Consider the following 144,179-nt stretch of genomic DNA (forward strand, 5'->3'; position numbering starts at 1 on the left):
GCTCATAGACCTCACACTGGAAGTTTTTATGCTTATTTGCACCATTCGATTTACAGTAACTTCTAGAAAATGACAAGATGTTATGATAATGACAAGAGATCAACAGTTTTGATTTATTACCTGTCACATGTCTTATACGATACAGTGGAATTTCTTTTCTTTCCCAGTAATGTTCATCCATTATACAGTGCCCCTGTAGCACAGAGTTAAGGGCCTTCCTCAAGGGCCCAAGAGTGACAGTTTGACCATTGTGGGGCTTGAACCAACGACCTTCTGATCAGTTACCCAGAGCCTATATATATTACTATTATAATTATTGATGCTTAAATACTATTAATGCTACAGAGCAAAAAAAAAAAAACGAACACAGCAATTATATGAGGAAACGTAAATCTTTGTCGAACTTATTAACTGGTGGCTCTTAGATCCTAATGGGACTCTAAAGGAGTGCTTCAATATTAAAGGAAGGCAGTAGATAAAAGCACAATAGACAGTGCTTGAATTATTAATATGTGGTGTGTTACAGGCACCTAATTAGAGTGATAAGGATTTTGTCTTTCCCCTATCACAATACACTTAAACTGTTCCAGTTTTTGGAGACACAATTTGAGTTGAGGTGTTTATTTTATGAATGCATTAAAGGGCAAAAAGAGATTTTGTTTCCAAAGCTAATGCCAAAAAAAAAACCCCAAAAAAACATTTTTGTTGGAAAAGCTTTTGATAAACCTGTCCCAGTGTACCCAATGCTCCTGATACCTAAAAAAATAAAAATAAATAAAAATAATAATATAAATATATATATAGTGTGTGTGGATGTATGTATAATTAACAACACAAACGTTTTCAATATTCAGGAACTTTTGGAAAACCTTAAATATATTTCTGATTTCTTTGAATTTGTTATGTGCCTTCAGGATGGTGTGAAAAAACAAACAACAAAAAAACTCCTTTAAGCAGAAGAACTGTAGGCTGAAATAACCTGGAGTCACTAGTCAGGTATGTGATGACAGGAAGTTTACAGTAAGTCAAAAAAGCAGTGAAACACTGTGATGAGCAGGAAAGCATCTCAGAAGGATCCTACAAAACATCAAACATTGAGGTGGATGATAACATGGGCACAGACTTAATGGAGCTGGTGCTTTTGTTGCCGATCCTCCTCAAGTTTGAACAATTTGTGCATGCTGACATGCTTTTCTGTTCATCACAGTTGTAAAGAGTGATTATTTGAGTTACTATGAGTTATTTGAGTTACCAGTTTCTGTAAATTTGAGCTTTCTTATCACACAAGTCTTTTGTCAGATTTTTTTTTACACAGATTTATGTAGAATAGGGATGGTACGATTTGGTGCATCGGCATCAAAGTTCCCCATGTTTTGCATTCATTTAAAAAAAGTCACGATATATCACGAAGTCACGAGATATCGTTTTTCATATATTTGCATCAGTACAAACCAATTTATTTCTATAAAATAAATTAGTTATATACTAATCTTCTAATATAATTATTAGTAGATGCTCTATTCTTTTATTATTTAGAAAGTGACCAATCGTTTTCTCCAATGTTTTATATGTAGACTGTTTTCTCCTCGCAAAACAGCTTCTCAAGCATCACGTACAGTATCACAACAGTACGGAGACCGAGGCATGTCCTAGGAGTAATAGAATGTAGATTAACATGGCAAAGGTAGAGCAGCATCTTCCTGGAGAAGGAACAGGTAAAGATTCTGGTTTTATTTCATTTTTTTTAAACTACAAAGCCATGTTTATGAAAGGGCCATGTGTTAGAAGTCAGAAGGTATTTAAGTAAGCTTATGGTTTGCTGTCTGTCTGAACAAAAGAGATGAAAATGAATCTGTACCATATTGAATCGCATCGCAATTAAATGTAATGAAAGTGAAATCGGATCACACTGCATCGTAATGGCTAAATTGTATGGCATTGGGTTGGTAGCTACTTAATATGTATCTTTAATGTATCGTATTGTTGGCTATGCTCCGAGATGCGAATCGTATTGGCCTCAGTTATAGAGATGCACATCCGTAATATGGAGACTGTTCCTACGCTTTACCAGTCGATCTGGTACCACCATTATCATAATCATTGTCACATACTGTAAATCACATCTGACCTGCATCTGCATGATTTCATGCATCAAACTGCTGCCAAATGATTGGCTGATAAGCAGTGTTGGGCAATAACGCGTTACTAGTAACTCGTTACTGTAACGCATTACTTTTTAAATAAATTAACTCTGTTACAGTTACCGTATGGTGCGTTGTCTGTTAGTTTTTTAAATGAATGAATTTCGGCTGAAGTGTAGCCTACAGTCTGACCTGTTTACAGCAGTGACGCATTGTAGGATTAGTGGATGAACCACTGTAAACACGAAGAAGACGCACTGTGGGCGTGTCTCCATTTATTCAGGTCTGTGCGGCAGTAATGGCGAGTCGAGGCGAGAGCAAGACGAGTTTCTCAAAGTGGAAATATGCTCATTATTTCACTTTAGTTGAGCATAAAGACAAAAACGTTTTATTCAAATGTAAGCTGTGTCTTTCTGGTTCGAAGGTCGTATCTACTACGATGAACAGCAACTCCAATCTGTTGAAGCTCCTCCAGGAACTCCATGCTAGAAGCTAGAAGCTAGAAGCTAGAAGCTAATCCGGTGTTCTGTTCTACATTGTTGATAGTTTTCATACTTCAGCTGTGAAAGGAACACAACAGCTTTTATGATGCAGAAGCCACTTTAGTTTTTGATTGTGAATATATTATTCAGCTTGTTTTGTTATTTATTTCAGAAATCCTTGTGATATATTCAGTTTGTGCTGGTCTGACTTAAATAAAATAGTGTTTAAAAATTACTTTGTGTTTAAGTCAGTTTTGTGTTTGTAGAGATCATAACGCATAAAAGGGCATTAATAGGAACATTAAAAAAGGTTCTTTAAAAAAAGTAATTAAAGAGTTACTTTTTGAATGAAGTAACGAGTAACTGTAACTGGTTACTATTTCTTAGTAACCAGCACAACACTGCTGATAAGATTGCATGAATATGCAGGTATTACTAATAAATGGGATTTTAAGTGTAAATGCAGCGTATATACACACATAAGACACAAGACACTGCTCGACTACCATTGAACACATTACCAGGTCTACACCTCGAAGTACTAAACAGAGTGCTGAAGCAGCGGTACCCCCAGCAAAAAAAAAAAAAAAGAATAAGAAACAAAAAACATCAAGGGTGTGTGCATGGTGTTTGATGTGCCCCTTTTTCGTTGACTCTTCAGAGTGTTCTGTGGGCATTCGCTCTATTGACAGAACAAAGGAAAGAACATGACAAGTCTCTGCGGTTCTTAATCTGCATGTGCTGCGATGTGCAGTTCTGCTCTTACTTCTTCGTCAGAAAGTCTGTTCCAGACTCTTCTTCACAGCCAAGCCGTGGTGCTGATGGCCTTTCAGAATGTCTTAGGTTACTTCCCTGAGCTTGCATGGCAGATGAAGCACAGTTTCTGTGGTTATGTTAAAAGCCAGATGAGATCATTTATCTCCAGGGGCCTGCAAACTCCGCAGTGTAGTATTTTATAGTGGTTGTGCTCAGATGCGCTTGCCTACAGCATTAATATCATATGCGCCCGGGATTTGACAGCTTTACGGTAAGAGTCAGGTGGTCTGTAATAATCTTTGCATAAAAGATGGCTCCCTCAAGTCCGTTTAACGGCCGTTGTCCATGGTTGAAGTGGCGGTCACGTTTTGGCGGCACGAGCAGAAAGGTCAAAGATCGGTCGCGTATCTCGTGAGTATTGTGCGGCTCAAGCTGCGAGGAGTAAATGAAACGAGGTCAATCTCTCTGCTCTGTGACTGTTAAATCTGCAACCACCGAGCTGTAGAGCTGTCGCGTGTTAATTAGCAAAGCGAGATGAATATCTATAAATCGAATTATAATTCCATCGCACAATTAGAACACGAACTTATATCGATCGCAATTCATAAGCAATATTCATAAGCTGTGCATGATCTCTTGACGTCCTGGTTTTATAACTGCACTTTTTGACTATGTGTAAGAAAAGTTATTTATAATTGCGCTCAAGTCCCTTCTGAGCCTGGTTTCTCTCCTTACTCTTTACTTATATAGTCTCAGGGATTAGTTTCTTGCCATTGTTGCCTCCAGCTCTCTCATTACGGGTAAATGTATAAATTAAAAATTTATATACGGTATTTTTATATTTCTGTGCAGCTGCTTTGTGCTTTACACTGTTAAAAGCGCTGTTCAGAAAGAACTGCATTGGAATTAAATTCTTTGATTTAGGATTTAATTTATGTAATAAAATACGATCTAATAATAATATACATTTTTAGTATTATTAGATCGTATTTTATTACATAAATCAAATCCTAAATTAAAAAAATGTAGGATTTGATTTATGTAATAAAATACGATCTAATAATACTAATAATACTAATTAATATTATTAATTTATTAATCATTATTATTATTAATATTATTATTATTATTATATTAATAAATGAAGTTTTGCAAGCTCTAATACACCATATATGGCATTATCTGAACAAATAAGGCAAAGAGCCACAGAATAAAACATGGCTCTGTGGGATGAGAAGAAACGAAAGTGCATCTCGTGTGGTAAATGAATGATTTAACATTCCAGCGCATGCATTTCTGCTTTTTGACAAGAAACAGGGCCATGAGAAAGGCACAGAGGTCTAAGTTGAAAAAAACAGGGCTTTTTGAACATTTCTCCCTCAGCCCCAGGAAAAGTCCTGCAGAGAAGCCGAAATGCACTTCTCGTGGCAGCTGTGACCCACTTAATGCGTTCATCCAGCGAACAACATCAGGAGTAAGCAAAACAGAAGCAGCTGTAAAAGTATTCCCATGGGAAGCTCAGGCGTGGATCACATAAGCCGCGAGCCGCTTCTAATAACTCTTTTACTTCCGTTTGCAGCAATCGCACAGCTGACAGGGGGCTTCCAGAAATATGCAAAGATGTCAGATGTGCGTGATGGCGAAGCAGGCGACTCTTTAAGGGACCATGCGTTTAATTTCCGCAGACAATTAATCGATCCATGGTTTGCTTCGACATCAGATGTAAAGGAGGGTAAAGGGGCTTTTCACTTGCCAAATGTACATTACAGCACATTGAAATTCTTTCTTTGCATATCCCAGTGATTTTAGGAACCTGGAGTCAGCTATGATACAGAACAGAGGGTTAAGGGCCTTGCTTAAGGGCCCAAGAGTGGCAGCTTGGCGATACTGTAGCTTGAACTGCCAACCTGCCACTCACTATCCCAGAACATTAACCACTGAGCTACTGTCTTCAAAAAAAATCAGAGAATTTTCACCCACACTATTTCTAACCACTAATTATCTCACTGCATTCATTTCTTTCATCCCAAAAGAAGAATGGCATTTGGGTGTATATGCAACTTTAAAATTCTGAAACTGCAATTGCCTGTCACTTCATCGTCTCCCTTATGTAACTTAACAGATTGCCTGTCTGGGTTAGACTGTCACAAAACGTATGGTTGAATATTCACCAACGACTATCGTCCACTGAAACAAACAGGAACTCAGCTAAAACTGTGGATGTGATGAATTCCTGGCTGGTTTGAAAGATAGCTCAAAATGTAAACACTGAAATGTAACGCCGGCGATTTAAATGAAATAAACGAATTGTCAGAATCTTCCTGTTGATGTTAATGATGGAGTCTTGTGAAGATTAGGTCAAGACTGCATTAATATACTTTATACCACAGCCCTGAATCATAGTTCCCGAATCAGATTTGTCAGAGGGTGTTTATCTGAATTGATTTTATATAATAAGAGCTTGACTGGAGTCCCCGTATTCATTAAAGTATTTATAGTAATCTGGTATCGCTATAGCAACAGCTAATTCATTGGGAGTTTTTTGGTGACGTTATAAACAAAACGTGTGTTGCTGTTAAACAGTTACTGATTTAAACTCTATCAAAATCACTGACTTAAGTTTTAATATATTTTTGTCCATAAATTTGTATTAAATTATTTCCAATAGTTTACTCTCTTCATTTCTTAGAGTCTCTCTTGAGTGTAAGTTTTGCTGAGAGTTTCTATCCAATCAGATTTTAGCAATTACCTCACATGTTGCCAAAAGGCCAGCAGAAGTGAAAAGTGTGGGCTCTCGGTAGATTCAAATACATGTAGCTTGAAGCTGTTGCTTTACACAATCAGATTGCAACTTGCTGACTCCAAGGCCTTCTAGAAGGTGTCATCAGCATTTTCATGTCTTTTGACTGGATGTTTATTGAATGCACTAGGCAGACTCGCAAGCAGTATCTGCTGTAAACTTCACAAGCTCAAATATATTCATGTAGATTTAATAGCTGTTTTTTCACTTCACAATGGCCGACAGAGGAGAAGAAATAGATTTGGTTGCAGATACACTTAGAAGGGGATTTACAAGACGGGTTTTTCAAGAAAAGCTGGACATTTTGAGGAAAGGTCGGGCAAAACAGTTCAAAGTGTGGTTAAACATGAACCATTTATACTTTCATGTTTTCTTTCCAGTAGAATTTGCTCTAGTAGAATATGTTCTTTAAAAGTGTAAGTTTGTCCCTGATGAGCGAGCCGGTGGCGACTGTTGCAAGGAAAAACTCCCCGAGATGGCATAAGGCATAAACCTTGAGAGGAACCAGACTCAAGAGGAAACCCATCCTCATCTGGGTTGCACCGAATGTCCATTTATTACAGATATACAATGTTGCGGGGTGCAGTGATGATGATCAGAAGCGAACTGTAGTCCTGAGTTAATGTAGCAGACTGTTGACATTAACTACAGTCCAAATCCATCCTCAAAGCTCCTGTTCTTCTCCGGAATTTCATGGAACCACCCAAGGTGTTGATGGGAAACCGTCCCCAGCTGCACAGAGTGGCCTCCAAACGAAGAGAACACCATCCAGAGGCAGGCCTGGACAAAGTGGGAAGAAATAGCTATAGATGATGTATGCGAGTGGTGCAGCTGTGGCTGCAGTGAAAGGAGATTTCTTCAACACTGTTCATAGGGTTTCTTGCTTTAGTAATGCATTTTATTCCTGTAGATGGTTTCTACAGCTGTGGTGTCATAATGAGGGTATTAAGAGGTGGACTGATTCAGGTAGAACACCACTGAAGTCCTAGGTGTCGAATGCATGGCCATTGCCTATAATCTGCTGTCTATATAATAAAGTATATATAAAGTTTTCTGTGATGAAAATGATGTACCATTTTTTGGAAGGATTCTCCAGTGTCAAGATTTCCAATACTGCAAAGCGTCACAGTAATATGTCAAGCTGCCTGAGAGAAAAAAAATCCCTGGAGAGAGAAAATGTGTGTACAAAAATGTAAATAAATTGCTAAATAGCATAGCATACATTTCACAATGTTAAATACACACTATAAGATTCTTTATTTGTCACAAAACATAGTTATATACAGACCACAATTTGCTGGGAAATGTAAACCTGATTATCTGCTCAAAAAATTGTGCTTAAGATAAAAGGGACTATAAATATACATAAGAGAAAATATGAGAAAATACATAGAAAAAAATGTGAGAAAATGTATTAGATAATGATGAAGTGGTAGTTAAAATGCTGCCGTATATGATTAATATACTTTTGTTCTTACTCTTCTGGGAAGGTTTTTCGGTTTTTGGAGCTTGGCTATGGATATGTGTTACTTTAGCCACAATTCAGGAACTGTTGAGTTCAGATTCATCCAAATGGTGTTCACTGTGGTGGTGGTCAGGGTTTTGTGCAGGACACATGAAATTCTTTCATAACAATCTTGGTAAACCAGGGATTTATAATCTCGTATTGTGCACATAGGCATTGTTATGCGGGAACATGTTTCACCTTCTTAGTTCAAGTAAAGGGAAACTGGAATGATACAGTATACAAAGATATATAATACAACTGTGTGCTTCATATTTGGTATTAATAGTTTGAGGGGAAAGTGATCATCTGGTTTCCACATAAAAATAATAGTGTTATTCAGTAATTTATTAATACAATAAAATAGTCCTGGCATATTGCAGCGGTATAAGAAGAATCAAACTCTTTATGGCAGGTATGCGTATGGATATGTGAGGTTACAGTCACTCGCTTCAGCACCTAGCTGATTATTTTCCTCATAACTCCAGGTTATATCTCTTACTTATTTAAACATATTTAGAGCACATTACAAAGAATGAAATAATAGCTTTGGATGGTCGGCCACGTAATCGGAATGCTAATGCATTCCCCAAGTTCACCGAGCTAAATGCTCACAGCTGCGCCTAAGTTGCCTTGACAACACCTGTGACTGAGATCTTAAGGAGATTTTACACTGATGTGTCCATGCTGTTTCTTTTGCATGCGTTATTAGGGGCCTGCTCCGAACGCGTATCCAGATTACGTATCATGATCCACGGCAGTTTGTGCCATGGATCGCCCCATTCCCGCGTTCTGCCTTCGCATTGCGTCTTGCGATGGCAAACCAGTGACACGCACCGGGCTGTACATGACAAAGTCATGGTTAATGCAGGTCATGCAGGCTAGGCTTTCTCCTTGATGAGATGGAGGGAAGTGTGTAATGCGTGCTGGCTCTGGCACCGTTGGAATGCAAATTTTGGTTAGCATCAGCAGATATTCATTGCCTCTAATAGATTAGGACCACTTGTATGTAAGAACAAAGAAAGACCAACGACATATTTCGCAAGTTTTCTTCAGTGATACCAGTTCGAATTTGTATTCTAGACTCTTCCTTCCTGATGCTACAGAAGGATAAGGCTACACATTGAAACGGACAACGCAAGTATTAAAATTTCAAACAGTGTTTTGTAGAGTAATTAGAGACATTAAAGTATTGGATTGCATCATTAATCCAAAGCACTTCATGTGGTGCAAAATCAAATGTATATTTCTTCAGAAAAAAATAAAGACCATGTGCACAGTGGGAAGAAAGGGAGAGAAACAGATGTTACCAATGTTAATAGGAACATTTTCCACCAGGGAATGTTTTCTCTATACAAAATATAGTAGCAACGAGTAGCAAAGTAGACGAAGACAAACATCTATTACTGGCCAGATCACACCAGGATAACTGGCTCGCTTATAAATATTCTCTGGAAGTCTCTTTAAGAGGGTGGTAGCTCAGTGATTAAGGTGTTGGATTCTTGCTTGGCAGACAAGTTCAAATCAAAGCACAACTAAGTTGCCAGTGCTGGGCGCTTGGGCAAGGCTTTTAACTTCAACCGCTTGGTTATAAGTCGATCTGAAAAAGGGTGTCCAAATGACATAAATGTAAATGATTAGCCATGATTAGCATACTGCATCTATTACAATAGCATGACTTCATAGTAGAAGAGTCCAGGTGCTGAATTGGCCTGCCTGCAGTCTAGATCTTTCATCATTTGAAATCATTTGGCACATCATCAAGTGAAAAATATAACAAAGGACACCCAGAACTGCTGAGCAGCTAAAATCCTGTATCAGACACATATGGGACACCATTCCTTTCCCAAATGGTCTCCTCAGTTCACAGATGTATTTTGTACTTCTCTATAGAAAATACAAAGTAGAAAAGTAGGAACCAGGAGTGAGATTTGAACCTGTGACCTTCTGATCCACAGTCTAAAGCCTCAACCAATGAGCTACAACCTCACCACATGGCTAGTCTCTATTTTTTGTAGGAGGGTGGTATCTCAGAAGTTACGGTATTGCTAAGTATCTTAGCAATACAGTAGCTACAGTATCTAAGGGCCCTTAAGCAAGGCCCTTAACCCTCAACTGCTTGGTTGTAATCCAACTGCCATGAAGTTAGATCATTTGACTAGCATTGTCTACACTCAATATGTGCAATTACGCAATAAACACTAGCCTTATACTTAATGTCATGTGGAATTTAATCACACTTTATATAAAAATGCTCATTTTGTAGTGATCACATTTACACCCTGAAAAGGTACTCACTGATCTCAGATCATCTAAAATGGATTTATAAAACGCAATCCTTTTTTGCCATTTACAGCACGATCAAAAGCAACAAAAGCTGAGAGATTTTCAGCATGTCTCTCAACCTTTCCTTTTTTTCATTTCTTTTTTATCAGCTCTCAAACACAGCACTTGGCAGCAGCACTGCTTTTAAACACATCGTCCCCTCGTGTATACGCATGTGTGTGGGGTCTCTGTAAAGAAAGTGCTGGGTCAAGAATTCTGAATATATCTCATATGCTGGAAGGAATAAAGGTACAATGCTTTGAAGCCAACACACAGGTCTGCAGTGCTGCCTGCAAGGACAAATACACCATATGGAAGCAGTTGTAAAGTATTGTGGAAATCCAGACGTATTAATATAAAAATAAACTCCCGGGGAGCCTGATCGAGTACATACCAGCTAATCATTTACATTTATGGCATTTGGGAGACTCCCTTATCCAAAGCAACTTATAATTTGCTCATATTTTAATACAAAATTAGCAATTAAGGGTCTCGCTCAAGAGTCAAGAAATGGCAGCATTGAGATTTCAACCTCACAACCTTCTGCGCAAAAGCCCAACACCGTAGCCATGTAATATAATATATTGTGTAAACCGAAATTTTCAGTATATTATGTCTTGTATTTATTGTGTAATTCCACATATTAATTGCAATACATTGCTATATTGTGTAATTGCATTTGAGAGTAGTACACTGCTGGTGTTTATTGTGCGTTACCATTTAATGCGTCTAGTACGGCTAGTGTTTGTCGTGTAACTTCGCACAATGTGTAAAATTGTGTAACGCAACATTTTGAGAGTTATACACAGCTAGCGTTTATTGTTCGACTTCGCATTTTTAGATGAGTATGGCTAGTGATTATTTTGTAACTCCACATATTGTGTGTGGTATGGTTAATGATTATTGTGTACACCGCTCGTATTTTTGTGTAGCATATGGAGTGTGATATAGCAAATTATTGATTTCGTAACATAATGATTGTGGTGTGGGTAATGATTATTGCGTAACTCCACATTTTAAGTACTTATTGTATGACTTCATATATTGGGTGTTGTATGGATAGTGATTATTGTGTAACTTCAAATTTTAAGTATTTTTGTGTAATTCTACATACTGAGTGTGAAATATCTAATGATTTTTATTGTAGCTTTACATTGTGAGTATTCAGGATATAAATTTGGACTGTAGTTAATGGCAACAGTGTACTACACTGACACAGGACTACAGTTTGCATCTGATCACCATCACCTCAACCTTGTTTATTTGTAATAAATGGACATTCGGTGCAACCCAGATGAGGATGGGTTCTCTTGAGTCTGGTTCCTCTCAAGGTTTCTTCATCATGCCATCTCAGGGAGTTTTTCCTTGCCAAAGTCGCCACCGGCTCACTCATCAGGGACAAACTTACACTTATAGGGAACATCTTAGTAATTCATCACCACATTATCTGTGTAAAGCTGATTCGAGATAATGTTCATTGTTCAAAGCGCTATACAAAAATGTAATGAATGCAATCCCACATATTGGTTAATGTACACTGCTAGTTTACCTTGTATAAGTGCACCTTTTCAGTGCAGTACACAACTCGTTTTTATTGTGTATCTCCAATTAATGAGTGTAGTATAGCTAGTATTAATTGCGTAATTGAACATAATGAGTGTAAGAACAAGCCAGTTTAAACTGGATTACCAGGGCATCTCTTTCCCCACACGAGAATAACTTGTAACTGAAGACTAAAATGATAATAAAGTGGTACGACACTGCTGGCGGATAATGCAGTCACTGTTACTTACTGTACGGCCGAGTTAATCAATAAACCCACAATCAGCTCCTTAACTCTGTAATTACGCCAGATACAATGCTAACTGCTAATGGAATTCATATTCTGGATTAAACGGAAGGAGCAAAGTCATTACTGGCCTGATTAGATGGTGAGGATTAACGTCGCCGATGTGGCCACACACTTCTAACAGTTCTGTAGACTGCAGTGCGTTGTTCTCGCCGAGACGGTCGCTATATGTCGTTCGGCGTTCTCCGTAATCAGGTAAGCACACATGCTGTGACCCAGGGAAATAAAAGAGCTGACACAAAATGAGTATTTCTTGATGCCTCTAAACAATGTGGAGACGGAGACGTGCGAAAGAATTACTCTCCTGGTGTTACCTGGTTTATATGGCCAGTAGTGCAATCATCTAAAATTTAAATTAGGCCTAAAAAGGGTATTCGTGGGACTTTAAAATAGCAGTATAACCGTATCAAGGCTCACACTGTAGGTAGTTTTCTCCAGAATACTGCAGGCTTTAATCTTCCTCTGGACACCGCCTCTTGTTCTACAGAGTGAGGCAGAACTCTTGACTTGCTTTAAGGACACTGCAAAACCGCACCCCTCCCTCTTTTTTCTCTCTCGAAAGCACAGCCACATCGAATACAAAAACGGGTCTCCTCGCGGCGTGGCGGTCCCCTGGTGCACAGAAACCAAACGAGAAAACACGGCTTCCTGCGAGTGGCTGAACTTTTCATCAAATCCATGCACTTTGTATAATCCGCTGGCGTAACCGGCCTGGACAGGAGTATGCGTTTTTCCTCTGAGCCCAATATGTCGTGTTTTTTTTTTTTTTTTTTGTAAGGAAAACTTCACTATTTCAAATTTTCCTTACTGTTAGTATGGATGGCATAAAAAAAAAAATGGTAGCTTAGCAACTGCTCCCATGCTTTATAATCAGAGGGTTGTGTAGGATGTTGATTCAGAGATGCTCGAAGCCTACATATGAAAACATTTCCAATTATTTACTCTTTTTTCATTATATAAGAGCACCTGATTGGATTTTTTTTGTTGCTTTTTTCATGCATATACTTATACTCTTGAACCCTTCACATCAGCTACTGTGTTGCTTCCTGCTGGAAGAAAACTCAGTCGAGCATTAAAGCGCCTGTGTTAGATATTACTATTAAACTGTAACATAGCCGAGCCGTGTTTCGGTTATAGCTCGGACAATCTACAGAAGTGTTTTGTATAGCAGCAACACTTTTCATAACGCGCTCTGGGGAGGTGAAAAACAAAAACGTTATCGTGATGTACCTTTTAGGGAACAGACTCTTATTACCGGCATGGTTCCCTCAAGGGTACTGTTAATGTCCAAAATCATTTCATTTACACGATTGTATAGATTATAAATGTACTTTCGAAAGGGGGACTTGTATGCTGACTTGCATCGGTCGATGTCCTGAGCAAAAAGAAAAGAATTTTATAAATGGAAAAGATTCAAAGAATTCAGAGAATTTGTTTGTTACAAACAATGAGAATATTGTCATAGAAATACGAGAATAAAATCTCAAACGCCAGTGTTTCTTTAATTCTTTAATTTCTTTAATCATCATCCTCATATCAAGACTTTCTCCTTTTCGAATAGCATGCAGATGTAACCATCGATATCCCTGGAGTTGACCAACTGGTCTCCAGACTGCACAAGAGGCAGTTTCCTCAATGTCTCTCAGATTTTTTTTTCTTGTGAATAAATTAGGTTCCGAAAGAACCGCTGAAGTGTCCGCTTACTAAATATACCTCGTGCTGATGTGCCAAAAGACAACTAATTTGCTTATTGCTGAATCCTAAACCTATAGGATTTAACCAAATCCTCCACATCCAATTTATGCAAAACAGTAAAATGTTCCTTGCAATTTTGTAATTTTTCCTTAAAATATTGCCACATTAATTTTTTATTGCTACAATGTTATTTCGAAAATATTTAGACTTTATTCTCAAAATAATTAGACTATTCTCGTAATTTCGACTATATTTTCAAACTATTTTGACTTTATTCTAATAATTTCGACTTTATTCTCAAAATATTTAGAATTTATTTTCGTAATTTTGACTTTTATTCTCAAAATATTTTGACTTTATTCTCAAAATATTTCGACTTTTGTTCTCAAAATATTTTGACTTTATTCTCGTAATTTCGACTTTATTCTCGTAATTTCGACTTTATTCTCAAAATATTTCAACTTTATTCTCAAAATATTTTGACTTTGTTTTTATACTACTGCGAATTTATTCTCGTAAATTTGACGTTTCTATATTTTTCTCAATATTTTACCACTTCAATCATGTATTGCTACGACGTTATTCCTAAAAATATTTATTTTCTTAATTTCTTAAAATTTTTTGACTTTTTTCTTGTCATTTTAACTTTATTCTCAAAATAGTGCGAATTTATTTTCAAAATGTTGACTTGATTCTCAAACTGCTGCTGGTTAAGGTGCTTGGTTACTGATCAGATGGTCGTAGGTTCAAGCCCTGGTATCTCCTAACTACCCCTCTTGGGTCCTTGGGCAAGCTCTGTGCTCCAGGGGGCGCCGTATCAGGCCGACCCTGCGCCCGACCCCCAGTCACGTAGCAAGCTGGGATATGCGAAGAAAGAATTTCACTGTGCTGTAATGTATACGTGACAAATAAAGACCATTCTTCTTCCATTTTATGCAAAACAGCTAAAAGTTTTATATTTGTATTGTAAAAGTATTGCTACGACTTTATTTTCGTAATCTTAGGTGTCTTTTTTTTTTTTTTTTGCAAGCCACTAAAAATGCTGTCGTTATACACAGAATACAACTTGCAGTGAAATGTAAAGCTGATTGGCTGCTCAAGAAATTGTGCATTAGATGAAATGAATCAATTAAAAAAATAAGAGATAATATGAGAAAAGAAGAAAAAAGCATTAGATAATGATAAAAGCAGGAATTCAAAACAGTGCAGATATGTTTAGAGATGCAAAAAGGGAAAGACAAATTGTATGTAATGGAATGACCAGTAAAAACCAGTATGAATGTAAGGTGATGTGTGCAAAAGGACTTTCTATGAAGCAAGACGTTAGCATCAGCCACTGCCAGCAAGGAGATCTCTCATGTTGAGGTACAGTAGGTCTTCCCCTTTTAATTAATTTCTACTTTTCACAACATCTGGGCCTGGATCTCTCTCTGTAGGCTAATGCAGCAGCACGCCTCATCATCTCTCAAGATTGAAGGTAGCATTTAAACAATAAAAACGCGTGCTTTATGGTTTATGGTGTGTGCGTTATGTGTGTTTGTGAGAACCAGCTGTAGCCAATGGAGCTTCTGCGTATAGTATGATTATACGTGAGGCTCCGAGAGGGAACTGCAGATGGAGCAGGCACGGCTGGAGCTTCACGAGCGCACGATTTCAAACCCGAGACGTCCTGTCAGCCGAAGCCTCTTCCATCGGCGCGATGAGAGTGACTGCTTCTGACAGCCGAGCATCTCGACCTGCCAAACGTCTTCGGGCATGGAAAATCGATGAAATGGGTGGAGAATGAAAGAGAAGAAACAAAGAGGAGATAGGGAGGGGGAAAAAAGAAGGAATTAAAAGAGAGGAGGATAGAAAAGCACAAGTGAGAATGATGGAGCAAGGGATGAAAAGAAAGGACTGAGAAATGAGATGAGGGACTGGAGGAGATAAGAAACAGTGGCATGAGAGATTTGGAAATGGTGAGGAGAGAGAGAAATGAAGAGGAGAGAGGGATGAAAGAGAGAGATTGGAAAAGATGACAGACAGGGAATGATAAAAAAAAGCAAGAAAGGGTAAGAGAGATAGGGAAATATGGTATAAATGTGAGATGGAAGGATAAGTGAAAAGAAGGGATTAAAGCCAGGCAGAGAGAAAGGAAAAGAAAGGATGATGAGAATGAGGGACAGGAATAGAGTATGTGAAAGATGAGAAAGAGATAGAGGAATGAGAGATGGAATGAGTCAGTGAGGGAAAGGGGGACAGGGAGAGAGTGAAAGAAGGATAATTGACATGCAGTAAGATAAGTAAGAAAGGTTGGGTAGAGAGGGAAAATAAAAATGAAAGAGAGAGAGAGAGAGAGAGAGAGAGAGAGAGAGAGAGAGAGATGGAAAAGATGACAAGGAGACTAAAATGAGTGATGGAAGGATAAGTAAAAAAGATGGGATGAGAGGTGGACATAGAAGGAGGACAAGACAGAAAGATGAGAACGAGGGACAGAAAAAGAGCGTGTGAAAGATGAGAAAGAGGGAATAAGAGATTAAATGAGAAAGAGAGGGGGTAGGGAAAGATTAAAAGGAGACAAGAATGAGTGATGGAAAGATAAGTGAAAAGAATGGATGAGTGAGAGCCAGACAGAAAGGGGAAGACAGAAAGATAAGAAAGAGAGACTGAGGGAAAGAGAGATGAAATGATAGCGGGAAAGAGAAAGAGAGGGATAGGAGAGATATGGGGAGATAAAAGGATACGAAAACGAGTGATGGAAGGATAAGTAAAAAGGAGGGAATAAATGAGAGATGAGAATAGGGGCAGGAAAAGAGCGTGTGAAAGATGAGAGAGAGAGAGATGAGGACGGAAAGATGGAATGAGAGGGCGAGATAAAGAGAGACAATAATGAGAGATGAAAGGATGGGTGAAAAGAGGGGATAAGTGAGAGCGAAGGAAAAGACAGAAAGATGAGAACGAGGGACGGGAAAAGAACGTGTGAAAGATGAGAGAGAGAGAGAGATAGGGAATGAGAGATGGAATGAGTGAGAGAAAGATAGAAAGGCAGAAGGGGGGCGGGGGGAGGGGGGCGTTGAGTAAGTGAGTGAGGAGGAAAAAAAAAAAAACCACTGCGTTTGAGTAAACAGTGGATGAACTCGTGCCATTCCGTGTCCGTGAACGGTTTTTTTTTTTCGACGCGCGAGAAGAAGACTGTGAGCGGTGCGTGACGGGGCTCGCGCGCGCGGAGACTGACACGTTGGCGCGAGAGCGGCGGCGGGCGACGGCGCTCGGTGCCGTGACGTCAGCAGCGCTCTTAATGATGCAAGGCAGGAGGGCGCGAGGCTGCTGAGACCCCCGCTCACTCAGCGCTCCTCCGCCAGCAGCCGCGCAGCCCAGCGACCACCGCACCGCGCAGGTAAGACCCTGTTTATACCCCTATGCTTTAATATATATATATTATATATTAAATAACAAAACACGGGCTGCGTGCCAAACCGCCTCTTTCTGCACTGCATATGTATTTAAAGGACGCGATCACAAATGGACCAAGTAATGAACACTCGATTACAATTTGGAACGCAGCCAGTGTCCTATAGATCTCTCGATCGCTTCCCAAACCCCCTTTTACGCGTGTGCGCTCTAGAACGCTCTCTACCACCAATGAATACCAAATCACAAAGTGATCACACGTGGAAAAGTGCTTTTTTAATCGTAATGAATAGTACAATGCGTTCAAATCCGAGCCGTGGCCACGGTGCGCCTTTGGCACGGAGGAGGAGTGCGCGCAGCAAATGCGCGTCAAAGCACTCCGTCAGAAGGTACATCTCCTGCTCGCATGATCAACATGTCAATGCGTTTTTTTTCTGCTTTCACTGACGCTCCAGTAACGGTTCGAGTGCGTGTGTGTGTGTGTGTGTGTGTGTGTGTGCTTGTTGCCAGAGCAAGATGACAAGCAGGAGGTAAAAGTTTGCCGGCTCAGAGCGCGCGCTCGTGGAGACGCCGGGACGAGCGATGTGGGTTCATCTCGGAGCCTGGCGCGTCTCTACGGTGTCCATCAAGAAGCACGCGATTCGAGTTACACCGATGGCGGCATGCATGTAGACTGCAATGTCCTTACAAGACTCTTAGGAGAGATGCAGGGAATCTGGAGCTTTGGGACCGTGTAGGACACGAATAGTCGGTGAAGAAAGGTGAAATCAACCAACAATTATAAAAAAAATAAAAAAGGATGGGCCATCCTGCTCCTTGGGCCATCCTGCTCCTTCTGATTTATCTGGACGGGTTGAGTGTGCTGTGCACGTCGACGGCAAAGCGCACGAAAGTGGCACCGCGGCGCACCGCCAAGCCCAAGGAGCTGAACGGCACCGCACCCGCGCCCGCACCCGCGCCCGTTCCCGTTCCCGTTTCCGCGGCGGGACAGAGCCACGACACGTGCCTGGGCTACTACGACGTGAGCGGCCAGTTCGACCGCGAGTTCGAGTGCAACAACACGGACCACCGCTACTGCTGTGGCTCCTGCTACCTGCGCTTCTGCTGCCAGTTCCGCGGGAACCGGCTGGAGCAGCGCACCTGCAAGAACTACAACAAGCCCGACTGGGTGAAAACCGCGGCGCCGTCGCCCGCGCCGACCAGCGAGCCCTACGACCCGAGCGCCGACCAGACCAACACGGCGGTGTACATCACGTGCGGCGTCATCACGTTCGTCATCGCGCTCGGCGTCTCGGCGAAGGTCGCCTACGACAAGGCCACGAGGCCGCCTCAGGAAATGAACATACACAGGTGAGGACTGTGGACACACACACACACACACACACACACACACACCGTTAAACACCTCACCAAATCTACTGTATACAGAAGTGCGCGTAAAAACCCAAATAAACCTGCACCATTCAGTGCAACACTATTTCATAGAGAATTTGCATTGCATAGAATATTTGCATGAATTTAAATATTTGCATTTCTTATTATATGAATATAAAAACCTATTTATGGATATCATTACTTCTTATTTTATTGGCCGATCAAAGCGTTCACCAATAAAGTAACATGCCCAGCTTGAAATGAGAACAAATGGCTTAGGATTTATGATCCTACAGTATATTTGGTTTATTGGAATATTATAATGGATCAAATTGACTAGAAATTTTCACTCTCAGTGTGGGATTCGACAGAGAAATGAGTTATTTGCATAAATGAATTCAATCCCTACATACAAGCAAAATAAAAAACATACTTTCTTATATTTCAGACCCACTTAAATAGCGTAAAAAATATAAACAAATGGCACATACCTATGAAAAGAGCACTGTGAAACTTCAATTTATCAGAAAATCAGAACATTTCTAAGGCCCTCGTCGTTTTTCTATGGAACGACAAATGATGTGTAGGGAGGTCTTAAAAAAAACAGTGAATACTGTAGGTTTTTTCGACTATACAGTTTTTTATCATCTCTAAGCACCAAAAGCTTCTGGCTTCAGAGATAGGAGGTTTCGGACTAAATCGTAACCGTGGTCTTCCTCTTCTGTCGATGTGCTTCTTCCTCACATCACTGCCTGCATGCAATATTAGATGTGGTATGAGCCGGTCGTGACCAGATTCCCAAGCAGAGCACGATATTCTGCGTTATGATGCTTGGTGGTCATCAGTTCTAGTCAAACGCCTTATGGATACGGTCAAGAGAGAGAGAGAGAGGCTTTACAGCTCATTAACTATACTTCAATTCGACTTTCCATTTGAAGTGTTCAATAAAAGCTGATTTTTACAATGGCATGCCCCTGACCGAGTATATCATAAAGCCTCGCAATTCATTTACGAAGGAGAACATGATCTCAGATCGGATTATTCTTCACTGGATAATAGACTATTTCGCTATTTCATAATATGCAAATGAAAACGGGAAAAAAAGGCTGATTAGGTGGTATTCTCCCCCCCAATCATATCTTCCAACTATCATAAACCTATTGCTGTGTGACACAGCGGCAGGATTAGAGGCATGACGGTGCACTAATGATGAAAATGTGTCCATCAGTGAACTCAATAAATCCAGTGTGACAGATAAACGGTGGTGTCACATATATTATTGAATATTTCTCACCTTTTTTTTTTCCTGCTCAGAATCAAGCAAGGTTTAAAGATCCACAATAGATGGTCTCTGATTCCTGTAAACATACATCTTATTGAAAGGAACGCACTTTATATTGCGCCATATTGCATTGCAGCCCATGGTGACGTCTGCGCTTTAAGTGATCGCACTTAGATGGAAAAAAAAATAGGCAAAATCAATGCAAATTTATTTTGAAGGTAAGCTGGTAATAGAGGTGAAGGAGGTTCTAATAGTTGTGGTGTACAGAATCCTTTTCGTGCAAATATTCGAATCGGAGCCAACAAACAAACACGGGCGAATATGAGTGTAATTGGAAAGTGCGGTGTTGACATTTCCATTATGCTAATGGAGCGAAGTGGAGCAAATGGCATACAAAGAGATTGGGTTTGTCTGTGTTTCTAATAAACATCAATAATCTTGAATTATTCCAAGTATGCAACCTATACATGTATGCTACAATGTTTAAATCGATTACATTTATAGAGCCTGATCAGTTTGCTTAAATCCAGGTGCGGTGTACTCGCATAACGGATTGTTGCACTGTGTGAAACCGCACAAGCGGAGGAATCGTAAGTCATTTGTGTTTACAATTTGTCTGTATAATCGTTTTTTTTTTTACAGAGCCCTAGCAGATATTTTGAGGCAGCAAGGACCCATTCCCATCTCCCAGTATGACTGTGAAAACTTTGCGGCAATGAACAGCTCATCCAAAGACGACACTCCGCAGCGGACAGGCTCCAAAAACCACTACACTCCTGTTCACACGTCCAAATCCAATCACGGTAAGATTCCGGACACCACTCATGTTTGTTTCAGGCTTTTCGAATGAACTGGGAAAGTAGTCACGTGAAGCAACGTTCTTGCATGATGTCAGTGTGATAGTACGAGTGCGAAACGTATTTAAAAAGCCGAGCGAACATAGAAAGCAGCGTTGTATTTATTTAAATTGAAGCTCAGTCTAGGTTTTTGCCTGCATCAGTCACAGTGTTAGACTGCTGTGTTAAGCATATCGCCGGAGTTTCACTGTTGTCGAGGTGCCAGACGGGTGTCAGTGGATAATTCGGCAGAACAGTCGAAAACAAGCTAACGTGCTTTCGCGTACGCACTTACGCAGATTCATCTGGCACGTTAACCCCCTCATTCATCGGCTGATTTTCCCAAGCCAAACTCAGGCACATGCAATTTCGAGCAAATCATTTTGGGACGGATTCAAACTGCATGCCGTCATCAGTTCAACACCATTTGCTTCATATAATGGCAATCATTTTGTCAGTTCAGCTATCAATGCTGATCAATGCTGGCATGAGCATTTTACATTTACCAATTGATGTGTCTTCTGCATGGTATTTAATAGATAATGTAATCCATGGTTTGCATATTTAGTCACTGAGGACTGAAGTCTTAGGTGGAGACTATGCAATCCCACATTACACCATCCCACACTAGGAACGAAGCTCGGTTCCGCCTGTTTTCCGAGCTCCAGTCAGTGGTGCGAATGACTGACTTCTCGTTGTGTGTTATGCTGATCTTGGTTGTCCCTGCTGACCTTGTATTGTCATCATGGCACCGAAGGTCAGCTAGGAGAGTGCCTGCACTTGAGACTCTGTCCGACAGTAGATTTACTGAAAGGCTCCGGGGAAATGTGAGTCCATACACATATATATATATATATATATATATGCCCTGGCAGAGGGAGGAATAAACGACAATGCAATCTCATCCCTCCGAAATTTAAAGAATGAATCTTTTCTATACACGCATTATTTGCATTTTTGCACTACTTTCCGATGCCCTTCATATTCTTGCAGACTTGAAACCGACCGAAAGTTTGTCCTTGCTACAGGGTTAATTAGATTGATTAATTGACATCAAATTAATAAAGGAAACAAATGAATTGACAAAGCAGAACGCTGCTTTAAAATATCCTCTTTAAACGATCGCCAAAGATTGATTGTATTGCCGTAGGTCAGTATGTCAGTGACGGTCTCTCCTATGCTAAAAAACACGCGTGAACATTACTACTCAAACAGTGATTTTAATTCATTCAACAAGAGGCTCGCCCACTAGGCACTTTTATAATGATATGCGTTTTCCTCCTCTCGCTTTTTCTTTTTTCTTTTTTAACATCACAGCCTGTTCTCCGGCAATTAAAACGAAAATCGCGCAGGCCGCAATCTCTTTTCTCTGTTTTTCTCTCGATTTTCTCTGGAGGCTCTGAAAAACTCTCGCACACATCCAGAAATGAGGACATTAACACCTGCCGTAGCGGACCCCCGCTTCAGGACATACCTCAGGCAATGTGTTGCATCAAACGCACACACTTGCACTGACAGTACCTTGAAGGTGTTGCCATTTCAAAGTTCCTGTGACATTACTGAAGGCTGAACTTGATTTTTCACAATCCCCTACAGAGATTAATAGAACAGCCAGAGCGTCGCATAGTGCCGCTTTCTAACGAACGCTTCACTGGATCACTCACTTGCTCCCGTCAGCTGCTTGTGGTGATGCTCTAAAGGCCTAGTGTCTGCTCGATACGATGGCTTTGTTCAGTTTCAACCACCCTGTCACACATTTAATTATTTTATACATATGATGTGTCAAAGCTCGGCTGGACCAGCACAAGGCAGTTTGTTCTTGCTGGGGTTTTTTTTTTCTTTTTCTTTGTCCAATTGTTACTGCGGATCATAATGTTTTTTAAAAGCTGGAAAAGTGAAGCTTCCGAAAACAATCTATGACAAGACCAGTCCGCTTTATATTCCACCTTGCTCCATTTCACACGTCCTTTCTAGCCCTGAGCGGTGCTAATAATATCATTTTTATCATTCTTTATCATTCCAGACCATGGAATCAATAATTGTCTAATATCACTGATGTGTCCTCAATCCCATGATGCAATTGAATACTTGATTCAAGAATACTTCCCATTCTTCTTTTGCCACACACCAATTAATCGGCATCGGATTATAAATCCGATGGGTTTATGCTCCCAAATGACATCTGAGGTTATAATCAGAATATCAACATACAGTAGTTTTGTACTACTTTGTAATGTCAGGGAAGAGATGCCACTTCAGGATGCCTGCATGATTCTGATAGCTAAGGTGACACCATGTCTGAATTATGGCCAGTTATAACTCAGAGTGCCAAGGGAATTTTGCATGGCATTCAGCTTCTGTTTAAATGGAAGCTGACTAATTTAAAAGTGCATACGCTCCTTGTAGGTTCTCACTGTCGACTCCCTTATTTCAGGTGGCCACTATTCAAAGGAGAGTGGCCGCGGCGGAGGACACGACCTTCACAACTTCATCTCGTCCGGCTTCGTGACCCTGGGGAGAGGCCATGCCAAAGGTAACGCTATGCTTCTTGTTTAAAAAAACGAAGCAATCTCCAGCCATATCGGACTCACTGTAATATTTTATAAAAAAAATATTCGGGGTATTTATTTTTAATGCTTTGCAGAGTGTAATATACTCAGGTTCATTACCAGCACAGGGCTATTAGTGAGATAAAGCCCAGCTCTTATAATCAGTACTACTGAGTGATGCCTGCAGATCAAGTGCTTGTTCCTTTACACTATGCAAATGTTTGACAAACACTTAACTCGCTTTTCTTTTTCTTTTTTTTTTTTTTAAACCAACAAATGATTTACATAATCGTAATGTTAGAAAGCAGGTAAGATCACACAGTTTATTATATAATTCCAAATCTAACATTTTTCACCCCAGTGAACAATTATAGATAGATAGATAGATAGATAGATAGATAGATAGATAGATAGATAGATAGATAGACAGACAGACAGACAGACAGACAGACAGACAGACAGACAGACAGAGACACATATTTTTCTTTCTTGTTTTTCTCGTGGTCATGACTTAATTTTCTATTGATCTCGACATAACAAGTTGTTTTCTCGTGATCACTACATAACTTTCTCACCATAACAAAACTTGTTTTCTTATCATGACTTCCCAAATCTGGAATTTGTAACCCGTGATCAATTATTGATACAGAAGTTCTAAGAGGGCATGCATAGCAATATATTTTGCTTTCTTGCCTTCTTGTAATCACGACCTCATTTTCTCGTGATCTCGGCATAGCAAAAGTTGTTTTCTCGCGATCTCGAAATAACGAGATATTTTCTCATTATCATGACTTTCCAACTCTGACATTTTTACCCCCAGTGATCAATTATAGATAGATACAGAAGTCCCAAGGGGCCATGCACAGGACATTATTTTCTCACCATAACAAAAGTTGTTTTCTCGCGATTTCGACCTAGCAAAAGTAGTTTTCTTGTTATCATGACTTAATTTTCAGAATAACAAACATTGTTTCTTCATGATCAGTACTTCGGATTAAGATTCGACACGTTCTAGAGGCAGCATCATCGCAGCATTACGGATGATCGCATTCTCTGTTGCTGTACGATCAAGATTTCAGGCACCAGCTCCATGATTTCCATTTTCCCGAAATACAATTACGTCATGAGAATAAGAATTTTAACAGTGCGATCACGAGAAAACTAAACCGTAATAACGAGAAAACAACTGTTGTTATTCCCATGATATACTGTACACCAGAAACATTCACAAGGCGCGAGATTTGCTCGCGATACTATCATGGCGTGAGAAAACGTGTTTTGATTTTGAGATCACGAGAAAACTGATACATAACAAGTCACGATAACGAGAAAACAACTGCCGGGATCTTGAAAACAATAAAGCCGTGATATAACAGAAAAACAACTTTTGTTAAGGCGAGACAATTACGTCGCGATCACGGAAAAAACGACTCGTTACGCTGCGTTCGCGAGAAAACAAAAAAAGAACAAAAGTTATAATGCATTAACTCTTAGGGCTTCCAGAAATAGAGGCTAGAATGTAATATTCATGATTTCCTATGACTGTTATATAGACAATAAAGCAATGAACCATACCTCCTGATGTAAATCTTTCTCATTTACAGAACACATATATGGAAATATTGTGTGCAGCACGATAACAGCGGTCTAATGTTTCCATCGAACACTGAATAATTGGCAAACAGAACACGTCTCTAAGCAAAAACCTACAGCACGCCATGAATAAAACCCTATAACTGAATTGCACCCAAGGAGAAAACACGTCACTGGTTGAATATTTGTTGCAGGAGAGAAGGATTCGCTTTCAGGCTTCACCAGCTGGTACTTCCAGCCGCCATAAAGCATTACGGGGCGAGAGCTGGGGCTTCTCTGAGTAGTGTCCATTGCCTACATAAATCAAGAGCTCCCCTAGAAATAAAGCATCATAGATCATGCATCCATGTGAGCCGGAGGAGAAAGGAAAGGCGTGAGCTGCATCCCAGCCAGCCTCCATTAGGTACCATTTATCTGCCTGCATTTATTTATTTATTTTGTTTGTATGCGACTACAAAGCAATGAGCTGAAATCCATTTCTTTTTTGTTTTGCCGTGACTCATTCGCCCCACCACTCTACCCGGGTGGTTTGTTTTTGCTTTCCGTATATTTAAGTGCCCCCTTTTTTTTTAGTTCTTTCTTTTTCGCCAAGGCCTATTCACCCGTGCGCCACCACGACAGAAGTGCTAGTTATTTTTAGATACGCTTGACGAAGTAGCGCAGGTATTGGTGTGTTTCCAGACTACGTTTTTTTTAAGACACGGCCACAATCAACGCTCTCCTATGAACGTAGTGCTACTGGCTGTGCAGCTTTCAAAATCTATTTTTTTTCCGGCTACTCCATTGTGAAATGTTCCTTTCTGGCCCATCCTATAAAGGTCAGCTTTGACTCGATGCATAATGCAAAATCGTTTCGACGGAGCCGAAATCCTTGAACATCAGACCGAGCGTTCTTTTTTTTCCTCCCTCTGTAATACTTGCTTTTAGACCGTCGGACGTCACAGAGAGGTAACGACTAGCTACGAAAGCTTGGCTTTTAGTGTTGTTCTCAACGAAAGTGGACCTATGGTGCAATGGTATCCACCATATTAAATAGTTTTCCTTCTTGGCATCCTCTTCATTCGCTGTCTCTTCCTTTAATGGACTTCAGACAGCATCTTGTCATCCTGCCCCCAGGCTGCTTGCTATTTCCATTCTTTAAGTGGAAACCAGTCGAGATCCTAGCAAACTTAACTATCGATTACAGACGCTATTTTTACGGCATTACACATTGAAAATCCTTCTGATGCAAGAATCAAGGGAAACGGGCAACCCCGAGACATTTCTATTTATCTTATCTTCACTCAAGCAAGTAAATTAAAACTTGTAGCATGTGCACAAGGGAGATTTTTGAGGGGAAGCTTAATATTAAATAATTTCCACTTCGTTTTTTTGCCTAATTATACCCAGAGAGTCGTTTGTAGCTCAAAGGAAAAATGCTAGGAATGTCAGAACAAGGGCGATATGAGCTTCATGTTCTCTACATGCTTCGCATGTGGACGCTCACAGAGCACAGCGCACCTCAAAGAACTTGACTCGTCCTTCCTTTTTGACCTGTAGCGTGGTGCTCTTTCTTTTTCCGCTCGTTCAAATGCTTTTCATCTCAAAGGGTTCTTATCTCCGGGGTTGAAACGTTCTGCTAGGAGTCTTCAAACCAGAAACCAGATCAACAATGCGTTCTCCGTAGAATTTCCTTTTCGCGCCACCCTGTTCGATTTTAGCCGCGAACGCGGTACGGCGCTAATTATTATTCATTAAACCAGCACGTACAAACTGCAATGCTCATAAATCTTAGATTCAGACGTTGCTGTTCAGACGTACTTTTCCGATGCGTCATTCATGGGCAGGAGGGGGGAAAAAAAGCCGCGATTGGTTTGTCAGACTCTGACCTTTGCTTGTGCTTCGTGAATATAGAATAGCTCCCTGAAGAAAGCTGCTCATTCTTTTCAAGATACTCTTATCAACATTCAGTCTCACTTTCAATAGACTCGCACCCTCATCCGTCAGCGCACGCAATCGGGCACTGCCATCAGCCCAGGCGGCGAGGGCGAGGGAACAAGACTGCGGCAGCACGTTCTTATGGGATCTCCTTTGTCTTGCGCTGGCCCGAAGAAGCGGTCCAGGGGACGCTCGGCCCGGTGAATCACTCACCATTCAGAACAGAATTCCCCGAAGCTGTGCACACACTGGTAGAATTTAATGAGGATCAGCCATCTGTTCAGGATGCTTTTAGAAGAAACTTGCTCCAGCGCCTCCTCTTATTGCTTTCGCCGAAAGTAGCGAAGCGCCACATTTCAGCCATCCATAACTGTCCACATGCATCCTCCATCTCTGGCGCGTTTCTCCATTCCTCCACAGTTTCGAGAAAACACCATCTTCTATAAGAGCCGATCGGGTAATGAAAAGGAACCAGAGCTGACTCAGATGAAGTGGGTTGGATGAGATGATTTGAGAATTGAGAAGTGCTGATTGAAAGTTTTAGAGCGTTGCTCTTTACAATCGACATCATTTCTGGAAACAAAGTAACACCGTAACCAAAGGTTTGAAGAAAGCATGCAGATTTGCTTACACATCAAATATACATGACTCGGTGACTTCATCAGTGAATCATTTGTAATAGATAGGATGTATGAATTGACTTATCGGAACAGTGAAACCGTATAGGGACATCGAGCAGCTGCTGTAGAAAACGCTTGGGTTTTAGGACAGTAAAGAAGTGCAGTAAATGTGATTCACGTAGCTTTTTTTACATATTTGTACTTTACTGAAGCATTTCTATTTGCCGAGACTTAAACTTCATTTCACTACATTTCAAAGTCAAATATCTTCCTTTTTACTCAACTACATTTCGAGAATCAGTTCCTTTTCATTTATAAGCGGATTAAAACTGAACTTGTCAAACACGCAGCAATCCACCAATCAGGGTAAAGCGCTTTGTTTTGATGAGCTCAGCATGAACATACAGTTCAGCGTTCAACAGCAAGCAGAACATTTTGAGAGTAAGAAATGCTGGAAGAAACTAGGGCCCCAACTAACGATTATTTTGCTATTCGATTAATCGGACGATTAATCTTTCCGTTTTAATCGATTAATCATGTTTATTAATTTTTTTTATGTTTTGCTGATTATTACTATATCAAACCCTAATTCAGAGTATTTATGTGTGTATTTAAGAAATGCAAAGGCCATAGTGAGTTTAACTATCTTTCATTTAGACATTTTAAAGCTTATAGTTGCTGCTTGTTACGAAGTGCATAGGAGATTTCTCCTTTAAATGAATTCCCTCATGCTAGGTTGTTCCTTTCTGTTAAAAATCAAATAAAAAGTAATTGCGCATAAAAGGTGAAGCAATAATTTTTTTAAATCAACATTTGTGTTGTTTTTTGCAGATGACAAGTTGACAACTATGCTTAAATAATCAATACATAACACATTGCTTTGCCAATTTTTGTTTGAAAAATAATTTTTTTCAGTTGTGAAGCATCTAGAATACATAATTCATTAAATGTTATATAATAATTCAATGATACATGCGTAAATTAAATATAATGAACAAACAATTACACGATAGCACTTTATTAAACTCTAGCATTTTCACATGATGAGGATTATATGGTTTTTGCTCACGTGCTGATGTTTCGCCTTGACACCAGTGTGTTTTCTTTACACGTGCTTGTGCATTATTGTGGTACTTCCATACCACACAAGCTCCGCTTTGCATAACTTGCGAGTTCTTTGTTGCGTTAAATATAAACTGCTCCCGTGCCTAGGATGACTTGTGACGCACACTTTTTCCTGCTGCCGGTTGAGCTGTACTCTCCGCCTTTTACGCAATTACGCTAACCCGTAACTTGGGCAGCCCAACTAATCGATGATAAATGATTTATTTTAATAATGATTATTAAAAAAATGTTTTCGATTTAACGAAACTCCTGACTCTAACTTTCCACAACACCTGTGGCCTTTTTTTTGGGCTCATTTAATAGATATCAATCAGTGTTTGACTTATTAATATCATTTTATTAATAGATCAGTGTGCTGAAAGCAACGTTAGAGTCTTTTCACAGAAACTGAGTGGATTAAGCGAAGAGTCTTGTGACAGAAACTATAATAAGAACATAATAGCCGTAATAAATCAAAGTATGTTGGATACTTAAGTACATTTGAATGAAATACTTTTGTACTTTTACTCAAGTGAAAGTTTAAAGGGACATTTTTACACTTACTGGAGTAATATTTGTACATTATCTACATAATCATGGACAATATTTGACGACATGCGTCGTCTTAAAGAACATGAGCGATAAGGACACTCATCATAAGAGATCTTTAATAAATGTAAGGGATTTATTTATGATCCCAAAGCCATTACTGCATCCTGCATTGTTCCTAATGGAGGCCAGAAAGCGGGTTGAGGCATAATTGGAGTTTATTTTACGGAAATACGTGCCGTTATTCAATTTCCCCGCCATAATGGTGCATGACATATTGGCATATATTGGAGGGATCTGTTACCATTCAATAAGCCTATTTTTATTCAAGAAGGGTAGATGAGTGGATTACCTGTCCGCACTTGAAAACAGATGACTGTTTGCAATTGGCCAGGATGTTGGTGTGTTCGAGTGGATTTCATCATTTGCTCTTGAAGTGAAGTGTGCACAGATGATTTACGAACGGTGGCTTTTTTTTGCGTCGTACGTCGTTGGATTTTGTGGAACTGTGAGTGGGTGTATCTTCATCTCTCTCACACATATATGTATATATATTACTCCTGAAAGATAAAGTGTGTGTGTGTGTGTGTGTGGCTTGGTTTGGCGATGAGATTGGAGCTGGTGATTTTCTTCAGTGGGCAGGTGACTTGGCTGGTGCTGTCAGAATCCTTACCAGAAAATTCATTATGCTGACAGCAAACAGGAAATGCGTCCCGCTGTGCCCATAAACAGCAAAGTCTCTAAATGTCAGCTCAGTCGTCCTCTGGCTCCTCTGGTCCAGCTGTCTCACTCAATACCCCCTGTGTGCTGAGAGGCCTGTCTCCAAAGCTTGGAGGGAAATGATAGTGAAGTCACTTTCGATATCTCCATAACGTCGCCTCACCACTCTTGTTTCCAGCTCGTACAGGGCGCAGCCTCTATAGAAGCTATAATCTACGATAAAGGGAAATGCATATAGTTGCTTGGAAAGAGATTTTATAGTCTGCTTTATATTATAAATATGCACATCAGTTCTAGACAGTTACAGATCAATGAAAAAAAGGTTCTTCCCAGCTACATTTCTCTGTATTGTGACTTGAACTAGATCAATTCTTGGATGTTTTTTTCCCTGCTGTCCCCTGAGTGTGACCATAAGACCACTTTAGAGGTGGCATTTCACTGAAGTACTTGCTGAGCCTTGAAATCCACAAAAGCTAGTGGTAATGTATTATAGAACGTGTGTGGGGAGGGGAAAAAATGCCTATAACAACCTCTGTATAGCGCAGCTAGACGCTATACCATAGTCACACTTTCCCGAAAATTGGCTTTCATTCTATTCATCCAGCTTTTTTTTACCAAACGTGGAATGATTTCCTGCTCAGTTCTTGTTGAGACTGGTCACTACCCACTTACAGCACGATGAGTGCAAAATGGTTTGAAAAACCAATAAGAAGTCTCACAGGAAACGGGGTGGCAGACTCGTTTCACTCCTGGTTCATATTCTTCCTTTCGATTCGCGCGACTGGATTTTTCTCGCCTGCTTTACGGCGTTGGGTTCCGTCTATTCTCGCGGAAATCAAAGCGGTTTGCAGTCACAAGCTGCGACATGCCCGTGGAAGGACAGCAGCTGTGATTTTATGCTCTGTTTCACTTTGAAATTGAGTGTGTGTACCACTAATGTGTAATTCTTTTCCTTTCAAAGTTAAAAAATTGTTTCCGAAGTGAATTTAAGGACAAAAAACACATGAACCTTAATATACACCGATCAGGAAAAACTTTATGAGCACTGACAGGTGAAGTAAATATCACTCATTATCTCCTCATCATGGCACCTGTTAGTGGGTGGGATTTATTAGGCAGCAAATGAACATTTTCCGCTTCTCCCATTAGGGGTCGCCACAGCGGACCATCTGCATGTTTAATTTGGCACATGTTTTTACGCTGAATGCCCTTCCTAATGCAACCCTCCCCATTTATTCGGGCTTGGGACCGGCACTAAGGCTTGTGCAATCCTAATGGCTGGGGTTGGTTCCCTGACCGGGGATCGAACCCGGGCCGCAGCGGTGAGAGAGCCACATCCTAACCACTAGACCACCAGGGAACCTCCAAAATTTAACATGTTAGAAGCAGGAAAAATGGGCAAACCTTAGAATTTGAGTGAGTTTTACAAGAGCCAAATTGCGACTGGGTCTGATTCAGTCTGATTCAACAGACGAGTTACTGTAGCTCAAATTGCTGAAGTAGTTCATGCTGTTAATGGTCAACGGGTCAGGACTGTTTTGGCTGCAAAAAGGGGACCAACACAATATTAGGCAGGTGGTCATAATGTTATTCCTGATCTGTGGCCATAAACTTACGCCTGATCAGTGTATCTTTTTCCCCAATGGGGAGGCAACGTTTTATTAGAGCCTATTAGAGTCCTCTACAGCAGTCGAAACATAAATAGCTTTTCGCGCTAATTTCCCTCATGTCCACTTGTTATATATTACCATTATGAATCCGTGTTCCATATATGTTTTCTAACTGAGTAAGAATACCCGCCTGACCCGTCATCAACACTTTTATTATTCTAATCATTGCGATTATTTTCGACGAGGTACTTACGTGCACGGTTGGCTTAATCGGCGTACTTAAACTTTACGTCCTTATTAACATTTGCAGCCTTTAGCCGAAAAGAAAAACCCAAAAGAAAATGCGTACACGTTTCTATAATGACACGTGACATGTCTCATTGGATCATTATTCACACATGTAGAGTAGACATTAAACAAACCTTTGTGAGCAGCTATATTTAACAAATCAGAGGGACAATAAAAATATAATAACAATAATCACTCTCAGTTTCTCCACAGCTGGTCGGTCGTGTCTACATTTTTTTTATAATTATATTGTTGAATTTCTTACAAGAATTCTGACAGAGTGTTTTTGTGTTTATCGAAAGTTTAGTGTGTTTCTGTTGAAACTGGCGTGCGACTTCACGCCAAAGGTGTTGAGGGTTTGTAGTGATGTGCTTGGGATCAGAATGGAGGTTGAGAAATCTCAGGTACTTTCAGTCAGAGATGTGTCAATAGCAGGGATTTGCAGTCGAAACTGTGTTTCACTGTATAACAGTTAAGGCTACACACTCTCAGCCAGTGATAAAGACATTACCCACAATGGCCTAGACTGGGATGGAAAATAAACTTCCTTTTTTTTTTCTTATTTCTATCAATCCTGTATACTTTTTGTAATAGCCACCATTTTTCCAGGCTAATGTTACAGTAATGGATTTGTTTTTTTCTTAAACGGATTGAAGCGAATTCATCTTCCTGATGGTATTACATGTAACAAAGCCGCGATTTAATGAACCCCGCCTGGCCCGATGTACAAGGTGACTTTTCCATCGTCAAAACCGAGCGATAGAGATTATCCACGAAATAATAATCGGCGAAAAACGAAAGTAGGCGAATCCGAATCATCCGAATTCCTATGGGGATTTCCTTGACCTTATGTTATGTTCCCCACATGCGAGGCAATCTCTCGTTTTCATTTGTGATCTATTATTCATATGGAAGCGGCAGGAAAGAAAGACAGAAGGCAGATCGCTGTTATTCCTCCGTCTCTTCTCTCCTCTTTCCCATTTCGCTCTGAGGCACTATTGTACGGGCACGCGGAGGCTCTTTGTTGTGGGTGCGAAATTCCCCGCGCTTATCTGGAAACTAGGCTTGTCATCTTAGGCGAAAGCTTCTCTGGGTTTTATACAGGAGACGATGTGCGTGTGCATGAAATCAGTGATGGCTGGTCAGGGTATTGAATTCCAGGACTTATTATTATTATTATTATTATTATTATTATTATTATTATTATAAAACCATTAGAATTAAACCGTAGAGCACGCACTGTATAGACTAAAGAGTAAAACAAGTGTACATATTTAATGAGGCATTAGTATTTGCACAGCCTAATGTGTGTTCCAAGTCCATAATCATGACGTCTCTTTATAATTGCAAGAAGAGCCATGATTATCGTTTAGCGTTAACTAGCTTTTTTTTCCGAACTAAGAGACCGAAAATGTACAGGTCAGACATTGAATTTAGCTTTTTAGCTTTCATGGGAAGTGTGGAAAGCAGATATTAAAAGTGAATTATGGAGAAAGCAATCCACCTATTTGTATTACTCTTGCTATTATATTTCATGTGCATCCTCTCATTCAATGCTGATGACTGTGATGGATGTGACAGCTCCATTACTCTCCCCAACAGGCTGTAAATCCGAGGTGGGGCTTCATGAAGTGTAAACACAACATTCATAATAGGCTGTGTGAGCCTGAAGACCTGCCAAGAAAGCCCAGGCTTAAAAAAAAAAAAAAAAAAAAAAGGCCATTTTAATGCAAAAAAGTGTAGATTCAATTTAAATTATTTGTATAGCGATTTTTACAAGGGACATTGTCTCAAATGTATAGAAAGTTGTATAAAAGAAAGTGTAGGTTTATTGCCTTTACACAGATAAGGTTTTACAGCAGCTTTACACAGATATGGTTTGTATAAAAGGTTTTATAAAAGTGCGAGGTGGAGACTAAAAAAGCTGAGGTATATACTGTGTGTGTGTGTGTGTGTGTATATATATATATATATATATATATATATATATATATATATATATATATATATATATATAAATATATATATATATAAATATAAATATAAATATATATATATATATATATATATATATATATATATATATATATATATATATATATATATATATATATATACCTAATTTTGGACTATAAGCCGCTACTCTTTTCCCCACGCTTTGAACCCTGCGGCTTAAACAATGAAGCGGCTAATATATGGATTTTTCCTGGGCAAACTTCAAGCCAAAAAACTGAACCCCATAACATTAGACCAATGAAATTGTGAATGGGTTCAGGTGAATCAATGAAACTCTTTATATTAAATCAGATTTTTTGCTAAGGTTTGCATATGGTGTTATCAATGACAGCTTTCCCAAAATGATAACATAATAAATATTCCAATAAATCGCCTTGTTTTCAATATCTCGATGTATCGTAACATATCGAATCGTGATATGTATCGTATCGCCAGAATCTTGCCGATACAAAGCCCCACTCTTCCTGTGAATATTTTAGCACTAAGGACAAGCCAAAAAAATATAATACAAAATGAAAAACCTATTCAATCCAGACAGGGCTTATGTGTGCATATGGCTTTTTTTGTTCGCCCCTCTTACTGCGTAAAGGTTGTGTGAAAAGCAGGAAGGTCAGTGATGGGGAACTGCATAGCTGGAGCACTTCGTTTCCGTTATACCTGACTGAAGCAGGCTGTGAGTAATTGCCTCATTACAGTTCACATTGGCTGCCATCTTGGAATTACACCAAATCGTTAAAAGATTTAGGAAGGACGTATGCACCCTTGAGAAAAAAAGGGAAAAAATAAATCTTTCTATAGAAGATTTGTAACCGCGACAAATTAGAAATTTGATAACGTTCGGTACAGAGATTATACAACATATCCTATTAGATGCATCACCCGGCTAATAGGCCTCAAGCAGCTCTTGCAGCTCTGACTAACTTGCCAAATGCCCTTGGAGGCCACAGGTGTTTTTCTTCCCGCATCACATTGATTCGATGCGCTTGTTACATAATTGACAGCCTTTTACAGTGGTAATAAATGCTGCGAGATCCAATTAGTACGTGTATCGAGGAGGGGGCTGTGGATAAAGCACTCTGAGTCTGTTGATCTGACTCCTGCTGGGAGCCTCCTACAATTCTGCACGATAATGGAAGTTGTGTGTTTATAAAATGAAGGCAATGAATCGACGTTTTTTTTTTTTTTTTTATGTTTGTGCAATCGAATTAGAAAAAAAAGGCAGATTGAGACACAAATGAGGCTGATGTAATCCCTCCTCATATTGCCGTAATGTTAGTTTTTGGTTGAAAATCCTGAGTTGCAGATGTCCAAATCAGTCGAACGTATGGGTTTTTTACAAACGCTGCTTTTATCTCATGGAAAAAAGATATAGGCATGCAGTGCGGAGAGTGACGATTTTGTAAAATGAGCTTGTTTATGGGGGTTCTGGAATATACCGTGTATGAATGTCGACAGTAATAAGACATATGTTTTAGTCACAGTCGTATTCCCTTGGTTCTAGTGAGGCACTGCACTTTTCTGAAGAAGCTCTAAGAATTTTAATGCTGACAGTAAGAGATAGGTAGATGTTAACATAAAAGCTGTCAGAAGGCATATCTGAGATGACACGCTGTGTTGGGAGGCTCTCTGCGGATTGGTAATGGAAGAAAACGAGTGAGATAGACGCTCAGAAAGAGAAACCCCACCGGCCACCATGTATAGCTGAGACAGCTTTGTGTTGAGCCTTTAAACGCACTTCTCAAAAGTAGCGTTTTGCTATTGTGTCAAGTCCAAAGGAGAATGTGGACGACTGCGGATAACATTCTGTCTGTACGTGTTTTTTTTCCTCCTAGAAATGAAATTTATATGTGAAAAGAAAAGGCTTTTTTTTTTGTCAGAGATGAATATGATTCTCAGCATTGTTCAGACTTTCCATTGCTAAGTGCACGCCCCTTTTGTGAAATATGGCCTCCAGGAAGGCATAAATATAGTAAAAATAAGTTTTTTTTCTTACTTGTGTTTTGAACTTTTGAACTGAACTTTTTATTTTATCTGCAAAATGGAAGCTGTTTCAGAAACTTGTGCTGCTGATGGGAGGACACACTCAGCTTTTCTCTTAAAAGCAATGACCCCGGAGGCCTTGTTCAGCTGAGTGTTCAGTGACACTTTCGCTCTCTGTTTTAGAGCTGCCTCCTAAGCTCGGTTCCAGCCTTTGCACATTGACCAGCATGGATGTGTTCAGACCACTGATTCACAACTGTGTGCTTGTGCTGTGATATATATATATTTTTTCTTGTAATAGATAGTCTGTTCTTGTCAGCAGAAAGAGACTATTTTTTATTATCTCGCGCTGTCATACCCCACAGCAAAAGGATGACTTTGCATTATAAGCTTTTGAGGCTCTCTGCATGTCTGCATTGTCACAACCTGCTACCATGCGAGCAGGTTTTTTATTTTTTCTCCGATGTGCCGCATCTCAAAGGCACTGTATCGATTTATTTCCTGCTAGAGCATTGTCGGCCATCCCTGTTCTATTAATACCCCGTCTAGCTTGTTTAAACAACATTGCAACCGGCAAAACCTCGGCAAACCCCCCTACCGCTGTTGGAGAGCCCAGCCAAAACATCCTCGCATGCAGCAAAGCTGTTATTCCAAGCCCCCAGTGTCGTCGACTCGTTTCCATTTATCCTACAATAGAAGGTGTACCCACAACGACGTATATTATATGCAGCCGCCGAGTAAAGGGGTGTGTAACGACACACAGAACTGTGCGGCGTAATTTAATTTCATTCTGTTCATCATCAGGACACGGAACACAAAGAGGTAAATCTGCATAACGCTCGACTGCGTCGTGTTTCTCGCGTCAGGTTTGAATCACTCACGGCTCCGAGAGCAGGCAGCCACCCCCCTTTCGGAGTTGCCTGCTTAAGGCGGAATGCGACAAGTGCGGTTACGTTCGGATGTAATGAGAACGGTATTAACCTTGTGACGAGCCTCTTTGGAGTGTAAGATCCTGCCGGTGCATAGCGACTGCTTCGTCAGCTGCGTGAGAGAAATCCTATCTGCAATGCTGCTTGATTCCTGTAAGAGATTCAGCGGGCTGAGCAAGCGTGGAAACAATTAATTAAACTTTGAGAAGACAGAAAGGCAGTCATGCATCAGATATGAGGCGAGGGAGACCTTGGAGAAGATTGCGATAGAACAGAGCAGCTTTAAGCTATGTTGCACATATCACAAAAGTTTCAAGTTCAGCATACTGTTGCACGTAACACTTTAATTGTTGAAAGTGTTCCTTATGCTGAAAATTTGGGGGAAAATTGCAGAATAATACACCGACCAGGCATAACATTATGACCACTGTTCATGGATAACATTATGACCACTTGCGTAATATTGTGTCGGTCCCCCTTTTGCTGCCAAAAACAGTCCTGATCCTTCGAGCATTAACAGCATTAACTTCTCCAGAAATTCTCGCTACAGTTGCATTTCTGTTGGCTCGGAACAGAAACAGTGGCTGCTTTACCACTGTTACCTCCTTGGTCCACTTTTAATAGATACTGACCACTGCAGACCATGAACAGCCCACAAGAGCTGCAGTTTTGGAGATGCTCCGACCCAGTCGTCAAGCCATCACAATTTGGCCCTTTTCAGACCTTGCCCATTTTTAATGCTTTTAACACATCAAATTTGAGGACAATACCTTCACTTGCTCCCCCAATATATCCCACCCACCAACAGCTGCCATGATGAAGAGATAATCAGTGTTATTCACTGCATCGGTCATAATGTTACGCCTGCTCAATGTATGTTACTCAAATCCTAAATGTGGTCAATTGGCCATTAAAGGCTCAATGGGAACGATGTTAATGCAAAAAGGGTGGTGACTTTTCGGTAGCATTTATATTCAACAAAAGTTACTCTTTTCAATTCAATTTAATTGTGGTGAGGAAAAACTCCCCGAGATGGCATTAGGAAAAAACTTTGAGAGAAACCAGACTCAAGAGGAAACCCATCCTCATCTGTGTTGCACCGAATGTCCATTTATTGCAGATATTAGATGTTGCGGGGTACAGTGATGGTGATCAGAAGCAAGCAGCAGACTGTTGACATTAACTACAGTCCAAATCCTTTCTCAAAACTCCCGTTCTTACACTGGAATTTTATGGAACCACCAAAGGCGTTAATGAGAAACCGTCTCCAGCTGCACAGAATTTTACTCTTTTGTAAAGTCCTCATTGACGATTTCATTTCACTATATCTGCATTCTATTCACAAATGTTTGTGGACATCCGACCATATGATTATGTGCGTTTTGAAAATCCAATTCCTCTTTTGAACCTCATTTGCTTTTATAATAACCTCCACTCTTCTGGGAAGATGTTCCACTAGATTTTGGAGTGTGCTTGGAGATTTGTAATTATTCAACCACAAGAGTGTTAGTAAACTCAGGTACTGATGTAGGTAAAGTGAGGAGGCCTGGGGTGCAGTCAGCATTCCAATTCACCCCAAAGGGTCGAGGTCACTACTCAACTCTAGAGCAGACCACTCAAGGTCTTCCAGCCCATCTGTAAAGCATATCTTCATAAAATTGGCTTTGTGCACTGGGGCATTATCATGCTGGAAAAGGTTTGGTCTTCTAGGTCAGGTGAAGCGAGATTTTTCATCAAATACAAAAGTACATCCAATATAACAATGTGGAAAAGTCAGGTGTCGCAATACTTTTTTCCATATGGTATATTCTATTCTATCAAATATTCCTCTTTTAATAAATCAATAATACACATATAAAAATGTAATCCAGCTTTATTTACCTGAGTTGCTTGCAATTCTAGATTTGAAGAGGTGAAAAGGGACATACACGTGTTCCACGATGACCTCATTTTCCGCATAAAGGCTGAGAATAACATGCCTTCGATATCCATTTGCCAAATGTTCTGGACTAGTCCATTTATTTTGAGGCAGTGTCGTTATTAATGCCATCCGGGCCCAATAAACTTGATCCATCATCCGATATTACTTTCACATAACGCGACACCAACTTCTTTTATAAGGAATAGAGAAATTCCGCTTCAAGATCACCGCTACTGGTATGGAATATTGATATGCTTTGAATGGCACATTCTAGAGTGTCACAAGCTAATATGCTGAAGAGGATTCCAGCAGTATGCCTAGACTTATGATTCTGTATCATATTATGCATAAAAATTGCAACTTCTAAGTGCCCACTTACGAAAGGACAATGCATGCCAGGTTAGCATCTGCATATGATTCGAAGCAAGTGTGTGATCATTTGAAATCTGCACTTGGCACGATGCTAAACTAATGTAGCTCACTTGTTTACACCACAAGCCTCATATCTTGTTTAAAAAAAAAAAAAAAACAGCATCTGTGAAGTCCAGGCATTCTTTTATCCCGTCTCTCAGCGAGAATAATCAATCAGTGACTGACAAATTGAGAGTCAGCTTTCCTGTCCAAATCTGCCACGAGTTTTGAAATTGCTTATTGCTGCAGTATATTGCTTTAGGTATGTGCAAGCTGTGATATGACAGAATATATAATTTGGAGGTTATTATCACATCAGATGTGTATAGCTTGCCTTGCATCAGCTATATTCGTGCTACAAGCAGAGATTTGTCAGTCACATATTTCAACATATATTTCAACATGCAGCTCCAGTACTTGTGTACTTATGTGTTGTATATTTTTGCAATATTTTAAAAAATACATTATCATATTTTGATTCCTGTAGATTGAATTGATTCATTTTCTTGTTTTTAAACCGTAATATATGGAGCATCAAGGTTTTTTTGGTTTTTATTCTGATTGATCAGAAGGACTTTAGCAGTAATTGTACCTGCCAGACAATTTACAAATGTATATTAATATGCAACGTGAGTGTTTCTATAGTAACTACTTACACAAGGACTTGGCAGATGCTCCATGTAATCGAAAAACGTATTAAGAAAAGTGATCCTTCTTTAACATGGGAATCTATTCATTCTTGTGGCGAAGCATATGAACACTTTGCAACAGTCAGATTGTTCTTTTAATTGCTCCACATTAGAATAGACAGAGGATATAAGACATTGCACTTTGTGTGCACTCTAACACTTTGACACTGTGTGCATTTCTCAGAAACATAGTGGGAAGTAAAGGAGCGTTTAAGTATGTTGTGTCGTTCTTTAATCAATACCAATTGAACGCAGTTGGAACTTGCTCTGGTGTGAGATACATGCAATTTTATTGTTATCACACAGAACAGGAATGCAGTTTAGCATCTAGCAGAAGTACTTGTTTAATTATTTATTTATCACGTACCTACTGAGTAAATAACAGTATGGATGATAAATCATACTGTTTCTATTAAAACAGTATGATTTATCATCCATACTGTTATTTAATGTTATTTAATGTAATGCTCTGGCAACCAAACACATTCTATAAAACTGTGTACCTCAATTTTGTAGTACACAATTGGATAGAATGTGTTTGGTTGCCATAGCATTACATTTTTCCCATTACAAACCTGTTCCAGCATATGGCTTACACTGGTTGGAGTGGACGATCTTGAGTGGCCTGCTATAGAACATTGAACTCAACCCTATTGAACATCTTTGGGATGAATTGAAATGTCGACTGCAGCCCAGGAACACATATCTTTACAAGCACACTCCAGAATCTAGGGGAGCATCCTCCCAGAAGAGTGGAGCTTACAATATTCATATTTCTATAAAAACACACTGGTGAATCTTCTATACTTCTTAGATAATTCAACTTGAAACAAAGATCTATTAGTGCTTTTACCTGTAAGCTGATGTAATATGAAAAAATAAATATCCTCTAATTAATCCTCTAGTTAAAGAAAAACTGAAAAGAAATAATCATTTAGAAATAATACTACCAATAAAATTTGTTTTTATGGCGGTATTTGAGTCAGTGCAATTAGTTCTTATAAAGCAATCGTTCATTTTTTATTGCTTTGGAATTTTATCGTTGATAACTAAAACATTGGAAATATGAGAACACAGTATAGAAAAAAAGCAGCTCGTGATGATGCACATATTCATGTCTTCTCTTGATAACAGTTCCAATGGCTTTTTTAAAAGTTGTTTTATCTTGCGTGTATAGCTTCTTTTCTGTGTTTGTGGTCAGTGTCTGTGTAAGTTCACATGGGTTTTGGTTTTAGTTCAACTCTGTAGGTGTTCATTCAGCATTGGGGATTTTCCTCGGAGGCTTTGATATAAATAGAGATTTCTAATTTGTATTCCGCTGTTCGATATTGATTACGGCATGCTCGACTGTATTCCCATTTCTTCTCCCTGTTGCTCACAGACACAGTCTAAAGCAGTGTGAGCAATGGACAGGCCCTTTGAAAACAGTCTGAAAGCAGACGCATAAGAAATGCATCATCTCCACAAAGCCTTAACCATCAGCGTCTCCCCCTTTATTTTATTTCGATTGATTACTAGGAACATTTTTCAAATCGAGTGCGAGGATGCCTTGTCTTGTTCGCCAAAAAGACTGATTATGATTAGAATGCGTTTCATGGATTTGTACGTGTGCAAAGTGTCCTCTTTATCCCTTTCACACATTTCGAGCAATTAAAAGTGAGTAAGGGGACATCACGATACCCTAATTGCTCCCTCGATCATACATCTTTCAGGGCGCAACCTGGAAATCGATTGAAATCTGCCATCTTTAAAGGGGGTACCAGGTCTTCAAATGGATCCTGAGGAATCAAAGAATGTGAAGATCGGAAGATTCTAGATCACAGATACAGTAAATCCTCCTTCCTGTAACGTCTTTGACATAAGCCCGTTTAAGCCTTTAAATGAGTAGCTTAACACATTTAAATACACAATGCAGTAATAAGCACCACGAGTACAAAAAACGAATGGTTATAATTAGGATAAATAAACAATGGGCACAAATAGCAAGTGAAGCTTGAGTGAACAAGGATGTCTCATTTGGGGAATATGTTTGTTCTCGATTCTCCTGTCCTTTTCTACACATCCGTTCCTCGCTTCCCCGGGAAGGGAGGGGCTAAGGAGCGAGAACGGGAAGCATGGAAACTAAACGAGGAGGTGCAATTAAAGAAACGAGAAGCACTGTGTGAATGAACAAAGGCCTCTTTTGATGGAACGATCTCCATAAATCTCACTTTGCTCTTAGTGAGTCACATTTATTCAGCGTAAATGCTTGTCTCAATCAGATGAACAGGAATAGAAAAAAAAGAAAAATGGGCCTGAAATTAAACTCCATTTCAAAGGACTGTTACCAGTCATTAGATCATAATGAGCAAAGGTGTCTGAATCTCTTCAAAAAAAGAAAAAGAAATATTATATATATATATATATATATATATATATATATATATATATATATATATATATATATATGTTTTAATTTTCACATTAAAATTCTTTCTTCACACATCCCAGCGATGTTAGGAAACTTGGGTCAGCCTTCCAGTTAGTAACCCAGAGCATTAACTAGTAAGCTTCCAGTTCCCCATACATATACATACACGCATACATACACGCATACATACATGCATACATTATATATATATATATATATATATATATATATATATATATATTTATATATATATATATATATATATATATATATATATATATATATATATATATATATATATATATATATATATATATAAAGAGGATTGATCATCAGATTAGTTCTTTATTTCTTTATTTATCCATTCCCATCAGTCAGTACATTCAAGCGTGAAAGAGTTTCTCTACCTGAGATATTTTCACAAACCACAGCCAGATGCCACATGCATTTATGCCTACAGCTTTCCGAGGAGCAATAACGACTGGTTTTGTTCTTTGATTAAATATTAAACAGTCATGCATTGCTCATGCACTTCATGCTTGAAAGATCGCACCAGTGAATAACCGGCATGCATTTAAATCAGCATCTTAAACGCGCCGGAGAACAGTCGGTTTAAACGCCGTTTCTTCTGCAAACAAAACGCCCACTTCCTCCACCTCTCTACAAATGAATGAAGTTGGAAAAGAAACAGCATTACTCAGATGATATCGAACTCCAATCGATAATCGTTAGATTGCTAACATATGTGTAATTATTTTTCATTTTCATAAGGTATCATTATTAATATAACCCAAAATATATCTACAGCATCTCCTCAACAGAGGGTATAAATGTATTGATGTATGTAAGAACTGTATGTATTGATACATGAGGTACTCTGGATGGTTCCACAAGAACCATGAAGATGGATTTGGACTGTAATTAGTTCCAATGGCTCGAGACTACAGTTGCTATAAACAGTTTTGCACTCAAATGTGGACAGCTGATGCATAAATGCATAAATGGCCATTCGGTGTCACCCAGATGTGGATGAGGTTCCCTTTTGAGTCCTGTTCCTGACAAGCATAACATAACATCTCATAACATCTCAGGGAGCTTTTCCTTGCCATAAACAAAGTTTATTGTTCGCAGTGCTTTGAGGACAGAACTGAATAAAAAACTTAATCGAATTTTTAGACGTAACGAGTGCAGCTCAAGAGAATTATCGACCCCTACACTTTATTTAATGCAGAGTGTAAATGTCGAAAAGGAACTGAAGGATTTTTTTTTCACCTGTTATCGTGATAGCAAATGTTAATACCTATAGCTTTAATTAATAATGGTAATGTTGTGATAAAAGCTTGTGCTGAATGGAAAATAGACCCTTGGTGCATATTAAGATTTATAACACTATCCAAAAAATATATATATATTTTATTCATGTTTACTTAGTAACTGCCATGACAGTGCCATGGAGGATTTTCAAAACTGGCAACTGAAGAATTTGACAGAAATTATAAACAGTAGGTTAATAATGATTTATAATATTAACAGCTGCAATACTATTCAAATATTGCTAATGACCAAATTGGGATGAGACACAGGCTTTTGTAGCAAATAGATATAGCAAATCCTAATTATGTTAGCATTAGCTACTGCAGTATGACCTGTGTATCGGAGTGGACCAGAAAACCGAAAACCTCGGCTCCATAAAATAAACAAAGATTCCAAAGTCAATCCACTGGGATTCATTGTCAATTCTTTTTTACTAGCACTAGCCTTCGCTAGTAGCCTTCAGTGGCAATGAGCTATCTTTGAGACATTAGTAGGATTAGCTTGCTAAACCTTTCGCATTTCTAGTGCTTCTTTCTTCTTTATTTCTGCTTTATGGTTTTAAAATAAATTTTCTATTGTTTATTGAACTTAAAAAAAATGTAGATATTTGTTTTGGCTCACAGAGAATTGCAAAGTCTTCTGACTGATGTGAGTGCTTTTGTGTAGGTAGTGTGTACTAGAAGTAACATTAAGCACGAGTGGGTTAAGATGATTAGCGGGTAGCAGAGTAGCTAACAGATGAAACCGCTGCTATTTCAAGATCATGCTTTAATGTTATTCTTTTGCTTCTTTGTACACCTGGAATACCGAGCCGTCCTTTTAACTAAGAATGCTGAGGCGTTGTTAGCGGAGATAAAAAAAAAAGGCCGATTCGAATCCATCCATCCAACAACATTAATTGGCCATTTGTGATGCCAGCACTGACCTAGTTGTAATTGTGGTCAGTCATTTGTCTGCTGTTGGTCGCCTCGGTGCTCTCGTGTATGTTTGCAATGCAGTTATTGATCAGCACGCTTCCTCTCTATTACCAGGAAAGAAAAGATAATAGCGTCATATTGCAATCAAAAGATGAATCAATAGCGGGTCTTAAAACCGCATGGATGACGAGATTCCTTCGGTTATCTCAAATTACATTAAAAGTTTCCCTGCATGCTATTTGATAATAGTGACTCATGCGCATGATTAAATGAACAGCAGTCCGGCTATTATTGTAACAGTAAATCCAATCTTTCTCCTTGAAAAGAAGCCTACAGTGATTAAGCTGGTTTTGACTAAGACTTTACTTGCATCGTAATGAGGCTTAGGTTAAGGCTTGATAAATAGACAGCACACTCCAGTGTCCACTAGTTATGGGACGATGGAATCATTTTAGTGACTTGGTTCTTTGAATCACTTTCATCAAAATGAACAAATCTTTTTTTTTGTCATTTTGTTTATTTCGTTTCTTTGATCAGAAATCAAATACGCAAACCTTTGACTATAGTTCCAATAAATTATATATGCATATATAACTGCATAGCGTATATATATGGGAGGAGTCTCGTGACAAAAAACAAACGACTCACACTAGAAGAGTCGAGAGATAAACTACTCAAATCTTCTTTTCTGTACATAACCTCTGCAGATTTTGCGAAGCTTTGCTTATGCGCGTCCAGGAGAAAATGAATGAATCACTCTTTGAGACTACTCGTTCTTTCGAGTCACTTTGAAGACTCGTTTAAAATGAACGAATAGTTCGTGAACGTTTTGCAGCCTGATGCTACAGTCGTTTTTATTATTAATATATATATATTTTTTTATTATCTACACTCAGTTCCCCATAATGACAAAGTGACAACAGAAATCTAGAAATGTTTGTAAAAAAATGTATATCACATGTACATAAGTGTTTAAGTAGACAATTTCAGTCTATAATTTTGCACTCTTCTAGCGATAATCATATTAATAGTTGTTACACGTTCACTAACTTAGTGAAACCAAACTCAATGTAGAGCATGAAAAAAATATATACTTGTAAATGTATTAAAGTAATTATGGTGTTTTAAATTAAGTCAATCATCAAGACACTAAATGGAACATTTGCTATGTTTCCACCCGGATGGTTTTAATTGCCGGATGTGTGCATCATGGCGGATTTTGGTGCTTAATTTGAGGCTTGGTTATTTTTATACTTTATATCTGAGTAAAGAAAGGACATTATAAATAAATTTGTCTTTCATTGAAGGCTTTAATTTTGCCTTTATATTTATTTATTTTTATTTTTTTATACAAATTGTCAAACAAAAATGCACGCTGCATTAATCGTGCGTTAATAAAATCAGTGCCGTTACAGTAGAATTTGTGTTAACACTTTATTAATGCATTTATTTTGACAGCCTTTTACCCCTAATTTGCAGTTGGAGACTAACCTACTTACACATTTGCATACTAACCTACTAGCCCAGTCACACACTAGCTTTCACTATACTAAGGCATTCGCATATCCTAGCCCACTTCACTTACTTACATACATGTATACTAACTGACTATCTGTCTAATTGACTAACTGACTTCCTTTCAAGCCTACCAGCATACTAACACACTAACCAACTAGTGTGCACGTATACGTACCTGAATATTGTTAACTAGTCAACTTGTGTACAAGCATACCTGTGCACTTGCAAATACAGTACTAACCAACCTATGCACATATATATGCACTTGCATACTTGCATGCTTGTCTAGTTAACTAATTAAATTTCATATGAGAATACCTTCAAATCACATACTAACCTGCTCACATGCTAATCTACTAATACTTGCATACTAGCCTATTGCATAGTTGTTGTTTATATATATATATATATATATATATATATATATATATATATATATATATATATATATATATATATATATATATATATATATATACACACTACCTTATAGTCTTTATGCATTTGTATATATTTGCTTATCGAATGCTTACCTACACACACTGACCTACTTGCATGCAACTTGTATTCTATCGTAATTTCAATCATTGAATCCTCTTGAATATTAAAATGTTTGCAACAGGATTTGACAGAAATTTTCTTGAACCCACGATAATTGCATTCAGTTCTGATTATGGACTTCAAAACTATCCTACTTGACAACTACATATTAGAACTCTTATGCACTTGCATATCCCATCTTACTTACAGTATACACTAACCTGCTTATACACATACATACTTACCTTATATTGTATTGTACAGCGCTTCACTTTTCCCACATTATGTTATGATGCAGCCTTATATTTCAAAATGGAATAAATTTATTATTTTCCTCAAAATTCTACTAAAAATACCGCATAATGACAACATGAACGAAGTTAAAGTTGTTTGAAATCTTTGCAAATTGATTACAAAAGCAAAACGAGAAAGAAAAATGTGTATGTACATAAGTATCCACAGCCTTTGCCATGACACTCAAAATTGAGCTCAAGTGCATCCTGTTTCCACTGATTATCCTGAGATGTTTCTACAACTTGATTGGAGTCCACCTGTGGTAAATTCAGTTGATTGGACATGATTTGGAAAGGCACACGCCTGTCTATATAAGGTCTCACAGTTAACAGTGCATGTCAGAGCACAAACAAAACCATGATGTCCAAGGAATTGTCCGTGAGACAGGATTGTTTCGAGGCACAGATCTGGGAAAGGGTGGAGAAAATATTCTGCAGCATTGAACATCCCAATGAGCACAGTAGGCTCCATCATTCGTGATTGGAAGAATTTTTGAACCACCAGGACTCTTCTTAGAGCGTGCCGCCGGTCAAACTGAGCGATTGGGAAAGAGTTGATCAAGAACACAATGGTCACCCTGAAAGAGCCCCAGCATTTCTTTGTGAAGAGTGGAGAACCTTCCAGAAGAGCCATCCCTGCAGCATTCCATCAATCAGGCCTATATGGTAGAGTTGCCAGATGAAAGCCACTCCTCAGTAAAAGGCACCTAAAGGACTTTCAAAATGAACTTTTTAACCTGAAGGGAAGCATCATGTCTGGAGGAAACCAGGCACCGCTAATCACCTGGCCGATACCATCCCTACAGTGAAGCATGGTGGTGGCAGCATCGTGCTGTGGGGACGTTTTTCAGCGACAGGAATTAGGAGACTAGTCAGGATCGAGGGAAAGATGAACGCAGCAATGTACAGAGACATCCTCGATGAAAACATGCTCCACAGCGCTCTGGACCTCAGATTGGGGTGACTTCATCTTCCAACAGGAAAATGACACTAAGCACACAGCCAAGATAACAAAGGAGTGGCTACGGGACAAATCTGTGAATGTCCTTGAGTGGCCCAGCCAGAGACCAGACTTGAACCCGATTGAACATCTCTGCAAAGATCTGAAAATGGCTGTGCACCGACGCTCCCCATCCTATCCGATGGCGCTTGAGAGGTTCTGCAAAAGAGAATGGTGGAAGCTGCCAAAAAAAAATCAAAAAATCTTTAGACTGTAATTGGGGCCAAAGGTGCTTAAACAAAGTATTGAGCAAAGACTGTAAATACTTCAAAAAAGATTTCAAACAAACTTCTTTAATATTGCCACTATGGGACATTGTTTATAGAAGTTTGAGGCAAATAGTGAATTTAATCCATTTTGGAATAACAAAATGTGGATACTTTCCAGATGCACTGTATGCACTTGCATACTAAAGTACTCATGCACATACACCGACAAAATCATTACTTTATGGCCACCGATCAGGCATAACATTATGACCAACTGCCTAATATTTTTTTGGTCCCCCTTTTGATTTCAAAACAGTCCTTATTCGTTAAACATTACAGCATTAACTTCTTCCAAAGTTTTAACTACTGTAGCTTGTCTGTTGGATCGTAAAACACAGGCCAGCCTTCACTCCCCATGTGCATCAGTGAGCCTCACTCAAATTCCTAAACTTGCTTATTTTTCCTACTTATAACACATTCACTTTGTGGACAGATTGTTCACTAATAAATCCCACCCACTAACAGGTGCCATGATGAAAAGATAATCAGTGTTATTCACGTTACCTGTCATGTCATACTGTTATGACTGATCAGTGTATATACTAATTTACATATATCCTAATAGATATATCCTAATCTCATTCTTGCTTCCATCCCTTCTTGCATGCTAGCATACTTGTGCACTTGGATTCTAGCCTAAATATGCACCTGCATACTATCCTGTTTGTCTACTAACTAATTTGTATACCAGAGTCCCTATGCACTTACATACTATGACATTATACATTTACATTTACAGCATTTGGCAGACACCATTATCCAGCCAATTATTTTATTAATACAACTGAGCAGTTTAGGGTTAAGGGCCTTGCTTAAGAGCCCAGTAGTTGCAGCTTGGGAGCACTGCGATTTGAACTCTCAACCTTCCAGTTAGAAGTCTGTTAATCACTGAGTTGCCATTTATTGCATAATTCTTTTTTACATAATAGCACACACGTACTGACCATCTCGCATACCAGCATACTTAGAGTACATGCTTGTTTAGTAGCATACTTGCACACCAATTGACAGATGCACTAGCCATAATGCAAGCTCGCATGCTAATGATAGATGTGGCTTCCATCTCTGTGGCACAATCAAACAAGCCCAAGTGATGACTTTCACATGAGCACTCGTATGCTAGCATGTTTTTTTCACATGCTTGCTTACTTGCACACGTTCCCCTAATGGGCCGCTGTTCGACTGGGGATTTGATTCATTTGCTTGTTTGATGAAGCAGTAATTCCATTCATGAGGCTCATGCAGTTTTTAATTTATCCATAGCCAAATTATTCCATTGGCACGGCGCTTTTCGCTTTTCTTTCGCTGTCATTATCTAAATGATTATTTTGACTTTTTTTGTGCGCTTTCTCCGGTTTTTATTTTATGTCATTTGAATTCATTAGCGAACCGTCCCTAGTCAAACATTCCACACAGAGAGGATAAAACATGTCTGGGTGCTATGTGTGTACGCTTTCTTTCTTTCAATAAATTTTATTTTTATTTACACTCATTTCCAGTTTTCTATTGAGACTTAATGCAGTAACAGAGAAGTAAGCGTCTGTCAAAAAAAAAAAGTTATAGCAAATAGGGCAAACGTTCATTCTGCTATTATGCAGTAAGAAAAGTTTTGCAGGTTACAGGAGGCTGGTTGCAACAGAGCAACGGTGCATGAAGCAAAAATACATTTTAAACCAGCACTATGGTTAAAAAAGACCAGCGGGAAATTGAAAAATTGCACCTATCAATAAGGATGTCAAGATCTGATTGCTGCATTTGATTACACCCCCACTCACCCCCCACACCAACTTTCTTCGGTCGAAACACCCTATTTAATAGTAAAACTGTACCTTCTCGCTGAACATGCCTTCTTATTGTGCTTATCTTTATTGTGTCATATGCACCAGATGTTTTTGTGTAGGAGCATAGAGAAGCCATGTTAACCCGAGCCTCTGCTTAATGAGGCTATCCTGTGTCTCTTTACCGTTATAACGCTGAAGAACATTTCCAAGACCTGCATTTCCTTCTGGATCTAATTAAAGGGTAAAACCAGGCACTGGAAATATGCACCCGTGAAATTTGACTACTGAGCGGAAACAGTGTTATATAACGGACGTCTCTTTTTACTTTTTTTTGTCTTATGGTGTGACAAAAAGTGGAACAAAAAATTCTAATGATACCAACACTGAGCTTTAAGTGCTACAGTTTATAATGCTTTATGATGATCTTGTCAGCCTTTTCACATTTTATGCTCACCTTTTTTTCTGTACGAGAGTTAATCATAAAGGCTTAGGGACCATAAATCTTCCTCGTAGCCTGTGGAGCCGGGAGACGACTGGAACAATGGCACAAATCAATGATTCCACAAGCACGTGTAAGATTGTCTTTTATCATAGGCCTCCATCGTTTTCTCCTGCCACCTAACTTTAGCAGCTCTCAGTAATGAGCTTGTCGGCCGCCAATGAGGTATGAGTTTTTGAATTAAAATGACTTCTCCACTTTGATCCCCGAGCCCTGTGCATGGCTTGGAAATAAAATCTGCCATCTCACATTAGGAATCTCGGTTTCTTTTTTTTTTGCAACCCTCACTTCTCTATCACACCTTGTGCTTTAGCGTTTTTGCTCTCTTGGCTTTTTGAGTCTGTCTACAAACAGATGGGGAAAGTTTTGCTTCAAAAAGTTGATGTTCACCACGCGGCCTGACAGCAGAGGCCTCTTATGGCGTTATCATATAGTGGTTGGTTCTCTGTGTTGTGGCGACAACAGCACCGGTTCGAAGCCGAGCCATGGTATGCCCTTTCCCACACTTTAGGGGAAGTGGAAACTTAGTGGTAAAGGCTCTCGGTTCCAGTTTAAATGGTTGTGAATTCAATTACCAAAGTGCAACTCTTAGATCCTTAACCTTTAGTTCATCTGTTTATTTATATTTTGTTTATTAGGCAATTCGGTTGCAGCCTGTCACATACACTATATTGCCAAATGTTTACAGACACCTGATCGTAAGTATGTTATGTGCTTTTTGAGCATCGCATTCCACATTTAGTCGCAATTTGCTCTCATAATTCCCTCCACTCTTCTGGGAAGATGTTCCACTCGATTATGCAGTGTGCTTGTGGACATTTGTATTCATCGGCCACGTTGTGAGATCACAACTCAATAGCAGGAGATCTTTCACTTCAACCCATACAAAGCTTATGTTCATGGAGCTGGCTTTGTGCACAGTTCTAAAAGTTCTAAAAGAATATTGCCTGTATAAGTTAGTTTCTTATTGTTTATCCCTAATGAGCGAGCCAACGGCGACTGTGGCAAGGAAAAACTCCCTGAGATGGTATGAGGAGAGGAACCAGACTCAAAAGGGAACCCATCCTCATCTGAAGGAAAGATCTAAGACCTTAGGAAGACCTACTGACAAAATGCTTGACTAAATAATTGTGTTTCTTAAAATCATTTGACAGAATGCTCTGGGCTTTACCCAAAACCTGTCTATGAAATAACTCAGTCATTGTCCTCTGTGCTATCATGGCTGACCCTGTGCCCTGACCCCAGCTTTCTAACTTCGCAAATAAACCATTTTACTGTACTGTAATGTACATGTGACAAGGAAACAGCCCCTTTACCCTTGACGATAATCTCGAAGATCCCCCCCCCCTTTACTCAAATTAGAATGATTAATAACCTGTGCAAAGTAAATGTGAATTGCTTTTATTATACAAAATTTTAATACAAAAGGCAAAAGATAACTAAATATGGTAAATTTTAAATCCATGAGCGTTTCAATTGAGAATGATTTTCCAGTTGTATTGCGGGATCACACCTAGCCTTTGGATCTTCATACTATCATTTGGTGGCATTTGACGAAAATGTTAATACCATTGGACTTACTATGAACAGTCATGCAGTAGAAATGGTTTAGAATCCACTTTCAGGTGACAGCCAGATAAGGGTTGCTTGTCTGGTTCCACTCAAGGCTCCTTTCTTATGATATCTTACGCTTTTTCTTCCTTCATTAGGGATCTTCATTCAGATCTACACACAGATTTCTGTGACAATCATGCTTATTGAACGTACTCTACATATAGAGTATTAAGATATTTGGAGTCCAAGTCCTAGTCTGGCTTGAGGTTTTTATAAACAAGTGTGTGTAAATGTACCTGTTAGTATTAAGATGGGCCTCACACTAGTTCTCTAAACAGACATTCCTATGTTGTCTGTTCAGACTCTATTGAATCTTTAAGATGCTGTAAGCTAATGGAATGTCTTTGTCTTGGCTCACACATCTCTGGTTCTTCTTATTCAGTCAAAAAAGGCTTTAGCCCAGTTTTTTTGAAATCTGTGTATATACTTGTCTGTTATCTGCATTAATCTGAAGAACGTATGCACCATTCTGTGTGCTGTGTGATTCTTCCTTGATCAGAAAAGACATCACGGGCATTGTGGATCACATGGAAAACCTCTCCAAGAATGTATTTTTGTTCGGGCATGATGAAAATCGAATAGTACCTCTTGAGAAAAATGGAGGAGGAAAAAGTTCATGGAAATTGCATTATGAACAAAGTGTCAACAATGATTTAGGAACATTCATTTTTGCATTCAAGTCTTCATCAGTGAACTTCTACAAAATAGACTTTGTGCCTTTTGGCCATATACTACACAGTTATAGATGATTATCATGTACTGTATAATTGCCCTACTTTGGTGTCACCCAGATGAGGATGGGTTCCCTCTGAACTCAGGTTCCTCTCAAGGTTTCTTCCTTGTACTGTCTAAGAGAGTTTTATCTTCACCACCATTACCTGTGCCTGGCTCAGGAAAAGGAATAAACCTATAGGAATTAAATATTCATTAATAATGTAAATTATTAATGTGTTTGTGAATCTGCTTTTTCTATTGTTAAACGTGGTGTGAATTGAATGACCAAAAAAATCCCAATAAAAAGCAAAAATTTTGAAATCTTCAATCATGTCATTATCCAACTGACTACAAATTATCTGAATAAAAATGCTTTGGGATGCGTTTTCTCTGCTATTTGGAAAATATGAGGAAAGAAAGGTTATGATGCCAGGTTTATAAAAAACATCATTAATATAGAGGTCACGGTATAACAGAGCGCAGCATCACTGAAATTTATCTAATACAGCGAGAATGAATGGCATTACTAAAGCAAGAATCCCAATGAACACATTCCAACAAGTCTCCACCGCCCCTCATGCATCTCTAGCACAATCATCGATATTCACCTTATTAAATGGCCCGTTTTTTTCTGTGCATATTTGCGCATTTGTTTCATGCATTACGGTTTTCCTGGGGATTCCAAATGAAGGCAAATTGTGTGTTTTAGTGCAAATACTAGAGGGAAAAACAACGCAATTCCTCACAATGTCCAGCTTTTCTTGAAAAGTCTGTGTTGCAGATGTCCTTGTAAGTGTATCTGTGACCAAATCAATATCTTCTCCTCTGTCAGCTATTGTAAAATGAAAATAAAAACAGCTATTAAATCCACACAGATATATGTGAGCTTGTGCAGCTTGCTAGAGATGCGGTTTGTGAGCTGTAACCAGTCCGCTCACTGACCATCCAGTCAAAGGATGTGAAAATGCTGAGGTGATTAGATGCCTTCCAGAGGGCCTCGAAATCAGCATATCACAATCAGATTGGTTAAGGACAGGTTTAAGCAACATGGATTGTAAGACGCAGGTAGGACTTCTCTGAAGGCCTCACCCTTCCCTGTGACCCTGCGACACTTGACGTGACGGCTAAAATCTGCTTGGATAGAAACTGCAACCTAAAGTTACACTCGGATGCACTTGCACCCACTATGAAATGAAGAGAATAGACAATTAATGCATATTCATGGACAAAAATATCTTAAAGCATAAGTCAGTGATTCTGATGGAGTTTAGACCAGCAGAGTAGCACTTGTGAAGTTTGAAGTTAATTGAACTCAAAAAATAACCCCCGACAATTTACATTTCAAATGCAAGCAAACTCATGGTGCCTGCTATTAAATGATTAAACCTACATGTTTAAAGTGCCAACACCGCTGCTGTTTTTGGCATTTGCATATTTATCACTAAAGTGATATATTTATATATCAACGAGGTAGATCTGTCTAATGGATCCGAAATGAATTATGAAACAAACACACACGTACAGTTAAGTTGCTTAAGTGTAAGAGCAAGTAAACAGATTGAAGAGGCCTCAAGCTGAGCTTCTGTCTAATCACAGTGAGTCACTGATGCATTTCAGTTTCCAGAGTCTATCAGAGCTTTGGCTTCCTTGGCACTCGAGAACGAGCTGTTGTTCACACACACCTCTCACTTTACTGCATATAACCGAGTTACCTGAGTAACTCTGAAAGGGCGACAATATACGCAGCCTCCCCTGTCTCACATGTTTCTCATTATGCTGACATGATGATGGAGCAGGCACTTAGCAGCCGAACGCTCTCGGTGGGACGTCACGCCAGTCGTACGTACTTCAGTTGTCTCGCTCGCTTTCGCTTTACAGATACGATTTGCCTCAGTCTGGCATTGCTACTTGATTTGATTTGTTAATATGCTAATGACAGAGAGTCTCAGTGCTTCAGAACAATAGGGCCCCCATCGATCCTGCCGGTGCTCAGGATGTTTAATTAATGTGAGTTATTACTGCACCCATGTGCTTATCTCAGCAAATGTTGATTTTTAGATGCTTAAAACTGTAATGGCTGAGACAAAGAAAGCTCAGAAGAAGATAAAAAACACGAGACAGACCTTTTTTGAGACAGAAGGCAGCATTTTTCTAGACTCCGAATGCTAAGCAACTATCAGAGAAATGCAAATAGGCTTTGTAGCATAAATAGAGATGCCTCAGATTTAAGATTAGAGTTGCTATTGAACTTCAGTCTCACTCAGGGAAAATACATTTCTGGGAAATACATGCAGAACACAATCAAATTAGGATAGCACATGGATACGGAACAGCTTCTCAACCTGACCTTGGATAATAAGGAGCATTGTACTAGGGGTGGAACAATACAGTGTATTTTTTCATGTCATTTTGTCTCTCAAGTTGATCAGTTAGCATATCAAACATTGCGTCGGACACACTGGTTATTTGTTGTAAAAGAAATATCCTTGGGGTGTAGTAAACATCAAAATTTAATCAATGGTAATCTGTGGCACACTTCCAAGTGTTATAAAGTGGCTAAGTGTTATCTTTAAGACAATAAGATCGTTATGGTGGTTGGACTGTTGTAGTGGAAACTTTGCCAAGACCTGGCAACTAGTAATGTGAATATAGGAACATTTTACTGACTTGGTTCTGACTTGATTCTCGTTCCTCAAAATTAACAAATTTTTTTTTTTTTTTACTCCATTTCGTTACTTTAACCAGAAATAATATAAAATGTTAAATTTTTAATAGTCAGATCCCCAACACATCTACATAAACCAACTTTGACTATAGTTCTAATAATTAAAATATGACAATGCAGCTAAGGACAAAATATAATTAACAGATTGAGAATAATAAATGTCAAGAACCTGAACTATTGCATTGTGTAGTGTCTTGCAACAATAATGACAAAATTCGGACCAAAAAAAGATCTATTGCATTGTGTAGCATCTATAGGAGTCATGTGACGAAAGAACGAATGACTCGGACCAGAGGAGTCATTAACTACTAAATTCTGTTTCCTGTACATAACATATGGAGATTTGCGATGCTTTGCTCATGTACGCCCAGTACAAAATGGGAGGATCACACTTTGAGACTACTCGTTCTTCTGAGTCACAAAAAAGACACTACTGGCAACCCAGGAAGCGAATATTTAATCCTGTACATTGTATTTTTGTCACATTCTAACGTTTCTAAGTTTTTCACCATTTAAATCCATTGAAATGGAAACGTCATGTACATATTCCAGTTTTTCTTTTTTTGCTTTATCAGAAATGTATATTGCATTGTGTCAAAGAATATCATTTCACCCTTAAAGACTGCAAAAAAATTACATATTTCGAATGTTTTCAAGGTGCTGAATCTCAGAATGGTGATCCAAATTGAATGATGTGGTGTTCTTGGAAAGCCATGCGATTTGTATGCTGACTACTCTGACAGTTCGAATTGTTTCATGAAGGACATGCCGTTAAGAAGACGAGTTCATTCAGAACTTTAAATGCTTATAACTTTAGGCCTGAACTAGATACAGCTGCTTTAATAGATTCCTGATGTAAGTCTAATGTTTTTCTCACCATCCATTTCTTTGCATTAGTCTTACAGCTTATCCCTCGCAATAATACCTTTCTGAGCAAACTCCTTCTTAGTGATTTCATGAAAAATGCACCAACTCAGCATGAGCTGCTTGAATGAACGGCACAGAAGCCGAGCCCGTATAAGACTATTCACTCCGGTCTGCAATCTAAATGAAAATCTTAGCTTGGATTGATTGAGATCAGGGCTAGTGTGCTCCCCGGGGATGCCTGGAGACCTGTGACCTGTCATGGAACCCAAATCAGCCAGAGAACCATCTAGCCTGCATCCCCTGCTACGAGCAACCATTTTTGATGAAGAGAAAAGTCTGATTTAGGGTTGACATCAGCTGACATGATTGAGCGGTAGCGCAGAAGCTCGACTGACTTTTAACCGGGTGTAATGCTCGAGCTGTCATTCATCTAGGCTGTGGTATCGGGGCGCCATTGTGACTCGCTGATTAGCCGGATGCTGTGTAGAAATCGATGCCCCAGTTCTGAGTCGGTGATGGCTACGCGTGCGGATGTTTAATTAATAGTAAGGGATCAAAGTGATGGGCTTCGACTAGCTGGGAGTAATATCACGTTAGTGTTGCATCTCCACAACCTTTCATCTTCTCTGCTGATGTCGTTCACGACTCGATGAAGAACATTCCTGCTCTTTCTCTCTCTCTTTAAACTGTCTTGCACTTTAATTAGTAGAGAGTACAGATTTCAGCCAGGCATCGACTGACATTTGAAGACCAAGAACAATCTTTGGAGAGCTGTAGTCATTTGGCACTTTCCCACTCAACAGCCTCCTACTCCTCATATCAAATCAGAACTACTATAATAAAGTGATATGTGAAAAATAGGCATGCCTGAGGGTTAATTAGGGCTTCTTGCTGAAATCAGATGTGGGCAAGTTCAGGTTGCTACTTGTGAACTCGTTTTCGTGTTTGAAGAGTCTCGTGGTGAAAAGTGTAGTCAGAGATTATCTCGTCGTCACCCTACGCCCACATTTGCCCATTATTTAAGAAGACAATAAAATCCGTTGGGGGAAGAGATTAATGGAATCCCATTAATCATTTGGCAGCACGACGACATTTTTACCGACACTACAGGTTGTTATATGTGCTGACTGACAAATGATCGTCTGTGAATATTAAATTATATCCTGATAAACAGGACTTTCCGAAAGGATTGGAACTGTAAGACTAATTCTTTATTTTTTTTTCTCTACACTGAAGACTTAAAAATTTTGGATTTCAAAAATAAACAATAGCTTTAATTCACAAATATTTGCATCTAGATGTGTTATCTTAAAACAGGGGCACACAAGGGCAAAAATCTAGTTGTGGACCAAATTGTTTATTAAGATTTTACATTTTTGACGGTAGCTTTAGTAAACATTTCCTGCTGTGATTGCAGTCTGCTTCATAATTCTTAGACAAGGCTCTATCTTTGGTGTCGAATTGCCAACATATATTTTACTCCTTCACCATTCACAATGTCTTTTTTTAGCGTCAACTTTTTTCTTTTTGGACATTTTGGGATTGATTGTTGATATTTCTAATGTCCGCTCGTTGAAAAAAAAACGGCTGTGAAGTAGAAACACTGCTCTCTAGCGGTGGGATGTCACTTCGCAAGTCACGAAATCGAAGTGCATAGTGTGAGTTTAATAGCAATGTGTGCTTTAAATTGCATAGAGCTTATTCCAGGTCTTGTGGGCCACAGAAAAATGGTGAGGCGGAATGGATTCGGCCCATGGGTCTTAAGTTGAGCCACCTGTGGCTTAGAACATGGCTGGTTTTGTTGACAAAAATATTGGAACAGAAGACAGACCTGTGGTTTTTGCTGCCTTGGTTTGCTTCGTTAGATTGATTGATTTCTACCCTCAATATGAGCTCTGAGTCTTATTTGTGAAAACTGCCTTTGTTATTCAAAAAGACAAACCAACATAAAGACCAGAGAACATCTCTAGGTTACGTATGTAACCCTAGCTCCCTGAGAGAACGAGATGCTGCGTCGAAACGCTTTGGGAACCCGCCCGAGTGTTCACGCTCTAAAATAATGTGTGTAATTAGTCAAAAATTGGACGCTGGCCATCACCGGTGAGGTGACGTCATGACCAGGAGCTTCTGTAAGGGAGAAGGTAGCACTGTAGGGACACTGGAGGTGTGGCATAGATACGCAGCATCTCGTTCCTTCAGGAAACTAGGGTTACATATGTAACCTAGAGACGTTCCCTTTTAGGAACTTCAGCTGTGTCGAAACGCTTTGGGAACAAGTGTCCAATCACGCCAGACTGACCAGTCCATGCTTAGTGTGTGTCTGTCAACACTGCTAGAGAAGGGCTGAGGGGCCAGGAGTGGCACTGATAAAACCGCACAAAGGTCAGCGGGGTGGACCAACCTGCACCGTTACATATGTATTGGAGGGGAACTCCAGGGGACCAAGATTTTAAAGCGGCCACACTCCGGGTAGAGTAAGCTCGGACCCCGAATTGAGCGGGAAGACCAGAGGACTTATAAGATATAGTGATAGCATTAACAATTCACCTGCTCAGAGTCTGCTTATTAGCAGGGAGGCCTCTCTTGGGCCGTAGCAGATGAGCAGCTGATCGGTCCTTCTCCAAGGATCCATCCTGTGGAAGTAGGTGTCCAGTGCGTGCATCGGACAGAGCTGGTTCAGTTTCTCCTAGTCTGGGGCCTGGAACTGAGGAGAATAGAATGCCTGTAATCTTACGGGTCGTGAGATGACCGAGGGCACCTTGGGGATGTACAGATGGGTACAGAAAGGCACTGGCCATACCCTGGGGTAAACTCCAGGAAGGAGGGGGCCACAGAAAGGGCCTGCAGGTCCCCTACCCCCTTGAAAAAACAGAAGTTGCCTCGGCTAGAGGCTCGAATTTTTGACTGATTACACACATTATTTCAGAGCGTGAACACTCGGGCACGTTCCCAAAGCGTTTCAACGCAGCTCGAGTTCCTGAAAGGGAACTGTGTTAGCTGTGTATAAAAGAAACCGAACCATTTTGAAGTCAACAACAGAGGATAAATTAACCACACTCAGTGTACAAACACTGGGCATAGCTAACACAATCATTTGGAATGTCTTAAAAAAGAGGAGAAACCACTGGTGTTCTAAACAAGTGGACACTGAACAACAAAGACAAGAGCAGATGATAATGGAAACGTTGTAAGTGCTGTAAAGAAAAAACATTAAAAAATCAGTTTCATCAACAACCTCCAGGGGTGAAGGTATCACAATCTACAGTTTAAGGATTGTTCCATACCCCAAAATGCAAAGCACTAATCAGCAGTAAGAATTAGGATGTCAGGTTTGAATGCCAAAAGATAAACCAAGATAAGATAAAAAAAAGCTAAATCAGGATCTTCCGAAGTAAGATGAACATACAACCTCATCGGTAAAGCATGGTGGAGGTAGTGTCATGGCTTGGGCTTGTGTTATTGCATACCTATTTCTAGAAGAGCCTCACTAATCTTTATTGATGATGGAACTCATAATAGTTGCAGCAAAATGAATTTGAAAGTCAACAGTAACATTCTGTGTTATTCTGGGTAAAGTAGTGGAAAGTTCTAGACTGGCCAGGTCAAATGCCAGACCCAGTTGAACATTTGTTCCTTCAGAAGAGTAGACTGAAAGGTGAAATCCACAAAAAACAAGAATGAATTAAAAGAGGCGATAGACCAATGCAGCAGTGTGGAGGGTCATCAGCTTGCTGTAGTTATTGTAAGTAACCAAAGGTGCCGTCCCCTTTGCTGTTTAACACATCTTGATGGAAAGGTATTGACAAGCTTTAAGTGTAAAAGAAAAAAACTATAGAACTGGCTTTGTGGTTCCAATACTTTTGGAGCCTAGTATATGATGTTATTATATCTCACTAAGTAAAATGTACCAAAAATAAATGCAGAAATCGAAATGGTAGTAAAACCTGAATAATTGAAGCTTTTATTGAAGGCACTTTTCCCGGCATTCTGTCAAATAAATCTCTCTGCTGTATCTCTACTGCAAAGGCAATTTCCACAGTCATTTTGGATAATCTACCTTTTTTTTTTTTTTTACCAAGAAAGGAACTGAAAACCTGCTTTTGTCATTTTATTCTTACAGTAATATAAATTTAAGAATAGGAAGAAAAATGCCTACCGAAACTGCTCTTACATCGTTTTATCCAAGACCGGCACAATACATTATGTTTCATCGAAAGTTTCATGGTACTGATGAGCAAGCTTGCCAAAGCCATTTTTATCTGGGTTTGTAATGTATAATCATACATTCTTCCCTGCAAGAACAAATTTGTCAGATTTCGAGTCTACATTAGACTAGCTTTGATCGAAACATTCATGAAAGTGCAGTACAAAAATGTATTTTACATAAATGTTTATTGGATGCTCCAGCTACTGCAATGAGACTTCCATTAGAAGTGTGTAAATGTGTTTGATGTGTTGGAAGTATTTGGGATAGTCAAGCACTGCTTTAATGGAATACTTTAATGGAAGCTTGCTCAGATATTCAAGGCACTATATATATTTTTTTTACTTATAGGTTTTTGGGAATCGACATATATTCCGAATTATAGCACTGAAATATGTGTACAAAACAGTAGACTTTTAGATTTTCAACTGTATGTTTCACAAGATAAATGGTAGGAAGCATTTTGAGACATGCTTACAAACCAGCAATTTACAAATCTATCCGCGACAGCTTCCTTTCCTGCCGTTTGTTTTCTAATGCCATTTTTTTGCAAGCCGGAGGATGCACAGGATCCATTGATAGGCAACGGGCGTCACTCACTGCCGCTTCTAAACACATGCAAATTCATGCATTTGTGAGGTCAGTCAGTCGTGTGGTTGTAATGCAATGCATACTGTATGCAGATCAGAATAGTGAAGCAGTGTTGATGGAATTTCAGAAACGGCTAATATTCAGAGATGTTCATGCACAAAGGTTTTTAGAGATCACACAAAATAGTGCTAAAAAAAAAAAGAAAAATGCAATACTGTAGCTAATGTGGGAGGAGGAGAATGGTCAGAGTAGATGGAATTGCTACAGGTAACTTAAATAACTCCTTATTACATCTATGTCAAAGCAGAAAAGTTTTGCAATGTGTTACATAATATGTTGTAAGGTGGATGGGTTTCACCAGCAGAAATCCACATCAGTTTTTAGTCAAGAACCTGGACGAATTTGAGCCAAGACCTGAAATTAGTTCTGGAATGTTTGAAAAAAAATAAATGCCGAACTGCTCAATTTGTGTTTAATAAACTGCAGGCTCAGATTCCAGGTCTTGGCTATGCAGTTTAGCATTGCTTTTTAATGGGACCCTTTAAAAGTAGCATTAATTTATTATCCGAGTATATTTCATTGACATGACTTCATTACCTCTAATTAGCAAGCATTTTGTTATATTTGATTGTTTTGAATAAATTAAGCCACAGTTCGCGGACGTCGATTTATTTACCTGTGAATTTCAACTCCGAAAAACGTTACAAATGGAGTGCCCTCTTTTGGGAAACCGGATGTTATATAATGTTCTCTGAACAGTGTGTGTTTGTGCTCAGTATGCTGGATGGTCACCCACTCACCACCTCGCTCTGCTTGGTTGTGTTTTCTAGGAGAAAGGCAGTGGCCGATGCGCTCTCAGAGTCACCATGGTAGGAAGGCAATTCTGTGCTGTTGAGTGTGTATTTCCCCTCTTTACCGACCCCTGACGCTAGCCTCTGTCTGTGTTTGTGGTGGTTGTGTGCGTCCATGTACTCTTCACCCCTTCACCTCGCAGATCTGTGCCAACGCTCGATTAGATTTGTCCTGTTTTCATTCTCTTTATTTTCTTTCATTAAATGCCCAGCACTCCCCTTCTGCTTGACTCACTCCCCCGTAGTGTCTCTGTTCCTCTGGACTCTTTTCTGTCTCCTGGAGCCTCTTACGCAAACTTTGGCCACCTCCGAACCGAGGGGGGGAGGAAAGTGCAAACACCTGTGCAAGGATAAAGACAGTTTTATTGATGATGTTACTTCTTGTTAATAAAAGAAGACATCAGATAAATCTGTGCTTATCCTTGTTAACAACTCAACGCCACCGAGAGAAGACTTCGACTTGGGGAGCCACAGGAAGCCTGGTATGTGTTACAATGATTTGTAACAAGAAAAGAACATTTCTTAATCATATTAAGTCTTTCTTTCTTTGCAGAAACCTATTTTATAATGCTATTATTGGTGTTACACATTTAGGCTGAAATGAAAAAAAAGAAAAACAAGTCAACACAGTATGCCATGAGCCTCTATAGTGAGCCTCAATAGTACACTCAAGAAGCCCATCCATGCGTTAGTATGGGGTCAGTGTTCTTCGAATTACTGCATGTCTGCGATAATGCTAAATGAGGCAGTGAAGTGTTGCTCGCAGTGACCTCTGGAGATGGGTTATATAGTCGCTTGAAATGGCTGTCAGCGTAAATTTGTCAGTGCGGGACCAAGCACTTCACAAGAAAGACCAGGCTATTATTTACAGATCAAGCTTTTTCCAAAGCTCCTGCCTCTCGCCTCAGGTTTACCATGAGTATTAGTAAATACAACCGCAAATGGCTGGTAAATGCTTCACTGGCTTACTACTCCTATTTTTACCCGCTTTATAAACAACCTAAACCTTCATGGTACTGAAGGAACGCCTGAATTCTTAGTTTTTTGGCTAATTTTTAGTCATTGCTAATTGCCACCCACTAGCTAGCACTTCAAAACTGCTAGTGAGATACTTTAAGACAATTTTGAACAATTTCCTGTGAAACAATTGTACCAAAATCTGATTTCGTTTACCTTTTATTTTTACACCGACCAGTCAGCTAACCCCTATCATGCTAAAGCTCCCAACCAGCATAACACCTGCTATCTTTCAAGACTCATGAAGCCGGCAAACATTTCCAACTCTAACACTCAGAAAAAAACAGTGTTATTTGCCCTCTTCTGCTTATGTACGTTCATGTACAGAAGCTTACGGATGTCTAGATTTGCTGTGGATTTTGCTCACCTGACTTCCTGTGGCATTGTTGCAATGCAAATCAATACAGAAATGGTTCAGGAAACACAAAATCAATGTTCCGCTATGACAGTTACTGGATTTGAACCTAATAAATATGGTGCACTCCACTGTATATTTACACAGTATTTCTTTGGTCATCCTTTGTGCCCTCTTCTGTCTTCTTGAGCCTAGAGCTTGTCTATACTGATTGACAAGAGTAAGAGTAATGTCTCCCAAACACACACACACACACACACACACACACACACACACCCCAGAACTAATTCTACTCTCTTGGATTAGAAAACACGGATCGCTGTGTCATCATCGTCATTTGAATTCTAACCCCCTGACAATAGGTCGAATGCTTCTTTTCCACTCAGGAGCCCACATTTCCAGATGATTCCTGATGATTCCTGGCCAAACAATCGAGTACTATTCAAAATCTACATGCTGGACCATTATGGCATTTAACATTTTGCAAGTAAATGTTAATTCTCTTTGTCAGTCGCTAAATGCCAACTCCCATCGGTTTCTTTTTCCCTACAACCATCTGAGCAGCATGAGAAGGGCAGGAGTACTGCATGTGCCCTGTCAACATGCCCAATGGGGCTGGAGCTCACACCTCACTTGGCCCTGCCCTGGTTATCACACAATACTGTTGATAATGAAATGAATCAGGATTTTTTTTTTTGGTGGAATAAAATGAAATTGAAAAATGAATAAGGACGTTTAGGCGTGGTTTCTTTTTCTCACTGCATATTGATGCCCATGCCAGCAAACCTCAATATCTTAAACAGCCACTTTTTAAAACTGATGTTTTATTAAAGGTCAACCAACCATGTTATTCGTGGTATTAATAAACCAGAACCATAGACGTTCAGCGAAAGAGAAAAAAAAAAGTCATCTTTAATCAGACACAGTGTAGGAAGGGAACGTTTCCTGATTTCAGATAGTTGGCATGTTGTGGTTATTAAGGAGGCAATTTGTGTGTTGCAGTCGCTTCAAAACAACTCTGGCCTGGCCTGAGGGTGATCTGTGGAGAATAGAAGGGGGTGGGGGGGTGCTTTGCAGCACTGGAGGCTACACAGCTGTTCATGCAAATGTTCTTTTATGACCTTGTTTATTTACTTCCTCTTCGATTTTCTGAAAGTTTTTCCTTTTTTGACCTATGTCATCTTTTTTTTTTTTTTTTTTTTAACACCATTTTAAGTTTTTGCTTTAACTACTAAAGCTTATATAATTTCAGACTTTGTGGATTTGTTTTCAGTCTATTTTTAATGCACCTTTTGGACATGTATGTTTTTGGACTTTAATATATATTTTCATTTGATAAGATTAATGCCTATGCAAAATACCTTCTGTTTTACTGGAAATGCAAAAAGCGAGGTAAATTATTTGCTTTGCAAAAGAGTTCTCTAATATTTTTGCAGCGATACAGCCTACATATAACATTTGTCACTCTTTGTGATGCCGTATAATCCCCCCCAATCCCCCCGCCATGTGAATATGCAACAGAAATGTCAAAATACTGAATCACTGGCATACCATCTGGATATTATTATGCGGACTGGCAGGAGCGTTGTTGTCAGGATGTATTAGGTGTGAAGCAGGAATGCGCGCGATGCGAAGATTTATTCGGCCGTAGGCGCTGGGATCAGTGATTGCTGCTCCCTATACTGTTTTTGTTTTGAAAGGCTAAACCCATCAGCCACGTAGGCTGTACATGATTCACAACAAAGTAGACCTCACGGCGAAACGGGGGAGCGTTAACGCCGCGAGTTAGCGCGGCTCCTCCCCGACTCCATCTTGCAGGCAACATCTCTCTGGATGTCGAGGCTCAAGGCAGTGGGTCAGAAATTTCCCGGATTCAGCACGGTCGAATCTTCCACCCCTACCGACAGTTTTGTTCTCCCTTCTCCAAGGAGCCTGAATGAAACAAACTGAAACTTGACTGCCCGCCTACTTTACCTGAAAAGCCTTGAAGGCAAAATGGGAAGCATCTCCATAACAAAAGACAACAGCGTGCCCCTGTGCCTCCAATTAATTTTCACATTCTCAACCTTGCCAGAAAGGAAACGAAGAGAATTGAAACAGGCAGACGCTTCTGCAGAGGTTTAAGTTGTTTTTAATCATAACTTTCCACCCTCTTCACCAGCTGTCCCCGTTGCCTGGAAGAGTTTTTTTCCCTTTCTTTTTTATATATATATTTTTTGAGTCGAGAGTGTGACAGAGTGACAGGTCATCGTAACGGACCTTGGGCTGTAGCTAGGTTTTAGCTCTCCGCTTTAGCCCCCTGAAAAGCGACTAATTGGTCCCCAGATTAAAGCGAGATCACTCAACTGGACCGTGCTTGGTATTAATTAGGTCTCACAAAACGAAACTAGTTTATATCTGTCTGTGCTGCAGTACACACAATTGGTCTGATATGTGACTTAATTTGATAGTGCACTGGTCTTTCAAATCGTTTTTTAACTTTTTTTATTTGAACTTCGACATTTAATTTAGCAGCTGTTTGTAGAAGCGACTCAGTGCCGAGTTTCTTTTTTTCAGGAATTGAGCTTCTTGCAGAAAGATATATTTTTTACTACCATTATATGAACAAAAGTATTGTAACAACTGACTTTTCTTTTTCAAACTGTTACCTTAAAATTGGAAAGACACAATGGTACAGGACATCTTTGGCTGCAATAGCATAAAATTTTTACTTCACTTGAACAAGAAGACCCAAAACCTGTTCCAGCATAGCAATGCTTCTGTTCCCAAAGCCAGCTCCATTAAGATACGCTTTACATGGTTCGAGTGGCCTGATGAATTGTAATGCTCACTGCACCCCAGGCATCCTCACCCTCCATCAATACCTGACCTTACTAATGCCCTTGTAGCTGAATGAGCACAAATCTCCACAAGAGCACTCCAAGTCCTGGTTTAACATCGTCCCAGAATAGCGGGATTAAATGCGGATGAAAAAAAAGGTCACATATCAATCTTATGGTCGGGTTTCCACAAATTATATTGTGTAGAGATGAAGAAGCAACTTTGTCAAGCTAATTATGATTTATAGTAGCCTAGCTACTGCTAAAACTACTCTTCACTTGAATTAAGCTAGCTACATAGAAAAGTTAATTTATAATTTATTTCTTTTGATTGAAGAAATACAACTCTGACGATTTCATTTGTGCACCTAATTTATTAGACTGATTAAAATATATAACCCTTTTGCAAGTACAATGCAGATTGTACACAAAACAATCTTTGCTAGTGGTACAGGCAAGGCTAGGGTCCTAGAAAAACATGGCAAGTTCGTTCATATTTATGGGTATACAATATAATATTCCACAAAGCATTGAATTAAATAGCTGTGTTTGGTTGTTTTTCTACAATATAAGCACTTGCACTTTACATTTTTGTAAAATTCTTTAAAGCTATTTCATACTGGCTGATGCTGACTATTATATCCAAGGTCAGTTTGATTATCAAATTAATGACCACATTAATTCAACAGGAAATACCCAATAACTAATGCAATCCCTCATGCAATCAAACGCACAATTTAACCAGCTAGATTTCTCTTCTGGGTTTGCATAGTTCATAAGTTGATGTATATCCACTGTATGAATTGTTCACACATTATAGTCTAACAATAGTCACGTTTGTTTTATAGTCTTGTTTTATCACTAGTATTGGGCAATAGTTGACATTTGTTTGAATCCAAAAAAATATTGAAATGGTTGTGTATGGAGGAAAACATAGCAGTGCTGTAAGGCTACACTCTACTCTGTGGAAAAACTAGCCAGTCATAGGAAATGCTACGTTATTTTGCTAGCTATGCTAATATTCATGTTCATTTATATGGCATTAACATTACTTTGTGTTTAAGATATTCAGGATTCAAGCCTGAATCCTAAGATAAAACAAGTTTCGATTGTTGAAAGTTGGGGCAATTCATTTTAAACAGGCAGAGCAACACCCACCCCCGATATTGGTGTGTGGGATCCGTACCACAATGCGATCATTTATCACACGCCGTTTCGTTGGTCCGTTGTTGGTAACACACTATAGCTACCATTCATCACAGCGAACTGAGAGCACCACGGTCCCTCCCCAATCTCCACAGAAGTTACACACCACAGTACCGGGGCATAAACACCTCTACAACATACTGCTGTCTAGAACAAACATACATACCTTAGACCAAAATACCTACAAAGACAAAGTGACAGCCAGGAAATGAAGGTGGAAACACAAGATGAGCCTTATTTATGCTTCGTGTATAATGGTATGCTGTTGCTAATGTATCATTCTTACCCATTTACATCTACAGGCGTGTACTTGATGTGCATGAAGCACATTGCTGTTCCTGCATGACATCTCTCTTCTGTCATTTTGAACATAAAGCACTGTTATTGCCCTACAGGTATACAGGTTCATCCGCATTTTCATCACCATCGCTGTGTTGTTGCTCTGCAGTCCATGTAATTTATGTGTGCTGGACCATTTTGTTCGCTCATTACGATTAGGACTTCCCCTAATGCACCATTGCTCTTATCTGGGCATCCAAGTTCTAGATAAGAGCTCGTTTCATGTATTTATTTGGTCTCTTTCTTTCTTTTTTTTGGTTTACAAGCAAATCAGACATGTCATTGCTTCTTCTGCAGGCACACACCAACACAACTACAACCATGTGGGTCTCAGTAGTCCTACTCGAACTCCTAAACATGGTAAGGATCACTTTTTTCTCACTTTCCATCACTTTTTTTTTCAAGATTAATATTTTTATGTCTATCATGATAAAGACTACCATGCTACAAAAAAAAAACACACGTCTATCACTGCCATTTATTTTCCTATAATATTTCAACACCATCTGCCTCCAAGCCTGATGGTTCTCTGAACCGGCCAGTGTCACTGTAGATCTTCTACACTGTCATCAGCAAGAGGATGCTTCACATTGATTTGAGTTATTGTTCTCTGGAGGATTCGGGAGTGACTGGTGCTCGAAATTTGACATGCTCAGCTTCGGTCTTTCTGCCATTTCGGCATGACCAAGCCAACAGCTAATTCTCAGAGATGTGTATGGTGGATGCTCTATGTAATCTACATAGTAAATGGATTGATAATCTGTTTTTTTTCTTTAGTATTCAAATTGTATAATCATTGTCCTGGTTTGAGATGTTTATTTGAACTTTCATGGATAGTCTCTCCAGCATCAGCAGCATTTTATCAGCCAGGAGTTTTTCCGCCTTGTGAAAGTCAGTGTTGTGCAGGTTCTTAGTAACAACCACTTTTTTTGAAAAGTTATTAACTTCAGAAGGTAAAAAAACAGTTTGCCTTATTGTTGAAAGATTGTTGTGCTCTCTGGGTGGGGGAAACGGCAGAACTGTCCCTTAGACCGTAAATCAGAACAACAGGAGCCAATCAAAGGCACAAGGCAGATTACTCTTTCTTCTGCCCAGCATGAGCAACACTTTCGAAAAGGAGACCAAATTGGAAAAATGAGGAAAAAAATACTTTTAGAAAAAAAAGGAAAGGATGGTACACAGTTAGAATGTTGCATAACAATGACTGTAACTATAAATTGATTAAAAAAAAAGTATGATATAAACAAAAATAAAATAAAACTTTCTATGGTGTAAGAGGAATAAAACGACTATAGGACATGCAAATGAATAGGGTTCTTATTTATTAGGAATTTAGTGGTGCATTTAAAAAAAATAATGATTACAATGCAAAGATGTGTTCTGTAACTGAAAAGCCAGGCACCTAATTTGATAAACAGCCACAGCTGAGTTCCTTGTGTACACTCACAGTATAAATCAGGTTCAGAGCGATGTTAGTTAGAGTGGCAGTACATGGTGTAAATGTAAATGTAGTAGGGGCAAGGCATTTTATGTGTGTGTGTATAAATATATGCACAGGAGTGTGCGATATATATATATATATATATATATATATATATATATATATATATATCGGCACACTCCTGTCTTTAGCTCTTGCCCGTATTTATTCGGCACCCGCCCACCGTTTGGTGTCCTTTCCGCTCTTCTATGCTTGGTGGCGCTCTCCCTGAGGCTGGTGTCTCTCTCTTGTTTATTGGCATCACCTGACTAAAACAGAGCGCAATAATTAGTCTCATCAGCTGCTACTCGCTCACTGCTGGCACTATATATTTATAAATAAATTAGGAATGTGCAGCTCCATAACTAAGGCCAATGCGATTTGCAACTCGCTGCATAGCCAACAATACGATACCGATACAAGATTGTCCCGCTCCTCTTGTACAGAGTAAAGCTCACCAGTGAGCTCACACACATGCGAACAGATGATGCAGAACACAAGGAATGATAAGGATTTTTTTTAAGATATGTTTATTGAGAATGTACAATTGTAAAATATACAAATGCATTTGAAGATACCTATAAAGCAGCTACCAAAGCGATCCGATTCACCTCTATTACGATGCAGTGCGATCCGATTTCTCTCCGATTCAATGCAATACGCATACCACGATGCCATGCGATTCAATATCGTTCACTTTTATTATTTTATTACTCTTATTATTATTCTTTAATTTAGTTTTTTTTTTTTTCCTTATTTTATTTAACTGCCTTCTGACTTTTGGTCCTTTCACAAACAAAAAAAAAAGAAATATTAACTAAAACCAGACGTTTTTCTGTCTCCAGGAAGATGCAGCCCTGCCTCTGCCATGCTAATTAATATTCCGTGTGACTCTCAGGACACGCCTCGGTCTCGGTAGCGATGTGATACGTCATATTCACCCAGCAGCAGCGGTGCTGAGAGCAGGAGCTTGAGAAAGCTCTTTAGGAGAAATCGATCTACTTATAAAATATTGGTCACAAAATAATGTTCATGTACACTTGTATCTGAGGTACAATTTCTTTAATTAATGCATCACATCTATATAAATTTCAAATATTGAAATTTATATATATATATATATATATATATATATATATATATATATATATATATATATCTTCAGCTACATTTGAAGTTTGAGACAACAATTAGATCTGCCACTCCTTCCCTCTTTCTTCTGATATGCCTTTTACTTAGAAGCAGCGTTGGCCTTCAGAATCGCATTCCTTTCCACAAAATGAAGTAGAAAGCAGCCAACGTGGCCATTCCAGACACGAGCCAATTCACTTACGCCTGACGCACTGCGCACACACACACACACACACACACACACACACACACACACACACACACACACACAATACTCATGACGTGTACTGAAGAATCAATTCGAGCAGCTGAGCAGGGACGAAAACTAGATAAAATAAATAAATAAATAAATAAGCTGACAACCGGGTATTCATACTCCATCGTCGTTTTTTATTTCTTTCCGCCTAATGAACACACACTGATCAAAAGATGAAGGGGAAAGCTCGGAATGTGTGCAATGTGAGCACCACATAAAGAGCTCTCGACTGGTGTCCTCAAAATGCGGAGAATGGAAACGCTCAACGTAGCAAGCAGGCAACTGCTCATCTTGTTAGTGAAAGGATTAAATCACTGCCTTTTGGTGAGCGCTTTAATTCGACCGGGGAGGAAGCGGGTGGGGTGAGAAGATGGATAGCACTCCCTAACAAGCTCCAAAGAATTTTTTTTTTTTTTTTTTTCAGAAGATTGGTTGTTATAAGACAAAGCCTGTTATTTCTCTTTTTCAGAGAGGTTAATTCTGTTTATGGCAAAGGAACTTTCCTCTCAATAACACTGCATTGCAGCCTCCCAGACACTTTTATTACTATTACCGTATCCCTTGAGATGTTATGATTCGATTAGGAAACAGAAATACAATGTTAATAACTATGTTTAATACTGAAAAGAGGAAGAAACAGTATTAGAGAATTTTTTCCTTCATGTTTTGGCTACAGTAGAAGTTCCACGTTCTAGATGATACACCAAAAAACGAATATCACTCTTTTTCCTCTTTGTTAATGAATTGGGTATCTATCTATCTATCTATCTATCTATCTATCTATCTATCTATCTATCTATCTATCTATCTATCTATCTATCTATCTATCTATCTATCTATCTATCTATCTATCTATCTATCTATCTATCTATCTATCTATCTATGCTATATGTACAGAAGTTATGGACACCTGAACTTAAGATTTGTTTCTGATTTTTGAACATCCCATTCCATATTTAGTCCCTATTTGCTGTTAGAATAACCTTCATTCATCTTTGGAAGATCTTCCACTTGATTTTGGAGTGAAATTTGAGGTCATTCAGTCTTCTAGTGGACAGGATTAGAGACGAGTTTATTAGAGGGACCGTGCATGTAGGATGTTTTGGGGACAAGGTGAGAAAGGCCAAGGAGAAGGTTTATGGATGTGGTGAGGGAAAACATGCAGGTAGTTGGTTTGAAAGAGGCAGATGTAGAGGACAGGGTAGTATGGAGACAGATGACCCGCTGTGGCGACCCCTAATGGGAGCAGACAAAAGAAGAAAAAGATTTGTGGTCATTCAGTGCTTGTTAGTGAGGTCAGGTACTGATGTAGGTGAGGTGAGGGGGCCTGGGGTGAAGTAAGTGTTCCAGTTCATTCCAAATGTGTTCAGCAGGGTTGAAATTGGAGCTCTGTAGCAGGCCACTTAGGATCTTCCACTCCAAACCATGTAAAGCATATCTTCTTGGTGTTGGCATTGTGGACATGTCATGCTGGAACAGGTCTTTTAGTTCAAGTGAAGGGAAAATGTACTGCTACCTCATCCTAAGATGTCCTTTACAATCGTGTGCCCCAAACACTGTTTGGAGACGAACCACATATGGCTGAAAAATATGCTTGTGTCCCACATCAACTTGTTTTACACACAAGTTCAATTAATTTTTTATTTCTGTAGCACTTTTAACAATGAGCATTGTCTCACTGCCGCTTTACAGAGAAAAGGCTAAGAAAAACATGCCTCCCATTTTTAGGTGCCCCAATAATTTTTGTCCATATAATGTATATCTGTTATTATAAGCACTTTATTCCTCTTACACTACAGCCACGTATTTATGTGCAAACCAGACTAACACCAAAAACAGAACAGCAAATTAACACCAAACCAAAACACCTAATGAGTAAATCAGAATGGAAAAAGAGAGTCCTTATTGACGTCGCATGCTTGTTACTGTTTGAATTTGCATAACCCATATTATAGTCGTATCTATATTATTATTAAATAATCGCATTAGTAGATCCATGTAGGCTCATTTTCCTTCCAAATATCATTCAGTTCTCAGATTTCTACAGCGTCTCAGACTGACCCATAGTGTAGCCAGTCAGCAATAAGCATGTGATACGTCCGTTTTGAGTTCGTTGTGTTCAGGATTTTAATGTCAGGATTCTATATTTGCTGTTCTGTGTTTGGTTTTTAATGCATTTTGCACTTGCACAGCCACCTACAGTACCCATGTTCCTCCTCCTCCACTCTGAAATCAAGATGAAGCTGTCTTGCCGTGCCAGAGCTGGGATTCAAAGCTCGCAGCATGTGTAGAACAGTGTAAAATAGAGTGCCTGGTGTTGGGTAAACACTCCCCTCCTGTCTCACTGCACCCTCCGGCTCCCTGATGCATCATGTTTTTCTCGGAGCCCATTCCGTGACACTGGTGTCTGGCCTACTTTTAACCAGAGCACAATCCAAGGTGCATGTCCAAACCCTGGCCAGGCTGGAGTGACGGCTACAAAGCCCGGAGAAACAGAGAAACCCGTGGTGACAACCTTCTTCCTCCTCTGTGGCTTTTACTCACATCATATGGCTTAAGGAAACAAGTGTCCTCTCCTGACTAGCAGGCTGGAGATGGGCCACGGTTTACCAGGGCTCGACTAAATCACTGTCTCACTACGGTTCATTAGCCTCTAAGTCATAGACTCGAGTTTGTCCACTGATATCCCTGCAGTCCTTCTGCTTCTGCTCTGTCGAACACCCCTAGCATCAACCTCCCCCCACCCACAAACCCCTGAGCAGGAAACAGATAGCATTGTTTAGAATTGTGACTTTGTATTTGACACATCTTTTGGTCTGCTGTCTTGTCGTCCCTCAGAGAGCACGCGAATGAACAGCATCCTCACGTCGCAGACGGAGCCGTACGATCTGTCCTTCTCCCGCTCCTTCCAGAGCCTCTCGCACCTGCCTCCATCCTACGAATCTGCCATGAAGGCTGACCTCAACAAGTACTCCTCGCTCAAAAGACTGAGTCAGACCTGCTTTCTCATTCTTCACTTGTTGATTTGTTTTTATCGCGGCTGGGATCAATTTCGTTTTCGGCCCCGTTCGCCGACCCCGAAAATCCGTCTCTCGCAAATCGAAAAGTTTAATTACTGTGTAACTATTACTTTATTCAAAAGTATCGCTTTGAAATCCTGGAATTGACCCCAACCCTAGAATCGTACACTCTGCCACGCTGAAAGCTCTTAATGCTCTTTGGTATTTGTGTTCTCCATCAAGAGTGCACAAACCCGCTCCTCAAAATCAATCGCATTTAGCAAGCCTGAGCCAGCTTATTGAGGTTGTCAGGAGCTAAACTTTGCAGGGGGATCATTCTCCAGGAGCAAGATTTACCACCTGGAAGAAAACGTCAATGGTAGAACCATTGTGCTCGACAGACCACCCAAGCCTTATAAAAAAAAAAAAAAATCCCCCCTTCTCCCCATTCCAAAACCCCTCTTTAAAGCATGCCATTCAATACAGAATTCGGGCGATTAACGTGTTTATTGCAGTTTGCTTCAGTCGCTGCTGCCGAGGACTTCTCTGTGACCTCGCGCTCCAGTCTATCGATCTGACTGATTGTAGATTTATGGCGTGTAATAAGATCTCCATTTATAATGCTCCCTAAGTAGAGAGTAAATATATCAAATGTCATGTGTAATTTAATAGGGATTAGCCCAGGCCTCCTTTCAGACCTTCAAAGTGAACTATGGGAAATTGACAAATTTTTCCTTTCCTGGTCGTTCCTAGTACACTGCATTAAGTGTTTCTGAATAAAAGCTTTCCTCGTTGCACTCGGATTCGTTTAGATGTTAGTATTTTATTTGTTGATATTAGCATTTCAATATAATTTCATACAGTTAAACTCCAAAAAACCCCGATTGTCCTACAATAATTGGCAACCATGTAGCTATGCCAGCTTGCTTTATTATGCCTCGAAGGCGGAGAAAAACACGGGTTTCTTCACGAGTTCTTCATGTTAATGAACGATGAAATACGGGAAAATGTCTGGAGATTCGCCAAAGGCCACTGAGGTAAAAACTGTAATTTGCGCAGATTACACATACATGCAGGGTCTGCGCTACGTTCTTTTATTTTCACTCCTGTTTCTCCAAAGTCTCCATGATCTGATTAGTGAAGATTCTGTGTAGTGTAATATCCTCGTGCAGCAAGATTAGTTTTTCTTTAGAATATAGAGTATCACGTGCAGTTGTGGCGTCCGCGCGATGAACTGGGAATCCGTCGAGTTTGTACGACTCGTACTCGGTTTAACAGTCAGTGAAACCTGCTTTTAATTTGCAGTAAGCTTGATCGAGTAGTCCACACAGCAAGCTGGTTATATATTGTCTTGAAAATCCACTGCCTCCTCACCTCAGGGATTCTGAATGCGTTAGCTTTCGATCTGGAAACCTCTACCTCGGGACTACTACCGAAATGACGTTTCCTTGATTTGAGGTTTTAATTTCCTCGAACACGGCTTTATTCCTCCCCATCGTTTCAGCACTATCAGTGTCTCAGACACAGAGCGTGCGAGAAGAGATCTGTCGAGTGGAACCGATCTCAAGGTCATCAGCTTCATTCTTCATCTTGGAGGAGGCCGTAATTTAATTACTTTGCTTTGCTAATCATGCAGTTAGAGATACAGGAGTCATGCGATGCAGTTTAGATAGACCGGTGAAAGATGCTTTGTCTCGAACAAGAATCCTAACAGGACCATTGTACCATTCCAAGGACAATTAAGTAACATATAATGACGTCTAAATACATCTAGATAATTTAGCATTTGTGTAACGTCCTGTATTCAACATTCTGGTGTTTCTGGTATTATTCTTAGAGCTGAAAAAAAAAAAATCATGCTGTAGTCATAATATAAGCATATTATGTTGCAGCAGGAGTGTAGGTATTACATTTGTAGATTTGGGAAGTTCCAAAATTTCAAACAAAAGTAAAAAAAGTCTATTTTCTTGCTTATTTTGTTTTTAACTCGAAGGGTACCTATATTGGGATTTTTTTATAACATTCATAAGCGTCGCATAAATCGTGGCAATGATGGAACGTCTCTAAAACTAAAAACTTAAGGTCACATTATAGAGTATATGTGATTGTTTCTGCATGAAAGAAAAGAGAAAGTAATTCTTAATAAGCTGAATGAATGATTAAATCCTATTATTATATATGATTTTATAATGATAACATGAACGTATTAGGCCAGTTAAGGAGACTATATGAAGTAAACCTGGCAGGGTGACAAGTAATCACAAAGTACTTCTGTTATATAAAGGCAAAATCATATATGATTTAATATTATCCCTGTCAGGCAAACCTCATGAAGAGGTAATGAAGACCCAATGTAAATATAACATTGGGTATTATATAATGGTCCCTGAGTTACGATGGTTCATAACGATTTTTTAATCTTCCGATGATGAAAACGTTACGAAGAAATTGTAAAAATGTGTAAAGTTTTGCACTGTTGGCAAATGTAGCAGCATATGCTATATAGTCTTATATAAATTATAGTGTGCTGTATTTTAAATTGCTCTGTTTTGGTACACTATGTACTGTAAATTATTAATAAATTACAGTATACTACCCAATACTGATCACCATTTTTTAAGACTCCTGGGCAGGCTAGACCACATCTCGACTTACATGTATGATAGCTTTAAGTTACAATGTGGCCTTCGAAACACATGTTCATTGTAAGTCGGGGACTAACTGTATACGTGTGTAATGCGTTAACGCAAATACATTTTAACGGCACAAATTATATTAACGCGCGATTGATACAGCGAGCATTTCCGTGACCGTTTTAATTCAAAATATTAATAAATAAACATAAAATAGGCGACATTAAAACCCTCAACGCAACACACATTTATCCAGGATGGCTTTTCTTCACTCAGATATAATATAAGAAAAATAAAAAACTTTACAGAATTTTTTTATTTATCACTAAACATTTGTTTTATTGATACGCTAATTCTCAAACTAAGCACCACAATCCGCCTTAATGCACACATCCGGCAATTAAAACCATCCGTGTGGAAACAGCAAAAGTTCAATTTGCAGTCCTGATGATTAATGTAATTTAAAACACCATAATTGATGTAAAAGATTTACAATAATATTTTTTCTTATGCTCTATGTTGAGTGTGGTTTAAAAACTTAAAAAGTATTCATTTAGGGTACATTTAGAACAGATAAAATTGTGTTTAAACTGCTTATTTAATCACTTATCAACATGGATGTTAAACTTTATTACTTTTAATATAGCTTTATATTCAGACCATTAATTTATATGCACATGGTCTGATCACTATTAACATAGGCAGCCTTCAAACTTCTAGTTAGTCAGCAAAATACATAATATGCCTGGCGCTAAGGGTAAACTCCATGTTGGCAGAGACAAAGAAATGCATTCGATGCCGTATTTTCTCACTCAGGAGTATACAGTACTTCATCTTTCACTCTTTTTAATCTGGTGTATTTATTTATTTTTTATTGCGAAGAACTTATTTTGCTGCCACAAAATTTGCTTATAATAAATAATTGTACTTATCCTCATATCAGAAAAAAAATCCTCTAATCAGTGTACTGAACCTAGACAGCAGCGAGTCCGAGTTACAAACTGCATGGTGACCGTGGACATTTTTATTCCCTTGTGTTTCCTCTTAAATGAAAATTAGATTGGTGGAAGTATGATAAGTTTTGATTGAGTCTGCCTTTGCTCTTCTACAGCCGACAAGGACGTTGACGAATACTACACCCGGAAGAGGCACCTTCCTGACCTGGCAGCACGCGGCACCCTTCCCCTACACATGATCAAGATAAGCCAGGATTCCCAGAGCAGCCAACAAGCTCAGCAGCAGCAGCAGCAGCAGTCGTCACGCCAGCGTCCTCGCCGTGTACAGAGAGCCATGTCTCAAGACCGTGTGCTGTCTCCCGAGCGTGGCTATGCTCAGGACTACACCGTTTCTGCCTACCCCACGTCCCCGTACGGCGAGCGCATCCTATCGGATGAGCAGCTGCTATCCGCCGAGCGCCTGCGCTCCCATGAGCGCCTCGTCCCCCAAGACCGGCTGCACTCGCAGGACCGGCACTACTCGCAGGAGCGCGTTTACTCGCACGAGCGTCTGCATTCTCATGAACGCATGCACTCACAAGAGCGCCTCTACTCCCAGGACAGGCTACGCTCGCAGGACCCGCTGCTCTCTCCCGATAAGACGATGTCATCAAAACGCGGCAGCTTTCATGGCGACAAGTCAATCTCCCGAGCCATATCGCACACGGACGTGTTCGTGCCAACCACGCCGCTCATGGACCGCTACAAGATGACCAAAATGCACTCGCATCCCAGTGCCTCGAACAACAGCGGCCCTCCCGCGGTGCACAACACGCTGACCAAGAGCCAACCCACCTCCAAGAGACAGGCGTTCGCCTCGCGCCGCACGCAGACCGTGGAACAGCTGCACTATGTCCCGCAGGCGGCACAGCAGCAGCATCACCACCACTACCGTACAGGCAGTAAGACCGAAGTGACTGTTTAACCCTAAACGATTTCAATCTCGGACCTCAGCTACCCTATCAGGAACTTACAGACACAATGTCCTCATCTAGACTATACTCGATTCCGCATATACTCTCCACTCAGACAAGACATCCTTCTCTGTGTGCGTACGCCATCGTTTTTGTGTGTTTGTAGATCACCGATAAAGGACGGACCAGAAAGTTGTCAGAAACCATTCCTCCAGTTCTTAAGGGCTGTGCCGGAAAAAAAAATAAAAACGTGCAGAGACTTTTAGCAGAACAGCAGAAGGTGTAAATGAAAGCGCTGGCTGGTGCGAAATGTGTAATGGAATTATATAACTTTATAAATATATAAATACACATACTGTTTGTACTTCAAGTCCTAGTCATAGCTTTAGAAGTTCTTAAACAAAACCGATGTTAGCACTTCTCTTAGTGCCTCTATGGAACTGTTCCATTTCATCAACGAAGTGGTTTTGTGGGTTAAAAAGCACAACTGGTTACAAATTGTTCTTTTATTTATATATATATATATATATATATATATATATATATATATATATATATATATATATATATTTATTTTTTTTTTTTTTCAAGTTTAGCTTTTTTTATGCTTCAAAATGATTTGTTTTGCTCATTTGTTGGATCGACAAGTTTCTTTGCGTAGACAATTGTAAATAATCTATTCTAGCCTCAGTAAATTGGAAAATCTGTCTGTTCTGGTTGGCGTTTTTTTTTTTGTATACTGTAGTTTTGTTTTGAGAAATTCAGCAGTTATGACAGATACAGTATGACCCACTAGCCCAGTGTTGGCGCATTTTAAATGAAATACAAATATCCTATGTGTCCTTGCAATTGTGTTTGTAGAATGAGAAACTGGGTGAAACAACATGACCACTCTTGATATCTGGCTGTAGACTGTGTTCCAGTGAGTGACTCACAAGAAGATTATAATAATGCTTGTTGTAGTTGCTTCAAATAAACCATCCTTATTTTTCTAAACAGAAAAACAACCTCACCTGGTAGTAAATCTGTTGAGTGCTTCATCATAATGCGTCTGTTTCCAAACATTATTAACAATGGAGGTATATTAGATACTAGGGGAATAACGCTACACACAAAATGCCAAACATAAAATTGCTTGTCTTTTTTTATTAACACAGTTTTTTAGAATTATTAACATTTGTGATCAACTGTTTAAATTTTGTAATCAATTTTAAATAAAATGCCTGCTTGGTTAAATAGTATATAACATAATATGTTTACAAAAATATATAAACTATAAAAATAAAATATTTAAAAATAAAATACTATTTTTTATCATATTGATTAAATTGAGTAATCTATTAAATTGGTAGAAATTAAAATGATTAATGGAAAAATTTTATTAATTAGAATACATTTGCTAGACCCCATTTGGGTACAAATCTGTATATATGTGTGTGTGTGTGTGTGTGTGTGTGTGTGTGTGTGTGTGTTTTACATTTAATACATTTAATCGTTAATTTTCTAAGGATATGTTGTACTTATTTCTGCATACTTTAACAAATGTTTTCATTCCTTCCATCTTTCATTCATTCACTTCCTCAACATGTGGAATTGATAAGATTTTTTCCTTTTACGAGAAATTCCTGAAGCTGTACATAAAAAAAGAATCAATTTCACTGTGGTAAAAACGTTGGCGATAGCAGGAAGTGGCAGAGATTTCACGCAAGCACAAAAAAAATTTTTGCAACTCACTACAAATCGTATTTTGGCGCACTACAAATCGTATTTCTGTTACGGAGTGAGTAGCTGCTGTTTCGGTACATGGCTTTCGGTTCGGTACACGTGTGCCATATGCAATCCTTTTTACGTGCAGAACTTAGTTACAATCTGTTTTCCCTTAAAAATGTATTAAGTGGTAGACCTCAAGTTTGTTTAGACTCCACTTCGCACCATGAGTTTATATTTTATTATTTAACTTAAAAAACATACACAACAATGCCACGGGTATAAAAGACCTAGATACTTCCATGGTTAGCGGCTAACGATAACGCTATGAGTTCTTTAGCATTTTATGTCCAGCTTCAAGAATTTTTCTTGAAAGCAGAAAATCCTGATAATTCCACATATCGAGGGAGTGAATGAATGAAAGGATGGAAGGACTGTAGACAGTATTACCCAAATAGTATAACAAATGTAAACTATTTAATTTAATTGTAATCATTTGTACCAATTTAACTGATCAATAGAAAATAGTGAAAAATACAAATGTGTATTGCATTAATTTGATTTATTCTATAAATGTATGTATGTATGTATATATATATATATATATATATATATATATATATATATATATATATATATATATATATATATATATATATATAATAAAATATTTTAAATATAATAAAATAATTATTTAACCAAGCAGGCATTTTATTTAAAACAGTTTAAAAAATGTGAACTGTTCAGATATTGATTATCACAAATGTTAACAATAATGATAATAATTGTAATATATATTTATATATACTGTAGATATAATATATATACCAAACTGTAAATTTTGTGTACCGTTACACCCCTACACTGCACTAACGCTAGTTTCTTAGTGCAGTGTAGGTAGTTTCTAAGCTAGTTTTATACAGCTGGAATTGTTGTGTATGATTTCAAGTATAATAAAAAAATCAATAAAAAAACAGTGACACTGTGCTCAAAGTGCAAGATGGAGATTAAACAAACTTGCAGTTCGCCACTCAATACGTCTGATCTGGAATTTAGATTGTAATGTTCCACACGTAAAAAGCATTGTATTTGGTACACGTGCACTGAACCGAAAGCACTGAACCGAAAAGGTTCGGTACTGATACCTGTTCCGTTACACCCCTATTAGATACTAGGGATGTCGCTAACTAAGGACTTACAGTGCATCCGGAAAATATTCACAGCACTTCATTTTTTTCAACATTTTGTTATGATACAGTTTTATTCCAAAATGGATTAAATTCATTATTTTTTCTTAAAATCCTACAAACAAACCCATAATGACAACGTGAAAGATGCTTCAGTTATGGTCCATGGAAAGTGAAACTTAAATCTGTCTCTGGGGGTTGGATTTATTCACACGTAAAAAATACGTAGTAAACGCCTCTTTCTTTTCACATATTTATTAACAGCATTATCATAATACACTGTATATTAACTTACGGAAAGAAAAAACTGTAGTTTAATGTGAAATAAGACACTGAGCACCCCCGTATAACCAAAATGGCATAATCCTCATTTAATTGCACCTCTGCTGCGAAGATTCGACTGTGGGATTGGTAGTAGAATTAGGCTCCATTGGTAGTCAAATTGCGGTCCCTCTTATTGAACAATGAAATCTTCGACTATTTGGGGTCACCCCTAGTAGATACCAGAAGTCTCTACTAGAGGAACCTCAGAAGGTTGGAAATCGGAATGTGGGCGTGTCCTTGGCATCACAATTCTGATTCTATCGGCAAGTTACCCTTACCTGGCTGTAATGAGAAAGCGCCTTTACCCTAAAATCTCTGGTGCACATCAGCTCCTTAAACAGATGTTTCTTTTCAGTAGGTTTAGAGTCAACTTCTTAAATTTGAGCCAATTTCTCTGCTGCTGCTTTTTGCTTTGGTAGATGTTGCAGTAAACCACATCCTGCTATGTTGTATGGTTTAGACAGTGGTGGGCGGTCAGGGAGAGCAAAGCCTTCTCTGCTGGCCTAAACACTTTCAGAAGCACTGACCTACTTTTACAAGCTAAATTCTAATATTTGTTCTATGAAATTGTATTATTTATTTCCAAAAATGTATTCCCTTCATTTCGTAGCGTTTCTCTTGGCTGCACTGCTTCCAGTATGTGGATGTGGATGTTAGATTTTTTGTCCAATCAGATTTTAGCCTCTATGTGCTGCCGTGTCAATCTAATCTGCCCAGGGCCTTCAAATTCAGTACTGCTGGCCCTTTTACCGTAGAGAATATTATGAATGGGTCAGTTTATTTAACCATTCAGATTTCATATTCTTATTTTGAATAACTTATTTATCTATTATGAGTCTGGTGAGTAGGTTGTATTTTATGTAAATGTTTATGTTTTTGTCATGTTATGTTAAACAAATATTGATTCTGAACTGCTCCAGATGATGTTGGTGGCACAGTTGTGGTTGTAGTGTAGAGGTTTGGAGCTTGCTTTAGTAAAATGGTATTCACCCTCCATATGTGAAATACCTCTCTTTCTGTAATGCTACGCATTGTTATATATTATATCTCTATAATTGCAACGTGATAGAGGTGGTATTAAGAGGTGGATTAAGTCGGGTACGTCCCGATTGAAGGCCCAGGTACCAAATGCACGGCACGCCACTGGGTGTAGAGACAGTGGCATTGAGTAAAAGACAGGAGGTTGAGCTAAAGGTGGCAAAGCTAAGGATGCTGAGATTTTCATTGGGAGTGACGAGGATGGACAAGATTAGAAATCATTTTATTAGAGGACTGCACATGTAGGACGTTTTGAAGACAAGGTGAGAGAGGCAAGATTGTGATGGTTTGCACATGTGCAGAGGACTCGTTAGGAGAATGCTGAGGATGGAGCCACCAGGGAGGAGGAAAAGAGGAAGACCAAAAAGGAGGTTTATGGATGTGGTGAAGACATGCAGGTAGTTGGTTTAAAAGATGCACATGTAGAGGACAGGGGGGAATGGAGACAGATGATCCCCTGTGAAGACCCCTAACATGAGCAGCCAAAAGAAGAAGAAGAAAAAGATGTTGCAGTAAACGATAATGGCATTAATATACAGACACTCAACTCACATACATTTCAAAATTGCCATTACCGTTTATGTTCCCTGTCTACAAAGCCATCTAGGACGAAATACTAAAGAGGACCAGATCTGATTAAAATTATGAGTCAGAACTGAGTCGCATTTAACCTTCAGCTCAGTTCAAAAAGGAAACAGTAGCCTTAGAGTGTAAATAGATCTCTTGAAAAAGAAAGTATGAATAAACTGCTATTTATAGACAGTATTTACATTTACAGTACTGAACCCAAACCTGTAAGTCTTATTTTCTTATTTTAAATAGATGTTGCAGAAAATTCAGCCAAGGCTATTAATCTGTATTCTTAATAACATTCTCGTCAAACGTCGGTGTGTTAACCACAATAGTTGACAATAACACAATGAATGTTATTCATTTCTTTAGCTTTTTTCAGTAGTGAATTTTTCATTACTGGAGCTTTTTCGCGTATCTGTACTTTACTTAAGTATCTCCATTTACAGAAAATGGTAAAATATAACTTTAAAATATCGTCCTTTTTACTCAACTACATTTTGCTAAATCAATCGTTCATTTTTATTTATGGGAATAAAAACGTAACTGGTCAAACACTCAGCAATCCACCAATCAGTGTAGAGCTCTCGCTCTGTTCCGAACTTGTCGATTGGCACTTGGTGTACAGTAAAACCCTGTTGTACGAGCAACTAATAGTACGAGCAAATGAAGATGCGAGCAAACTTGCTCGCAAAATTTTACCCTATTTTGCAAATCTCAACGACACAAGCAAACCCATGCTGCCGGTTCCCGCTTTCAGCCGAGGGTAGCATCAGTCGCTTATTTCATCTCGTATCACTCGGTCGCTCACGTTGTTCAGTGCAGCCAAAATTTTTTTTGTGTAATACAGTGGAACCCGGTTATGTCGATGTCCTAGGGGGTCGCCAAAAAGCATCGAGATAACCGATGATCGAGATAAACGAAAATCAAAATGGCGGCAATATATTAACGTGCTTGAAATGTCTTTATATACATGAAATTTATATATAAATTTATGCGTTAATAAATGAGAAAGTGCATGCACGTGTTTTTGAAGGGTTTTTTACACAACAGCGTTGCCGCGATTTGTTTGATGAAGGCATGCTATAAAAATACATACAGTACATGTTTATCTGTCAGGATTTCACCTGCCACCGCGGATTCCCCCAATCCTACAAATACTTTATAAGTGCAAAAATAAGCGATCGAATGAGATCTCGGAACGGATTAAATCACTTTTACATTCATTCTTATGGGGAATATTAGTTCGAATGTACAAGCAATTTTCACGAACGAATTATGCTCGTCCAACGGGGTTTTACTGTATTTACTTATCACCAACATACAGTTCAGCGTCAGTTCAACAGCAAGCAGAACATTTAGAGAGGAATAAATGACAAAGAAACTCCTGACTAGAACTTGCCACAACACCCGTGACCTTATTTGCACAGTTTTTTTTAAGTAGTTGAGAAGTAGGTTTTGGGCTCATGATCAATCGAATAGACATCAATCAGTGTTTGACTCATTAATATCATTCTATTAATAGATTAGTGTGTGAAGAGCAACCTTTCACATAAACTGACTACCGTAATTTCCGGACTATAAAGCTCACCCATATATGAGCCGCACCCACTGAATTTTACAAATATTTTTATTTTTAACATAAATAAGCCGCACCTGTCTATAAGTCGCAGGTGTCTACACTAAAGTACTGTACACAGGCTTTAACGAAAGAATGTTAAAATATGTTGCACTTCCTTTAGGAGCATAGCGGTATTTTGGGAATAGCCTGCCACTGCATTCTTCCGCTATTACTGCGTGTGTGTAAGACTGAGGAATATGTCCTTATTATTTTCTGATGCTCATTTCAAATTTTCTTTGACTAACCCGTAACGCTGTTGCCAACAAAAATAAAAAAGCATGAGTTTTGCAAACCTGTCTGTGCTTATATGATTTCTGTTGCTGGAGTTAGCGAGCTCTCCCTTCACCCAGACTTAATGCACTACAACGGCTTGTATCTAAACAGTAGCCTACAAAGTAAATCATTGTTTACTGTCTTCCTCCTTCCTTTCAAAAATATTTCTCTCGGGAGTTTATCTTTTGGCATCGTCGTGCGTTTAAAAAAAAAAAACGTTTTTTATCCCGATGCCGTGCAGCTCAGAACACAGGTGAAATGCGTTTTTTTCGTTTCCGTTCGGAAATTTCATTAGTCTAATGTTATGTCGCTCAGTTTTTTGGTTTGAAGTTTGTGAAACCGGAAAAAACCCAGGAAAAATCCATAAATTAGCCGCTTCGTTGTTTAAGCCACGGGGTTCAAAATGTGGGAAAAAAGTAGCGGCTTATAGTCCGAAAAATACATTAATAATCTTGTGACATAAGAACATTATTGCCATAATAAATAATATTACTTTGTATACTTAAGTCAATTTTAGGGCAAAAAAAACCTTTATTCAAGTTAAAGTTTAAAGGGAGCACTTTCACTTTTACTGGAGTTTATATATATATATATATATATATATATATATATATATATATATATATATATATATATATATGCTGCTTCTCTTTGACTACCAAACAGTGAAGCATGATTAATATAAAAAAAAGTTTTCATACCAACTCAAGTCCCAACTTTGTTACCTTTCTACCATGCTAATCAATGCAAATCAGTTCATTACTGACTCGATCTGTCCTAATCAGGAAACCGTAGTGATTATTAAATGTCATACAAATAATTATAATTGTAATTATAATTACACTATATGGGCAAAAAGTTTGTAGACACCAAAACCTTTATGTCTATAAATGCTTGTTGAACATTCTAGTTCAAGACCAAACCCTGTTATAACTTCCATTCTTCTAAAAATGCGTTCCATGCATTTAGCCAGAAGATCATCAATAGGCCGAGCACTGAACAGTTTTTTTCTCACTTCAACCTTGGCAAAACCATGTCTGTCTCTGTGCACAGGAGCATTATTGTGCTGGAAAAATGTTTGGGCTCGCTTTCTAAGTTCCAGTGCCTTGAGCTCTTAGTTCCTACAACTTTTTGGAGAAGACTGACACATAGGTGTCATGGTGATGTGCCACAAACCTTTTGGTCATATTCTCAAATCGATGCCGCCGTAATTGCATAAGATGTATTACAAGGTAAAAGAATATAAAAGCTTCAGATTATCAAATACTTTTAACAGAAATTGGTCAAATTGAGCAAAACCTCTAGAACATGGCTGAAAAGTTTGTTCATTGCTTGAGGTCTTCTTTTTGCATGTTATTTGTTGACTGTCTTACACCTGCATTGCATCACTACCTCAAGTGATGGAAACGCAATTAATTTCTGTTTTGTTCTTGTCACATAAACACAATATAACAAGTGAGGGAAAATATTACATTCAACTGTAAGAATGGCTATAATTGGTTCATATCAATCATCGTCTACAGAAAATGTGTCTAGTGGAAGCACCAGAAAGCTTTTTGTAGACAGGAAGATAGTTTTTAAACACATTTCTTAAACACAAGAAGTTTTTTCTTCTCTTCTAAATACCATTTGACACATATTATGGCTATGCCCCGGGCTGCAGTAATTGGATAGTCATGGATATTCATGAAACATGGAGTTCAGCCATCTGCCTTTGCAGGATTTTATAGACAGAATGTTGCTTCTTTGCAGCGTGTGTAGTCTGTACTGTTTGAACAATTTGCATTCCTAAATATAGTACATTAATGGTACATTCCACTGTGACCTTATAAACCCATATACAGTGGTGTGAAAAAGTGTTGGTGTTTCCTGATTTCTTATTTTTTGCCATGTTTGTCTCACTTTAATGTTTCAGATCATCAAACTAATTTAAGATTGAGAAAATATTTGTACTACTTTTTTTAGAGGGAAAACAAAATCCAAAACTACATGGCCCTGTGTGAAAAAGTGTTTGTCCCCCTGTTAAAACTGTGCTTTATCACACCTGAGTTAAATTTCTTTAGCTACACCCAGGCCTGATTACTGCCACACCTGTTCACAATCAAGAAATCTCTTAAATAGGACCTGCCTGACAAAGTGAAGTAGACCAAAAGATCCTCAAAAGCTACACATCATGCTGAGTTCCAAAGAAATTTAGAAACAAATGGGAAAGAAAGTCATTAAGATCTATCAGTGTGGAAAAGGTTATAAAGCCATTTCTAAAGTTGTGGGACTCCAGTGAACCTCAGTGAGAGCCATTATTCACAAATAGCAAAAACATGGAACAGTGAAGAACCTTCCCAGGAGTTGCCGGCTGACCAAAATTACCACAAGAGCACAGCGACGACTCATCCAACGGGTCACAAAAGACCCCACAACAACATCCAAAGAACTGCAGGCCTCACTTGCCTCAGTTAAGGTCAGTGTTCATGACTTCACCATAAGAAAGAGACGGGGCAAAAATGATCTGCATGGCAGAGATCCAAGGTGAAAACCGCTGCTGAGCAAAAAGAAAATAAAGACTCGTCTCAGTTTTGCCAGAAAACATCTTGATGATCCCCAAGACTTTTGGGGAAATACTCTGTGGACTGACGAGACAAAAGTTGAACCTTTTTGTAAGGTGTGTGTCCAATTACGTCTGGCGTAAAAGTAACACCGCATTTCAGAAAAAGAACATCATACCAACAGTAAAATATGGTGGTGGTAGTGTGACGGTCTGGGGCTGTTTTGCTGCTTCAGGACCTGGAAGACTTGTGATAAATAGAACCATGAATTCTGCTGTTTACCAAAAAATTGTGAACTTGGGTTCTGCAGCAGGATAATGATCCAAAACACACCAGCAAGTCCACCTCTGAATAGCTGAAGAAAATACACACACACACACACCCACACCACAAAGAAAAGAAAAAGAAATCCGACAGAGGGCGAACTAAACTCACAATAGCTGCTAGATAACGTGAGTCGCACACACTTATAATTTATTCATGATAAATATAAATATTATTCATTTGTTATAAAAAAAAAAAACGGAATCGAAACCTGTTAATAAACCATACAGGCAGTAATTTGTGGGGACCAAGCACCTGGGTGGAGCCAGGTTGGGTGTTGGGTGTCAGTCACAGGAAAGCAGACCCTTAACTTTATCCAGACGGATTCAGGGGTGATTTGTAGCGACTCGTGATATGTAGGTTCTGAGCAGCTGCTTCACTGTTGGAGAAGTTTAGATGAAGTGTGACTGCTACAGTGGGGTTGTACCTCACTACTTGTGGTTGTAGTTGTGATTCTTTTTGTGTAGCCTCAGATCTACATGAGATTTTTAAGAAAATAGAAAAGCAAATTGTATAAATAAAGAGACATTCCCCATATTCAGACTTGAACCCTGACTAAAACCTTCACAGAGGTGTAGGATTTAACCAATTTCACCACCAGAGGCTTATAGAATGGACTCTTCTTTTGGGGCAGTTGTCTGTCTTATAACTCTACTAGCTTTAGGAGTTGGATTCTACATGAGTTGAGTAATGTTGCATCACAGTCCCTGGTTCCTGATGTCTCTTCATGTATCTGAGCTTTGACTTGATTTTGTATGAATTATTTGTGAGTATGAGGTCCAGTGGTTTAATTAGTTGGGAGTTGCTTTTGGCTTGAGAAGTCTCTAGTACAAACCCCAGCCAGGGGTGCAGGAGATAAACGCAGTCGATGGTTTGGAAGTTGGAGTGTTGTGAGCGGTGAAACAAGAGGGCAATGTCTAATCAGTTTTCATATGAGTCACTTCTCATGGTTATACTTCCTGTTACTTAGAGGAATCACAGCACATCTTTTTTTATTTATTTATCATTTTATTTATTTTTTTCAAGACAAAAGGCCAGTAAGCACATTTCATGCTCCTCCCAGGACGGTGTAATGGTTTGCATTGCGGACTTTTGAGCTGGAGGTCCCTGAGGCCTGTGCTTTAGTTTTCATTTGTTCCCTGGTTTGTTTGTTGTTTGTAGCATTTTTTTTTTGTAGGTCATTGAATAGAAAAGTGAAACTGGTTATTGTGAGATCCTGTAGCTTAATCGGATAAGATCCTTGTCTTGTGTTTTAAAACCAAATCTATTACTCTTTAACTTAATTTACATTTAAAACATTTTTAAAGACAAAAGTCCATCCTCTGTCCAGTCTTCAGGTGGTGTAGTGGTTATCATCATAGTCACTGGTACGTGACGTCCCTGGTTTGAGTCTGACCTTAGTTCTTGTTTGTTTTTATTGTTTAGGACTAGAAATGAACAGGAGAAAAGAGCATCTGCTCTTGTGTGGTGTAGTGGTTATCATCACTGTCTCTGGTACATGATGTCCCTGATTTGATTCTTAGCTTCAGCTTTTGTTTGTTGTAATTTGTTGAATAGAAAAGTAAAATGTGCATTAAAAGAGCTTGTTAGTATGAGATCCTGTGGCTCAGTTGGATGAGCTTCACCTCTGGGTTGAGAGGTTGCTGGTTCAAACCCCGGCCAGGATTTTATGATATGAAAAGGTTGCTTGAAAGGTTCAGGTCGAGAATCGTGAACGTTCTGGAAAGAGTTGCGTGGAAGGTTCAGAATGTAAGAAGGGTGTAAGCTGAGAAGGGGGGAGATATCTGGGCATCTGACCCCAGCCTCTTAGGAGATAAAGGCAGGGGTTATGCAAGAAATAAATAGTTGTTGCTGCTAAGGTTGTCCCAACCAGTTATTTGGTTTAGGGGGCAAACACTTTTTCACACAGGGTAGTTTTGAATTTTGTTTTCCCTCAATAACAAAAACCTTTACATAAAAACTGCATGTTGTGTTCACTTGTGTTATCTTTCACTAATATTTCAAATTAGTTTGATGATCTGAAACATTAAACTGTAACAAACATGCAAAAAAATACAAAATCAGGATTCAGACTACTGTACTGTATAAACACACTATATGGGCACAAGTATTGGAAGACCTGACCTTCTCCAAATTGTTACCACAAAGCTTTTGCCACACAATTGTACAGGATGCGGTATAATACAATTTTGCATTCACTTGACCTTGGAAACACAAGCCTGTTCCAGCATGGCAATGCCCATGCAGAAAGTGAGCTCCTTGAAGATCTGCTTTACATGGTTTGGAAAGGAACATTTTGAGTGGCCTGCAATAAAGCTCTGATCTCAACCCTACTGAACACCTTTGAGATGAATCGAAACGCTGACTTCACTCCAAGCCTCCTCACTTCACCTAGATCAGTAGCTTAGTTTTCTAACACCCTCGTGTCTGATGAACACAAATGTCCACAAGCACAGTCCAAAATCTAGTAAAACATATTCCCAGAGGAGTGGAGGGATTTATAAGAGCAAATTGGGAGTAAATATGGAATGCGATGCTCAAAAAGTACATATCATACTTATGACCAGGTGTCTGCAAACATTTTTGCAATATATACACTTCAGAGACCAATATGATTAACTGGAATATTACACACAATTGTATTGTTAAATTGTATTGTTACTCTTAAACTTAATTTACATTTAAAACATTTTTAAAGCCAAAAGTCCAAAAGTCCAGCCTCTGTCCTGCCCTCAGGTGGTGTAGTGGTTATCATCAGTGTCTCTGGTACATGACATCCCTGGTTCAAATCTGACCTTCAGTTTTTGTTTGTTTTTATTGTTTAAGACTAGAAATGAACAGGAGAAAAGAGCAATCAGCAACATCTGCTCTTGTCCCAGTGTGGTGTAGTGGTTATCATCAGTGTCTCTGGTACAAGACGTCCCTGGTTCGATTCTTAGCTTTAGCTTTTTTGTTGTTGTAGGTTGTTGAATAAAAAAGTGAAATATGCATTTAAACAGCTTGTTAGTATCAGATCCTGTGGCTCAGTTGGATGAGCTTCACCTCTGGGTTGAGAGGTTGCTGGTTCAAACCCCGGCCAGGACTCTGGGATGTGAAAGGCTCAGGCTGAGAATAATGAAGGTTCCGGAAAGAGTTGCGTAGACGGTTGAGACGGTATCGGAGGGCGTAAGCTGAGAAGGGGGGACAATATCCGGGCATCTGCCCCCCCGGCCCCTGAGGAGATGAAGGCAGGCGGTTATGCAGCAAAAAAACAGGAAAAAGTTTCGACTTAGTTTTGCATAAAGGGGAAAAGTTTTGCAAAAACCTATCACTTTGACTTTTTCTGGGCTTTTGAAGCACCATTTACCCCAATTTTCTCCTCACTTATCCTTTCACCTCCACTCACCTGATCTGCTCCCACCAGACACAGATAGGCTCACAACTCACCCAGTGTCAGGACAAGCTGGATTCAAACCAGCAACCTCTGAATCCAGAGGCAAAGGCTTTTACCACAAAGCCATCAAGTCCCACACACTGACCTGCTTTTTTTTGGAGGTTTATCTTTCGTTTTATACCTGCAGAGAAAAATTCATGTTAAAGACACTAAGAGAATAAATACATAACCAGGCCTATTCAAAGTCCTGAACTGAATCCTATTGAGATGCTGTGGCATGACCTTAAAAGGCGGTTCATGCTCGAAAACCCTCCAATGTGGCTGAATTACAACAATTCTGCGTATAATTGAGTGGATCAAAATTCCTCCACAGCGCTGTAACAGACTCATTAAAAGTTATCGCAAACGCTTGATTGCAGTTGTTGCTGCTAAGGGTGGCCAGTTATTCGGTTTAGGGGGCAAACACTTTTTCACACAGGGTAGTTTTGAATTACTGAACACCTTTGAGATGAATCAGAACGCTGACTTCACTCCAGGCCTTCTCACCTCACCTAGATCAGTAGCTTAGTTTTCTAACACCCTTGTGTCTAATGAACACAAATGTCCACAAGCACAGTCCAAAATCTAGTGAAACATCTTCCCAGAGGAGTGGAGGGAATTATAAGAGCAAATTGGGACTAAATGTGGATACTTATGTCATACTTATGACCAGGTGTCTGCACAACTTTTTGGAATATGTACACTTCAGAATATGATCAACTGGAATATAACTGTATTGTGCTGTAGGGATTTTTTAATGCTTTCGAATGTGGGGTTCAGTATATGGTCATTAAATAATTTAAAATAAACTTCATTCTTTATTTTATTTTCAAAAGAAAAAATCTATGATAACCCTCTACTTTAGTCATAGAACTACACCACATGCATTATTTGTGCACTTGTATATGTAAACGTGGTCCTCTATGATAGTGGTCCCTGAGATCTCCAAAACCACCCTCTTCTACCACCACCAGAATATGAGAAAAGGCAGAATATACCAATTTCTTAGGAACATGTATTTTAAAGCATTTTTTCGCACATTACAATAAGCACCTGCGACTTGCCTACCAAATCCTGCAAAGCCTTCATTTAAATTCATCCAACTCCATAAGAAGAAAATGGCATCTTCACACCCCACAAAGGCGGCGGTATTTGCAGTACCGGCTCTCCACACATTCAGGTGCGATGGCAAACATTACATTCCTGGCCCCCGTCCTATCCCATCAGCATGCAGATGAAAATATGACTTCGAACTGACACAGAGAATGTAAAGCAGGCTGCCTGAAGATCCTCTGCTTTTTGAAACAGGGTCGGAGGGTCATATCGGTGCTTTGGCTCTGTGCAAACGGCTGCTGGCTGAGACGGAGCCTCTGCAATACAATGAAAACCTTTCAGGAGCTCCGCCTTTTTAAAAGCAATGTCTTGTTCAGTTCAAGTCGGTGGTTTTTACGTTTGCATTTTTAATTCCGAATACGAGGCTTTGTAAGTGCGTTTTCAGAATTGGGTACATTTGTCAGTCTGCCGCAACTTTTAAATGAGAATGCGCTACTTTTAAGCAAAGCTTTCAGCAGGCAAAAAATATATGTCCTTTACAAAATTATATCCTGTTTTTTTTTGGTTTTTTTTTACCACTTTATAAGAGACCATAACCTATTTTTATGCCAGAAAAGAAGTACTTACATAGAACACTTGGTGTAATGATGCTGGATATATACAAACACAAACTGACAAATGAGTATGAGTGAACATATATAATATCATATTATATTATTATATACTATATGATACAATACAATATGATATTGCTGCCAAAACAGTCCTGACCAGTCAAGCATTAACACCACCTTCTTCAGCAATTTCAGCTACAGGAGCTCGTCTGTTGGATCGAACCACATGGGGCCAGCCTTGATATTATACCCGTCCATGACCCTGTCACTGTTTCACCACTGTTCCTTCCTTGGACCACTTTTGATAGATTCTGACCACTGCAGACCGGGAACATCCCACAAGAGCTGCAGTTTTGGAGATGCTCTGACCCAGTCATCTAGACATCTTGTCAATCTCGCCCAAATCCTTACCCTTGCCCATTTTTCCTTCTTCTAACACGTCAGCTTTGAGGACAAAATCTTCTCTTGCTGCCTAATATATCCCACTCACTAACGGAGATAGTCAGTGTTTTTCACTTCACCACTCATAATGTTAAGCATGATCCATTCGTAAAATTGCTTTAAAGATATACAGAACAACACACTAAGACATAGAAGAAAATGTATAAAAACATTTAAATCAATAAACCTTAGAAATAACTGCAGAAATGCCACACTGCAAACAGAATTTGCATTCCACATAAAGGCAAATCTAAATAAATCGGCATGTGCGAGTGCACTCTAAATACAGCGCGACATCAGTGCACCGAAAACCATTCGAAATGAATTTACAGACTTAAATTACAAAAGAATATACTGTTAAAATATTATATTCCAGACATTGTTAAATATTGAAATTCCCCCTGCCAAGATGCTCCTGTATTATTAAACGCGTCTTGCTTTTCATATTTTTAGAACAGCGTTATTATAATAGGATGTATATTCACATTAAAAGAAAACCAGTAGATCTATGTAAAATTAGCACCCCCATATAATCAAAATGGTATGATCCTCGTTTTCGTAACAAAGATTTGACTGTGAGACTGGTAGTCCAATCAGGCGCCTCCTATTAAAGCATCAATTATCAATTATTTGATTATTCAAGGACACCCCTTTATAACATTATATCATATCATATCATATCATATCATATCATGTTATGTTATGTTATATTATTTTATATTATAATATGTTATGATATATTATATTATATTACATTATATTACATCATAATATATTACATTATATTATATTACATTATATTAAATTACTGAGAAATATAACAATCTGAACAGCACCAACACCTACAGAGGTTAACCTTATTAAAAATACACAATAATATATAATAAAGAATCTATTGTCAAAAAAACCTCACTATGTTAAAAAGCATTACATTCAAATCCATTTCTTTTACACAAATATAGTCTATGTCCAGTCTGGTCCGGTTTTGTGGGACAACACAGTGCACCATTCTGTTAGCTCTTGTAGTACATGAGCGAGACAAGTAAGACAGTAACATGACGTTAACAAGTAAGGCTACTCACTCAACATCCAGGGTTATTGTTCCAGCAAAAAATAATGATGTCATTTTCAGGATATAATGTCACTGCACAAAACAGGGATGTCAAAAGAGACGAGTTGTACAGTAACTGCGTGGAGATTGACCTGAGGGACCTGAAAAAAAGTTTTATTAATGAATTCAGTGCAGGCAAAGGGGCTTAATATAAAGACTTATTGTCTTAAAATATTTATTTATTTACAAAATATTTTTCTTATACTTATTATATTCTTCATACTACAACGAATCAACAAACATCAAATTTTATAGAATTGATACTGTTTAAGTTGGAGCTGTAGTTGTAGGCTGTTACCTACTGTGGTGATAAAACCAAGGTGAAAAAAATGAGCATCACTGAACACCTCAACAATGATGGAACTGTAATGAATGGACATTAGGTGCCATAGATGAGGATGGGTTCCCTTTTGAGTCTGATTCCTCTCAAGGTTTCTTCCTAATACCTTCTCAGTTATTCCTTGCAACAGTCACCACAGGTTCTCTCATTAGGGATAAACTTGAAGATATTCAATGTACAGGCAATAATTTTCATATTAAGATTTTATAAGCTTTATATCTCCATAAAGCTGCTTTAATACAATGGCCATTGTAATTGATATCAGTCTACTAAAATGGTTTAGGACCAAAGGTTGCATGGACAGTTCTGAAATTAAGCACCCATCACTGAACACCTCAACAAAAATGGACCTGTAATGTATGGACACTTGGTGGCTACCAGATTCAATTCATTTGTATAGCACTTTCAACTCTAGATATTATCTCAAAACATCTTCACAGAGACAAAGTGGGTATAAAGGTGTATAAAAGAATGAGTATATTTTTTATAATTGTAAATAAATAAAAGGTTTCCCCCTAATGAGCAAGCCAGTGGTGATTGTGGCAAGGAAAAACTTCCTGAGATGGCCATGAAAACCATGAAACCAGACTCAAAAAGAGACCCCATCCTCATTTGAATGGGACCACATGTGCATTCATTACAATTCCATCGTTGTTGAGGTGTCCTGTTCAGTGATAGGTGCTTAAATGCAACATGCAGTCCTGGGCCATTGTAGTAGACTGTTGATATTAATTACAGCACAAATCCAGAGTTCTTTAGTCTGGTTCCTGTCAAGGTTTCTTCTTCATGCCATCTCAGGGAGTTTTTTTCCTTGCCATTGTCACCACTATCTTTGCTTAATAGGGGTAAAACGTATAGGCATTAATATACATATAAAAATTGTTTCATCTCTGTTAAGCTGCTTTAGGGTAATGTCCATCGTTAAAGCGTTATACAGATAAAATGGAATTATATTGAATAAAAAAAAAAAAAAAGGACTTCAAATTGGAAATCGTCGTGAATATAATTGTAACTGTTAAATATAAAAAACCTGAATCTGGCACATAATGGAATAGAATAATTGTATGGCGCAAAAAAGAATTAGAATTTGCGTAGAAACAGATAACTACACTTGTAATATCATGGGTTAATCCCATCAGCTGTCTGCCTTAATATAATTAGAAGTGAAAATTCCTGCCAGGTCCCGAAAGGGTTCCTTCGAGCACACAAAGCCAATTACAGCGCACTTGGTGTCATGTAATAACACTCCGGGACACGTCAGCATCGAAAGCCGGGAATCTATACATTATATAAGCGTTCTAGTTAGAACCCAGATACGCTGGAGCGCAGCCGTAATTATGTATAGTGTGCTCTCAGTGGCATTTATTTTTTTTTTTTGCATTAGCCCTTTCTCAGCACTGACCTGTAACCTAGCAACTAACGTTTCCCGCAGAAAAAAAATGATTAAAGCTACCTTCTTTCTCATTCCGAGCCACAAGCCTTAGTACCTTTCTCAACGAGGACTGACACGTCTCCCCCCTTGGTGTACGCTTCCCGCTGAGCAAACATGCCCCATGCAATATGAAAAATTAATTGTCAGCCTGTATGTAGCCTTTTAAAAAAAACTTGAATGGCAGTCACGTTGCATAAAAGAAATGTCACTATAATAAGTGATGAAAGAGTGCAACTAAAGGGTATGGACGCTCGGAAGTAGCTAGTGAAGAGGACTCTTTTGAAATGATTTCTATGGACAGAATCATAAAGAAAAGCAAATATTTGGAAATATATGAAATATAGTGCATACTATTGTAAAGCCTTGATCTCTGCTCCACAACTGTATCTGATTCCCAAATGAAATCTTGTTCAATTCTGTAATTCTAAACATACTTAATCATTTAGTTTACCAAACCTTATAAAGGATGAAGACAAAGCATCGAATTGGTCAACAATCTCTTTCTACCAGTTAACTTCTTGTTGCTGATGGTGTATCAGTGCAGAAAACTGCTAACATCCAGCTTCAGGGTTTCTGGTTAAATACTGTCTGTATTCACTTGGTGTCTTCTGAGTTCTTCACTTTCTTCCCACTTCTCAAAATATGCTCGTAGTCCATACAGTGCCTGTCAAAAGTCTGAAAACACCCAGTCCTTTATGCTTTTAAGACATAAAATGGTATATTTTATGTTCTATATTCTATTCGTTTAAAAAGACAAGTGAACGAAGGAAAAGTTCTGTGGACAGTGAGATCGAATTTGAAATTTTTAGCTCTAACAAAAAAAAAAAACTTCTGTATTACCAGGAGAGAAGATGTTAACAAAATAGCTCAAAGCCACAGTCAAACATGGAGGTGGAAGCTTAATAGTTTGGGGTTGTTTTGGACCAGGGAAAGTTGGAGACTTATTCCGGGGGAAAGGAAAAGTAAGTCAACATGGCTACCATTCCATACTTCAACATACGCCATGCAATTCCATCTGGACTGTGGATAAATGGTACTGATCTCAACATACAACAGAAGAATGACCTGAAGCATACATCCAAGATCTGTTTTTAGATGGTTGAACAGATGGTTGGAGTGTTATCTATCATGGAATGGTATCATGTACCTAAATACTATTGAACTGCTCTGGGACGAACTGCATCAGAAAGAAATTGCCAACACGTTAAGACAAGTTTGTTGAGTTTTACAATTTTACATGGTAAAGTACTTAAGCTGAATGTTTGAAGAATGCTAAGAGTGTGTAAAGCTGGAATTCATGCTAATGGAGGATTTTCCAAGGAAAAGAAAATGGAATGTTTGTACATTTATATATTTGTTTGGTCAAGGTAAATCTTCATACCATTAGAATACCTACTTTGGTGCATATAAACAAACCTTCCAGGTTGTGTCCCCGATTTCCTGGTTTAATAACCTCCACATTTTTTCCACTAGTTTTTGGAACATAAACTTAGTGAGGAGAGTTAAACTTGCTCCTGAGGTTCCAATGACCACTGTTCCTGCCCCTCTCCCCTCCGTGGATCTTCCCACTTCGTCCAGGCCTGCCTCTGGATAGTGTTCTCTTCGACTGGAGGCCACTCCGTGCAGCTGGGGATGGTTTCTCATCAACGCTTTGGGTGGTTCTTTGAAATTCCGGAGAAGAACAGGAGCTTTGAGGATGGATTGGACTGAAGTTAATGTCAACAGTCTGCTACACTGACTCAGGACTACTTTTCACTTCTGATCATCATCACTGCACCCCGCAACATTGTATATCTGCTATAAATGGACATTCGGTGCAACCCAGATGAGGATGGATTCCCTCTTGAGTCTGGTTCCTCTCAAGGTTTCTTCCTTATGCCATCTCGGGGAGTTTTTTCTTGCCACAGTCGCCACCGGCTCGCTCATCAGGGACAAATTTACACTTATAAAGAACATATTAATTTTTAATCACCACATTATCTGTGTTAAGCTGCTTTGAGACAATGTTCATTGTTAAAAGCGCAATACAAATAAAAATGAATTGAATTGAATTGAATTGAGAAGAGGGTTTGATGTCAGTCTAGGAGGTCTGGGGTTCAGTTGGCCCTTCAATTCATCCCAATGGTGTTCAGTTCAGAGGCTCTGTGCAGGTCATGTAGGTCAAACCATGTCTTCATAGAGCTTGTTTTGTGCGCAGGCTTTGTAGTACAGGAACATGTTTAAACGTCTTAGTTTCAGTGAAGGAAAAGTGTAATGAGACAGAATACAACATTCTATGCAATTGTCTGCTTCCAACTTTGTGGTAACAGTTTGGGAAAGTAACACATATGGGTATGTTTATGGGTTTTCATGGTCAGAACTCAAAATCGCTCTTGGAGGTTACTGAAGGCAATGAATGATGCTGCTAGTTTGACTATAAAATATGAAATACAACATTCATCTATCAGCTCTAAAATGCCAGCTCGGGCCATGGTGGAGGCGTAAAGCATTTCTCCGGGTTAGCAGAACAAAATTAGAGCAGCGAGTGTGATGGCAGATGGGCTTTCATTTTGCTCGACTGTATTCACCTTAAAGCCACAGCACTGTGACTTTTCCTCCATTTCCTTTCTTCTCTGGTCATATCGTCTTCCTCCTACAGAATATCATCTTCTTATGGCATCAGGTGGTAAAATATGATAAAGCTCCTAATTAGCAGCAATAGCTTCAAGTCCAGGTTGGCTGTAGAATAACTTGAGGACTATATTTACATCTGAAATGAACAAATTGGCATATAAAAGAAGAATAAATCTATATTTATTGCATAGCAGGTAATCATTTTAACTTTTACTATGCAAATGACCAGTGATCAAGAGCAGAGTGATTGCAGTCAGTTTCCAGATGTTGAGATAATAAACTAAAGCTTGTGATGTCTTACTTTCTTTGATCTCGCAGCTGTTCTGTTGTGTTTATGGCATTATTTTAGGATATTTGTTTAGCATAAGAAATTCCCTTATCATAGTTGCATCCAGGTGTCAAATTTTGAAATAACTTTTTTCAAAGGATGTTTTGAGCCACAGAAAATGTCAAAACCTTTTTTTTTTTTATTAGAAAAGATGCTTTTAGAAGGTTTAGGTTCCTTTTCATTCATCTGCTAACACCTGATTAGCATCCAGACAGTTTGCTTATCCAAACATTCAGCTGAAACACTTTGGCAGGCTTCTTGTAAAACTCACCAAAGGTGTTCTTCAATAGTTAATAATTTCTTTCTGGCCCTGTGATCCAGTTCTTCCCAGAGAAGTTCAATAGGATTTAGGTGCAGTGGAAAATGTCATGCTTCCACTCCCAGCGACATCCTATACATCATACAACATTGTAGCGTAGTCTATATAATGTACTATGTGGTATTAAAAAGTTTCGAGACTAATGGTGCTAACTGGTGTTTTTTTGACTTGTCTGTGATTTCATCACGGAAAGCAAATTAGAACGAAAAGCAAATGTGAAAGTCTGCATTAAACTGGGCAAATCTGCCACAGAGACACAGGACATGACTTACTGTAATTTCCGGTCTATAAAGCGTACCCATATATTCAATTCAATTCAATTCATTTTTATTTGTATAGCGCTTTTAACAATGAACATTGTCTCAAAGCAGCTTTACACAGATAATGGTGATTAAATGTAAATATGTTCTTTGTAAGTATGTTTGTCCCCGATGAGCAACCCACTGAATTTGACAAAGATTTTTATTTAAAACATAAATAAGCTGCACTAAAGTTTTGTCTACACTAAAACAAATGAACTTTACACAGGATTTAATGAAAGACAGTGTCTGTTACACTGTGTAACGGGTGAAATATGTTGTGGCTCCTTTAAGAGCAGAGCGGCATTTTGGGAATAGCCTGTCGCTGCATTTTTCCACTATTACTGCATGTGTGCAAGACCGAGGAATATGTTCTTATTATTTTGAATATGAAACGTATTAAAGTTTCTTTGACTAACCCGTAACGCTGTTGCCAAGAAAAATAAAAAAGCACGAGTTTTGGAAACCTGTCTGTGCTTATATGATTTCTGTTGCAACTGGAGTTAGCGAGCTCTCCCTTCACCCAGACTCAACGCTTTACAACGGCTTGTATCTAAACAGTAGCCGACCAAGAAAGTCATTGTTCACTGTCTTCCTCCTTCCTTTCACGACTATTTCTCTCGGGAGTTTATCTTTTGGCATCGTCGTGCGTTTAAAAAAAAAATTTCTCCCGATGCCGTGTAGCTCAGAACACAGGTGAGGTGCGTTTTTTCTTTCCGTTTGGAAATTTCATTGGTCTAATGTTATGGGGTTCAGTTTTTTTGGCTTGAAGTTTGCAAAACCGGGAAAAACCCAGGAAAAATTCATAAATAAGCCGCTTCGTTGTTTAAGCCACGGGGTTCAAAACGTGGGAAAAAAGTAGTGGCTTATAGTCCGAAAAATACGGTACATTACATTTGACATACAGCGACGCTGTAATGATCACTGGAAGACCACAAAAGATCAGGAAGACCTTCAACAAGCTCAACCCACGAAAATGTCGAAACCATTCAGCAACTTGTGCATGATGATCCACACAATCTCACTTCTGCACACACTCCACTCGAGTGCAGACTCTTTCCGAAGATGAAGATCCGGCTCGGAGGTCACCATTTTTATCATCGTTGCTGAGATCCAGCGCAGAAGGTGCGTGGCTCGAAATGAAGACACATTTCAGTAGTAGCTGGAACACTGAGAGTGCTGTATTGCTGTGCAAAAGGACTATTTTGTGTGTACACATAGAAAAATGAAGTAAACTTTTTACCACCTTGTATGTGTATGAGAGACTGAATACTAATTTTAGAATCCATTATAGTTTTAGCTTCAAGTCTACCACATTCAACTGAAGTAACAACTGTTCAGTGATAGAGGCTGGAGTGCAAAGTGTTCTTAGCAAGCCAGCAAAGAAAGAATCTCCACAGTCATTTTTTAATGGGTTCATACATACAGAATGTCGTTCCATCCACAATAAACTCTACAGGCTTTCCATGGCCAGCCATCCTGAACAGCAGTGTTGCACCTGGACTGATCAAGCAGGTCCGGAGAGCAGAATGAGTCAGAATCATTAGCATTTTAGCTAGAATAATACAGAATAATATAAATATATACCGCACATTTTTTATAACACTTTTTTATATTATTTTTTCTATTCTATTCAAGCTGATTTTAATTCAATGGGAATTTTAATTATTTTACGACATGAAATTTTCTGCATCTGCAGTGGATCTTTCCATCTCTCCCTCTCTCTCTGCCCTTGGTCTGACCATTCTTACTGCTGTATAATCTGTATTGATTATCTGATTAATTGCCTTAATCAATGCACCATACATTTAATCATGGACAGATGCCAGCATGCCAGCACACCACCAGCAGTTGTGGAGGAATTTTGAGAAGGCAAAGCATGATTCACTTTTACATATTGCTAGATTATTATTTAAACCTGTTTTTTTTTTTATATATATCGGTAATTCAGTAAATATGCACTCGCCTAGTGTGTGTGTGTGTGGGGGATCGATGTGGTACAATTTAATAAGCAATCAGGATTGCATTACAGGATTGTTTGATGTTTAAAAAAAAAAAGAAAAAAGGAAACGTAATTTATAGAGGTGGAAAGGAAGGCGTCCTCTTTAGCAGATATACACTATCACATATCCGTGTTTTACTATTGTTGGAAAGACCTTCATTTGACGTCCTTATTACTCTAGCTCATGCATTGGCCTCGGAAATACAGAAAGAAATCTTTTGCCTATTATTTTATTTTTATTTTTATTACATAAAAGCAGCATACGAAAAAAATGGGATTTCGCAGATTCCAGAACTAAGAAATTCTTTACGCTATCTAAAATTACTCTTGCTAGATCATTATAATTGGATTCCAGCTATATTTATTGCGCTTCCCGTATTCCCGCTCTGTATCATACCTCAGTGTCTCAATGTGCTGTTAGGTTTTCTCAATAACAGATATGAAGTTCCCCCGAGGCCCATCGCTGTACGAAACGATTCACAGGAAGAAAAAAATAAATAAAATAGCGAATTGCGAGGATTGCAATATCTTCAGGGGAGCAGTTTTGATTTTTTTTCCCCCCTCATCTCAGGACATGGTAGGATCTGAACCAGTAGCAGCTTTGTCTGAATGCGGATTGAGACATTTCATGAGGAAAAGGTTAGTGGAAGTGTTTATGGTTGTGGCTCGGTGGGATATGGGATATTGAGAGTCCGAGCAGAAAGACTCAGAGGATAAGGACTCGTGAAGACAGAACAGACAAATGACTTCAATATAAAAAGGGAGGTTGTGTGAACCATGTGTGAGGATGCAATGGGATGATTCTCAGTAAGGGAGATAACACAGTGCTGTTATTGGGAAATTAGCAGTAGAACGATACTATGGCTCAATGTTCCTATGCTCCAGATTATCTTCTTATAGCAGCAGGTCTGGATTCCAACCCGTTTTACTTAATAACATACTCTAAGTGTATTGTTTATACAAAGAATTTGGTCCAACTGCATAATATTTCCCTTTCATTACATTATTGGGATCAGAAGGTCATGAGTTTAAATCCTAGGACTACCAAGCTTCCACTTGAGCAAGGCCCTCCCTCAACTAGACAGAACCCTAACCCTATGGAAGGTTGTAGCTTAGTGGTTAATGCATTGGCTCTGAAGGTCCTGAGTTCAAATCCCAGCCACGCCAAGCTGTCACTGCTGGGCTCCTTAACAACCCCTTAGCAGCCCTTTTGTATGAATAAGATTCTGTATGAGAGCATCTGCCAAATGCCATTAATGTAAATGGATAAGATGTTATGATCAGAAGGGCCTAAGTTCATATCCCAGTACACTACTAACCACCAAGCTGCCACTGCAGGGCCCCTGATCAAGGTCCTCAACTGCTTAGTTGTTTAGATGAGATGACTTTAGATAAGGCTACCATAAATTAGATGAATAAAACTTAAAAATTGTAAAAAGCATTTCACCACATTTTGTACTCTGTATGAATGTGTATTTGACAAATAAAAAAAATTCCTTTGATTTGAATTATGCTTTTCCAAACAATGCTAAATTGACATCCCCTTTATGAACCCATTCAAAAATCTGTGTTTATTTGCCAATTCAGACATTCAATTCAATTTTATCATACAACACTTTTAACAGTGGAGCAGCTTTGCAGAAATAAATTAAGGATATACATTTTTAATCACAAATCAGTCCCTATCATTTTAACCCTAATGAGCAAATCAGGGATGACGCTGGTGAGGAAAAAACTCCCTGAGAGGATATGAAGAAAGCCTGAGAGGAACCAGAGTGACACCAGATATCCATTCATTTTTAGTTCCATCACAAAACTTGTGAGAATCCAAATCCATTGTAGCAAATCGTTCATGTAAATTTAATCCTCTTTTTCTAGTCACATTTAATGATTCAACTCATCATGTTCCTGAGGATATACATAACCTCCTCAAGTCTTGACCATTCCAGAAATCTTTTTCAAAAATGTCTCAATTAATAGGAAGCGTCCAGCGTCTCTGGAAATGAGCTGTTACTATAGAAAAGATAAGATGTTAGAATGAGAAAATGCATCCAGACCTATTGACCAATCACAATCCTGATTTAAAGGAAGAAACCGAGTTTAGTTACGTTCACATGGTTTCTCATGTGGCCACTAAAGTTTAATTCAGACTTGTTTAATGTGTATTGTCTTGTATAGTGTTGTCCATAAGTTTAATGCATAGTGTTCCTTGTGAGTGTAGAGCCAGGGTGGTTCCGAAAATCTCTAGTCTTGAGCAAGGCCCTTAACCCTCTGTCCTTTAGGGGGCGCAGTATCATGACTGACCCTGCACTCTGACCCGAGCTTCCTAACATTGCTGGGATATGCGAAGGAAGAACTTCACTGTGCTGTCAGGTACACGTGACAAGCCCTTAGACAAGACATGGAACTACTGTTACTTCGCCAAGTGGTGCTTTAACAGAAGAAGTGAATCCACACTGAACAGGACCAATCAGAAAGAGGCAATTGACACGGTCATGGTCTAGAATTGGGTATTTATTGGCCTGAACATACAGTGTTCGTGAAATCAGCATAAAGTAACAATGTGCAATTTTGGCATCGAATCATAGCAAATTCTTTCTGTAACTACTTCCTATAAAAGAATGATTCGAATCGAAAAAAGTAGCAGATTTGTGGTAAAAGTGCGTACATGCAGCTCCTTATAGTATCAACGACGTTCTAGATCTGGAGGAGCAATGCCACTCCCGCCAGTGTCCATTTGGACGAATTCTCTTTGGTTTTCAGGTTAAATGTCCACACGTAGGTAGGTCCTCTCTGTCTGGTCTTGTAGACAGGACACTGGTAGACGTTACGCACCTCTTGCTTGTCTACGGGGACGGCCTTGATGAAGATGACCGGCATGGCCGGGGTGAGCTCTTTCAGTCGGGCATCAACGATCACGCCGGCCTACAAGATATCAGAGGTTCAGAAAAGAGCTTTTTACAGTACTAGGGGATTTGTTAGGTGGAAACATACAGTATACACAGATAGGAAACGTGTACACAGATTTTACATAAACGATAATAAATAAAGTAAGACTCGCGGATGCGTTCAAGCGAAATGAATATGCGACAAGCCTTTTAAAAAAACATGCAATTAATCATGGTTAAGAGATTTTTTTTTCTGTTATTCCGAAAAGAAATTCATAATCCCAGGGTTTTAAATCCGACGCGTGAATCTCGCACATCATGAACAACAGGCCGAATTCAGGTTTACAAAAAAGAGGCGCAGTTCAGGTTCTCGTCTTCAATTAGTAATAGCGTAGGCAACACGTTAGAAATCGCCGTTTCCGCATGAATTTTAACGCGACTTTTAATGCCTAGTCGTAATTATTTTTTTTTTTTTCTAGAACAGTCACATAAATCACATTACTTCACAATGTGGAGACACGCGTGGTCGGGTTCCTTCGCGCTAAAATCACCTCTGCACCGAGAGCTGCCTTTTTACCTGATGGCCCACTCACAGCTATTAAACCCACAGATCGAGTGCACAATACGGCGTTATGAAATAAATCGAACAGGAAAACGTGCATGAAGCTCCGCCCACTTTCTAGCAAACTTACTTTCTTCCACATTTCTATCTCCTTCTATCCTTATACACCCACCCACCTCTCCGTCCCCACCGTCTACTATTCAACGACTCCTACTTAAGACGGTCAGTAAGTCAGGACTTAAGTCTCTCTCTCTCTCTCTCTCTCGCTCTCTTTCTTTTTTATATATATATATATTTCCACGAACTTGATTCTCCATGCCTTTTAGCTCAAGGCATGTGCTGCACTTCAGAATATCAAACGCCTAAAACGGTGCAGGTACATGGCTTAAAAACAAAATACCTTTTTTTTTTTCTCTCTCCCGGAAAAATCTGCCATGCAAATTCTAACATAATGCCAGATTTTCCTTTCCTTTTTTTTTTTTTTTTTGTTCCATGCTGTTTCAGAGGCACCTGTGCTTATTTATGCTTTTACAGCTGGAGAGCTGCAGAGCGGGTGTTCCCACGGGGCACGTCGGCAAACCTGGCTCTCCGTCTAAAGTCGATTTAAGGTATAGAAAAAAAAAAAAAAAAAAGCAGCCGAGCTTCGAGCAATTAAAACGAATCCATGTGCACTTTTTACATGCTGTAATTAAAACCCGCCTTTAGAGGCCTGGGAAAGGAGCACACATTTACACCACAGACTCATCCCATGCAGAAACTCTAGAGCTGTGACCAGGCCACATTTATGGATTCGCCTGCAAATAATGCTAATAAAAATGTAAACGCTTATTTTGCTTTTCGAATCAACTGGTTCATTAGCGTTACAATACCATTTAATATCCAGCTGGTATCATTATAAGACTCTGTTGGAGTGAAACTTGGCTACAAATAAGTGGGTAAAGAAACTTAAGGAACATTAGACATACATGTGGCTCTCAAAGGACGTGACGCTGTGTGTGTGTGTGCATGTAAACTGCTGGATGCATCTCCCAACCCTTAGCAGGTGTTAAACATCTCTTACTTGTATCCTAATAACAGCTCTGGATGCGATTTTTTTCAATGCTTTTACTTCAAATGTGGTTTACTGATGCACCCCTGGTTCTATTAGACCTGTGCATTTACCACCTACTAACACGGAAATTTTCACTGAAACTATTTTGTTTTTGCGATATCGATTTGCACCGAAAACTCAATGAAATCAGTACAAGAACCCACGCTATAGCATTACCCCTCTGCCTCCTACATGCACACTATGGACTCTGGCTTACTCTATGACCGTGTGTGTGTGTGTGTGTGTGTGTGTGTGTGAGATGTAGGCCAATTTTAGTCACTCGCCACCGACTGTATTAGGAACATCAGCTCCATTTCTTATTCCTGCAATTATCCAATCAGCTAATCACGTAGAGGAAGTGCTATGAAGAAAGAAAAAAAAACACCAAATACAGGTCAAGAGCTTTCAACAAAAATTAGGGGATCTCATGTTTGTGGAGTATCTGCAAGTAAACTGCTGATCATCTTGAATTTAAATGCACAACAGGGCTCTGTTATCTGATGAGCAGCAGTTCTGGATCTTCTCAGATTCATTTATTGGTTGAAGCCTTGTGTGCTCTTCTGTAGTCTATTTGTTTCCAGGTTTGACATGTTGTGCAATGTTTTACTGATGCTTTTCTTCTCAGAGCGGTTGCCTTCCTGTCTGTTTAAACTACAATAGTTTGCCCAATATGAGGTGGTATTGTAATAAAGTATTTTATTTATCAACGTTTTACCCACTATCCCCTTTAAAATAGTGCCCTTGAATGGCAACGTTCTTCTGTAATGTGTTCCACCAGTCCCACAGCTCTCGGTGTACACAGGATGATGTCTTTTGGCACACTGACTTATGAAGGTCGGTGCTCCCTGTGACTGTGGGCGCAGCCTTGTGCTGCCATCTGCTGGCGTGTTACAAAACTAGTCTTAAAACTTTTTGATACCACCGCAAGTTTTTACCTCTAGCATCAGTGAATTAATTCTACCTAAAAACCCTATGAATCTGTTTCCGAACTACTCAAACCAGCCCATGCCTAAGTCACTGATCAATGATCCCTATTTAGGTGTCCGATGTGAACATTAATGAAAAGCTTAAAGCTCTGCCATATGATTGGCTGAACAGAAAGTTGCATGAATGCTGTTTCTAGAAATTTGGTCAGTTACTGTATGGATTAGAGACAGTGGCATTGAGTAAAAGACAGGAGTTGGAGCTGGAGGTAGCAGAGCTGAAGATGTTAAGGTTTTCGTTGGGAGTGACAAGAATGGACAAAACTAGAAGTGAGTTTATTAGAGGGACGGCCCATGTAGGACGTTTTGGTGACAAGGTGAGAGAGGCGAGATTGAGATGGTTTGGACATGTGCAGAGGAGGGACATGAGTTATATTGGTAGGAGAATGCTGAGGATGGAGCCACCAGGAAGGAGGAAAAAAAGAAGGCCAAGGAGGAGTTTTATAGATGTGGTGAGGGAAGACATGCAGGTAGTTGGTGTGAAAGAGGCAGATGTAGAGGACAGGGGGGTATGGAGACGGATGATCCGCTGTGGCGACCCCTAATGGGAGCAGCTGAAAGAAAAGAAGAAGAAGAAGACTGTATAGCGCACCAACTCAAGAGAAGTGTAAGAGGTGTGTAATTGTCCGCAGTTAATTGTAGAGACAAATGTCATAAGACTATGATGCAATCAGCCTTTAAAAGAAGGTGAAGAGCAAGTTGAGTTTTTATTGTCATCACCGATCACCTTCTTCATCGACATTTTAGATCTACGTGAGCAAATCTTTGTCATGTTCGGGCCTCGATTTGTGCAAAACCCGTCTTCGTACCTGAGTATCCCACCGCGCTCCCTCCATGAAGAGGCCATGCACGTACGCCCCCTCGCGTGGCGGAGAGCTGAATTCCTCGCGGCTTTTCTTGGTGACATCGCACTGCAAGCTCATCTTGTCCAGAGGCCACTCGTTGCGGCGAGCCGTGGACTGCATGATGGCTGTCAGAAAGGACTGCGGGTTGAAGAAACCGGCGAGCCAAACGGCCGAGGGCAGGCCGAAGTCTGAAGTCCAGCTCTCCAGCTCACGGATTCGGCAAAGCAGATCAGTGAACCAGAGCGTCAGGCCACACGTAGACGCATAGGCACGTTTGCTCCATGAGTCTGGAACCTGTTCCAGGTGGATGGCGTTCTGGAGGTTCTCCATGTCGCTGGTCATGGTGAGCTCACCCTGATACGGAAAAAAAGCTAATTCATCAATATTTCCCATATGGCATAGTTTTCTAGTTGCTATACATGAATACATTGATCAGGAATAACATTATGGCCAACTGCCTAAACACTTTTGCTGCCAAAACACTCCTGATCTATTAACTTCTTCAGCAATTTGAGCTACAGGAGCTCGTCTGTTGGATCGGACCACACGGACCAGCCTTCACTCCCTAGTGCAATTAATGAGCCTTGGCCTCCCATGACCCTGTCGCTGGTTCACCATTGTTCCTTCTTTGGACCAATTTTGATAGATTCTGACCACTGTGGACCAGGAACACCAAACAAGATCTGCAGTTTTAAAGATGCTCGGACCCAGTCGTCTAGAAGTCACAATTTGTCCCTTGTCAAACTCGCTCAAATCCTTACACTTGCCCATTTTTCCTGCTTCTAACAAGTCAACTTTGAGGACAAAATGTTCTCTTGCTGCCTAAAATATCCCACCCACTAACAGGTGCCATGATGAAGAGATAATCCGTGTTATTCACTTCACTGGTCACGATGTTAGAATGTTATGATGTTATGTCTGATCTGTGTATTTCCTGGAGACTGATCCCCTGTGATAGTCATGAACAATGTAGCGCTTTTAACTGTTTTTACGCTTGATGAGAACGAAATCCTGAAAGTCAATACCTACTAAATCAGATTACGCTTTGGCAAGGCTCAAATGGGCCGCAGTCTCTCCTTAATCAAGAGTGTAACGACATTCTGTGATATAATGCACTTAAAATAGCTTTCGGACGAGCGGCGCAATCGATTCGTGGCACCCCGGTGCTTAAATTTCATTTATCCTGAACGACCTGTAATGGAGCACTCGGAGCACATTTGAAATGTCAGGCTATCAGATTGGCCAAGAAACCAAAGCGACAACCACATCCTAATAGGGAAAAAAAAAATCAATATTCATATATTGTAGTTCATGGCATGTGTATGTAAATGAGTGTAAAAGTGCTGTAAAGTACCTTCAGACCAAGATTTAGCTCTTTTAGCGAGCGCTTGATCTCCCGAGTCAGGACGTTCATACGCTCACACTCTTGCAGGGCCACTACAACATACGGACTCCTCTCCTCCACCTTTCCCATCAGCTCTGTCATGTTAAACTCTTCTGGAAGCTTCTCAAGGAACTCATCTAGGACCGTTTTTACCTTTAACATGGAAATGTTCCGGTAAGCAAGTGAAGCACAATTCTCTTTTACACACACACAAAAAAAAAAGCATTAAACAGTAGAAGTTCGTCTTCTCTTGAACATCAAGTTCACCTGAACTCCATAGAGGAAGTGGATAACAATCAATATCGTGCAGAAAAAAAAAAGACCCATTTGTTTCTGTCACTTGTGTGACCTGTTTAATGCGAAATGGTGATTGCTGACAAATCCCAATCTCTTTACCTCAAAAAGGTCAGCTGTCATAATGCATCCAGACACACTTCCACAGCACCCATATCTAATCTTTTAAATGTCACAGCGAACCGAACCGAGCTTGCTTTTGGAGAATTAGCTCCACTTAACCTCTCCAGACAGAACTGGGGGCTCCATTTCGCTGCATTAAAACGGGGCCGGACGTGACAGCATAATGAAGCTGACCCTTTTAAGGGTCGACGACCCTAGTGAGAGACAATATAGCAAATAGGATCCCGTCGATTTTTATCAACTGATGCCTGGGTATAAATAGAGGCCGTGACATACGGCGATGAAGATGAAGTGCGACTAATGGCTAATAACGGGTACAGATCGCAATGGGGGGGTGGACCTGACTAGAAAATTACAGCTAGGGATGTGCTATAACTGAGGCCGACACATTAAAGATACATATGAAGAAGCTACCGGTGTGATCCGATTCGATTCAACACAATGCGATTCAATTCAATAGGATTCAGTGGAAAACTTGGCTTCAGACAGACAGAAGTTCCTTCTAATTAAATAAAAAACAGACGTTCTTTTCCTGGTCTGTCTCCAGGAAGATGCAGCTCTACCTCTGCCATGGTAATCTGTATTCTATGTGATTCTCAGGACACGCCTCGGTCTCCGTCACATCACATCGTTAACCTTTTATGCGAACGACAATCTGTGAATCTTTTCATCACTAGTGCATTACCATTGTATTACTGAGAGCTGTGTAGGAAAACTCAAAGAAACCCTCTAATAGAAGGATGTACGAGTACCTTCTCATCTCGTGAGGTCCCGCTTCCTTCGCCGGAGCCGCCGTCTCTGGGTTGCATCTCGAGAACGGTGCGGAAGAGTTTCTCTGACGTCTGAGTCAAAAAGCCGATCTCAGCGTTGGTGTGGAGGCCGTACAGATAGGGCGACTCTGCGGGCAGTGCCTCGTCGATGTACTGAGAGAAAAAAAACAACAACCAGCAAAAAAAAATGAGCATTTGTGTAATTCACAGGTACATTTCAGGAATCATGGATTAAATTGATCAAGAAGATTGCTCACTAATTTACCTGTTAGGAAGGTTATTGATATACATCCCACAGAAAGCAAACAATGACTTAATGAATGCTTTGGCAGGATCCCAAGGATTTAGTCTTGAGGATCATGACATCAAATTATGTGTGTAACATTCCATAAGCATTTGGACTTCTCAAAATCCCTAGCTAGTTTTGCTAGTTGGACCTACAATTTATGGACAAGTGTTTGTAGACACTTGATCATCGGATTTGTATATTCTTTTTAAACGTCCCATTCCAAAATTCCTCCACATTTGCTCTTAGAATAACCTTCACTCTTCTAGATTTTTCTTCTAGGTTTTACCAGATTTTGCAGTTTGCTTGTGGAGATTTAAGTACTGATGTAGGTGAGTTGAGGATAGGAGGTCGAGGTTGCAGTCCGTTTTCCAATTCATCCCAAAGGTGTTCAATTTAATTCAATTCAATTCAGCTTTACACAGATAATGTGGTGATAAAGAATGAATAAGCTGTTCTTTATAAGTGTACCTTTGCCCCTGATGAGCGAGCCGGTGGCGACTGTGGCAAGGAAAAACTCCCCGAGATGGCATAAGGAAAAAACCTTGAGAGGAACCAGACTCAAGAGGGAACCCATCCTCATCTGGGTTGCACCGAATGTCCATTTATTACAGATAAACGGTTGTGGGGTACAGTGATGTGATCAGAAGCATAGTCCTGAGTTAATGTAGCAGACTGTTGACATTAACTACAGTCCAAATCCATCCTCAAAGCTCCCGTTCTGACTCCGGAATTTCATGAAAAGGCGTGTTCAATAGGGTTGAGGTCGAAGCTACTCAGGACCTTCCTCTTTAAACCATGTAAAGCATATCTTCAAGGAGCTGGCTTTGAGCACACCATTATGCTGGAACATGTTGGGGTAAGAAACCACTACAATTGTTTTACACTGGTTATCTTTCAATATATACCAGGCACTAAGGCAAGTCCTTGCTGGCTGACACATGGTCAAATAGGCACTATTGAAAAACCTTTTGTATAACTAATTAGAAATATAGCCAATGCACTAACACACAGGCCATAATTATAATCGGAAGCTAGTCTGAGAGATGTATTGATAATTGCAGGAAAAACAAAGCTCTTGTCAAAGTAATGATGGTCTGCTGTATAAGAATATAATACAATTTTGGATAAAAGCAACTATGAGGCTGTGCATCTAGCTGCAAACGAAAAGAAAAAAGCTGCTGCTAAGATCAATACTAGTGTTTTTAACCACTCAGTAGTGTTTTTTGCTCATGACTTGAAGTCTAATGAGGGTAGAACAGCCCCAGTAAGTAAATCATTTGAACCGATCTTATCCAGCAGTGCCCCCTAAATCACAGGTAAGTCATTTTCCCTGATAAGGATTTAGAAACTAACTGTAGGGACACATAGACTTTACATACACAAACATGTCAGTACTGTTAAGAACATGCCTTAAGTATTTCTAAAAGGTTGGAAAAATGGCATGCACATTATGTCTTCAGCATAATGCAGTTAATTATTAATGAATTCATATGTTGGTGAGATGTCATGTGAATGGCTTAAGGAATTTAAGAAAGCTATCTGACAGTTGATGCAGTTTCATAAAATATAAGAGGAAGAAAAACAAACAACAACAACAATAGGGAAACCTTTATCACCTTCGCCTTCAGCAATGCAGTTTTTATCTTGGTGGTGTGTTTGGGGTCGTTATTATGTTAGAAAACTGAAAGTTTCTGAAGGGAGGGCATCATGTTCTGCTTCAGAATGTCACAGTACATGTTGGAATCCATGTTTCCCCTCAATGAACTGCAGCTCCCCAGTACCAGCAGCACTCATGCAGCCCCAGACCATGATGCTGCCACCACCATGCTTGACTGTAGGCAAGACACAATTACTTGGTCCTCCTCACCAGGGTGTCGCCACACATGCTGGACACCATCTGAGCCAAACAAGTTTATTTTAGTCTCATCAGACCATACTACATAGTTCCAATAATTCATGCTCTTGGACAGGTCATCTTCAGCAAACCGTTTGTGTGCTTTTTTCTGAGCCAGTTTTAGAACGGCCATGCAAACAGTCTTGTAGCAGCGTGCGGTGTGCGGTCTGAACACTGACAAGCGGACCTTCCACTTCTGCAACTTCTAAAGCAATGCTGCAGCACTCATGTGTCTGTTTTTTGAAGCAGCTTCTACACCTGACACACAACACGAGGACTCGACTTCTTTGATCGACCCTTGTGAGGCCTGTTCTGAGTGAGACCCGTTTTGGAAATCCTCTGTATGACCCCGGCCACTGTACTGTAACTTGGTTTCAGGATGTTTACTGATCTTAAAGCCTCAGCGTCTTCGTGGAGAGCAACAATTCGAATTCTCAAATCCTCAGAGAGTCTTTGCTATGAGGTGCCATGTTAAACATCCAGTGGTCAGTTTGAGAGAATTGTACTCAAAACACCAAATTTCAACTGGTCTAATACAAGATACACAAATTTGTATGGTGGCTTTGCATGATTACACAACATACAGCCTTTATCACTTAGGGTGTACTCACTAATTTTGACAATAATGTAGAGTTATTATCAGAGGACAGTAAATCTGTACTGCTATACAAGCTGCACATTGACTACTCTAAAATATATCCAAGTTTTATTTCTATAGTATTGTCCTTTAAGAAGATATACTAAAATGAGAGTTGCTGAAATGTGAGGGGTGTACTTACTTTTATGAGACACTGTAAATCTTATTGAACTGCTCTGGGATTAACTGGATCACAAGGTCAGAAAGAAATCTACTAGTTAAGAACACTCTTGGCATGTCAAAGTATTTCAGCTGATTGTTCGGAGTAACAAATCTTTATACTATTAAATGACCTAGTTTAATGCATATAAACCAAAGGAAAATACATATGTCTCTCGAAAACTCTACCCTCGTTCTTGAGTATAATTACACATATTTTCCTGCTTTTAGGAGAAGCCTATAGCCTAAATTTTGTCAACTGTAGTCCATTATTTCACCAGTATTTTAGCCCGATGTGCCTGATGTTCCAATAACCAGCCTTGCTGCAATTTTTTCCCTACAGTCATTTCTCTCTGCAAAAATAACTATAGCTCTTCAGGGATTTCTCACTTTCATTCGGTTTCTATGATAGAAAAATGGCAGGAGAAGCATTTACCTGGTGATAGCCGTTGTAATCCATGTTCCCAGGCAGTGGGAAGCCTGGGGCCAGGTACAGCTCCCCCTCCATCATCTCAGGCTTGATGAACTCCTCCAGGTAGGTGCGGCAGAGCCTGCGGTCCCAGTCGTCGGTGATGTGGCCACCGTACATTATCTCTCCAAAGAGGTAGCGAAGGTCGTCGTATGGCACCTGAACAAAAACGAAAACGCTGTTTTTTTCCCAATTTCCACTCTGGAGAGTTCGGTGGATCTTTAAGCTCAATTCTGATCTTCTAAGCAGTAAAGAGAGCTAGGTTGCACATCATAACCTGTGTACAATAAGGTTCGATTATCAAATGCCAATACCTTTTTATTACAAAAATAAATTGACCCTAATTTAAAATAAGTTGGTCTGTTGGACTGGACTGCGCAAAATGTCAATAAAACAGAATGCGATGATTTGCAAATCTCATAAATCCATATTCTGTTCACAATAAAAAAAAAATAAAAAAACATACTGTAATAAGCTACATGTATAGTGGTATTTATGTATGTACTTTTGGGGTCACCAATATCTAGAACCAAATTCCTGGTGTGTGTCAACACATTTGGCCAATAAACCTGATTCTGATTCCGGGGAAAGGTCTAGACTGCAGGCAGGTCAGTTTAGCACCCGGACTCTTCTACTACAAAGCCATGCTATTGCTCAAACATGCAACTTTCCCTGAAAAAGACATTTTCTGGATGAAAGCATTTGTTGCTCTAAAACCTGTAAATACCGTTCAGCATTGATGGAGCCTTTCCAAATGTGTAAACTGCCTATTCCAGTCTAATATCATCAGAGATGCGGCTTTTTGAACTGAGCGCTGATAACAAGCCTCAGTTTGAATATGGATGATCCACTGTGGCGACCCCTAATGGGAGAAGCCGAAAGAAAGTTTTTTATTGGAATTAGGGTTGTACATATACATTCCCTTCACCTGAGCTAGGAGACCCGAACCTGTTCTTGTGCTCCATGAAGATATGCTTTACATGGATTGGAGTGAAAGAACCTGAGTTTCTGCTATAAAGCTCCGACCTCAACCGTACTGAACACCTTCAAGATGAATGGGAATGCTGACTGCACCCCAGACCTCCTCACCCTCACTACATCAGAAACGGACTTTACTAACACCCTTGTTTCTGTATAAGCACAAATCTCCACAAGCTCACTCTAAAATCTAGTAGAACATCTCCCCAGAAGAGTGGTGGTTATTATAACAGCAAACGGGGACTAAATGTGGAATAAGATGTTCAAAAAGCACATCAGATGTTCACAAACCTTTGTCCCTATAGTGTACCTATATTTAGCGTACTCTTATACTTTGCTCTTATACTTTGTTTCGCCTTGTTTCTCCATCAGTTTCTGGAAATGTACAGCAAATTAATTCATGTGAATTAATAAAACGTTAGAAGGACCCAAATTGTGCTTTAAATCCAGTGTATTAAGAGAAAACTATAAAAAATTTAGCATAACAGTCCTTAATTATACTCTATGCACAGCACTGCCCTCTATTACAAAGTCCATCACCACTGACAATTTGATAACCACAATGTGTCATTTGAACTTTAGATACGTTCAAGTTCGAATTAAAACCCAGATGAAGACTAATTAAGGAATTAAAATTATAATCGCAGGCATTACAACAATATATAGATATAGTCAGAGTTATTGATTTTCATGCCACATTTGTATAGTGTTAATATCTTGGGCAATTGTGTGCAATAATTTCAGTGCAATAATAATAATGTTTTACATGTGCAATAACTTGTATAAGTATAATTGTAGTCTGTAGTCTGTCGGCCCTTAACACTCAAGTGCTTAGCTGTTCAGTATAACTGAGATAATTGTAAGTCGTATTGGATAAATGCCATAAATAACCTCTATGCTAACCGCTCATGTTTTATCTTATTTTCTAATTACTTTTATTACATTATATTTATTTATAGTTCCTTTAATTTAATGCGCAATTTTCATCAGGTGACGTTTCACAGCGGGTTGTATTCTGTATATAACTGTGTTCGTGACAAATAAAATCTTGAATCAGTACAATTGCTGGATCAAGTGATTTCATGAGCACCTACATAATAATAATTATTATTATTGTTCATTATTATTATTGTTCTCTTTGCGTTGTGATGAATGTAATGAATCATTACAATTTTCTTTCAGCTTTTTTTTCTTTCTGCTTTCTTTTTCCACTTTGCATTCCTCCCCCTTTATTATTTTTTTATTTGCAGGATTAAAAGCAACCCTTATGTCTAAAGGTTCTCAGTTGACTCGAGTGTATTTTCTCAGCTAAAATCTGGCAACCTCAGAGACACAATCCACATGTAATGGGCTGTGATATTCTATACAGAATCCTTCATTAATGAATCAATAGTATCATCCATTTGAAATGAAAGCAATTTGTAGTTATAATGTGAATGTTGGTCAGCTTACCTTCCAGATTCCTGTAGGAAAGCGTGTTTATAACAAAAAAGAGAAATAAACATCGTTAGTAGTATGTGTGATAAAATTGCTAATATGCTACACACATATTAGTGTTTCATAACCTCCATTTAGTATCTGTTGATATATTAAGCTTTGAAGAAAGGACAATAAATGAAAAATTATACGTTTTTGCTATTGAACAGCATTTAAAGGGAGGAAGAATACCGGTCCAAGTTTCTCACTGACTTCTCGACTCAAATCTGGTGTAAAACTCGGGCGATTTTAACATTCGTTAGAGGCCGCTCAGAAAATCAACCTCAGCGGCAGCATAAGCCGACCTTAAATACGAGTAACGTTCCTTTGTTTAAATATTGACATAGCCTTTGGAGAGAGAGAGAGAGAGAGAGAGAGAGAGAGAGAGTCAGAAACACTAAATGAGCTTGGCAGGTTTTTGGATATCCATGGAGACGAAAAAAGAAAAAAAAAGAAAAAGAAATATTATATATATATATATATATATATATATATATATATATATATATATATATATAAAAAATAGATTTTATTTAAATTCCAAATGTAGGTTCGGGATCATGTGCATTTCCAAAATGTAGCTCCTAAAACCTTCAATATACACTGAGTATAGATATGAACCGCTTTAAGTGTAATACGTTGGTTGCAAAATTGCTGCAATAATTAATCATACGCTATTAATCAGCTATGAATTGATATCGAATGCAGACCACCCCTTATAATGAAGTGTTCCCAAAAATGTCATCTATTGCAGAACGGAACAAAATAGTTTATTTATTGTTTATGATAAAAAGGGATCGGGTTTCAATAGAAACTTACCATTAGATTATTATGGACTGCATACATGAAATTAATGGGACATCAGACATTTTCCAGCCATATGATGTCTTTGGTGGACATGTGGTGGAAGTAAAAAGTTTCCCTTTGCTTGAACTAGGAGAGTCAAACCTGCTCCAGCATGACAATGTGCACAGAGATCCATAAAGATATGGAGGAAGTGGTAGATCGGTGGTTAAGGCTCTGGGTTACTGATCGGAAGCTGCCAATCTTCGGCGCTTTAACCGTAGCCCTTAACCTTACAGTATGTATCATGGCTGACCCTGCACTGACCCTTGGCTGAAAATACAAAGAAAGATCTGCATTGTGTGAAGTTCATATGACCTCTGTTAATTGAGTTGGAATAAGAGATCTTGAGTGGCCTGCTATGGGGCTCCGACCTCAACCCTACTGAATACCTTTGAAACGAGTTGGAACGCTGACTGTTATTATAACAGCGAATGGGGACTTAATGCAGAGTAGGATGTTTAAAATACCAATTTTATGGGCAGGTGTTCAACAAATTTAGCTCATATAGTGTGTATATACCTCCTGTTAAAAATGGCTGCCTCTGGGCTCCTCTAGCAGCAATTCATGCCTGAGCTCTTGCTGTGTCTAATGCGATTAAGCTAATATGTACAGTCCGGCACACAGCTGACAGATGAAGTGCTTTTCTAGGTAAGAGGTGTAAAATATGAGCTCTTTGGGGATGTCGGATGAAGTAGGGGAGGGATACTCAGGCTGCATGGCAATCTACCAGGCTCGGAAGCTGAACGCAACACTCGTTACTGGATGTCTGTTTTTTGCCGATTACACAAATGATTTAATTGTAGCGTGAATGCAATATCCGAAAACCAATCGGCGCTACGAAGACTAGAGTTTTTTCAAGTGCGGCTAATGGAAACGCGGTTTTGGTCGCGTATAAGCGACCCCTTATACGGCGTTGGGTAGTAAAAAAATAAAGGCCAGCGCTTTTTCGATTTGGAGTGGGCTGGTGCGTGGGTAGAGAAGGGTAATTTCACCAGCTTCAGCAAAAAGTCTGACTCGCTTTTCTGCACGCAGGGCATATGTCAACAAGCCTTGTTTTTAACCTTCTTTCATATTCGCTCGTTCTTCCACACTTCCCCCCACCCCCGCTCTTCGCTTCCTGTGCCAAATCCGTTTGTGGCGCGGCTGACCGAGGCGCTCGCTCCTCACCTTGCTGTTGGCCTCCAGGTAGTTGTAGAGGACGTTGACTGAGATGGTGAGGTCTCCGGTGTTGAACGGATAGCTCCTGTTCCAGCCTTGAGGCCCGAACTTTCGCCGCTCGGCCACCACGGCGTGGAAGTAGCACAGGGCAAACAGGATGCCTTTAAACTCGTTTTCGCGTGCACACATCTCCAGCGTGTCCTGGAAAAAAAAAAAAAAACAGCACGTGTTTAGAGGAAATTAGTAGTGAAGACAAATTGTAACTTCCTCCCAAATGACATGCGATCGAGAGCGTTTATCCATGAATTGTTTGAACATATCTACAAATTGTGGTAATTGTTTATGATTTTAGTAATTTTAATAATTTATTTAATTCTCTATACAATACTGATAACAATACAAATACCAGTAGCAAGCCATCAGAATCAATTTCAGGTTAGAGTGTCTATCCAATCAGATTTCAGCAGTCACATCACATGCAGAAATAAACAGCCTCTTAGTACATTCAAATCCGTGTTGCTTGAACCAATCAGATTGCGGCTTACTGACTCCAAGGCCATCTAGAAGGCGTCCAAACGTGTCAGCATTTTCACAGAACTCACATCGTCAGAATTTGCAAACCACATCTGTAGCTGTTCAAAAGCTCAAATATATTCGTGTGGATTTAATAGCTGTTTTTGTCATTCCACAATAACTGACAGGGAAATTGATCTGGCTACACTTTTTAGAAGACTAAATTATCGAGAAAAGCTGGACATCATGAGGAAAAGTGTTCAAAAGCTGTCGTTGAAAAGCATGAAAAAATTGCTAGTGTGGAAAAAATTGCTAGCGTAGAAACATTGCTAGTGTAGAAAAATTGCTAGCATGGAAAAATTGCTAGCATGGAAAAAATTGCTAGCGTAGAGAAATTGCTAGCATGGAAAAAATTGCTAGCGTACAAACATTGCTAGCATAGAAAAATTGCTAGCATGGAAAAAATTGCTAGCGTAGAAATATTGCTAGCATGGAAAAAGTGCTAGCGAAGAAACATTGCTAGCGTAGAAAAATTGCTAGCATGGAAAAAATTTGCTAGTGTAGAAAAATTGCTAGCATGAAAAAATTGCTAATCTCGTAAATCAATTTTATGGGGTTAACATCTAAACTAGCGATGATGTATGTGGGCTGGTGCAGCTGTGGCTACAGTGAAAGGAGACTTGTTAAATTATCAGAACGTGGGTATTAGGTTTCTTGCTTTAGTGATGCCATTCATTCACACTGTATGAGATACAGGTCTGTTATGCGGCACCCTTTTTCGGTAATATTGATGTTTTTGGCATCATAGCGATGCTATAAAGAGGTGGATTGATTTAGGCACGGACAAATACATTCATAGAAATACAGTTATTGTTGCTATTTTTTAAATAATTTGAATAATATTGTGGTGATAATTGAACCGACTCTCTAATTTCCATCACAGCTCCCAGCAAAGCCAATTTTATTTGCACAGGCAAGCGATAGGACCAGATCCAATCAATTCTGAGCTGCTTTTTTTTTTTTTTTTTTTGTTATCGCTTATCAGTGTGCTTAACAATCCTGCTTTTTTCCCCACAGCTCACTATAAAGATGACTCTAATGAGAAATTCAGCGAAGAGGTGAGCGTGAAAATAAAACAAATGGCAACTGGTCTCACAGGAAATCGGCTCAAACGGACATTGGAGAAACGGCGTTTAAACGAGGAGGGCCTCCTCTACAGGCTTCATGCGGCGCAGGATATAGGCGACTTAGTATGTCGGACACGAGAGCTCGACTAAAGGCGGAGTTATGCAGCCTCTCATTCAGACACATTAGGATTCCGAACACAGCAACACTGGGGTGAATACGACCGAAAGTACTGCATTCCTCCTCTAGCGCACACGGCTGAGAGCTGAGAAAGTGCCACCTTTTCCTGAAGTAAAAATTCGTAGAAATTCATAATAATAATAATAATAATAATAATAATAATAATAATATTAATAATCATTTCTGTTAATAATAATATAAATACATATCAGAAAGATGTCCTTGTGAGGAACTGCAGCACTGTTACTGCTGGAGCATGGCATTACAAGAAAGACATTATATGGCAATTATTATCCACAAGGACCAAATATATCTATATGCAGCGCCTTGAAAGTTCGGATTTATTTATTATTTTGCATAATTGTCACAAACAATTCAGATCGTCAAGCACATTTCAGTATAACACAACAATAACCAAAGTGAATACAGTTTTTAAATGATGTTTTGTTTATTAAGGCGGGAAAAAAGGTGTTCAAACCTGTCTGAACCTCTGATAAAAATAATGGGGTATTTCACGGATCTGTACTTTACTGAAGTATTTCCATTTGGAGAGACATTTGACTTAAACTACATTTCAAAGTCAAATCTCTTACTTTTCACTCAACTATTGTACATTTAGCAAAATCAGTCGTTCCGTTTTATTTATAAGCGGATAAAAATATGGACGATTTTTTTTTGTTTTGAAGTAGTGAAGTTGTACTTTCTTTGACGGTTTTGGGCTCATGATAATTTGAATAAATATCAAATCAGTGTTGGACTTATTTATATTAACTATTATTATTATGGTATTAATATTAACTATTAATAGATCAGTGTGCTGAGAGTCACATTAGAGTTTTTTTTCACATAAACTGAGTTCATTTAGCAACTGTAACAAAAATGATAATAGGAACATTATAGCTTAATTAAATCATAGTACTTTGAATACTTAAGTACAATTGAAGGAAATACTTTTGTAATTTTACTCAAGTGAAAGTTTAAACAGAGCACTTTTACTGGAGTAAAATTTGATCTACTGCATTTCTACTTTCTACTTTAACTCAAGTACATGGTTTGTGTACTTTAAGTTTAAATTGTGTAAGTTAAATTTTACTTGCCACATTTAGACCCGATTACTAGACCTGCTGAATCAAGAAAACACTTAAATAGATCCTGTCTGACAGAGTGAAACACACTGAAAGATCTCAAAAAAGCATGTATGTGTCTTGAAAATGTTACCATTTTCCATTGCTATTTTCAAGGCTTTGGGACTGCAGAGAACCACAGTGAGAGCCACTATGCTAAAATGGAGGAAACTTGGAACAGTGAATCTTCATAGAAGTGGACAAGGACTCGTCCAGGAGCTCATAAAAGAACCCATAACAACTTCTAAAGAACAACACGCCTCGCGTGCTCTTTTAAGATTCACCAATAAGGAAGAGACCGGGCAAAAATGGCAACCATGGAAAAGTTCAAAGGCAAAATTCACTGTTGACCAAAAAAAACAAAAAACATCTTGATTATAAATAAGATAATCTTATAAGCAAATATTATGTAGATTCATGAGATGCTTTTAGAAGGTGTTACAACTAAAACAACTAAAACAGCACTTCGTAAAAAGAAGATCATTTCAACAGTCAAACATGGTGGTGGTTTTGTAATGATCTGGGGCTGCTTTGAATGATGAAATCATCATGTGAAAACTCTGCATTAAGTATTATTCTCTTAGTGCAATATTAAAATGTGCTGAATGATCTACAGCATTTGTATGTGACAATATTTGAAATATAATTAAATATTAAAATAATTAGGAAAAAAATATTATTATTATTATTATTTTACAGCACTGTAAGCATCTAAATATTATTCATAATAAAATCCATAAAAAACTGTTATATCGTAAAGTGATGGTTTGCTTTCGGAAATGTATTTATTGCACATCAAAGGAAATATGTTAGTTTGAAAAATAGGGAAATGGCTAAATTCTATATATAAACATTAAATCATAATAACAGCAATAACAATTTTTACCAGAACATTCCAGTTCAATAAAAACTATACAAAAATGTCCCTGCTGTGAACAGTCATTGTTTAATTAAACATATTGGGGTCAGGTCTGTCTTGCTGAAAAGGTCGACGTTAAAGCAGTTGTCATTTCCCCCCGGTATTATTGCAGCTGCCTAAAACCGGTAAGTGCACTTGGGTCACGTTTTCCTTTTTTTTTTTCCTCCTATAAGCATCGATTTGCTTTCAAGGCTGCTGACAGGAAGTCATTTAACAGAGAAAAGCTACATGCTGCTATAGCGTTTTATCTGATTGATAACCATCAGCTCTGCAAGCAAAAAATGAGCTCTTGAGTAAAGGCTGGTACGACATGCAGAATTCAAATCATTAGTTATGACGAGATTCCCGAACCGTTTATTCGACTGTGATTATCAGGGCGATAAAGAGCAGCAGTCCAGAGGTTCTGTCTTGGAAATATGCTCAAAACAAACATCTGTAATTGGAACATGATGGAGAGAAACTCGCCGCTCCGTATGTTCCACGTGCACCAGATGTTCAAGTTTGCAAGTTTGTTTCTTTAGCGCTTTTCATGATAGACCTTGTCTAAAAGCAGCTTTACAGAACTTAAGAATGAAAGGAAATTAGGTTCCCTGGTGGTCTAGTCGTTAGGATGCGGCGCTCTCACCGCTGCGGCCCGGGTTCGATCCCCGGTCAGGGAACCAACCCCAGCCATTAGGGTTGCACAAGCCTTAGTGCCGGTCCCGAACCCGGATAAATGGGGAGGGTTGCATTAGAAAGGGCATCCAGCGTAAAAACATGTGCCAAATCAAACATGCGGATGGTCTGCTGTGGCGACCCCTAATGGGAGAAGCCTAAGAAAGTTTTAAGAATAAAAGGAAATTATGTGTGTAACACTGCAATGTTCCTTGTCTTGGACTACCTGGTTAAAGTTGTCCAAGGCTTTGTGTAGGTTGGCATGCATGCCCAGCGGTGGCTCATTGGTGATTTTGATAGAGTTCTCGAGGATGCCCTGCGGAATGATGTGACCCTCGGGAGAGGACGAAGGCTCGGCACTGATGAACACTCGGAAGTCCGGGCTGCTCACGTCACCGTGCTGCTCCAGCTTCTTCTCCAGAGTGCCCAGCCATTTGGCCACCAGGTGGATGTTCTGCAAACAAATCAAATCACACAGAATACAGATTAACATGGCAGAGGCAGAGCTGCATTTTCCTGGAGACAGAACAGAAAAGGAAAGTCTGGTTTTACTTCATATTTTTTTTTGCACTACAAAGGCCTGTTTGTGAGAGGGCCAGATGGCACTTAAGTAAATTGATGATTCGCTGTCTGTCTGAATCAAAGTATTAAAAATGAACTATCTGTACCATATTTAATTGAATAGCATCGTATTTTTTCCTTCGGATCATATTGCATTGAATCTCATTGTGTTGAATTGAACTGAAATCGCACCCCACTGCATCGTAATAGGGGGTGAATCTTATCGCATTACATTGGTAACTGCTTCATGTATCGTAGGCTATGCATCAAGATTTATTAGTTATGGAGATGCACATCTCATTTGCTGTTATAAACCTCCATTCTCCTAGTAGATGCACCACAAGAGTGTTAATAAAGTCAGCTATTAATAGACCAGATGATTTTATTAGGGTTGAGGTCAGATCTCCAAAGCAGGCCACTCAAGTTCGTCCAATCCAACCCATATAAACCATGTTATCATGGAGCTGGCTTTGTGCACAGGTTCATTGGCATGCAGGAACAGGTTTAGATCTTCTACTTAAATTAAAGGGAATGCTACACCATTCTATAAAACAGTGCAGCTTCAGCTTTGTGGTAAGAGTTTGTTGAAAAACCACATACTGGCTGTGAAAATCAGGAGTCCCTTTTGTTCACATAGTGTATCTTGAGTATACTGTACACGTGTAGCCCATTACTATTATTAAAATGATGACCTGACAACCGGATACTTTGTTTACAGACTGGACAATGGCACAGAGGACGATCCTGAATGAACCATCCGGCTGAGCGGTTCCGCTAACTGCAGGCCCTAAAGTGCTCATTCTGCTTTCGCTCGGAATAGAAATGAGCCAGGTCTTAGCGTAGGCATGCCGGGGTGTGAACTGAATACTGATCCGGTGACGGTGACTCTGCAAAGACGTCTGCTAATTTCGATGTACAGCAAAAGGTGTCTGTTGTCTTTTTTTTAGACGGAACAGCACTTAAACACGCTGAATACACAAACCAAGTCGGTAAGAGATTCGCATTCATGGCGATGGAAAGGCTGGAAAAACATTCAGAAAAAAAACACCAACTGCGAACTCGTCAGAGCAAATGAAAGCATTGTTTCAAAAGGCCACGCGTTGACAGAGAGCAAAGTGAAAACGAGATCACGCGATCGAGAAAGTGCCGACCCTCGATGTTCTCGGCACTCGGAAGACGTTATCCGCGGCGTCGGAGAAGTGGTGTTTTGATTGCTGTTAACAACGCTTACTCGCTGTTATTGCGCGTCATTGCGGCTTCGCCAGCACGCAGAGTGTGTCCTTTTCCCCGAGTTTTTTTTTTCCACCTTCCCCTGGCTAAACACGTCGGCTTATCAGGCGCTCGCCCAGCAGGGAGACGCCACATCTGCGCTGTCTGCATTCGTGGAAGAGGAGATGTGTCGGAGTTTGCAATCAGCGGCTTTGGAGCCGTATGAAGTGATTATACAATTACTGTGTCTGATTCATTAGGCACAACCTGTTAACAACATAATTAAATAATCAGGAGAGGGGAGGGGCGGGGGTGCTGTCAGAACAGAACTTGGGCGTCGGAATCAAATGACAGCTTCGACTAACGGCGTGTTTTTTTGGCGTTCGAACTGGCATCCGGATGCCAACATGATAATTGACGACGCGGTCTGAGAGGAAACCGCGATGTCGCCTCCTTTCCTCGGAAAACCTTTCACTTAAAGTGGAATGCCGCCAAGGCTGCCTTTTTCTCCGATAATGGGTTTCTCCTGCCCTGAGCTAGCTGACCTTGTCCTTTCTGATGCGCTTATATACGCTGCTCATCGTAGGCCTTTAAGAGTACATTTCACAACAACGAGGCAGAGGTTGGGGTGCTTGGGGAAGCGTGGTTTAGCCGGTTTAGGTCACTTGATTCCCAAGACTGTGGATTTTCTCTTCCAATCTCTGCAATTGATTGCCTCGCCACAGCAAGTGGATTTCTGCATTTTGCTCGACCGGGCTCTGTGTGCTGCAATATAATTAACCTTCACTGAAGGGGAACTTTCCATTGACCCACTGAGCTTTCTTGAACTATTTTTCCTTTTTTTTTTTCTTCTGTGGAACAGATGGATGGTAGAATGGGCAGTTCGTGCGTTGAGAGTAGTGTCGGACGCTCTCTTACGGGAGGGCGAAGAGAACGGGACGCGCCGTTCGGCAATGTTCTGCAGAAGTAATTAAACGCACGCTAGTCTTTTGGTGAGAGGTCCCTAAAGTACACCCCGTGCAGAAGCTTGCGGATTTTAAAGAAAGAATGCTGTTGCCGATTCCAATACCAGCCATTAGGAATTTAGTACTGGTGCTTTCTTCGAAGTAAAAATGCGGTCCTGTCGCGAGGAGATACGGCGATGTAATCCATCTGTATGGATGCACTCTGCATTTCGTTCGCCGTTACCCCGGTATTTATCTGAACCCCCCCCCACCTCAGCAAATTACCAATTCAAGGCAGCCTTTTCTTAGCATGCTGATCCTTTTGTCTGTCGAACCATATGCATTTGGCAAATATGTCATTTTTCAATAGCGCTTGGAAGGATTCCAAACTAATACCCGTAATAAGCAGCTGGGCAGGAGAGCGGAGAGTGTTTTCACACTGACATTTGGATGGAGTAGAAGCAACCTAATAGACTCATTAGTAGAGTACGTCTCTCTCCCTGGGGTTGGGCCATCATGCTGGCTTGGAGTAAGGACACATTCCTCTCCCCTACTATTCTGGCACACCAAATGAGTCATTAATCACTAGAAAGGAAGCCTGGGCGACACACACACACACAGTGCTGACCAAGACATTAGCATACTTACAACTCATAACCGAATTCCCATGGCGAGGTGGCTGCTGATCCCCTAAATGCAGGTTAACTGCTCTTAAAAAGGGCAACAGGAAGTGGATTTCTTTTTGGGGGGGATGTACAGTAAAAGTGAGTTGAAACAACCAAACCTGTGCTTTTACCTGTAATATTACCCAATGGCCTTCACGTGCTGCTTGGTCCAAAGCTTTTTCAGCCACCACCTCCTGGCCTTGGCCAAGAGACACGTTGTGGAAGTTCCGGTTGTCGAACGTGTAGCCGAGCTTCCGACCTGCAAAGACGCATATTCATTCAGCAGCTGCTTTACGCATTTCACATGTACACAGTCGGTATAATTACGATCGTCGAAGGATCTCTCTTTGTGGACCAATTGATTGCGGTGCACTTGGTTCGGTGCCAATGATTCGATTAGTCACACTGGTGCGTGCTCACAAACACACACACACCTATGCCTGATCGATCCCAACACTCCTTGTAAGAGCCTCGTAAGAAATTCCCCTTTTCGCAAGATGCACTGACAACCAGAGGGGGCCTCCTGATGCATCTATTTTCTTTACTTTTTTTTTTGCAAACTGAAACATCTCCCGGAACAGCAGTCGATCAGGCAGCGTGGATTTAAACATGAGGCCATTAAAAAGTTTCGTCTCAAAACTGTCAAGCGAAAGGAAAAAGTCTGAAAAAGCAACTGTACCGTGTTTCTCCACGTCCTTCAGTGGATCGACTCCAGGAGAGAGGATGAAAAACATGGGCGTGGCCGCTCCCGATTCTTCAAAGGAGGCGGCGAAGTCTACCGAGCGACTCATCACGTACTTGCTGCCCAGCTTTTCCTCCACAAAATCTCTATCCGGGGAAGCAAGAGAAAGGACTTTTATTCAGAGAGATACGTTAGAAACAAGCTGTTTGCCCACACTGTTAGTTGCATACGGAGCATTTACACAGGGGGGAAAATTCTGTCCATAATGTTTTATTTAATTTTTGTTTATTCATTTTGTTTCTAGGAGCAGATCAACAGACTTTACACACTTAATGCTGTTTTTCGGGTAGAACCTCAGCCAATGACATTACTTCCATAAAGTATTATACGCACAATATTTCCAAAAGTATTGGGTCACTTGACCTTTCCTGCTATATGTCGTTCTTTTCTAAACTGTTACTACAAAGCTGGAGGCACTCAAATGTATTTGTATTTAATTCTATCTATCTATCTATCTATCTATCTATCTATCTGTCTGTCTGTCTGTCTGTCTGTCTGTCTGTCTGTCTGTCTGTCTGTCTGTCTATCTATCTGTCTATCTATCTATCTATCTATCTATCTATATATCTGTCCTGTCTGTCTGTCTGTCTATCTATATATCTATCTATCTACCTACCCTGTCTGTCTGTCTGTCTGTCTGTCTGTGTCTGTCTGTGTGTGTCTGTCTGTCTGTCTATCATGTCTGTCTATCTATCATGTCTATCATGTCTATCATGTCTATCATGTCTATCTATCTATCTATCTATCTATCTATCTATCTATCTATCTTTGTGAATATATAGATAGATAGATAGATAGATAGATAGATAGATAGATAGATAGATAGATAGATAGATAGATAGATAGATAGATATGAATCTTTGTGAAGACCTAACCAATATTTTTAATTATTGTTAAGTCCCCATTTGGTGGTTTCTATGTTTTACACACCACGCCAAATACTCAAATGTGGGGAAGATCTTGTAAACAGCATCACCGCACAATTATTGCCAATAGTGACACAATCTACCAGCTCTGCACCGGAAGTAACTAAGCTTGCTGGGAAATGCTTGTGTGCAGAGTATTCTGTATGCTTACTCATCCATGCCTGCAGAAACCCAGCGATATTTATTACAGCCTCCAGCCAGCTAATCCCAATTCTCCAGCCTCTGACAGCCTGAGTCATGCAGCTGGTGTACACAAAGCTCAAGCCAGATAAGAGTAAATAATCAAGGTTTTACAGACTGTGCAACGATGACATGGTCAGAATCAAATCTGTTTTGCTAATGAATTCCTTGTCGATCAAATAGCTCGACGGTTAATCGGCGAGCGAACCGACCTGACGGCATACGTCATCCTGTCGGGCCGCAGCGCTCGCATCATGCACAGCCTCTGCAGTGAGCTCTTGTTCTTCCACTCCTGAGGGAATTTCTCTTTCTCGGACACTCGGACTCCACAAACTTCTTCCAGCGCTTTGCTGAGCCCTCAATGTCCCGGTCCAGGTTACGAAATTCGTCCATCATACAAAGTGCCTGAGACGAGGAAAAAACATATAATAGCCAGTTTTAATGAGATTTCTTGGCTCCAATAAATGATTTTTGAACTCCAATGATTTATTTATTTTATTATTATTAGTTCATTCTTAATATTAAGACACATTGATGAACCTGCACGATACGATCTATTTATAAGTACACGACTTATGTGTAGTTTTGTTGGGGATTGTAATAGATGGTAATAAAACATGCATGATTGTGGGATTATTTTGTGCTTTGTGGGAAGTTACGACTGAGACACAAATGTAATCGCTTTCGAAGACTGAAAAATGGATCCCAAACAACATTCAATACACATTATTATTTCATTTTTTTAAACTTAAAAAAAAAAAAAAAGAAACATTAGGTTCATAGGAAATATAGATAGGAGATTTCATAGGGAAATGTGGACTAGGGGGAAAAAAAAGGCATTTCCGCATTTTGACTCGAATAAAAAATTTGTGAAAAGTATTCTCCCAGTACTTCAACTAGGAGACCCAAACCTGTTCCAGCATGACAATGCCCATGTGCACAAAGTCAGCTCTATGAAGATATACTTTACATGGAGTTGGAGTGGAAGCTCTTGAGTGGCCTGCTATAGAGCTCTGACCTCAATTCCTATTGAACACCTGAACTGGAACCCTGACTGCACCCCAGACATTCCTTACTCTACATCAGCACCTTCACTAACACCCTTGTGGCTGATTGAGCACAAATCTTCAACATCTGGAACATCTTCACAGAGGAGTGGAGGTTATTAGCACATACAAGTAGATAGATAGATAGATAGATAGATAGATAGATAGATAGATAGATAGATAGATAGATAGATAGATAGATGGATGGATGGATGGATGGATGGATGGATGGACGGACGGACGGACGGACGGACGGACGGACGGACGGACGGACGGACGGACAGACAGACAGACAGACAGACAGATAGAGTGTGCATTACAGTGCACCTACTAGTCATTCAAAATTTCACGGGTCCTAAGAATAAATGAAAGCACATTATACATTATAATACCTATAGATAGATAGATAGATAGATAGATAGATAGATAGATAGATAGATAGATAGATAGATAGATAGATAGATAGACAGACAGACAGACAGACAGACAGATAGACAGACAGACAGACAGACAGACAGACAGATAGATAGATAAATAAAGGTAGACAGACAGACAGATAGATAGACAGACAAGGTAGACAGATAGATACAGACAGATAGACAGATAGATACAGACAGACAGACAGACAGACAGACAGACAGACAGACAGACAGACAGACAGACAGACAGACAGACAGATAGATAGATAGATAGATAGATAGATAGATAGATAGATAGATAGACAGACAGATAGAGTGTGCATTACAGTGCACCTACTAGTCATAATAATTGCAGCGCATCGTATATTACATGCACGCAGGTGCCATAATTGCTGAATGAGCCTTGTCGAACTGCTTAAAAAAGAAAGAACAAAAAAAAAGACTGGCAACAAAAGAAGTCCCAGTGAGGTTTAGGGGTGGGTGTTTGGGTGTTAATTTAATATAATAGCAAAGCAAATTGTCTTTAGACTCTTTAAATTGCTGAGTAAACATTATCGAGTTTCTTCACAATGAAGAGTTGCAAAGTGCCGACGAAGCAAAAATAAAAGGGAAAGCCTTGGTATTGTGAAGTTCGTTCTAATTTAAGGTGGGCTCCAGATTTCTGATAGAAGATAAGAAAAGAAAAAAAAAAAAAAAGATAGATTGGAAAAAAAAGGAAGATTAAATAATTATTTGATCCCCTGATTTAGAAAGAAATGAACAGTCTATAAATTTTATAGTAGGTTTATTTTAACAAAAAGAAAGAATATTGAAGAAAAAAAATCCAGAAAAATAAATTAAATTGATATTATATAGAAATTAATTTGTATTTGATTGAGTAAAATAAGTATTTTATCCTGTACCAACCAGCAGAAATCCTGACCCCCACACACCCAAATTAGTCCTGTCTCTTTAAGAAAGAACCCCTAATATTAACTCATTATGTGTATAAAAGACACCAGTCACAAAATCAACCTCTTACATTTAAACCTCTCGACGTCAAAAGATTGCCCAAGGCTGGAATGGGCTACATGACCATCAGCAAGAAGCTTGGTGAGGAAAAGACCACTGTTGGAGCGATAATTAAAAAATGAAAGAAATACAAGATAAGTCGATTGCCCTCGTGCTGGAGCTCATACAAAATCTCACCTCATGAGTAAGCATGAGACACCAAGAAAAACGATTGGTAACACACTAAGCTCTCTCTACTCAAGAATGCACATGAACAGACCCGTTGTATGTTTGGAGGCAGAGAAATGCTGAATATGACCCTAAAAACACCATCCCCACTGTCAAACATTCTGCTCTGAGGTTGTTTCTCTGCTACAGGAAGACGTCACCACATGAACAGGGCCATGAACTGTAGAATCTTAGATAAGAACCTCCTGCCCTCAGCCAGAACGCTGTAGATGGGTCATGGATGGGTTCTCCAGCATGCCAGTGACCATAAAAATACCCCCAAGGCAACAATCTGAAGGTCTTGTAGCCCATTCCAGCCTTGTGCAGGTCTACAATATTGTCCCTGATGTTCTTTGGCAGCTCTTTGGTCTCGCCCATGGTGGTGGAGAGGTCTGAATTCCAGAGTTTGATTCTGTGACTGATGTCTTTTATACACATAACGGGATGATTTTACGAGAACTTTTCCAAAGGGACAGGACTAATTTGGGTTTTATTTTTTTATTTATCGATCAGATCTATCTGACTGTGTATATTTATCTATCATGTCTGTCTGTCTGTCTGTCTCTCTCTCTCTCTCTCTCTCTCTGTCTGTCTGTCTGTCTGTGTCCATCTATCTACCCTGTCTGTCTGTCTGTCTGTCTGTCTGTCTGTCTGTCTGTCTGCATCCATCTATGCATCCATCTATCTATCTATCTATCTATCTATCTATCTATCTATCTATCTATCTATCTATCTATCTATCTATCTATCTATCTATCTATCTATCTATCTATCTATGCATCTATCTATGCATCTATGCTTTGTTTCAGCAATTCTGTTACCCATGCCCTTTGCTGGGTTATAAATATGTACTGTGAAATCTATTAACAAACAAACAAACAAACACACACACACACACACACACACACACACACACACACACACACACACACACACACACACACACACACACACATATATATGTAGTATTTCACAAAAGACGGTACACCTCTCATTTCACTAGGTGATGTGCTATACCTTTATTATTTAGAAAGTGACTATTTGTTACTAATATTTGATATGAATATTGATTTCTTCTCGCTAAACTGTTTCTCGAGCGCGTTCTCTCCGCACCACTGCTGCTTGGTGACTGTGACGTATCGCATCACTAAGGAGACCGAGGCGTCTCCTGAGAGTCACATAGAATACAGATTAACATGGCAGAGGCAGAGCGGCATCTTTCTGCAGACAGAACAGTTTTGGAGTGCAGTCAGCGTTACAATTCGTATCTACGGTGTTTAACAGGGTTGAGATCTGAGCTGCATAGAAAGCCACTCAGGATCTTTAATTCCAACCCATGTAAAGCATATCTTCATGGAGCTGACTTTGTGCACAATGTTGGAACAAGTTAGGATCTCCTAGTTCAAGTGAATGGAACAATGTAATTCTACTGTATTCAAAGATGCCCTACGCAATTGTGATCTTCCAACAATGGAACTACATTCAGCTGGAAAACTGAGGCGTCCCAATATGTTTTTGGTGATATGGTGTAATATTTAGCTTTGATTTTATAGTAATTAATGCTGATGTTGTTCTTCTGGAAAGACAGTTTGAGCCTAAAAGCCGTTCGATTTAATCCAGTAGTTAATGCTGCAGTTCTTAAACACTCACACGGTGTTACTTTATATATAAAATCCGAAAAGCATAACGGCTAAATCAGGCATTACGAGGAGTTTGTGTGTCACAGCTGGCGGGATGGAGAGCCGAGAGAACGAAACCAGACTGGATCTGAGTGAAATATTCACATGCTTTGTACTTTCCAGTATGCTTTAGCTTGCTACTTATTATATTAGACAAGGGGGTAAAACTTTGCTCCGCGTCATCCCTAGGGGCACTAATGCTATGCTATGTGTCATGGTTGTTCCAAAAAATGGACAGCTAGACTGAGTCATGCATGAAGAACATGCAGGAAGAAAACACACACACACACACACACACACACACACACACACACACACACACACACACACACACACACACACACACACACTTTTCACACATACTCGACCTAAATGATGTAACTCTAATGCAATTCATCATCTAAGGTGCAATTGTACACATTTGACACTTTCTTTTACGACGAGTCTGATGCGCGTCTAATCTCCGGCGACGTTTTACCTTGATTCCTCCCCAGGAATGATGAGACAGGAAGTCGACGGGGGACGTTACACCAGGCTGGACGGGATACCTCAGCAGAAAATCTAGCTCATTAGTGTTGATTTCCTTATTCATCACTAAAATCTGTAGAGATGAGACAAGGAGAAAGAAAGCACACGAGATAAAAAAGGGAGGGAGGGAGATAAAGAAAACGAGGCGAAAGATGCTTATGAAGACTCCGACACATCGGACGGGAGAACAAAACTGCGCACCTGGAACGTGAGCTGCGCCGTGTACGTGAGCTTGTCGCATTCGAAAAGGCCGCGGGTGGTGTACTGGAAGACGGAGAACGTGAGGCTGTCGATCAGATTCAAAACGCGCTGCTTCAACACCTCGTCTGGGGCCGCCTTCATTACAGCTTTCTGGAATACCACACTGAAGGCCTGACAGTACACACACACACACACACACACACACACACACACACACACACACACACACACACACACACACCAAGCAAAGGAAACAAAGATTTAGCTCATAAACCAGCCCTAAATATTTGCACTGCTGAGCAATTCATCATGAAGCCATTTTACCTCAGCGTTAAATGAGCCATTTTGATGTTCTGGAAGTTTCTACGCGCTCCTTCCCCCCCTTCCCCTCCCCCTCCCGCATAAATTTGTATAAAAGAACAAAGCAATTAATTCTGCTGATCGCTAAAGATTGTATTTTGTCACAGCATGGTGACGGTCTCGAAATATGAGAATGTCACCGAACAAAGACAACGAGCGACTTAATTGTGTTTTTTTTCTTTCTTTCTTTTTTTTTTATCTATCTTCCGCTAATGCGCAGGAAAAACTCCTCTACTGAAAGCTGACACCTTGTCACAATCAAACGTCCCATTTCATTACCGAGCGCTCGTGATTGTCTGACAGGGGAGTGAAATTAAATGGCAGCAGCCGAAAGAGCGGGAAAACGCTTTCCAGAGGAAGAAGAGTGATAGTGACGGCTTTTAAAGAAGAAAAAGGGTCTGGAGTCTGAGGGATACCTTGAGAGCAAACTGGTACATGGGATGGATTTTATTCAGGTCGTTCATAATAAAATAAAGGAGGGAGGCACGGGCGGCCGCCGGACGGTAGTGTTCTCTTGCTTCGTTGATTTCAGCTTCTGTCATCTTTGCTTCTTTCACCTGAGACACACACACACACATAGACACACACTTCTCTTATTATATTTGTGAGTAACTTCTGGCGACAATTTTAACTCCAATATATTTTGTCTTTTACACCTAGACCCCAATATTACTTATATTGGATTGGTTGTCAGAACATCACTACAAAATATACACTATATGGACCACCAAATTTCAAGGCAGACAACTATATAGGAGAGCCAAACATGTTCCAGCATGACAATTGCCACCTCCATGAAGATATACTTTACATGGAATGGAACTGAAGATCTTGAGTGGCCTGCTATAAAGCTCTAACCTCAACCCTATTGAACAATTGGAATGCTGACTATACTCCAGGCCTCCTCACCTCATCTAGATCAGTACCTGACTCCCCTGACTACTAACACCCTTGTGGCTAAATGAGCACAAATCTCCTCAAACACACTCCAAAATCTAGTGGAACATCTTCCTAAAAGGGTCAAATGGGATGTTCAAAAAGCAGCCATATCGCTAGGTGTCCACAAGCTTTTGTTCAGATGGTGTGATTCGCGAATCGCCAAATAATCTGACGTGTTAGACAGACGCAGAGCGAACTAAACGACCTTCTCTTCGATCTCGCCGGCTGTGCGTTTGGTTATCTCCAAGTTCTCCACCAGCTCCGTGTCTCCTAGGAAATTTCCAGAAGCTGAAGACAGGCGCGAGAGGAGGTTGTCTTCCAGGGTTTTCAAAGTGATCTTGAAGCCGTTCTGCTGCTTGGTTAGGTTTGACTGAGGGAAAAAAAAAAAACATCAAAAAAAAAAAAAAAAAGCAATTAAAACCGTTGACCTAAGAATTCACTTCACTGGGGGAAGCTGTGTGTGTGTGTGTGTGTGTGTGTGTGTGTGTGTGTGTGTGTGTGTGTGTGTGTCAGAAATCTTGAAGACGACAGTAATCAATAGATACTGCATCTGCAAGCAGCAATAATAATAATAAGGTCAGAGTGGATTAACTTTGTAGAGTCCCCAGTAACACACACACCTAAATACCTAAATACCTCACACACACACACACACACACACACACACTGTATCTGTATCCAAATAACTATTACATTCAATTAAATATATATATATATATATTTTTTCAATGAAATATGCATCCAACCACTAGGAACCACCGGAACCAGTGGAATATTCTGGAAGGATTCCCAGCAGTAAACCTTCCAGCACTATCAGCACGACGTGTAAATTCTGGCTCTTGTTCGAATTTAGTTTTGTTTGTACGTGCCCTGAGGTATTGTCTAACTTATTCATTGGTTCTCTTTCTTCTCCAAAAAATAGACTATCCAACAACCTAAATCCAAACCACCACAACAACCCAGGACCTCACTAGCGCTAATTGTAAAAAATGCGTATTTTTCCGTAAAAAAAAAAAAAAAAAAACTACCTTTTTTCTTCTAATCTAAAACAAATGCTTTAATACCTTACCTAGTCATATCTGTATTTACAGTGATGTGAAAAAGTGTTTGATTTCTTTTTGCATGTTTGTCACATGTTTCAGATCATCAAACTAATTTAAATAATAGTAAAAGATAACACAAGTGAACACGACATGCAGTTGTTAAATGAAGGTTTTAATTATTGAGGGAAAACTAAATCCAAAACTACATGGCCCTGTGTGAAAAAGTGTTTGCCCCCCTGTTAAAACTGTGGTTTATCACACCTGAGTTCAATTTCTCTAGCCGCATCCAGGCCTGATTACTGCCACACCTGTTCGCAATAAAGAAATCTTTTAAATAGAACCTGCCTGACAAAGTGAAGTAGACCAAAAGATCCTCAAAAGCTAGACATCATGCTGAGATCCAAAGAAATTCAGAAACAAATGAGTAAGAAAGTAATTGAGATCTATCAGTCTGGAAAAGGTTATAAAGCCATTTCTAAAGCTTTGGGACTCCAGCAAACCAGAGTGAGAGCCAGTATTCACAAATATCATGTGTTGATTTGTGTTATCTTTTTCCTAATATTTCAATTAGTTTGACGATCTGAAACATTAAAATGCACAAAATAAGAAATCACTTTTTCACATCATTGTATATCTACGCAAAACACATGATATGTTCAATTTCTAGGCTCTGCATAAGGGCGTCTGCCAAATGCCATAACCGTAAATGTAAAATGATAATCAGAAGTCGCTGTGGATGAAAGATCCTGTCCCCTGCTTCTTTCAGGATCCGCCTTAAATCTCCATCTGAATGGATTCTCACCTGAGGACGGCTCCATGAGGACACTGTGGAGGCTTGAATTTAAAAAGCATGAAGATAGAATTTGGACTGTAATTCACATAAACATTCTGCTACAGCGGTTTGTAAATGCCATGAACAGTTTTGTCCACAGTGAAGTGCTGATAACCTCAACCATAAATAAGAACCGGTTCCTTTTTTGAAGCTGGTTCTTTTCAAGGTTTCGTTTCTCATATCATCTCAGCAAATTCCTTCCTTACGTGCAAATGTAATGTAGATGTAAAGAAGGAATTTGCTGAGATGATATGAGAAACGAAACCTTGAGAGGAACCAGCTTCAAAAAAAGAAACCCCCTGTCAGTCAAGATACAGCACCCCGGCTTGAACTCCTGCCCTTCTAATCAGTAGCCCAGAGCTTAAATTACTGAGCTACAGTATCATGTAGTATCATGCAGCTCCACCTATCTGTTCCATTCAAACGTCAGCAACCTTGACCTTACACACATCGTGACCTTTAGCAAAGAAGCTGGATGAAGCGATTAGCTCCCGTAATGAGTCAGAAACTACTGTCTGTATTGCAGTGTTTATATATATATATATATATATATATATATATATATATATATATATATATATATATATATATATATATATTTCCCCAAATATGAGGAAAAATTATAATAAACCAAATTATAACAAAATTAAATACAATAAATGGACAAATTATTAATTTAAAGAGATAAGTTTCTTTCTTTCTTTCTTTCTTTCTTCTTTCTTTCTTTCTTTCTTTCTTTCTTTCTTTCTTTCCTATTTTAACACTCGTTATTTCTTTCTATCTACATTCTTTCTTTCTTTTTGTTTCTATACTCTGTCTACTCTTAATCTTTCTTTCTTTCTTTTACACTCGTTCTTTCTTTCTACACTTGTTTTTTCTTCCTTTCTTTCTTTCTTCTTCTTTCTTTCTTTCTTTCTTTCTTTCTACAGTCATTCTTTTTACAGTCGTTCTTTCTTTCTACACTCTTTCTTTCCACACTCGTTCTTTTTAAACTCTTTCTTCTACACTCTTTCTTTCTTTCTTTCTTTCTTTCTTTCTTTTTTCTAACTCGTTCTTTGTTTCTTTCTTTCTACACTTGTTCTTTCTACACTCATTCTTTTTTCTTTCTTTCTTTCTTTCTTTCTTTCTTTCTTTCTTTCTTTCTTTCTTTCTACAGTCGCTCGTTCTTTCTACACTCTTTCTTTCCACATTTGTTCTTTCTGTCTTTCTAAACTATTTCTTCTACACTCATTCTTTGTTTCTTTCTGTTTCTATGTTTCTTTCTTTCTTTCTTTCTTTCTTTCTTTCTTTCTTTCTTTCCACACACACACACACACACACACACACACACACACACACACACACACACACACACACACACACACACACACAGGTTACATTTACCCAGATCTTAAACTTTCCCTGATCTTCAGCATGAGCGCAGTTTAAAGCCTATTTAACTATTGACATTTTTTTTCTCTTTAAACAAAAAAATATTAAGTTTGTAAGTAATGAACTGTCCATGAACATGCTTTTCCACTATAAAGCAGCAACCTGAAATTATTGTTTTTTTGTTAGTTTCCTGCTTTGAAAATGAATTGAGGTAATAAGATCATTTCCCCTGTAGAATCACAGTTCAGTTTTTTGATGCACTGAACTTCATTATATTTAGCAGCAGATTTCACTTAAGGGAGGGGCGTTTGAAATAAATCGCAAAAAAAAGTCATTTTATCATTTAAAAAAAAAAAAGCCATTTGTTTACAGATGAAGGCCTTGGGCTTTGGATTAAGTACACAGTCTGGGGGGAATGAGTGTGTGAGCATGGAAGAAAGACATAAGAGGGAGAGATACAAAGGCAGCTCTCGGCATTGATCTAACGTGTGTCAGCAGAACTTTCAATTTCGGAGAAGGAGCTACAGTTAACAGTAAAGGCATGAAAGTGGCATAGTGTCGGAGTTAATGAGAGGAGAGGGAAAGCCTACAGAGCGTTGGCTCTGACAGTGTGGTTGTCAAAAAAGTGCAATCGGGAGCGCGAGCCTCATTTGCAGCGAACGGTTTGATTTCGTACGGTTGCTTTGACCAGCGTGACGTGTTTGCTGTTAATTTTTCTGAGGACTCGCACGTTCAGCACATTCAGCCCTTCTGAAGTGTAACACTGTGTCAAACACACTGTTGAAACTGGAGGTCAACCGATTGATTGGCAGTACCAATGAAATATTGAAATATTTCTCCATTAAAGTAAAAGTGTCCCTTTAAACTTTCACTTGAGTAAACCTACAAAAGTGTTCACCTTCAAATGTACTTAAGTATCCAAAGTATTATGAATTATTACGGCTAAAATGTTCCTATTATCATAGGAACTCAGTTTATATGGAAAGACTCCAATGTTACTCTCAGCACATTAATCTATCAATAGAATGATATCAGTCAAACACCAATTTGGTGAACACCAACTCACCAAATTAGAGTCAGGAGTATCATTTATTCCTCTCATAATGTTCTGCTTGGTGTTGAACAGATGCTGTATGTTTGTGATAAGGAGATACCACCAATGGCAAAAGTTTAAAACAGAGGGTGATCTCTACCCTGTTTGGTGACTTGCGTGATGGACCAGTTTTATCCACTCATAAATAAAAAGGAACGACCCATTTTGCAAAAAAAGTTAGCAGTTAAGTAAAAAAGAAAGATATTTCTATGGATTGCCTGCTAACTTTTTAAAGAGAACTACATAGTAAGTTCCCAAGAAAATATTAGGACTAATGGTAGTGACACACCAAACCGACACCAAAGATCTAGCTCTGAGGAAAGTTGATTGCGGCATCGCCTCGCATCACCTGACTCGGGCCAAAAGTAGCTGCACTAGAACACACGGGACAGACTACAGCCGACTAGCGTGTACATAAAAAATCATGCCAACCAAAGTTCTTTCGTTTCTTAATCTAGCGTTATATATAATTGGTTAAATATGACGCCACTTTTAGATAGACAGAATGAGAAACGCATTTGGAGAGAGAACTTTTGGGAACTGAATTGTTAGCAAGCCTTAAACCAGCTGTAGTTTAGACACAGGTACCAAAACCGCAGGAATTAGGCGTGGCCTAACCCGGACTGGTCATACCAACACCCACCCCTTAATCAAATAAAGACGTGTTTGAGAAACTGAACTTTCTTTTGTAATAACAAAATAGGTGACTGACAAGCTGCTGGCTATTATTTTAACCTGACCAATTATCTCTGAGTTTCCCCCAACTACAAAACGCATCTGATAAAGCCAATTATGGAAGGAGGAAAAAGAAATAAATAAAAATCTCCTCCAATTAGCTGCCATGTGCTTAATTCCTTTACACAAAGCAGTAAGAGAATAAGCTCCGATCAAAGTGCCGTCTCCCGGCTTTTGATGAAAGCCATAGTGATGATCTTCGGGGGAGTCTTTGGTTTTGTGAAGCAGCACGTTATCCCATTAGTATGCCTGAAATAAAAGGCGATTGGAAATAATGAAGTGCAGCAGCTCGCTCTCACCTTGAGCTCCTCCAGGTCGGGTCTCTCCATGCTGACCACAGCAGCCAGGAGCTGGTCTTCGAGGCCGTCACGAGTCACTGTGAAGTTCACCAGCGTACACTGGGCCTGCAGTTCTGGCTGGTAGTGCGGGTTGGCCAGCTTGGTGTGAAGGATGAGCCGGAAACTAGGGTTGTACTCGCATTCCTTGTCGCCGATCTTTATGTAACTGGAGGAAACCAGTAAAACGGGTGTGCTACAATTGTCTCACAGACCCTCCTACATTTATGGCAAAACATCTCGTCTCGAGAATCGCTTTATGAAAAAATTGATGCGAAACTTACTAGCTCCTATGTTTAATGGTATACAGTAAATCTCTGGAAAAGTGGGGGGCTTTCTCCTGAATGAATTCTACTTAGATTTTCATAACACTTACCGCCCTTTCTTGATTGTTTCTCGACCGAGCAAGGGCCCAAGCACAGGATCAACAGTCTCCTCCAGGTTTTCAATGAGGACGACCTCACCTGCAGATAAGGCCCTCTCGATCGAGTCTAGATACCTGAAAAGAAAGAACGGATAGCATTAAGGGGAATGGAAAGAAAATACATTTTTCCAAATTGCACTCTACTATAACAGCTAGTGTTGTTTGTTACCCTCTCTGTCCAATCCTAATGACCTGAAGGTCATCTCCATATTTGTTCTTAATCCATTTAATCCCCTGCAGTTGGGGGTCCACCATGAGTGGCCAGCGCTCACAGCTGGTTAAGATGGTGGCATTCTCAGTGGACATTCGATCAGCCGGAAGCCCTTCGTTCTGCCAGGCGGCGAGATCGGCATCGTCCATGAGCATAGACAGAGGGTCCAGACCTGGTGTGACTGGTATAGGCACCTGGAGGAAAAAAAAACATCTAAGCGAGTCACGACACTGGGTTTTGTTTCTAAGAAGAAACAACAATGTTGGAAAAAAATAATTTCGACAAATATTATTAAGCTGCAGACATTACAGGAAAGCTGCTGTTAGTGTCTAGGAGCGTAAGAGCAGCCTTGAGAAGGAATGCCATCAAGTTTAGGGGTAAACAGTTAACAAGATTTAACAGGCATTGAAATGAACCCACCGTAAGCTGGCTAAGATAAGGCCTCCAGTTATTATCCATTAGTTCGTGGCGATAGCGCTTGGTAAAATAGCCCAGATAAGAAACAAACGCGGTGATGAGAAGAACATCTCCACACAGGGTTTTCTCCTGGTGCTTAAAGTTTGCCACCGCCTCGGCCCAGCGCACGTTCTCCGATGCCAATCCTCCAACCTGCGAAGAGAGAACGATTTACTTTAATCGGATATGAATTTTGTAGCTGAGCCCATTGGTAACAGTTCATAGAAAATTGTTCTGGAAACATCTTTTTAACTGGTTCCATGGTTGGCTCAGATTAGGAAAGAGTAACGATCTGAGAGTTAGCTCACGGGGCTTTGATTGACGGATCTATCCACCTGTCCGCTGTGCACGTTGTGTAATTAAGACCTAAACTGCCAAAATTACCTGAATGGACTTTTCCTCATCATCAAAATCTTCATAGGAATTCACTGGCTTCCAGAGGAGAACAAGGCAATAGTGCCAAAAAAACATATACATGTGTGTGTGTGTGTGTGGTAGGTTCTCACCAGGCGGTTGGCAAGAGAAATTGTGCGTGCTGTGGTCTCGGCCTCTTGTTGGCACTTCAGCTTGTCTGCTGTGGCTTTCTCAAATTTTGCTGTCAGCTTCGCCAAGTTCTCATTAAGGAGCTGTCGGGGGAGAGGAGGAATAGAGGTTGTTAAAAGAAAGAGCGAGAGAAAAGAGAGAGAGGGAGACAAAAGGAAAGTAATGAACGCTACTAAACGCTATCTGCGTAAGAGAATAAACAAGGTATTTGTTTGGACTCTTTGCAGCCTTGAAAAGTTAGCGAAAGTGTTAGCGAATCCTCGCTGCAGCGATAATAACCAGAGGGACAAACACAACAAGCAGCTGGGAAAAAAATTTAATGAAATAAATAAATACATGCAGCTTTATCATTTTGAAATATTGAACTGAAAACATCTTCTGAATCGCTTCTGCAAAGGTAACAATGCTTCAAAAATTGTCCCAGACGTAAAAAAGAGCCTCCCGGTAGAGGTGACTTACATTGATTTTTGCTTTAATGACGGAGAGTTTCTCCTGAGCAGAAGCTAGCTCCGCGTTCGCCTTGTTCAAGGCTTGTCTCTTGGGCTCCACTTCACAGTAAACCTCGTAGAACTTTACGATGTTGATGACCCAAGAGCAAAGGCCGGCCGCAGCATTTGACTTTGCGGCCACCAGCTCCGGTTTAAACTCCGGGTCCTGAAGGTAGGGCTGGATGGCTTTCAGGCAGTTCTCGTGGATGTTCTCCTTGTTGAAATTGATCAGGGAGTCCAGGAAGGCATCGACTTTAGCCATCATGACTTTGGCTGCTTTCCAGCTTCGGTCTTTTGGAACTTTGCCACCAGGAGCCATTAGAACCATGACAGCGGCTGTTACGTTGGTGACGGCAGCCACAGGAGAGCCGAAGGACTTTAGCTCAGTCAGATTGTTCTAAATAGAAGAATGATAACATTGAAAAACTGTAACAAATATCAGTTTAACATCTCCATATTTATTTATGTTTTAATAAAGAGCATTTGCTCTCAATTTAATGATCTTTATTTCACCAGCAAATTTTCGGTCTACAGACCAGCCTTTGAGTCACAAAAATGCATATACACAGAAAAGTCAAACATTTGCATGTCAACAATGTTTCGTCCAATTGCTTTGCTAATCCAGAAGATGCTAGGTTTGCTAATGACGTTTTTTTTTTCTCACCATTACCGCCATCAGTCATCCTTGGGCACAGAATTTCAGTGTTTTCGGCACACTAATGATTTATTTAATCACCAAACTCACACCATGTGATAAGCAGATTACATTTAATCAAAGGTTCGCTTCGTGCAATTTCCCAAGAGTAATTGATATGACACTTTTTTTGGGGCATCATTTAGCAGGTACTATACAACTGAATAAATAAATATTCTTGTCTGAAGCAGCAAAAAAAGCAGGAGTGGAAAAGAAAATGACACTGTGCTGGTGTCTTGCCAATTAGCAAATGAGCTGGTTGAGGGAGAGAGAGAGAGAGAGAGAGAGAGAGAGAGAGAGACACCTCTTCAAGCATTTCTAACTAGGTGTAGGTTTATGATTATATTCAGTTTCCTTTTCTTTTTTCAATCTATTTAAGATTCAGCACTAACGATTACAGACACACATGGCCAAAAGTATGTGGACACCACACAATAAGATTAGCTTTCTAAACATCCTATTTCACATTTAGTCCCTGTTCGCTCTTATATAAACCTTAACTCTTCTTGAAAGATGTTCTACCAGATTTTGGAATGTGTTCATGGAGATCTGTGGGGATTCATTAAGTCGCACTGGTGTTAGTAAAGTCATGTACTTAAGTAGGGTGAGGTGAGGAGGCCTGGGGTCCACGCAAGATCTTTAACTCCAAACTATGTAAATCATATCTTCATAGAGCTGGCTTTGTGTGCAGGGGCATTGCCATCCGGAAGAGGTTTGGGTCTCCTAGTTCAAGTGAAGGGAAAATCTCATGCTACTGCATCCAAAGACATTCTAAATACAATTGTGTGCCTTCAACTTTGTGGTAACCGTTTAAAGTAGAACCACACCTAGCTGGAATAGTCAGAGGTCCCAATACTTTTGTCCATATAGTGTATTAAAAAGCATGACTTCAAATACTTTTAGAAATCCTGTTAGAGTTCACCTTAGATTAGCAATTTGGAAAGATTGGTTGAAGTTATAGCCATTTAATGTTACTTTAGCTTAGGCTACATTGTCCATGTGACTAACATTAGCATCAAACACTCATGAGTTTGACAAATAAATACTTCCAGTGAAACAACAGGGTTAGCTAAGCTAGCTGGCCGGGCTTAGCATCAATGAAACATGATTTAAAAGAGTATTTCAAAAATTCTGTTAACGTTAGCTAACAGGCAAGCATTCGGGATCTAGATATAAATTATAAAGTCCTCTGAGGATTTCTGTCATGTTAGCTAGCTTGCTAGGAACAGCTGTGAAAATACACAATCCAGCTAGTTCCCTTAACTAGCTTTTTTTTTTTTTTTTAACATAAGGAACAGCATATCCCTGCTTCCATATGGTTTCCAGTTATCTTCAGATCATGTTCAGAGTTGCTCGATATAGATTCGATGCGAAATAGAGTCAAAGTGTTGTCATATGCTAGCATACGGAGGTACTTGTGTGTATAAGTGATCATCGTAAAGAAAATATTTATTGTATTTATGTTGAATAGTCAAGAAAGTACAACTTGTCACGTGCACCTTTAACTTTCATTCAGCGTTACTGCTTGTTTACATCAAAACTGTGCTACTTGTCAGTTGTCTACAGTTTGTGTTTTCTCAGCTTGTGGGTGAAGCTGCCAAAATATACTGCATATAAACAAAAGTATAGGGACCCCTGTCTTTTCCAGCCAGATGTGGTTCTTTTACAAACTGTTACCATAAAGATGAGGCACAAAACTCTATAGGATGTCTTTGGTTGCAGTAGCTTTCAATTTTCCCTTCACTTCAGCTAGGAGACCCAGACCTTTTCTAGCATTATAATGCCCCTGTGCAAAAAGCCCACTCCATGAAGGCATGCTTTACACGGGTTGGAATCGAAGATCTC

At 39.4% G+C, this 144,179-nt stretch overlaps 2 protein-coding genes across 7 annotated transcripts in view; one reads left to right on the forward strand and one right to left on the reverse strand.

Annotated features, from left to right (window-relative positions):
- The first annotated feature begins 16,625 nt into the window (after positions 1-16,625).
- Positions 16,626-78,068, forward strand: LOC124389396 (protein shisa-6). Of its 6 annotated transcripts, XM_046854823.1 has the most exons (8): positions 16,627-16,928; positions 17,453-18,292; positions 20,241-20,401; positions 22,869-22,967; positions 61,417-61,455; positions 67,471-67,533; positions 72,879-73,031; positions 76,784-78,068. In XM_046854823.1, the coding sequence occupies exons 2-8, from the start codon at positions 17,742-17,744 to the stop codon at positions 77,590-77,592; spliced, it is 1,875 nt and encodes a 624-aa protein (XP_046710779.1). In that variant the 5' UTR covers positions 16,627-16,928; positions 17,453-17,741; the 3' UTR covers positions 77,593-78,068. The 6 variants fall into 6 exon arrangements, with proteins under 6 accessions (XP_046710782.1, XP_046710783.1, XP_046710784.1 ...); XM_046854826.1 differs by lacking the exon at positions 72,879-73,031 and having other exon boundaries at positions 16,626-16,928; XM_046854825.1 differs by lacking the exon at positions 61,417-61,455.
- A 25,560-nt stretch (positions 78,069-103,628) lies between these two features.
- dnah9 (dynein, axonemal, heavy chain 9) overlaps positions 103,629-144,179 on the reverse strand; it is a 141,444-nt gene continuing 100,893 nt past the window's right edge. The window contains 21 exon segments of the mRNA XM_046853566.1: positions 103,629-104,057; positions 107,465-107,854; positions 108,855-109,037; positions 110,054-110,224; positions 113,487-113,678; positions 117,987-118,178; positions 122,719-122,946; positions 126,003-126,130; positions 126,551-126,699; positions 127,932-128,031; positions 128,034-128,124; positions 132,560-132,682; positions 132,811-132,981; positions 133,587-133,727; positions 134,315-134,479; positions 139,483-139,687; positions 139,895-140,017; positions 140,112-140,347; positions 140,574-140,762; positions 141,116-141,235; positions 141,612-142,037. Coding sequence (XP_046709522.1) covers positions 103,830-104,057; positions 107,465-107,854; positions 108,855-109,037; positions 110,054-110,224; positions 113,487-113,678; positions 117,987-118,178; positions 122,719-122,946; positions 126,003-126,130; positions 126,551-126,699; positions 127,932-128,031; positions 128,034-128,124; positions 132,560-132,682; positions 132,811-132,981; positions 133,587-133,727; positions 134,315-134,479; positions 139,483-139,687; positions 139,895-140,017; positions 140,112-140,347; positions 140,574-140,762; positions 141,116-141,235; positions 141,612-142,037 — 3,951 coding nt within the window. The 3' untranslated portion in view covers positions 103,629-103,829.

The sequence above is a fragment of the Silurus meridionalis genome, chromosome 7 (assembly GCF_014805685.1).
Source record: "Silurus meridionalis isolate SWU-2019-XX chromosome 7, ASM1480568v1, whole genome shotgun sequence".
Lineage (NCBI taxonomy): Eukaryota > Metazoa > Chordata > Actinopteri > Siluriformes > Siluridae > Silurus > Silurus meridionalis.

Coding starts and splice junctions, on each gene's coding strand:
- LOC124389396 (XM_046854823.1), top strand. CDS start 17,742: ATGGGCCATCCTGCTCCTTGGGCCATCCTGCTCCTTCTGATTTATCTG. Junction 20,402..22,868: donor CACGTCCAAATCCAATCACG/GTAAGATTCCGG, acceptor CCCTTATTTCAG/GTGGCCACTATTCAAAGGAG. Junction 61,456..67,470: donor GCGCTCTCAGAGTCACCATG/GTAGGAAGGCAA, acceptor CTTCTTCTGCAG/GCACACACCAACACAACTAC.